Genomic DNA, 144,179 nt, shown 5'->3' with positions numbered 1-144,179 from the left:
CTAAAAGGAGCAGCAGTGTTCTCTAAGATAGACCTCAGATCAGGTTATCATCAGGTGAAGGTTAAAGAAGGGGACGTACCCAAGACAGTATTCAGAACTAGATACGGACATTACGAGTTCGTAGTCATGCCCTTTGGCGTGACAAATGCTCTAGCTACTTTCATGGATCTCATGAACAGAGTATTCAGGGAATATTTAGATAAGTTCGTTATCGTGTTCATCGATGGCATTCTTATCTATTCCAGAACTCAGGAAGAACACGCAGAGCACACGCGATTGCACCCTTGATAGAATCAGACGCCAAGTTCACCAAATGTGAATTTTGGCTAGATCAGTGTCCTTCTGGTCACATCATCTCAAAGGATGGTATCATGGTAGACCCAGAAGATAGAAGTCGTGAGCAATGGAAAAGACCCAAGAACGTCGGTGAGATCGAAGCTTTACGGGATTAGCGTGTTACTACAGAAATTCGTGAGGACTTCTCGGGATAGCCTCCCCACCGACTCTTACCGAAAGAATAGAAAATTTCAGGGGACGAGGATCAGGAGAACAGTTTGGTGAAAAGGAGATTGACCAGTGCACCTATTCTGACTCTACCAGAGAACGCAGATAGCTTCGATATTTATAGTGATGCCTCTAAGTTGGGACTAGGAGCAGTGCTGATGCAAAATGGCAAGGTGATCGCCTACGCCTCCAGACAACTCAAGGATTATGAGAAGAACTATCCTACTCATGACCTTGAGCTTGCAGCAGTAGTGTTCGCTCTCAAGATTTGGAGACATTACTTGTATGGAGCTCAGTGCAGAGTGTATACAGATCATCAGAGTCTGAAGTACTTCTTCACTCAGAAGGATCTGAATATGCGACAGCGCAGATGGCTAGAGCTGGTCAAGGACTACGACATAGACATCCTCTACCACCCAGGAAAAGCAAATAGGGTAGCAGATGCACTTAGCAGAAAGTCCAGTGCTACCTTATTATCTCTAGCAGCCATGTCACCACCCCTACAGAAAGAGATCACAGATCTCGGTCTCGAACTCATAGTCGGACAGCTCTCTACTATGACCTTAGAGTCTACCTTGCTTGGTGACATCCAGGCAGCTCAGGAGCAGGATCCTGAAATTCAGAGAATCAAACAAGGTTTAGCATAATCAGAAAGTGGAGAGTTCAGAATATCAGATAGCGGGGTGTTGTATTTTGGTGACAGGCTATGTGTTCCAGATCAGGAGGAACTCAAAAAAAAGGTTTTAGATGAGGCTCACAAGACTCCCTATGCGATGCATCCTGGCTCCACCAAAATGTACCAGGACTTGAAGAAACATTTTTGGTGGCCTCGGATGAAGAGATACGTCGCTCGATATATCAGCACCTGCCTAACCTGCCAGAGGGTTAAGGCAGAACATCAGAGACCAGGGGGAGTTTTGCAGCCCATACAGATACCAGAATGGAAGTGGGAAGACATTTCTATGGATTTTATAGTGGGATTACCCAGAACCACGAATGGTTTTGATACCATCTAGGTAATAGTCGACAGATTGACTAAATCAGCCCACTTCTTAGCTATCAGGATATCCTACTCCATGGAACAGCTAGCTCAGTTGTATCTCAAGGAGATCGTTAGATTACATGGAGTCCCACGAACCATTATCTCAGACAGAGACAGTAGGTTCACATCACACTTCTGGGAGTGTGTACAGTCAGCTTTGGGCACGAAGTTGAAGTTTAGCACAGCCTTCTATCCTCAGACCGATGGACAGATGGAGCGGGTAAATCAGGTACTCGAAGATATGCTCCGAGCATGTGCCCTAGATTTCAAGGGAAGTTGGTGCAAATATCTGAGTTTAGCAGAATTTGCATTCAACAACAGCTATCAGGCCACTATCGGTATGGCACCTTATGAGGCTCTCTATGGGCGGAGGTGTAGATCTCCAATCTGCTGGTATGAGAGTGGTGAACAGAAAGAACTAGAACTTCAGATAGATCTAGTGGCAGATACCACAGCAGCTATACAGCAGATCCGCCAAAGGATAGAGACAGCTCAGAGCCGCCAGAAAAGCTATGCTGATATACGGCGCAGACCTTTAGAGTTTTCAGTTGGGGATTCAGTGTTCCTCAGAGTAGCTCCCATGAAGGGAGTAATGTGTTTTGGGAAGAAGGGCAAGCTAAGTCCCCGTTATGTGGGACCATATCTTATCAGCAGAAGAGTGGGCAAGGTAGCATATGAGCTAGAGCTACCTCAGGAAATGTCAGCTGTCCACAATGTATTTCATGTCTCTATGCTGAAGAAGCATATCCCAGATGCCACCCAGGTGATTGAGCCCCAGTTGGTACAAATCCGCGAAGACCTCAGCTATGACAGTCGGCCTATTCAGATAATAGACCGAGCAGTTAAGAAATTGCAGAACAAGGAAGTACCATTAGTCAAAGTCATTTGGCACAGTCACACAGCAGAAGAGGTAATATGGGAGACAGAAGCCAGCATGAGACAGAAGTACCCAGAATTATTCTAAGTTCGAGGATGAACTTTTTATAAGGTATGGGGGATTGTAACGCCCGAAAATTCTCAAAACTATTTTAGAAATATTCTATGATTTTTCTGGGATTTTTAGATATTTTTCCGGAATTTTCCGAGTAGCGGAATCAGCAAAAATAATTAGAACTGTAAAATAGCTTAGGCGGGAATCAAACCCGGAACCCCTCGGATCCGATAACTTTTAGTTAGCCTTAGTAACCGGTGAACCCAGCAGGGCCGTGCTGAAAGAAAGAGGAATCAATTATATTTATATTAGAGTTGGGTTCAATTATCCACTTAATATAAATAGAAGAGTTAGGTTGGGTTTGGTTTATTTTAGAATTTGGTTCGGCAAACTCCTCCCCTCCAAACCCACACGCCGAACACCCTTCTTCTCTCCTTCTCTCAGCGCCAACCACAAGGAAGACCTAGGGTTCTCTCCCTAGGGCCCCAAGGACATCTTCCGGCGATAACTCCGGCACGAGGACACTCTCCTTCGCGAGGGGAACGCTTAGACGCGAGAAGATCGTCGAGAAGTCGTCTCCACCGGAATTCTAGCGAATAGAATTGTAAGGAAATTAGCGTACGAGGTAAGAAACCCCTCACCTGCAGTATGAGTAGCTCCGTTTGGGTTTTCTACGCATTAGTTTAGCTATATGTAGATTTTTATCGACGCATAGCGTGAAATTGACCCTCCTCTCAGGTTTAGGGATTTAGTGAGCACTTCTAGATGGGTCGGACACGTAATCCCTCTTCAGTGGGGGTTTCTAGACGTTGTCGGGTGCCTAGAAGTAGTCTCCCTAATAGAGAGGAGAGTTGGGGCACACCAAGTGTTCGATAAAATAGCTAGTTAAGTAAAAATGCAAACTAGGCATTTTAACAGCTCAGTTGAATGCATTAGAAGCATCTAAATCAGTAAATCAGTTTATTCTAGTTTATATGGGACTACGGTCCAATGGATGGGCTCCCACAGTCGCCTTTGGGTTCAGACAATCTAGCTCTAGGTCCAGATAACCTAGAAACAGCAATTTAGAACAGTTTAGCTATATTCAGTATTTTACCTTTCAGTTGGCACTGTACCGGATTAGATATCCATTGGGTTGGACTCCCACAGTCGTCCCTAGGTTCAGATAACCTAGTAAACCCTACCAAATTCGGGACTTGCAAACCCGGGTTTAGTTAGGGATGCGCGCACAGTAAGTACAGTTGCCGGGCCCAACAGCACATGATTATTATTTTGATCTACTATGCTATTAGTTTTCAAAACTCATAAAATCAGTTATGTTAGTTGAGTTTGATTTCAGCTTCAGGTTAGCTTCAGTTAGCTTAGTTCTCTATTATTGTTCTATGTGATTAGCCTGTTATGCCATGCTTCAGCTTACATGTTCAGTTATTTCAGTTTATGCTTGCAACCAGAGTATGTCATGCCAGTACATGATTTCAAATAGCATTCTTTAAAAGCATGTTTGCATCGTTGCATGTTTTAGTGAGGTAGTTGGTTTCTTACTAAGCTTTAAGCTTACAGATTCTACTTTCCTTATACTGCAGATAAAGGTAAAGGGAAAATGGACTAGCAGAGGAAGCTGGAGTTCAATGCAAAGATGGTGTGTGTGGCAGGAACTGTAATAAAAGATCCTCAGGGGTTTTAACAAGCTTAAATAGTTGAATTCTTAGTATTTCTTCTTTCATGCATTTCTAGACCTTAGAATGTTTAAACCATGGGAGATTTATTTAGTTTGTTAGTAATTATGTTAGAATGATGGTTAATAGTTGCTAGAATATATTCCAATTGATTTTAGAATTGTTGTGTGAGGTTTTGGCGCGCCAGAGTGCTGAAATCAGAGTTTCAGGGTGAGATCAGAACCCAGATCGGTCTGCAGACCGATCAGAGTTTGGGTTGGACGCTGGATCGGTCATCTGACCGATCCATGCGCGAACAGAGAGTTGGCATCCATGTGCGAACAGAGAGCACAGACGCTCACTGATCGGTCTACCGACCGATCAGTGTGCTCCTGGATCGGTCGGTAGACCGATCCAGCCACACACAGAAACACACAGAAGCGGCATATCTTGTGGATCGGTCAGCCGACCGATCCAGGGTCCCTCTCCGTGCCAGTATCGAGCTGGATCGATCACTGGATCGATCCGACAGCTCAATCGATTCATGGATCGATTGAAATGCCTAATTACAGCTAGCAGGACATCCAAGAAGCATAGATTATCCTCCCTAGCATGTGTACAACCCCTAGGTACACCTAGAATATTAAGTTCAGATTTTACAGAGATCAGTTTAGTAAAATTTTAATCAATCCAGATTTCCGCAATAGTAATTTAGCACAGCATTACGTAACGATCGGCCTTACAGCTTAGTAGTAGAAGGCGGGTCGTTACACCTCTAGAAGTATCCACACGGACATGTAGGTGGAGAAACCTCACACAAAAGGTGTGCTAGCACCTTGGTGAGATTCGGCCAAGCAAAGAGGAGAGGGAGAGGGAGAGCTTGAGGAAGAAGAAAGGAGTAAATGAGGAATTTTTTCAAAAATTCATTTCCTTTCCCTCACTAAAGTGGTCGGCCACATTTGGTTTTGTAACCCCCATTTCCACTTAATTACAATTAAGTGGAGGTCATTAAGAGGTGTCTTGTAACTCCCATGAGGTGGCACACCATGAAGATGTGGACCATTACCATTGGTCCACATCTTGCCACCTCATAATGATGTGGCAAATGAGTAACCTCCACTCATTTAATGTGGCCAACCCACATTAAATGCAATGGAGGCTTGTAACCTCCATGAGGCGGCAAAACAAGATGATGTGGAACAACACTATTGGTCCACATCTTGCCACCTCACTCATGATGTAGCAAAGAGTCAAGTCAAACTTGACTCTTCCTCTTCCTCTCTAGTCAAGTCATACTTGACTCAATCTCTCTCATGGTTGATCTAATCTAACCATTTGATTCAAGCCAACTTAATATAATGAATCTAATTCATTAAATTAAATTGATCTAATGAGTCATAATCTAAATTAGACTCATTAAATACATGAATCAACCTAAGTCTAACTCAATTAGCCCAATTTGGATTACTCTTAATCCAATTTGATTCATCAAATGAATCTAATCCTCTTGGTTCATCATATGAACCAAATCTCCATCTAAATATCCTAAGTGTGTGACCCTATAGGTTCTTGTAACGTTGGCAATTCCCTAAACCCATTTAAGAGCATAAGTAATGAGCGGTATCTAGCAACACATCATTACTACCCAAGTTACAAGAAATATCGAGATCCAACATCACCTTGTGACTACTAATTGTGACTCCTCACAATATGTGACAATGTCCTTCTATCCTAGACATCTAGATTGATCAATATGAGGCATAGACCATGTCATCCTCTAATCAATCTAAATCTTGAACTCCAAGTAGACACACTAAATCAAATGAGCTCAATATCCCATATTGACTCATTTGGGCATGGCCATGCACTTCGTGGTCTCACTCTATCAAGAATACTGATGTCGCTCCCGTCATATGGGAGGGATAGATCCCATCTACATCACTCACATCCCTCTACATAATTTGTTATATACCCAGTAATCGCCTTTATAGTCCACCCAGTTACGGGTGACGTTTGACGAAACCAAAGTACATAACTCCTTATGTAGGGATCCATGGTGACTTCAGGTCTAAGGACTAATAGTCATACTAATAGCTAGGGGTGTTCATTATTCGGGTCAATCCATTAACCCATCCGATCCAAATAACATTCGGGTTATTTGGTTTGGTTAAATGAAATTCGGGTCGGTTGAATGAACTGACCCGAAATGTTAATTGGATTAATGGTTTGGTTTTGGATTTAACTCCCCATCCGAATAACCCGCCCGAAACCCGAATAAGGAATTAATATATATTTTTTAATTTTTTTTAGTATAATATTTGGAATCTTTGGAATGTGTAAGTTTTTTTTCTTATATCGAATGAAACTATTTTATCAAATTTGGAGCTTATTTATTTATAAATGTAAATTATTAAGAGTTTATTTATATGAAGAAGATTGAAAATTTGAAATGAAAAGAAAATTGGGTTAATTGGTACCCGAACCGAATAACCCGAATTAGTTTCGGGTAATTCGGTTTGGTTTATAGCTAATTCGGTTTGGTTCTTGGTTGGATTTAGAAAATTATAAAATCCGAATAACCCGAACCGAATAACCCAAATAATCCGAACCGAACCGAATGAACACCCCTACTAATAGCCACATGAGAAAGTATATGACACTCATATAACAATCCATGATACTTTCTTATGGCGGGTCATTCAGTATACATTCTCCAATGTATACCCATGTGTCAGCTTGATATCTCTATATCCATGACTTGTGAGATCAAGTCATCGAGCTGACCTACATGCTAGTCTTATTGCATTAACAATGTCCCTGAATGTTAATACTCGATTTGGAATGATTTAGAGTAGTGTTCCCTATATCATCTCACTATCGATTCAACCAATCGATTGATATAGGTAAGAACCTTCTTCTCAAGGACGTTACTATACTTATTTTATCTGGCACTAATACAAATAAGCATAATAACCAAAAACCAAATACCTTAATATATATACAAGAATATGATATACATGAGTCCATATAATCATCAAATGATTGGCTCTAGGGCTCTAACTAACAATCTACCACTAGCACTAGTGCCAATCAGTATAGGCTCTAAGGCCTAATGACCTAGTGTGATCATCATGCTTTCTCTGTGCCAAAGCCTTGGTCAAGGGATCTACGATGTTAGCCTCTGTAGGTACTCTGCAAATCTCCACATCTCCTCTATCGATAATCTCTCGAATGAGATGGAAACGTTGTAAAACTGCTGTGAACTCTGCCAGCTCATAGCACTACCATTCAAGCAAAACACGAACCTCGACTGTGATCTTTAATTATCCTGAACGGTCTGGAAGCTGGCATCACTGTAACCCTTTACAGTTAGCTCATCATTGCCTCCATATATCAAGAAATATTCTTTAGTCCTTCTTAAGTACTTAAGAATATTCTTGACCGCTATCCAGTGACTTTCACCTGGATCTGACTGGTATCTGCTCAAAGCATACGAGACATCAGGTCGAGTACATAGCATGGCGTACATGATAGACCATATGGCTGAGGCATAAGGGGTCTGATCCATGCGGTCTCTCTCCTCTCTAGAAGAGGGACCTTGAGTCTTCGAAAGACTCACGCCATGTGACATCGGCAGAAATCCCTTCTTGAAGTTCTGCATGGCAAACCGAAGGAGTACCTTGTCAATATATGTACTCTGACTTAGGCCAAGCAATCTCTTAGATCTATCTCTATAGATCTGAATCCCTAGAATGCGGGATGCCTCACCTAAGTCCTTCATTTAGAAGCAACTCCCTAGCCAGGTCTTGACAGACTGAAGCATAGGGATGTCCTTCCCAATGAGCAGTATATCAACCACATACAATATGAGGAAGACAACTACGTCCTCTACAACCTTCTTGTAGACACAAGGTTCATCTTCGTTCTTGATGAAACTAAACTATTTGATTGCATCATCGAAACGAAGATTCCAGCTCCGAGAAGCTTGCTTTAGTTCATAAATGGAACTATGCTGCTTGCATACTCTGCTAGTATGCTGTGGATCTACAAAACCCTCAGGTTGTGTCATGTACACATCCTCGAGTAGGTTTCCATTCAGAAATGTGGTTTTGACATCCATCTGCCATATCTCATAGTCATGGTAGGCTGCAATAGCAAACATGATCCGAATGGACTTAAACATCGCTACTGGAGAAAAGGTTTCATCATAGTCAATACCATGAATCTGCTTGAAACCTTTAGCTACCAAGCGACCCTTATAAATAAGTCCATCCATGTCAGTCTTTCTCTTAAAGACCCACTTACACCCAATGGGTTTTACCCCTTCAGGTTGATCAACCAAAGTCCATACTTGGTTGGTGTACATGGATTCCATTTCGGATCTCATAGCTTCTAGCCATTTCTCGGAATCTGGTCTCATCACAGCTTCCTGATAGGTGGTAGGCTCATCCTCTATGAGCACAATATCATCATGGTCAGACAAGAGAAATGAGTATCTCTCAAGCTGACGACGTACCCTATCAGACCTGCGAAGAGGTATGTCTACTTGAACCGGTTGTTGTTCCTCAACTCCTTGTGGAACAACATCATCCACAACACTTTGTGGTTCCAGTTCAATTTCCATCGAGGCATCAGTGCTATTGTTCGCATCTTGAACTTCTTCAAGATCGAACGTGCTCCCACTAGTCTTTCTAGAAACAAAGTCCCTTTCTAGAAAGACCCCAGTCTTTACCACAACTACCTTGTGCTGACTGGGAATGTAGAAGTAATATCCCTTAGTTTCCTTGGGATATCCAATAAAATAACACTTGTCAGATTTGGGTCCTAACTTGTCTGAGACTTGACGTCGAACGTAAGCCTCACAACCCCAAATCCTCATGAAAGACACCTGGGCATCTCTCCCAGTCCATATCCTATATGGTGTCTTTATCACGGCCTTGGATGGAACTCGGTTGAGAATGAAAGCTGCTGTGTCTAGAGCATAGCCCCAAAGGTATGTCGGAAGATCAGTGTGACTCATCATAGATCGTACCATATCTAATAGGGTATGATTCCTCCTTTCGGATACACCATTCCACTGTGGTGTTCCAGGAGGAGTGAGTTGAGATAGAATCCCACACTCAGCTAAATAGTCACGAAAATCATGGCTTAAGTATTCACCACCTCGATCTGATCGAAGTATTTTAATAGTCTTGCCAAGCTAGTTCTGTACTTCATTCTTGAATTCTTTGAACTTTTCAAAGGATTCGGACTTATGTGTCATCAAGTACACATAACCATATCTACTGAAGTCATCAGTAAATGTGATGAAGTATCTATAACCGCCTCTAGCAGCGACATTGAAAGGGCCACATACATCACTATGTATGAGTCCTAACAAATCAGTCGCTCTCTCGCTGTGCCCACTAAAGGGAGTCCTGGTCATCTTGCCTCGTAGGCATGACTCGCATATCTCATATGATTCAAAATCAAATGAGTCCAGCAAACCATCCTTATGGAGCTGGGATAAGCGCTTGTCATTTATATGACCTAAGCGACAGTGTCAGAGATAGGTGTGGTTCATATCGTTCGATTTGAACCTCTTGGTATTAACGTTATAGATAGAGCTCTCAAGGTCTAGAATATAGAGTTCGTTCATTAGAGGTGCACTACAATAGAACATATCGTTTAAATAGACAGAACAACATTTGTTCTTTATTATAAACGAGAATCCTTTCTTGTCCAAACAAGAAACTGATATAATGTTCTTAGTCAAGGCAGGCACATAACAACAATCATCTAATTATAGTACAAGCCCAGAGGGAAGAGATAGATGATAAGTTCCTACAGCAATAGCAGCAACTCGTGCTCCATTGCCTACTCGTAGATCTATCTCACCCTTCGTCAATGCCCTGCTATTCCTCAGCGCTTGTACATTAGTAAAAATGTGCGAAGCACATCCGGTATCTAATACCCACGATGAAGAAATAGAGAGGTTGACTTCTATAACATGTATACCTGAAGTAGAAATCTTATTTCTCTTCTTCTTAAGATCTTCCAGGTATTCTTTGGAGTTCCTCTTCCAGTGCCTTGCTTGTCCTTGATATAGGTGACAAAGATGCTCAACCATATCGTAAGCGCCCATCAACTCATGTTGCTTCTGAAGCTCAGAGTTCATGGTCGCGAGCATAAGACAGGACACATCTAATGCGTCATCTTGATGCTTCTTGTAAGCATCTCGGTCAGCTCGCGTGGCAGTGGCAGGAGGAGCCTCCGAAATGGGCTGCTCCAGAACGTACAGTTTACGTTCCTGAGTGAGAACTATTCTTAGGTTCCTGTACCAGTCCAGGAAATTTGCTCCGTTGAGCTTGTCCTTCTTAAGGACAGAACGCAGGGAGAAAGAGTTCGTATTCGACGTCATGGTTATCTACAACAGAAAATTTGCAGAAATAAATATCATATTCTTTTAAAATCATTTAATTAGGCCTTTAATTAAATGATGCTCCCACTGAATTCTATAATTCTTGTGGGACAAGATCCACATCATACTAACCCTTGAGTTAGCTTTGGCTAATACGCCCAAGGCTTAGTATGATCGGTAGGTAACGATTACCAATTACATCTCTATGCAACTCTTGTTTATAAAATCAATATCCGCATTTATATTAAAACTCGAGTTAGCTTTGGCTAATACGCCCGAGAGTTAATATAGATATGATTTTGACCTATCTTTTCCAACTGTTAGAGGAATGCCTATAGTTGACTCGATCCAACCGAGTAACTAGGAATACTCAATCTAATTGAGTTTGTATTCACCCATGCGTTGATAGGCGGGACCAAGATTGTCCCTCCATACCCTACCAAGATAATATGTATTGCTCTGCTTTGGCAGATTCAACAATACATGTGATCGAGGTAGTGATAGGTATCACGACACGGTTAGGCATTAGAGTTGAGTCGATTGAGATCTAATCTAATCGAAAAGGATGCATCTTGTGCACGACTTAGATCTAATCTAATCGCAAGGGTGCATCATGTGCACGACTTAGATCTAATCTAATCGTAAGGCACTAATTAATTAACTACTTATTAAATATGCATCACATACACAAGCAATTAATTAATCTATTTGTGATTTAGTCATGGCCCTACTACGATCTTCTCAAGCCAATGAGAAGATCGATTGGTCAACCTAGGGTCAACAGCTTCTCCAAGCTCCTCCCTTTGACCACCTAGTGTTACTCGTGCCCGCCTCGGAACTCCATCTCGTGTGGACCCTCCACTGCTCCAATTTGTACATTACAATTTGAAACTCGAGTTACATTAGAGTCTAAATCTAATTTACAACAAGAATATAAGAGAAGGCACGACGCGCAGGTCGCGAATATAATACAACACTCGCAAACACATAACGGCGCGCAGGTCGTATTATGAATTACAACACAATCCAATCACATTGGGTTTTTGGGCCATGACTATCACAAAATTAATATATAATTCAAAATTATATATTTTCATAATTTTCTGTAATTTTAAAATTAATTTTTACAATTTTTACGAGTAAAATTTCCCGACGGACCCGTTTAGCGGTTTCGGGCGCAATCGCGGAACGGATCCCCTTGCAGGGCCAGGGGCAGCGCCCCTACCCGCGATCTAACCATCGCGAGGGTTCCTTTGCGATCCAACAGCGCCTAAACCCGCTGTCCCAAAATGATTTGGGCCGAGACATTGCCATTTCGGAAAAATCTTCCCGGCGGGTTCGTTTTTAGCGATTTCGGGTGCAATCGCGGAGCAAATCCCCTTGCGGGGTTAGGGGCAGTACCCCTACCCGCGATCTAACCATCGCGAGTTGCTCCTAAGTGATCTAATGGCACCCAAGCCCGCTGTCCCAAAAAATTTTGGGGCGAAACGAAGCCGTTTTGGAAAAATTTTTCCGGTAGCCGAAGCATACAAGCGACTAAACACTTGTGCTTCGATTACTCGAGAAAAATACTCATAAAAACCCAAAAATCATAATTTTACAGAAACTTTAGTTTTCATAAAACCAAAAAACAAACTCGTACTCGCCTTGCACGTGGCTCTGATACCACTGTTGGGTTTTTCGGGCCGCGAAAACCGCTTTTCGCGTCGCGGAGACCCCGAATCACCCAAAGTCGTAGATCCGTGCAAGGAAAACCGAACGAAATACAAATACGAGTTTCAAAATCTTTAGATCTACTCCTAGATCTATGTGTTGAGAACTTTACCCTTGTTGCGTGCCCTTTCGCGTTCCCGCTCTTCCAAGGAGTTGCCGGATCTCAAGACCGTCAAGCGCCGGTCCTCTAGAAGTATCCACACGGACACGTAGGTGGAGAAACCTCACAAAAAAGGTGTGCTAGCACCTTGGTGAGATTCGGCCAAGCAAAGAGGAGAGGGAGAGGGAGAGCTTGAGGAAGAAGAAAGGAGTAAATGAGGAGTTTTTTCAAAAATTCATTTCCTTTCCCTCACTAAAGTGGTCGGCCACATTTGGTTGTGTAACCCCCATTTCCACTTAATTACAGTTAAGTGAAGGCCATTAAGAGGTGTCTTGTAACTCCCATGAGGTGGCACACCATGAAGATGTGGACCATTACCATTGGTCCACATCTTGCCACCTCACAATGATGTGGCAAATGAGTAACCTCCACTCATTTAATGTGGCCAACCCACATTAAATGCAATGGAGGCTTGTAACCTCCATGAGGTGGCAAAACAAGATGATGTGGAACAACACTATTGGTCCACATCTTGCCACCTCACTCATGATGTAACAAAGAGTCAAGTCAAACTTGACTCTTCCTCTTCCTCTCTAGTCAAGTCAAACTTGACTCAATCTCTCTCATGATTGATCTAATCTAACCATTTGATTCAAGCCAACTTAATATAATGAATCTAATTCATTAAATTAAATTGATCTAATGAGTCATAATCTAAATTAGACTCATTAAATACATGAATTAACTTGAGTCTAACTCAATTAGCCCAATTTGGATTACTCTTAATCCAATTTGATTCAACAAATGAATCTAATCCTCTTGGTTCATCATATGAACCAAATCTCCATCTAAATGTCCTAAGTGTGTGACCCTATTGGTTCTTGTAACGTTGGCAATGCCCTAAACCCATTTAGGAGCATAAGTAATGAGCGGTATCTAGCAACACATCATTACTACCCAAGTTACAAGAAATATCGAGATCCAACATCACCTTGTGACTACTAATTGTGACTCCTCACAATATGTGACAATGTCCTTCTATCCTAGACATCTAGATTGATCAATATGAGGCATAGACCGTGTCATCCTCTAATCAATCTAAATCTTGAACTCCAAGTAGACACACTAAATCAAATGAGCTCAATATCCCATATTGACTCATTTGGGCATGGCCATGCACTTCGTGGTCTCACTATATCAAGAATACCGATGTCGCTCCCGTCATATGGGAGGGATAGATCCCATCTACATCACTCACATCCCTCTACATAATTTGTTATATACCCAGTAATCGCCTTTATAGTCCACCCAGTTACGGGTGACGTTTGACGAAACCAAAGTACATAACTCCTTATGTAGGGATCCATGGTGACTTCAGGTCTAAGGACTAATAGTCATACTAATAGCCACATGAGAAAGTATATGACACTCATATAACGATCCATGATACCTTCTCATGGCGGGTCATTCAGTATACATTCTCCAATGTATACCCATGTGTCAGCTTGATATCTCTATATCCATGACTTGTGAGATCAAGTCATCGAGCTGACCTACATGCTAGTCTTATTGCATTAACAATGTCCCTGAATGTTAATACTCGATTTGGAATGATTTAGAGTAGTGTTCCCTATATCATCTCACTATCGATTCAACCAATCGATTGATATAGGTAAGAACCTTCTTCTCAAGGACGTTACTATACTTATTTTATCTGGCACTAATACAAATAAGCATAATAACCAAAAACCAAATGCCTTAATATATATACAAGAATATGATATACATGAGTCCATATAATCATCAAATGATTGGCTCTAGGGCTCTAACTAACAAATGTGTTGCATTGTATCAAATCTAACCTCGTTACAATTCATATTAAAATCATAGGAAATAAGTCTGGATTATTTTTTAATTACATGTGATAGTGTCCTTAATTATTTACATTCCCTATTTTTTATTGTTATTATTATTCTTTTTGTTTAATTTTATTAAAAATGATAATTATAATTTTTATTTTCATGATAATTCATATTTTTATCAATTTATTTGTTATTAGACATTATTAGTGTTATTATTACATTTTTATTTAAAAAGAAAAAAAATAGTGCCAAGAAGATTGTGTTGTTGTACCATATCAAGTTTTAACCTAAAATCAATTAACCATTTTAATTGTTACTATTTTTGTTTAATTTTATTTAAAATATTAATTAAATAAACTATTAATTTTAATAAAATAAAAATAGGACTTTATATTAATTTTCCTCACTCAAATAACACCCAAAATTCCCTAGTGTCCTATATCTCCTCCCTCTTCTTACGCTCGCTGATTGTATCTCCCTCCCCTCTTCTTACTCCCGCTATTTCATACCGCGCGATTCTGCCATAGTGTTCATCGCCGCTGCTGTGCCCGCTCCTTGCCCGCTCCATCCTTCCAGTTACACAGCCAGGAGAACGATCGTCTCCTCCCAGGTACGCAGCTAGCATAACCTCCTCCTCCTTCAAGGTACACTATTTGACCTAGCTATCGCCCCCAATTCCTTCCGTCACTGTTTTCAAGTTTTTATTTATTTTGTTGCTTATTGATTTTAGAAGCCTTCTACAGAGGATTTGACCTATTTCCTACTCCTATCTACTGTTAGGGTTTTTAGGTCTTGCTTCATGTGTCTTACAAGAACCTATGATTTCCTGATGTATATAAGTAAACCTATTGTTACTTTTTTCTGTTCTGGATGACCTGTTCCTCTCATTCTCAGTCCTGCATTTAGATGGTTTTATTATTGTGATCTTACTTTGATGAGATAACTGTTCATGCTTCAGATCTTGAAGATGCTTAGAAACTAAGGATTTGAAGTAGAAAGGGTAATGTATTAATTGTTGTTTGAACAATAGAAAATGTTGGTGCGGGAAGCATCCGACGATCGACCGTTGTTTTGATAATGGCAAAGGAATTCAAAGTTAAGTTGTTTTGTGATCTAATGCACTTAATTGAGTGTTTCAGGAAAGTCCTAGCTGCGGTTAGGAAGGAGGAAAACCCTAAGGGTGGTAACCCTAGGTCATAGGGGGTGGTAACCCTATGCGGAAAGTCTTGGCAGGTCGAGAGCTTCAGGAAAAAGTCCTAGGGGGGGTAACCCTAGGTGGAAAGTCCTGGTGTCGTGAACCAGGTGAAAAACTAGACCAGCCGGGAAGCGGAAGTCCAGCAGAAAGTCCAAAAGCTTCGAACGCTGAGCAAAAGTTCAGTCGATCTGGAGGATCACACTTGTATTAGGTAAATCTCCTGAGTGGAGTAGGTGAGGACGCGTTCCCCGTAGAGGGAACAGTAGGCGTCGGGTCGACCTAGGGTTTCCGGTTGGAAATCCGAAGTCAGACCTGGACAGTCCGACAACTGTCAAGTATATCTATCATACTATTTCTGTGCTAACTTTGTTTTGCAGGGGTTTGTGTTTGGGACTAACATAATTTGCAGGAACAAAGGAACAATTTAGACCTCGGATGAACAATGTCCGAGGCGCCTCCATGGGGCTTGGAGGCGCCCCCATGGAGGCGCCTCGGGTGCTAGCCGAAGCCAGCTGTCCAGAGACGCTGGAGGCGCCTCGGAGGTCACTAGAAGTTCCTTGGACCAGGCGTTAAAGGCGCCTTGGAGCAGCTTGGAGGCACCTTCAGTGGGATAAGGTGCGACCAAATCAGAGCTGATCCACGCGTGCGACTCGGCGGCCTGGAGGCGCCTCGGACAGGCTTAGAGGTGCCTCCATCACTGTTTAAAAGGGGGTTCGAGGCAGAGGCTCAGAACATCATCTTCCAAGCGATCAAGCTACAACGCGCGGCCTCAAAAATACCCTGAAGTGCTGCTACAAGTTTCTGATGACCCTGAGCTCCGCAATTCTAAAATGCTGTCATCGGTATAAGTTTACTTTAATTATTGCACTTATTGTAATTCTCAGTTGTACAAACTTTTGCGCGATATAGTTGTTGCCCACAGTAAGCGATTAACGATCGAGAGCCTTGGAGTAGGAGTCTCCCTAGGCTCCGAACCAAGTAAATCTTGGAGTCTTCTATGTGTTGGTTGTTTTATTTATTTATTTCCGCTGCATTACTCGTAAGATTTCCGAAACGAAAAGTGAAAGCCACGAGCGCTATTCACCCCCCCCCCCTCTAGCGCTTTCGATCCAACAATTGGTATCAAAGCGGGGTCGCATTGATCTGGTGCAACCACCAATCACGCAATTTTTTTCGTGGTATTTTCAATTTTTTCGGAGTCAATTAGAATTAGCTTAATAGCTATATTCTAATTATTTTTTTTCGAATCGGTTTTTGCTCGAGGCTGGTGCAACACCACTCGAGTTTGCTATTTCTTAACTTTATTTACCGCACTACTAATCCAAGACCTAGTCTTGGGGCATTTCTATTCTATCGTTGTGTTTGCATATCTCTAATGGCCCAACAAGAAGGTTTCAGCACCGTTCGCCCCCCACTTTTCTCTGGAGAAGACTTTGGATATTGGAAGGGGTGAATGGAAACCTTTCTCAAGACACAATTCGACATGTGGATGATTATCAAGACTGGAATACAACTGCCAACCGACGAAGACGGCAAGCCGACATCCTGCGAAAAATGGGAACCAACCCAATTCAAGAAGGTGGAAGTTGATGCCAGAGCGACCTGCACCCTCCAGTTCGGACTGACCAAGGAGGAACTCAACAGAGTTGGACCTTTCTCCAGCGCAAAAGAGCTTTGGGAGAAGCTGATCGAACTCCACGAGGGCACCTCCAACACCAAGATAATCAAGAGGGATATTTTGTTCAATAAATTATATAATCTAAAAATGCAGGAAGAAGAGACAGCAAGTCAACTCCATGCACGGATTCAAGACATCCTCAACTCTCTCCACGCTATCGGGCAGAAGTTCGAGAACAAGGACATTATAAGGTACGCACTTAATGCTTTTCCGAGGAGCACATTGTGGGCATCGATGGTAGATGCCTACAAAGTCTCCAAGGATTTAACTTCCATTAGACTAGACGAATTGTTCTCAGAATTTGAATTGCATGAACAAACTAATACACAGCCAATCGAGAAAGGTATTGCTATGGTTGCAAATACTAGTCGAACACGTAAACCAAGATCACGCTGAAGAACTGAACCTGAATCAGAAGTCGAACCTGACTCAGACGATGAAGATGACGAATTGAACTCCGAACTCATGAATCTTGTGAAGAAACTCTACAAGAAGAAGAAGGGATTCAACAAGAGAGACCTAAAGAAAGTCGTACAATCAAAAGAGGTTCAACCTAGCTCAAAGGTAAAGTTTGAGGTGATCTATTATGGGTGCAACCAGAAGGGGCACATCAAGGCCAACTGCCCCAATCAGAAGGATGCAAAGAAGCAGAGGAAGAAGAAGGTGCTAAAAGCAACCTTGAAGAATCTTCAGAAGAGGATACCGACGACGAGCTCGAACAGACGAGCCTTCTGGCCCTGATGGCCCGAGACCATATCGAGGTGTTCGAGAGCGAGAGCGAGTCGGAAGTAAAATTGAAAAGAAGCCACTAATCCGTATCCGTTTCTGAAGGGCCCGATCCCTCTATAAGTATCCCTCGACTAAACAATCTAGTCAATTACTTGTTACGAAAATTAGCTAAATCTAATCTAAGAATTAAGTCACTTCTAAAGGAAGTAGCTGTCCTTAAAGAAGTGACTAACTCCGAATCTTTGACTGAACCAGTTCAGACTGGAAACTCGACTCAAGTCCAAAAACTTGAGGAAGAGAATTCCAACCTGAAAACTCAGGTCAAGGATCTGGAGAAACTATTAGAACGATTCTCTTTGGGTTCCAAGAACCTTGACTTAATTCTTGGAACACAAAGGGCAATCTACAATAGAACTGGACTAGGATTCAAATCGAAAAAGAAATATAAGTCATATTTATCACTTATACAAAGAACAAATAAAAAAATTATCTAAGCATGGGTCCCCAAGTCCAACCTGATCAATCAAGTTGGACTTGGGCAATATTGGGCCCCTAAGAATCAAATACATTACCTCGATAGACCATATCGAGGCTATGATCCAGGGGGAGCTAGAAGAAAAACAATAAAAATAAAACTAGATTCAAATTAAATTAAAAATAAAATAAAATTAAAATTAAATTAAATTAAAATCAAATTAAATTTAAAATTAAATTAAATTAAATTAAAATCAAATTCAAACTAAATCAAATTAAAGTCCAAAGGAAGGCTCCAGAATAGCTGGCACCTCCGAAATTAATCCACCCGATAAGGGTAAACAAGAGTAGACTACCCGGCCGGGTAATTAAGGTTAGATTAAAATGGGTCATGTTTAACTTGACCCATGGTACTGGTGAAGCATTGGATGATAGTACGTTGGGGAAACTTAGTCATCGCATGTCTAGGAAGATATGGCTTCGACCTGGTGCATTTGGCTAAGTGGAACTGACCGAAGCTATCCTTTATGGAACCTAACCAATTAGACCAAGGTTTTGTACTAAGTTCAATGGATAAGACTATTTGGAAAACCTCGAAGGCATGGTTACTTTAATGAGGTCCTTGTTACTCACCATAGCCCAGAAGTTTATCCAAAGAATGCCTACTTGTTGAACCCGAAGCTAAACCTGAATCTAACACAAAGTTAAACCAAACCGTAAAATTGAATCTAATTTATCTCACAAAAATTATAGGAATCCCTGATTAAAAATTTAGATAGGGTGAGATGACTAAGGAATAGAAATTTAAAAGAGAAACAAATTTGAAATTCAAATTGGTAATTATTAACAAATTCAAAATTAATTTTGTAATCCAAATTCAAAATTAAATTACTAATTAAAATTAATTCAAATTCAAATTAAATTCCTAATTAAAATTAATTAAAATTCAAATTAAATTCATATTCAAATTCAAAATTAAATTCCTAATTAAAATTAATTCAAATTCAAATTAAATTCATAATTCAAATTAATTCAAATGCAAAATTAAATTCGTAATTAATATTATTTTTTAAATTAAATTAACTTAAAATATTTTCCAAAATTAAATTAACTTAAAATATTTTTCAAAAAATTAATTAACTTAAATTATTTTTCAAAATTAAATTAACTTAAAATATTTTTCAAAATTAAATTAACTTAAAATTATTTTTCAAAATTAATTAACTTAAAATTATTTTTCAAAAATGTAATTAACTTAAAATTATTTTTCAAAATTAATTAACTTAAAATTATTTTTCAAAATTTAATTAACTTAAATTTTTTTCAAAAATTTAATTAACTTAAATTATTTTTCAAAATTAATTAACTTAAAATTATTTTTCAAAAATTAATTAACTTAAAATTATTTTTAAAAATTTAATTAACTTAAATTATTTTCATAAATTTAATTAACTTAAATTATTTTTCAAAATTAATTAACTTAAAATTATTTTTCAAAATTAATTAATTTAAATTATTTTCAAAATTTTAACTAACTTAAATTATTTTTTCAAAATTTAATTAACTTAAAATTATTTTTCAAAAATTTAATTAACTTAAAATTATTTTTCAAAATTTAGTTAACTTAAAATTATTTTTTCGAAAATTCAATTAACCTAAAATTAGTGTTTTTAATTACCTTAAAATTAATTATTTAAACTATTAAAAACCAAAGGGGGGACACTTAGTCGCCCAGCATGTAATATTTTGAAATGCTATAGAAAAATTCTAGAGATTTTTAGAAATTTTTAGAGTATTTTTACACAATTTTTGGAGTTCGTTTGGTATTTTTACCAAGAGGAAGAAGTAAAAATAATAATAATAATATATGTTGAAGCCGGGTTTTGAACCCAAGATCACGGACCCGAACCCGAGTCTTAACGAATTCAGCCCAGCCATCTGGTCTACGGATGTTTTGTTAATTATATATGGAGTGACATATATTTAAGTAGTAGTTAGGAATAGTAAAATAAATTGGAAATAAAAGTGCGCAATTGAGGAATCGAAGCAGCGACCTGAAATTTGGTTAAAGCCGGGTTAACCAAGTGTGCTAGTGATTGTTTGTTATTAAAGAAGGAGAAATATTCTATTTAAGCAGTAATTACTAAATAGGAAATAAATAGGAAGAAAAATGGATGCAGCCGAGACTGGAACCCGCGAGCTACGCTTTAAGCAGAAAAGCAGTCAACCAACTGTACCAGTGGGTTTTGTTAATTTAGGAAGGAGCGGAATATATTTAAGGTATAGTTAATAATGAAACCCTAGTTACAAAAAAAGAGCAAAATTTTCCCGAGCCCTAACTTCTCCCGAATCCTTTCCTCTTCCTTTCTGCGACGGCGCCGATTTTGCCGAGCGAAGAAAACGAAGCCCTAGCTTCGTTTCCGGCGGCCGCCGAGGGCATTCTCCGAAGGTTCCTTCACCGTCGTGATTCTTGCGTCGAGGAGAAGTCGGGAGCATGAAGAGGAGTCCAAGATCTCAGCCAATCGAAATCTTAGAGGTCTTCTCCTTCGGTTTGAATCCAAGAATCAAGGTAAGTTGCTACTCACCTGCGGTAAGAGTTGTTCCGATTTTAAATTGGTGTTTCTTTGTTTTCTTGAGTTTTGCCGTGAAGAAACTTGTTTTTGTTTGCTGCCGTGAACCCTAAAGAAAGAAGAGAAGAATTTGTTCACTTTAGGCATGAAGGACGGATTTGAATTAGGTTTTAGTTTCCTTCTTTGATTCAGATTAACTTGTACATTCTTTGCTGCTGTGAGTTTCAAAGGAAGGAAGTGATACGTTAAGCATGTAGGGTTGCTGCCATGAAATTACTTCTGTTGGCTTCATATTTTAGTTGGTTAGTTAGGTATATGGCTTGGGTTTCTACAGATTTCGAATTTGTGCTGTAAAGTTCTGTTAGCACAGCAATCACTTCTTTGGTTCCCTGCCGTGTGTTCTTGTAGGAAGATGAGGAGTTACATTGGGTTTGGCAAATGGTTAGGCCTCTCAATTCTGATAACAAGCAAGTTTGATTACTTAGGTTTCAACTCAGCAAACTTGATTTATTAGGTTACAATTCAGCAAGCTTGATTTATTATGTTTCAATTCAGCAAGCTTGATTCCTTTTGTTTCAATTCCGCAAGTTTTATTCCTTTTGTTACAAATTTAGCGGGTTAGCTAATTTAGTTTTCTTTCAACAAGTTAGCTGAATTCAATCATAGTTTTCTGTGCTAATACTGGGTACGAGGAGCTATACAAAGTGTAATTTGTAGCTTAGTTTTTACTTGTTAACTCCATGAGCACGGTTAGCTTTAAGTTTAGTATTTTAACCATTGGATTAGTTGGGCTATGTGACACTTATCATGCCAGGTTGGGTAGCATATTTATATATCTCATCTATTGGTTTTAGGGCTACCATGTATTAAAAATGGATCTATAGGGTTGTCGTGTATCTCAACCACTCTAGCTTAATTTGAATATGCAAAAGGGATAAGTTAATACCCTTTAATCTTGGTTTAGGGCTGCCGTGTATTAATAGTAGTCCTTTAGGGCTGCTATAGCATGAGGTTGAAGATTTTGTTAAAGATGGGTGCTTTGTGTATAGAATTAGGTTTTGGAAGAGGTTAAGAATAGCATGCATGTATATAATAAGCTTGCACAACCTTCTAATAATAAGCATGTAGTTTATAGTCTTTCTATTACTGTCGTGGGCATAAACAACATGCATATCACGAAGATGCAGTCCTCCACTTTTAGGGTGCAGATTTGAAGTTTGCTACTTCCTTAATGAGCAAGAATAGTTCTTTAATTTAAAGCATGTGTTCCATTAAATCTTTTTACAAGATTATGAGTAGTTATAAGTAAAGAGAAACCAAGGTCTGAAAAAGAAAAGATATATATATTTTAAAGTATAAGAAGTATAAGTTTTATAGAGTTTCAAGTTCTAACTAGTTTAGACCCTTTTGTTATCAATTGTTTAACAAGCTACTAGATTCTTTGTTAGTAATCCTTTAACCCGCAGTTATAGTTTTAAGTTTAGCATGTTAGTTTCAGATTTCATGAAAACATTTCAGATGTAGATTTTCAGATTTAGTTTATATATATATATATCTATGCAACGAACTGCCTTTTTATTCCAAGTATATAGTTAGATTTTTCTTTAAGCTTTTAGTTTCCCTTTGTTCTGCTATTAGGCAATGAACATAGAATGGCTTGGATTAAGTATTGGTTTATTAGGCTAATTGGAGGTTGATCCAGCAATGATTTTTTGATATTTATGATGAAGTAGGTAGTGTAATTCCTTTACTGTAGAAGTGTGGATGAAGGAGTGAAGATGAGCATATGAAATATGTTGTTTTGGTGAGTATCACGTATTAAGACTAAAAGATGATTTGAATTGTTGTAATGAATTTAATAGGTGAGAATTATGTGATTGATTTAGATATGCAAGTAGTAACTTCAGAGTAGAAGTTTAGTTTAGAAGATGAGAAAAGAGATTTAAAGGTTAGATAATTCTGAGCATGATTTCTAGTTTTTTTTAGGTGACTCTAAATGTTGGTACAATATTAGCTTAACGACAAGACCTTTCTTCTAGATAGGGTAATGGTTAGATTAGATCACTCTTTATCATGACTAAAGGAGTAAGATTGTAGAATGAGTAGAGTTGAAGTTTACCTTATGTTAGCTGAATTTGTGCAGCTATGAATCATCAATTTTATGATATTTGAATGTTACTGCACTATTGAGGTTTAATGTAGTTGCTTCACCTAATTGCTTAGGGGGCTTGGAATTATGGAACAACTAGAGCTGTAGTCTTTGTTCTAAAAACACAGATAGTTAATAGAAAGCATTGTAGAATGAGGCTTTAGATTTCGTTTAAATATGCATATTGTGTTACCTAGTTGATTTCACTTATAGATGCATATGGAAAAATACCCTAACAGTATTTTGGGTTTAAGAAAAGTATAAGAAAGATAAAGAAAAGAAAGAAAAAGACCAAGGTCTTAAATTGATCCTAAATTCCAAAAGTTTAGGATTAAAAGCACACTAAGTGTTTGAATAAATGCCAAGGCATTTTGTTATAAGAGAATTAAAGAATAACAAGTATAAGGAAGTTATAGTTAAAAAGAAAATAAGTATTTTACTTTTTAATGGCATGTACCGGACACAAGGTCCATTGGGTGGGCTCCTAGATCGCCCCTAGGCACAAGATCGCCTAGAAGTACCTTAGTAGTTTCGGGATTAGCTACCTCGACTCATATTAAGGATGCGCGCAAATTGGTACAATGCCGGGCCCAAGAGAAGTTGATTATTATTTTTAAAGTAATAAAGTATAAGTTTTGAAACAAATGAAACAGGCACCATTTATGCTTAGAGTTAGTAAGTTTAGTTTCTTTTAAATTTGAAGCATGCAGTATTAGTTTTATTTGTTTCCTGCTTAGTCATTTAGCATGATTCCTTTTATAGCATGATTCCTTAGTTTTCTTTGCTATTAGTTTGGCATGAGCAGTTATATTTATGCTTTACTTTCTTTTAGAGCATATAGTTTCTAGTTTTTCTGTATACATGCATATTCGTGTTTTTGTGAGTTAGATAGCGCTTACTAAGCAAATTTTGCTTATAGACTGCACTTCCTCTTACTGCAGATACAGGAAAGGAAAAGATATAGAAAGGAAGGCGACAAGGAGGTGGTCGAAGGATGTGTGATGCCAGGACTATGGAAGCCTTGGGACTAAGAAAGAAGTTTTCTTTTAGTTTCTATTGTCTTTTGCTATGTTAGAAGTATTTGAGATAGTACATGATATTTTGATGTGATTAGGACATAGTAGATAAAATTGTGATATGGTGTGATGAGTTGTGGAATTGTTTTCTTTATTTTGGATTTATTATACTGCATGGTTGATTGATATGTGTTCCAACCGCTTGTGGCTGAGTATATATTGCATGTATTGTTGAATATGGTCACCGGTACAGGGGAGATTCTGTCGAAATTTTTCGTTAGGGTTTCCATGTGATTTGTAATCATACCGGTTAAGTAGAGTTAGTAGTTAAGTAACGGTCATCCTTAGAGTGTAGTAGTAGTAAGAAGGGTGGTCGTTACACAGCGGAGGCCCCTCCCACACAAGGGAGGCGCCCTTAATCACGGCGGAAAATTTCCCGCCACCTTAACCAAAGGCGCCTCGGATGGTCTCCGAGGCGCCTCTAACGTCCCAATGAAGGCGCCTTAAAAACCATATAAGGGCTCCTCCAATCCGAGATTTCAGAAACGAACAGAAACTTTTCTGTTCGCTCACGGTCCGTTTCTCTCCCGTGATTCCTTCTCCAAATCGTGTGATTCCTTCCCCTAAGGCGCCTTCAACCCTTTCCAACCCCCCCACCCCCCCCCCCCCCCCCTACAATGCCTCCTAGGTATATTTTACATCTCCCTATTACCCTTATTTGTAGTTATTCTGCATTTTTTTATATATATATTGTCAAAAATAGGAAATGTCGCATTGTTGATCCTACACCGGCTAGGGCCCCTTCTACGGACCCTAGATACCCCTCGGAGCAACATAGGATAGATTTTGCTAGGTTTACCTTTAAGTCCATTAAACCTAGGTATATAGGTAGGGAATATTTTGCCCAATTTTGTCTCCCCGCAATCCAGATGATAGACTACTATCACCTAGATAAACTGGTTGACTGTAACACTACAGTGAATCAAGACTTGTGTGCCCAGTTCTATCACAACCTTGAAAAGGTTGATGATAGCACCTATTCCACCAGAGTTGGTGGAACTGACATTCAGTTTACTCCCTCCTTGCTTCGCACTAGCTTAGAGCTTAGGGAGTCGCAGTATACATTTTTATGTTACCCGAGTAGGGAGCTATCATTCAGTGATCCCTATTCCCATATTACCTTAGATGACATCTACATGCATTTTTTTTTGGGAGGAGAGACCCTTTGGCCTGACTGAGTTCAGGTCTACTCTTCTTCGAGTTCAGGACTATGTTATGTACAGAGTCCTGACAGCATGCATCTTGCCCATCACATCTCAAGACGTCTCGAAGATGTGATCATCTCACTCATTCTTTTTGTACGCTCTTACCCAGCGCCTAGATATAGACATTGCACTGCATATGTTTCATAACATCATTCAGGCATCTAGTACAGTCACGTCTGGAGTGATCCATATGCCCTACTGCCATATCCTGACCCAGATTTTCTCCTCCTCTAGGATAGACACTACCAGAGGGACACTCATACCACTTACTATATATGATAAGTTAGGTCAGCGTAGTCTTAGATTAGCGGGTGTAGATGTCACGCCCCAGGTAGTCCCTGTCCGAAGAAATTTCGGTATCATCTCCCCTGTACGGCAGACAATATGAATCTCAGTATACATATATCTCTATACCTCGGTCACACACGGCCGGAATAATACAATACAATTAAGAACACAAACCACGCAGTTTATATCAACATTCCACACAGATATAATATATGATCAATCCACGCAGTTTAATAAGGAAAGACGATATAGAACCTCGAAGATATATGTAAACAGCCTACTCCACTACAACGAAAAAAACAAATCCACGAAGTAACGAAAATACAACCGCAGCGGAAAGCAAAAGTAACAAACCCGAATGTTCAATGTAAAGTCCACAATACAAACCCACAATACAAGTATATAAGATGCAAAAGCAAAATATAATCCGACAAAGAAAATCCTCGCGATAATGGGGCTAGCGACTGGAATATCTCTCGACGGCCTAAACCTGAAAAATAGTAACAACGGGGTGAGTTCAAAGAACTCAGCAGGTAATCCAATAGACATGTACAGCAATGTATAACTACCAGTAATATCCTAAGGTACAGCCTCCTAAACCATAAAGCCTATAGTACAGTCTCCTATCAGTATAACACATATGTATAACTGAATAAAATGCAGTAACCAACAATAGGCATGTGACACAGTCTACTGCACAAATAATAAGAAATGCGATACTGAAATAAACTGTACTCACCTGCGAGGCTTGGACAAATAACTGTGAACATACACAGACAAAGATAGTCAGAGCAAAAGCATGTATCATGTATGCATGTCAATCATATGCAATCACCAAAATGCATCAATCATAACGAATGTAATCCGTGCATATAATGCAATATGACATGGTCACCCCTGTCAACCAGTCAGTCATCTCACACACAATGGTGAGACCGAGTGGGTAGGGCTGTGACACCGTGCACTCTGCCATCACTGCCCCTGAAGAGTGACCGAGTGGACGGGATGCTGTCGGAGTACACCTATCCTCCTACCTCAAACATAGTGAGGGAGCGCAATGCTCTCAACTCCCGGTACGCGATGACGGGGAGGGATCCCTGTCTGCTACCACGCTGCAGTCACACTACCCATGAGCGGACCAGCGGAGCACTACAGAGCTACTGCCATACACACCCTACTGTGCTGTGCCACTACCCATGCAGTGAAACACGTGTGCAGGCCTATGTAGCCGGCGGACGAGCTCAACAATAATGGAGTCGTCAATCGCCCAGCATGCAATCATGCAGGATGGTGCATGATGCTACAGTATGTCATACCTGAACATAGCCTCCTCCATAAATGTGTGTGCCCAAAAGGTAAACGCATATATATAACCATGATATAAACAGTATAAATCCAAAGACATCACATATAACAATGATGTAAGTATCATGAATCCAAGAGCATGTATCACACATGTAAAGCAACTAATCCAGTAGAGTAGAGCACTATAGATATGCATCTCTATGAACATATATACACATGGCAAGAGATAAAATATCCAATCCTGAAGTAAAGCAACTAGCAGATGAAGCATGTGATAGGTATCAACTAGCTAAGACCAAGGAAGAAATAAATCTACCATCTATCACTAGTAATTATATATAAACTATACATATCATAAGACAGTATCAAAAGATAAGTCAAAGGGTACCCGCCTCAAATAGAAGGTACGATCAAGCAATCCAAGGTCGAGACGCCTGTCTCGAATCAGAGTCCTGTGTCAATCAAACAATATATATTTTATTTAGCTAAATCCAAATGAATAGCTAAATAAAATCCCTAAAACTATATTAGGGTAAAACCCTAATCAATATAATCCCAATTTACCTAATTAATCTACACAACCTAACAGATATCCAATTTCGAAACATGATCTATATCATGTTCCAACCAAAATTCAATTCAAACCTAACCCTAATTCAAACCTACACATCATGTATCAACTACCTATATTCAACTAAACAATCACACTTAACCTAATTCATCTAGAATAATTCACCTACAACATGAAACAATTACCCTACACATACCTCCAACTCACAACCGAACAAGATGCTGGAACAAAGAACACTGAGGTATGGGTGGCTGCCGAACCAAACTGAGCTACTGCTGGAGCTAAGGAGAATTCACAGAACACAATCTTGCTGAAATCCCTCCCTACTCAATCGATCCAAGGTGACATCAAGAACACCACAGAACAGATCTCATCACCTACTAGAATCAACCAGATTAAAACAACATCAAGAAATGGAGATCACTAATCAATCAACAACCTAATCTTACCTCATTAATCTCCGTTAGGACACAGCTTTGTGCGGTGGCAATTGATCGGAGCCGAAGGTAAAGACCTAGGGCACAGATGGGATAGTGAGTATAGAGGAAGATCAACATAGAAAGGAATCTGATTCTAGCGAAACCCTAGAATCCATTAAAGATCCGGCGATGCCTTACCTCCAAGATCACTCTTCGCCGATGGTGTCGCTCGATCCAATCCGGCCAGTGAGGATGCAAATCGCTCCGTGAGCAGCTCGGGAAAGACGGATGAAGGTCGGCTAGGGGAACGATGCCAATCAAGCCTCCCGCCATGCCCTAGCCATCGATCGTCGACGAACGATCGCCAAATCCACCGAATAGAGATCCCTCGATCGAAGATAACCTAGACCCTGTTGGTTTCCATCGAGATCCGGTGATGAGCTCCTCAGGATCGGCGGCGAAGGCGAGAGAAACCGAGAGAAATCGGAGCGAGAGGAAGAAGGATGAGTTCGGCTTCAAGCAGAGGGGAGATCCGAGAAGGGGAGGAAGAAGTGGTGTTCGAGTCGGGGAAGAGAGGGGTTCGGGCAACCGGCAATTTTGGGAAGAAAATAAAAAGAAAAGGAATTTATATAATAAAAATATTTCCTCACTTAAACGGGTATCCCAAACAGGCTTTATCCGAACTCGCCGATCGATCCCCTCAAAACCCTCTGTATGAGCTCCGAAAAATTCTCAAAAAAATTCTAAAAATTCCGGAAAAATTCTATAAGGCTATTTTCCAAATAACCCTTTTAATTAATTTTTCCGAGATCTCACATCCTCCCCTACTAATAAAAATTTGGTCCCCAAATTTTACTATAACCAACAACCAACACTATAACCTAACCAAACAGTATAAATGTTGAAAGAAACTCTAACCCACATACCTCAAGTAAAGAGATGAGGGTATCGAGCTCGAATCGTATCCTCCAGCTCCCAAGTAGCCTCCTCGTCAGAATGATGCTGCCATCCGACTTTAACCAGCCGGACAGTCTTATTCCGCAACTGACGCTCTCTATGATCTAGAATCCCCACCGGAACCTCCTCGTAAGTAACATCAGGCTGAATAGGAACAGATATATCTGACAGAACATGTGCCAGATCGGGTACGTATCTTCTCAGCATAGATACATGGAATACATCGTGAATGCCAGCTAGAGATGGTGGTAGCGCCAGACGGTAAGCTACTGCTCCAATCCTCTCCAAGATCTGGAATGGTCCAATATATCGGGGAGCTAGCTTACCTCAGAGACCAAATCTCTTCACCCCTTTCGTGGGTGAAACTCTAAGAAATACATGATCACCAATGGAGAACTCCAGGGGTCTCCGTCTCTGATCATCATAACTCTTCTGACGGTCCTGAGCCTCTGACATCCTCCGTCTGATAGTGCGAACTAACTCTGCATCCTGCTGAGCTCTCTGAGGTCCTACCAACTGAACCTCCCTAACCTCTTCCCAGAGGATGGGTGTCCGACAAGGCCTACCATACAACGCCTCAAACGGTGCCATCTGGATAGCCGAATGATAGCTGTTGTTGTAGGCGAACTCCACTAATGGCAGGTGGTCCTCCCAACTGCCTCCGAAGTCCATGACACAAGACCTCAGCAAGTCCTCTAATGTCTGAATAGTCCGCTCTGACTGCCCATCCGTCTGCGGATGGAATGCCCAAGGCCTGCTGCAGACTCTGCCAGAATCGGGACGTGAACCGTGGGTCTCTATCAGATATAATGCTCAACGGAACTCCATGCAATCTGATAATCTCTCATAAATGCACAAGATATAAAAGAATGTGAACTACCTGTATCAATTAGCATATCAGCAGAAAATGCATAAAGTAAAATCGTACCGCGGAAAACGGATCCGTCAGCATCCTCTCTGGTGACCGCGTGAACTCGTCCATGTCGGACGGTGGTAGAGGCGGTAGCATCGCCAAAGCATCGAGCTCGTCGAAGCAGCATCGAGTCGGTCGAGTCGAGCTAGGGCTATGGGGTCTTGAATGTCTTCTTGAATCGATGGTGAGTCGACATCGAGGTCCGAAATAGAACCTCGACTCCATCAAAACACCGGAATGCTCGACCTGCATAGCCATATATTTGTCAGGAGCATCGCCGATGTGAAGATTGGGCCCGCCGAGTCCTTGATCGACCAAACTGTCCTCCCGCAACCGAAACTCCGAAAGCTACATGCTGAGTCTTCAGCGAACAGCCTCGGTGATTGTCCCAAGGAGCAAGCAGAAACCATGTGATCTCGGGATCCGCATCGGGTGCAGTGAGGATCACCGGTGGACCGTGTCCGGCTCAGAGTAGACCGGAACGTCCGGATGAAGATCGCCCCGATTGGTCGCCGGATGCCCCACTCGACCCGTCTGAAGCGATCGCCTCTGGCCCCGTAGTCTCGGTGCTCGCCCCGAAGTCCGATCACCGCTTCTTCTTATCTCGCATTCACTCTCGATGAGTAGACTCAATCATGAGAGCTCTATCGATGTCTCGGTGTATGATGACGTACTAAAACCGGACATCTTCATGAAGATGCCCGCCCGCCTCGACAAATCAAGCATACGAGATCCGCATCGACCACTAACTCGGGGAGAATATGGCCACCGATTAAATTCGGCACTATAATCCATCATCGAGGTTATTCGTCAAGACAAAGAAAATCCCGCCAAGAGTCATCGATATGCTCGGGAAAAATCGACTCGAATGCCTCCTAAATCTCGGGTAATATCGATCGCCTATGATGGAGCTGTGTCCCACGGATCTCCGCCCCCTCGCGGTGGTAGCGAGAGCTCGGCCTTCTCCCACTCGGAGTAGGCCATGTAAAAGAATGTCCGCTCCATAGTCTCAATCCAGGACTGAGCGATCGGTCTCCCCGCGGAATAATGTGAATCGACTCTTCATCGACTCGGCTAAGGTGGGATCCGTCGTGCGCAACTATACCAGGGATCGCCGCGAACTAGGTAGAGCCACCGAGCTGATCCTATGGGTGGTCTTGGAGGATAGGAAGAGGTACCACCGGTGCTATCGTATAACTGGAATGGGTACCGCTGGTGGAACCGCGAGTAGGCATAAGTAAGCGATCGGAGGTACGGTGGGGATCTGGATAAGGATAAGGAGTACCAGTGCGCAGTATCTGGGTGTGCACGTAGTAGCACAGAGGGCTGCCGGGTATACCGGGTACTACGGGAGGTCTTGAATATGCCGACGGTGGTACCACTGGTGGTACAATGAGGTAGGTACCTCGGACGTCGGAACTATCGAGATCCGATACGCAGACGCACTAATGACTGAGGAGTCTTGACGGGTGCTCAACCCTACTGCACCTCTCTCAAGACTCGTCTCGGGAGAATCTAACCTCTTCGTGGCCGCCCACGGTTTGACACGTGTAGGTGGCATATCTGTAAAGAAATGTTACCCAGATATCACTACAAGTATAAGAGCTAAAAAATTACTTAAATTACCTATTTGCCGTCTGGAGATATCCTGTCGCTGCTTAGCCCCAAATAGAACCAATAAAACCGCGTCAAAATACCTCGGAATTCCGAAATGATAAAATCGACGAAAATCTGTACAATCCGAAATACCGAGAAATGCTTACGAAAGTAAGCCTCGTAAATCCGAAACCCGACAAGTAGGTATCGCAAAACCTGGCTCTGATACCAACATCTCCAAATATGTGACCTAATTCAACCGAAAAGAAGATGAGGATCGGTAACAGAGAAGAAGACTTAAGCTTACCTCAATCGGTTGTCTCCATAAGGTATCACCCAATCCGATCCACCTTGAGGAGCCACGGATCGTTTTGTGAACAACTCAAGAAGGAGGAAACGAAGGGTCAATTGATCGGAGACAATGCAAACCAAGCCTTCCACCATGCCCTAGCCACCGAGCCGTCATCATTTATGCACAAGAACCGGCCAGTGAAGCAATCGCTCCACCAGAAAGCTTGGACAGCGTCATCAATGTCAAGAATCCGGCGATGGTACTCAGGCGGCGTAAGAGGACGAGATCGTCGGAAACAGCCCTCTATCGGCGCTGGGGTGTCGAACCGTTTGCGTGAGAGAACAGAGAGATCGGAGCAAGAGAGAGAAAGGGCTTCAGCTAGATCGGAAGGGGTCTCAGCCGACGGTTGGACAACCGGCACAGGCGGCTGTGATCGGTGACGAACGGAGGCGATCGGGAAGAAGAGAGGAAGAAGAGAGGGGAGATCGGGGAAGGAGATCGGGAATTCGCCTCGGCAGAGAGGGCAAAGGTCGGGTCGGGATCGGCGTTTGGGGAGAAAAGAAATAAGAAAAGGGAATTTATATAATTAAACATTTCCTCTCTTAAATAGGTCTCCCAAATAGGCTTTATCCGAACCCAAAATTGATCCCCTCAAAATCCTCCGTACGAGCTCCGAAAAATTCCCAGAAAATTTCTAAAAATTCCGGAAAAATTCTATAAGGCTATTTCTGAAATAACCCTATGTATTTAAATTTCCCGAGATCTTACATCCTCCCCTACTAATAAAAATTTAGTCCCCAAATTTCGCTATAACCAACAGCAACCACTAGAATATAACAATGATGTAAGTATCATGAATCCAAGAGCATGTATCACACATGTAAAGCAACTAACCCAGTAGAGTAGAGCACTATAGATATGCATCTCTATGAACATATATACACATGGCAAGAGATAAAATATCCAATCCTGAAGTAAAGCAACTAGCAGATGAAGCATGTGATAGGTATCAACTAGCTAAGACCAAGGAAGAAATAAATCTACCATCTATCACTAGTAATTATATATAAACTATACATATCATAAGACAGTATCAAAAGATATGTCAAAGGGTACCCGCCTCAAATAGAAGGTACGATCAAGCAATCCAAGGTCGAGACGCATGTCTCGAATCAGAGTCCTGTGTCAATCAAACAATATATATTTTATTTAGCTAAATCCAAATGAATAGCTAAATAAAATCCCTAAAACTATATTAGGGTAAAACCCTAATCAATATAATCCCAATTTACCTAATTAATCTACACAACCTAACAGATATCCAATTTCGAAACATGATCTATATCATGTTCCAACCAAAATTCAATTCAAACCTAACCCTAATTCAAACCTACACATCATGTATCAACTACCTATATTCAACTAAACAATCACACTTAACCTAATTCATCTAGAATAATTCACCTACAACATGAAACAATTACCCTACACATACCTCCAACTCACAACCGAACAAGATGCTGGAACAAAGAACACTGAGGTATGGGTGGCTGCCGAACCAAACTGAGCTACTGCTGGAGCTAAGGAGAATTCACAGAACACAATCTTGCTGAAATCCCTCCCTACTCAATCGATCCAAGGTGACATCAAGAACACCACAGAACAGATCTCATCACCTACTAGAATCAACCAGATTAAAACAACATCAAGAAATGGAGATCACTAATCAATCAACAACCTAATCTTACCTCATTAATCTCCGTTAGGACACAGCTTTGTGCGGTGGCAATTGATCGGAGCCGAAGGTAAAGACCTAGGGCACAGATGGGATAGTGAGTATAGAGGAAGATCAACATAGAAAGGAATCTGATTCTAGCGAAACCCTAGAATCCATTAAAGATCCGGCGATGCCTTACCTCCAAGATCACTCTTCGCCGATGGTGTCGCTCGATCCAATCCGGCCAGTGAGGATGCAAATCGCTCCGTGAGCAGCTCGGGAAAGAGGGATGAAGGTCGGCTAGGGGAACGATGCCAATCAAGCCTCCCGCCATGCCCTAGCCATCGATCGTCGACGAACGATCGCCAAATCCACCGAATAGAGATCCCTCGATCGAAGATAACCTAGACCCTGTTGGTTTCCATCGAGATCCGGTGATGAGCTCCTCAGGATCGGCGGCGAAGGCGAGAGAAACCGAGAGAAATCGGAGCGAGAGGAAGAAGGATGAGTTCGGCTTCAAGCAGAGGGGAGATCCGAGAAGGGGAGGAAGAAGTGGTGTTCGAGTCGGGGAAGAGAGGGGTTCGGGCAACCGGCATTTTTGGGAAGAAAATAAAAAGAAAAGGAATTTATATAATAAAAATATTTCCTCACTTAAACGGGTATCCCAAACAGGCTTTATCCGAACTTGCCGATCGATCCCCTCAAAACCCTCCGTATGAGCTCTGAAAAATTCTCAAAAAAATTCTTAAAATTCCGGAAAAATTCTATAAGGCTATTTTCCAAATAACCCTTTTAATTAATTTTTCCGAGATCTCACAGTAGAGGTCACTACCGAGGGGATTCTGGCCTGGAAGGGCCGACCACCCCCAGTCGCTGCTCCTGGTGCTCCAGAGGCCGAGGACGTACCAGGTGAGCGTGAGGAGTGGCCCTACTTCTTGGTAGAGGAGTTTTTCGCAGATCCTTCCACCTCTGCCGGACCCTCCACATCAGCCGGGCCTTCGACTTCGGCACCTCCTTCCGTCGAGGACAAACTCGCTCAGCTCGTGATTCAGTCTATTCAGACGCGACGGGCTCTGCTAGATAGCCATCGCTTCCTCCAATATCTTCGATCTAAGATAGCTGCAGGGTTCGCGTCTCTCCGAGGCGAGATACGGCGCCAAGGATAGCCTCAGCCTGCACCCGAGCAGCTGACGACCCTCCAGCTGATGATCCTGCTTTCGATGATCCTGCCTTCTGACACTATCACTTCATGTATCTTGGACACCTATTTGTCTTCTCTGATTGTACTAGTACTTGGTTGACCTCTACTTATTTATGTTTATGAGTTTTAGTTGTTTACAATCTGCACAAATGGTAATATGTTGATTTTTAATTTTCAAATCAGTTTCCTAGGGTTTTTTAAAATCATCTTATGTTTTAAAATTCTAGGGAAATATTGTTTTTAAAAAATTCCAATTTTACTATATTTTTAAAATATGGAATTAGTTTAGGCTCTACCCTAGAAATCATGCTCCCCTAGAATTCAGCCAGAGCATCTCACAAACACCAAGGCTTACCTTGCTTGTGTTTGAAAAACATAGAACGGCGTGAGATGCATAGGGTACAACCAGGACTCAAGAATGCTTATATCTGTGCATCAATATGAGTTTGGCCGTTAAACACCTAGTTAACAGTAATCAAGTCAAGTCTTCCAGCACTAGTCAAATCTAACTAGAACTATTGACTTAACTTGACTAACCAAGTGAAAGTTGTTGCCCTCTAGGTAATCAGCTAGTAGCTAAATGGTTAGACATGTGGCCGTGAACCTACGTGCTTGATTTTTAAACCTTTTGAGATCTCTCAGGCATGAACATTAAAACTTTGATACCTTACTTAAAGAGAAATTAGCTAATCAATCTAACTTAACTCATGCTTGGACATTAAGGATTGAAACTCCTCCCTTGCCCTCAAAGCTTTAAATTAATTATTTGTCTAAAAGAAAAATTCTTTCAAATTTAGCTAAGTTTTCAAAACTTTAAACTTTCAAAAGTCATTTTTGCTGTACTTTTAAACTTATATTTTAAAATTTAAATTTTTAAATTTTTAAAATCCAAATTTAACTTAAATTATTTTTGAAATATACTTCAATATCATAAATATTTTTTTTAAGTTAAAGATAAAATCAACTTAACTTAACTCTATCTCACACAAACTCATAAGATGAACATGCTTGATAGCCTAAAAAGGATGAGATGGAAAATCAGGAAAATAAATAATAACGTTTATGTTTATTTTACATGCTTGGACTCTGTTAATACCCCAAGATAGTTTTAATATGATCAAACTAGGTTAGGTCCTGTTGTCTTTAACCCTGTATTTAAGTGTATAGGAACTTAGAAGAATAGGAAGTTGAGTAAAAGATGCAGATAGCGAGAAGGACGGCACGGGAAAGAGCTGATGGGCTCAGTGTGTTTGAGGGACGAGGTGCTGCGGAAGAGTACACCGACAGATGAGAAGGGAGTGTGTGGTATTTTTGAGGGACGAGAAGTCAGAATGGAATATTGCTCGAGGAGCAAAAGACGTAGCTATTCGAGGGACAAAAAGCTATGGAAGAGTATGTTGACGAACGAGAAGAAAGCACGCAGTGATTCCGAGGGACGAGAAGTTGGAGTGGAAGCTTGCTCGAGGAGAAGGCCAGAAGTTGGGTTTGGGTGAGCCCTATTCCGGATGGCCAAAATCACCCAAGCGAGTGGAGCCGGAGCGGAAGACCCAGACTGATGCAAGAAGAATCGAAATAGGAGACCAGGACCAAAAGTCAACAAAATGTTGAATTTTGGTGCTTAGGGCACCCGGACTAATCTGGGGTGCCTGGAACCTAATTTTTAGCCAAACTCAACGTGGCATATACCGTTTCATTAGGGATAAAGTTTTATCCCATTCTAAGTGCCTAGAACCCTTCCAGGCGCCCCGAGCAAAGCTATATAAGCAGTCTTACTCCTAGAAGCTAAAAACAACAAGAAATGTCTAAGCAACACTTGTACACACCTTCTTTTCTGTTTAGCTTTGTTATTTTGAGCTTTCATTATTGTAAAGAGGTTTCTTCGCCTGAAGGAGAAATTAGTGTGACTTTATCTACCTTGGATTAACAACCTCGCCGGTTGTAACCAAGTAAACCTATTGTGCCTCTGCCTTTTAGTTTATTATTCATTTTATATTTATGCAAGTGTTATTTTAAGTTATAAGTATTAGAGTGTATACTAAAAGCCTATCTTTTGTAAACATTTATTTTTTAAATAAAAGAATCATATTGGTCAAAAATCTCTATTTATTTGTTAAATATAGTTGTTCAATTAATTTATAAAGTAGATAACATGGTGTGTGGTGTCATACACAGAAGATCATGTTATCATCTCTTTATAAATTATAAACAGTTGTTCACGACTAAGATGGAAAGGAACAAACCATTGGTATAGTCATAGTGTAATTAAGTATTAGTTTATCTTGACTAATAAATTACACTAGTACACTCTAAGTGTATTGAGTAGGACCATTTTAGGTAAGTTATTTTTATACTGACTTAATAAAAGAACTAGACCTTGGTTATTATGGAAGTGTGTACTCTTAATCCTAATATAATAACAAGCATATATATTTAGTATTTATTTCTTTAACTTATCAAAGGGTGAGATTTAGCTTGATAAATCAATAGGCCCGATAAGTTGGGAAATGATATTACTTATAGTGTGTATTGTTGATTATATAAGGAAACTGTGTCCTAGTAATCTAGGTTGAGAATGTCCCCAAGAGGATCTCATAAGGATTGTTATGTTAAACACTGCAGGTGGACTTAGTTCGACATGACAATGAGGTTGAGTGGTACTACTTTTGGACTTAGATATTAATTAAGTGAGTTGTCAGTAACTTACTTAATTAGTGGGCATTCGTTATCTAAAACATAGGGAGACTAACACACTCATGATAAGAAGGAGCCCATAAATGTAATTTAGGATTGGTGCGGTAGTACAACAATAACTCTCTAGTGGAATGAGTTATTGTTGATTAACTTGAGTTGTGTGTTCGGGGCGAACATGGGATACTCAAGCTCATCGAAAGGCCAAAACCAATTTCTCCTCTAGGTCCCTGTCGGAGCCTCATTAAAGTCTCAAGTCCATCCAAATAAAAGCCCTTTTTGGTATCCAAGAAAGGAGGCCGGCCAATTGCTTGGTAACCAAGCAATGGCCGGCCATGATCTCCTTAAGAGGGTCGGCCCTCTTGCTTGGTGACCAAGCAAGTAGGGGTCGACCATAATAAATTCAAATAGAATGGGTGTTTTGAATTTTTAAAATCTTCTCTTTGTAGAAAACTATAAGTTTTAAAAGAGAGTTTTTAATTTTAAAAACTTTCCTTATTTGAATGAGGTCACATGGTTTAATAAAGAGTTTTAAAAGTTTTAAAACTTTCCTTTTTAACCATCCTCATGGTTTTAGAAAAAAGGAAGAGAAGTTTTAAAATTAAAATTTTCAATTTTTTGTAACCATGTTAAAAAAGGAAATTTTTAGAAGAGAAGTTTTAAATTTTAAAACATGGTTTTAATTTTTTAAAAAAAAACTTTCCTTTTTAACATCCACTTTAGGAAAGAGAGCTTATAAAATTTTATAAGAGGATTTTTTTCTTGTAAAATTTTCTAAAATTATTTAATTCTTTCTTTGATGATGTGGCCGGCCACCCTTGCTTGTTGCCCAAGCAAGGGGTCGACCAATCAAAGGTTAAATTCTATCATGATTTGGTGATTGATTCAATCAAGAGGAAAGAAAAGGAAAAATAAAAAGGGAAAAGGAAAAAACAAGAGGAATATTTTAATTTTTGTAAAAATTCTTCCCTTATTTGCCTTGGGCAAGTAATATAAAAGAAGGGGTGAGGAGGCCTCATGAAATAAAAATTCTTATTCTCTTGCTTGGTGATCCTCAAGTGGTCGGCCCCTCTCTCCCTCTCTTTTCCCTTTGCTCTCTTTTGCTCCTTGGTGGTGTTGGTGGCTGACTTCTAGAGGAGGAAGAAGAAGTCTTTGGGTGGTGTTCATCTTGGAGGATCGTCGCCCACACGACGTCCAAGGTGAGGCAAGGAATACAGCAGAAGATCTTGAGGTCATTAGCTTGCAAAGAAAAGGTATAACTAGTAATTTTCTTCCGCATCATGCTAGTTATTTTTCTTTGTTAGAATTCCAAACACAAGAGACATTAGATTCTAGTTTTTCGGATTTGTTATTCGAATTTGTGTTTTTTTTTTTGAATTTGTGATTCGATTGTTCTTTTTGGTTAAACCTAGAGTTATATAAGGAAATTAAATATTAACTTTCCTTAAAAGGCTTTGTTTAGGAAGTGGTGGTTGCTCCCATATCCAAGAAGGTCTTGTGCCTCACCATATTTAACTTGGAAGCCAATTTTAGAAATTAATATTTAATTGAATTTATAACGTAGGTGGATTTGGATCAATAGTGTTAAGTTCCGCTTGTGATCCAAGTCTAAACCATTAAGAACAGATAAGTTAAATTTGGAATCAATAATGTTAAGTTCCGTTTGTGATTCCTAATTTAACTTATAAAGAACATAATAGGTTATTTAGGAAAGGTTCGGCACTTGTACAAAATTTTTGTACAGTGGAACCAGTACGATATTCCTAGGACTAACCAACAATAAGTTCGAGAAATGTTTTGTTTGGTTGATTTGTTCAAGGGATATTCACCCCCTCTAGCCGACTGCCAAGGGTCCTAACAAGTGGTATCCGAGCCAGGACATCTCAAGACGACTAACCGTCGGTCAAAACACTGAATCAATGGCTGGACCGAGAATATACCCACCAAAGTTTGAGGGGGAGTTCATGAGCTGGAAAAAGAGAATGCGGGCATTCTTTAAAACCAATTTTGAATTGCATTTAATAATGAAGTTCGATTTTGTAGCACCCGAAGGTAAGAAAGAATATCAGTGGATGAAGGAGTAGGCTGACTTCGTGGCAAATGGCTAAGCATAGTTCCATCTACTGAGCATCTTACCACCACTAGAAGTCAATCGGATTGGCGCCTATGACTCAACAAAGGAGCTTTGGAAGAAGTTCCTTGAGCTACACAAAGGGGCGTCCGAAGCTAAGCTCATAAGATAGGATCTACTAAGGAACCAGTTAAGTAACATCAAATTGGAAGCAGAAGAAACCGTTGCACATCTTCACTTGAGAATGAAGGAACTCATCACTGGACTCACGAATCTCGCACAAAAGGTAAGCAACCAAGATTCGCTAAGGTATCCGCTTAATGCATTTCCTAGAACTACTGAGTGGGCATCATTAGTAGATGCTTACTATATATCTAAAGATTTATTATCTGTCACCTTAGAAGAAATATTTTCATCATTTGAAGTCCAAGAAATGAGATGTGCAGATTCGAAGAAGGAGCCAAAGCACAACATTGCCTTTAAGGCAAAGATGGACGAATAAGATTCAGAATCCTCTCTTGACGATGACGAAACAATAATGATGGTAAGGTGATTTAAAAATTATTTAAATCTAGAAAAACTAACCATCTGCAGGGTAGAAAGAAAAGAATAATCAGATGCTACCACTATAATAAAGAATGACACATTAAAGACAACTGGCCTAAGTTAAAGATCAAGGACAAAGGAATGAACAAAAAGCTTGTCCAATCAAACAAGTACAAGACATTAAAGGCAACGTGGGATGAAACGTTATCCGAATCAGAAATTGAAGTTGTTGTCGGACTTACGTTAATGGCAAGTCATCAAGACAATGAAAATAAAGAAAGCTCATCCGAAATGAGCATTGAGAGCATCGATGAAAGGGGAGCGACATCGGAAGAAAGCAGCAGTTTAGGGGGAGCTATGGATAATGAGATCGACAAGGTAAGTCAGGTACGATCTCTTCCTCCCAATAAATTATTTAAATTTGTTAAATTATTATCAAAAGACTATTGCAAACTAGAAAAATGGAAATAAAGAATTAAAGTTAATTCTAGCAAAATCTTGTCTATTAGAAGATTTTAAAAAATTAAAATTGAAAATACAAGTAGAAGATTTAAAAAAATCGTGCATGCTTAAATGTGAAAAATCAAAATATTAGGAAATATAATAATTTGAACTAGAATTTTAATTACCACAAGGGACAAATTAGAAAAAAAATTCAGAAATATATTCCTAAGAGATTTCTAATTAATCCAGTTGGAAGAAACCTGTATTGGGTTCCCAAATCTTGTATAAATTAAACTTTAATTAGATTTAGGGCTTACAGTGTAAAAATTAAATGTTTGATTTTCTAAAGAGACTTTGTCTAGAAAGTGGTTGTTGCTCCAATAACCAAGAAGGCTTAGTGTATCACCACAGCCTGGAAGCCAATTAATGAAATAAAATATTTAATTGACTCATTGATAAAATAATTAATTGTAATTAAATAATACTTTAAATAGTTACTCAAACATTTTTTTTCAGTGTTTTTAACTTAGAATTTTTTTATAAAAACATAAATTTTTTTTTAAAAAAAATATTTGTCTATCAAGGTTTTTTTAGATGTATCAGCTTTAACTTACCAAAATTATTTCACCAAAATTACTCAAATATTTTTTTTATAAATTTGTTTAACTTAAGAAATTGTATTTGCAAAACTTAATGTTTCTAAAATTATTTACATTGCAAATTATTTTAAAATTTCTTCAAAATTTTTAAAAACTTGATAAGTTTTTTATTGGAAAATCAGAGTTTTTTTATATAAGTTTCTTATTTTTGAAAAGTTGCCCTTAGATTTTTTTGAGGTACCCCATTTTTCATGTGATCAAAGGGGGGGAAGGAAAGATTAAGTCTAGAGGGAGGTAGTTTTAACTTTTTTATTGCAAATTTATTACTTTTACTTTATTTTGGTTTATCCTAACTTAACTTAGGTTGCTCACATCAAAAAGGGGGAGATTGTTGGTACCCCCAAGGTAGTTTTGATATGATCAAACAAATTAGGTTAGGTCCTGTTGTGTTTAACCCTGTGTCTAAGTGTACAGGAACTTAGGAGCATAGGAAGTCGAGCAAATGATGCAGCTAGCGAGAAGGACGGCACGAGAGAGAGCAGCAGGCTCGGTGTGTCTAAGGGGCGAGGTGCTTCGGAAGAGTACACCGGCGGACAAGAAGGGAGCGTGTGTTGTTTCCGAGGGACGAGAAGCCAGAGTAGAAGATTACTCAAGGAGAAAAAGATGTAGCTATCCGAGGGACGAAAAGTTGTGGAAGAGTACGCTGGCGGATGAGAAGGAAGCACGCGGTGATTCCGAGGGGCGAGAAGCCGGAGCGTAAGCTTGCTCGAGGAGAAGGCTAGAAGTTGGGCTTGGGTGATCCCTATTCCGGATGGCTGAAATCACCCAAGGGAGTGGAGTCGGAGCTAAAGACTCAGACCGATGCAAGCAGAATCAAAGCAGAAGACCGAAATCAAAAGTCAACAAAATGTTGACTTTTGCTGGTCGGGGCGCTCGGACCAGTCCGAGGCACCTAGACCAGGTCGGGGCGTCCGGACCAGGTCGGGTGCCCGGACCCGGTCGGGCGCCCGGACCAGTTTGGGCCGCCCAAAACCCAAGTTTTAGCCAAACTCGACATGGTGTGTATTGTTGGGCCAAGGATAAAGTTTTATCTCATTCCAAGCGCTTGGAACCCTTCCAGGCGCCCTGAGCAGGGCTATATAAGCAATCCTGCTCCCAGAAGCTAAAAATAACAAGAAAGATCTAAGCAACACTTGTACACACGTTCTTTTCTATTTAGCATTATCATTTTGAGCTTTCATTGTTGTAAAGAGGCTTCTCCGCTTGAAGGAGGAATTAGTACAACTTCATCTGCCTTGGATTAACAACCTGCCCGGTTGTAACAAAGTAAATCTACTGTGCCTCTGTCTTTTACTTTATTATTCATTCTATATTTATGAAAGTGTTATTTTAAGTTATAAGTCCAAGAAAGGTTTTGATTACTTGATTTGTGTAGGGGATATTCATCCCCCTCTAGCCGACCGCCTAGGGTCCTAAGGACCCTAAAACTTTTAAAAAAAAATGGCATTAATTAAGGGGAGTAAAAGGAAGGTTAAGGCATTAATTTTTTTTTTGTTAAAACATTATTTTTCAAAATTTCAATTTTTTTTTAAAAAACAAAGGAGTTAAGTATTCTTTCTCAAAATTTCAAAGTTAAATTTTTTAAAAAAAGAAAGTCCAGTAAACCTTATTTGAAAAAGCATGCTCAAATACTTTTGAAAAAAATTTAAGTTTGTGGAAAAGTACTTAACTGTGCTTTTTATCTAAAAACCTTTTTTAAAAAGGCTAAGTTTTCATCAAACTAAGTTTTTTTTAAGATAAGTCTTTTTCAAGTTAAATACTTAACTATGCTTTTATAAACATCTTTTTAAAGATAAGTACTTAACTAAGTTTTGATCAAATGTTTTGAAATTAAGCTTTTATCAAAAAATTTTGAAACTAAGCTTTTTATCAAAATTTATTTTAAAAGCTAAGTACTTAACTAAGTTTTGATAAAGCTAAGTATTTGATAAAGTTTCTTTTTAAAAGAGTTCATCTTCTTAGCTAAGTATTTTTACAAGGAATTCCTTTTAAGTTAAATTTTTTATCAAAATCTTTTTCAAACCTAAATGTATATCAAAATCCTGTTAAAGCTAAGTTTTTCTCTAACTCTTTTTCAAAGCAATTATTTTCAAAAGCTAAGTCATTTTCAACTCTTAAAAATTAGCTAAGTTTCTTTTTACTACCTTTCAAGGGAAGCTTAAAGTTAAACAGAGTAAATTTTTTATTATCTTTACATATTAAACAACCTTCTCTCTACTTATTTTCCTTTTGATATATGTCAAAGGGGGAGAGAGAGGTTAAAGTTAAGTGAAACATAATTGTTATGAAAGGGGGAGCATAAAGTTTTTTTTTACAAATCATTGTATTTATGCTCATGCTAAAATTCCTTAATTATTATTATATTTTACTTAACTTTGAACCAGGTTGCCATAATCAAAAAGGGAGAGATTGTTGGTGCAGGGAGCACCAAATGATTGAACCTGAGTTTTGATTATATCAAAGGGTCCAAAGTTAAGCTGTCTTGTGATCTAACAAGGTTGATTGAGCTTGCAGGAAAAGTCCTAACTGTTGTTAGACAAAAGTTCTAGTAGATTCTAGGCAGGTGGAAAACCCTAAGGGGTAGTAACCCTATGTCCTAGGGAGTTGTAACCCTTGGTGATGAAAAGTCCTAGCTGCGGTTAGGCAGGTGGAAACCCCTAGGGGGCGGTAACCCTGGGTCCTAGGGGGAGGTAACCCTAGGCGGAAAGTCTTGGCGGGTCGAGCGCTTCGGGCAAAATCCTAAAGTTGGGGACTCTAGGTTGAAATCCTAGTGGTCGTGGACCGAGTGCAAGTCTGGACGGGTCGTGGAACGGACGTCCAGCATGAAGGCCGGAAGCCTCGAGCGCTGAGCAAAAGTCGAGTCAGTATGGAAGATCGATCTGGCAACAGGTAACTTCTCTTGAGAGGAGTAGGTGAGGACGCATTCCCCTAAGAGGGAATAGTAAGCATCGGTTCGACCTTGAGTTTCGACGAAATTCAAAGTCAAAACTGGACAGTCAGAAGCTGTCAAATTTCATATTATATATATTATTTTTTGCTTAGACTAACTTTATTTTGCAGAAAATAAGGGGCTAAAAAAAGCTGGTTCGAGCGCCCGATAGAGGTCCGGGAGATCAGAACTGGTCCGGGCACTCGGAACCTAAAAATTATCTGCAAGCTGATGTGGCGCGCATTGGTTGGCCGAACCACGTGGTCCAAGCGCCCGGAATAGTTCCAGGCGCCTGGAATAGCCTGTAAAGCAACCTTCAATTAGGAGCTTCACAACAACATTCTGAACAAGTTCCGCTTCTTTGAGCTACTCAGAAAATACCTCCTCGATGCTAGAATGCTACCTCGACAACGATTGTGATAAGGATTCTACTTTTCAAGTTGTTGGTATTGTTGTATTTCAAAGTTACTTGTACTTCAACTATAAATCTTGTTGTAACCTTCAATTAATTAGTGATTTCCCATTGAAAGCACTCTCATGTGTGGGCCTTGGAGTAGGAGTTGTCACAGGCTCTGAACCAAGTAAATCTTGGTGTGCTTTCTCTTGTCTCTGTCTTTTCATTATTCCGCTGTGTTTTTACTCGATTGACTTTAAACGAACAAATTAGCCACAAGCGTTACTTATCCCCCCCCCCCCCCTCTAGCATGCATGATCAAACAAGTTGTACACAACCTAAAAATAAAATTAAGAAACACTTAGATAAACTAACTAAGAGAATAAAAATAAAAGTTGAACTAACTAAAAGGAACCCTTAGGTTGCATCCTAAGAATGCTTGTTTTAAGTCATTAGCTCCACCCCGTCTTTGTTGATACGAATTATATCCATGAAGGCATGGCTTTCCCTCCTTGGGTTGGTGCTACTGACTCTTCCTTCATTCTTGCCCTTGTAGGGTAAATGTACCTTCCAATATGTCCAAGACTCTCGTCTTGAGATTTGTAGTGTGGTATAAAGAAATAAGTGAAAGAAAAATCTCTTTTAAGGAAAAAGAAATGATCAGGAAGGCAAATATGGGCTAAATTACAAGGTAATCAACACCATCCAATATGGCTAACCATGGAAGAACTAAACTAAGTCTGGTTGTACAAAAACACAAAAGAATTGTGGGACCATCTGGTAAATGAACCGATGAGTCTAAGGTAAATAAGAGAGATTTACTATTAAATAATTTATTTAATATTAAAATATTTCTTGGAGAGATAGCCATATAATTACACGCTCGACTAAAGGATATCCTCAATGACCTACATCTGATCAGACATAACCTAGAGAATCATGACATGACAAGGTACACACTAAACACCTTCCAAAGAAATGCTTTGTGGGAATCAATAGTAGATGCATACAAAGTTTCAAGGGATCTTTCAATTATTAAATTAGACACATTTTTTTGTGAATTAGAATTACACAAATAGTCTAATTTGAGTCAAGCCGAGAAAGGGATTGCTTTGTATGCAGGATCAAGCAAAGAAACTAAGACTAAAATCAAGAATGAACCAGAAAGTGAGTCTAACTTAGACTCAATCAATGAAAAAGAGTTGGTCAACATGGTCAGAAAACTACTAACAAGAAAGAAGTTCAAAAGGAGCATCAAAAAGGCACAAATCAACTAAACACAAAATAAATCAGAAATGATTTGTTATGGATACAACAAGAAGGGGCATTTCAAAAATGAATGCCCTAACTGGAAGGAGGAAAAATCAAAATTAACAAGAAGGAAGAAGGTCCTCCAAGTGACGTAGGATGAGTCATTCTTCAAGGAGTTTGATGCGGAAGAATCGAAGCACTGGAGCCATCTTACTCTTATGGCATGAAATGAAGATTCTGAGTCCGAGGAAGAGTACGAGTCTGAGACTAACATCGAGTCTGAGAGAAGCCACGAATTCATATCCATTTCCAAAGGTCTCGATATGGTAACTTTTTATTCCAAGTCAAACTTACTTACAGTAGTTAAAGGTTTGTTTAAAAAATTGACAAAATCTAAAAAACAAAATAATTTACTACTTAAGGAAGTAGGCCACCTTAAGGAGCAAGTTAACTTGAGTAACTCGACTAACCAAGCTCAAGTCAGAACTTCAACTCATGTTGCAAAACTTGAGGAAGAAAATTCCAACATGAAAGGTCAAGTCGAGCGACTTTTGAAAATTACAACAATGCAAGCTTAAACAAAAGTTATACCGACACTAGGTAGAAGATAAAGCTCGATCGGCACTTCTGGATGGAGCAGCTTGTTTGTGAAGGTGAAGCACAGAGTAGCAGAATAAATAGGAGCTTTGCACGAAGTTGACTTGAAAATGGATGCCTTGCCTTGTACCATGAGCTCTTCTTATATAAGCCTTAATCAGTCGATTGATAAACCATTCGATCGACTGATAGTTCAGTCGGTCGAACCTCCTATGTAACACCCCTAGAAAGCCTAGATAAGAAAGTAAGGATAATGAGAGTTTGAAGGTAGTGAAAAGAAGGTGGGAAGGATTTAGATGATTAAAACTTTATGAAAGAAAATAAAGTTGAGAATATAAATCATCTATATTTATAATACATGGAATTAATGTAAACAAAAGGAAGGAATATGAGATAATATATATGTGTATGAAATATTTATGCATAATGCATAATATGGTGATATATGAATTATTATGTACAAAAAAATATCAATAATATGTTATAAGAGAAATAGGATTGAACCTTGGACCTCTTGTAAGGAATATGTATAGGATATCAAAGGGGATAGGAGAATTATTGATAAGGAGAGAAAGGACTAAGTAGTTAAGAATAAGAAAGGATTCTTTTTACTTAAAAGGAAAAGGAAGTAAAAAAAAGTAAAAATATACATAACCAAGTTTTGATCCTTGGTTCTCTTGTGGATGCATGCATATGTTAACCAAGTGTGATAGGAGAGGATATTGTAAGAGGAGAGATAGGAATTTTAATTAAAGGAAAGAAAAGAGAGAAATTAAAGGAAAGAAAAGAGAGAACTCAAGAAGCATTTCTCTAGAATATTCTTATCATTAAAGAGGAGAAATAAATAAGGAGGATGAATCAAGTCAAGTTTTCCTCCCCTCATTTTAGTATAAATAGGCATGGAGGTGGCTTCATCCTCAACTCACTCTCCTCCTCTTCTCCTAGAGGTGCCGAGACACTCCTCTTTCTTTCTTCTCTTTTTGCCGAGCAACTCAAGAGGAAGAAGCCTCCTCTTCTTTCTCCTCCTCTCCACCAAAAGACCTAGCCACTTCTTCCTCCATTGTTGCCGAGCAAAGCAAGCAAGGAAGAAAGGTCCACAAGCAAGTTCTCAACTCTAGGAAACTTAAGCAAAGAAGGTAAGCTTCCCTCACCGTGGTACAAGGCTTTTATGTGATTTTCGGATTTATAAGGATTAGAAAACCTAGGAAAGAATTTAAGAAAATTCGGCTAAAGAAAAGGTTTTCAAATCTAAGATGATTTAAACAAGACCTCATTTCATGATAAGATTTTCTATGCTATGTAGAAGGATTCTTTTCCATGATTTTATACTGATATGATGTATGATCAGAGGAGTATCTAACCCTAGGATTTAACCAAAAATATTTTAAAGAGGCTAGGAAGATTATTGTCTAACCAAACTAGTGCAAGGTTCCTTCTATGAAATGCTAAGGACCTTTCTATGGTTTTCTTGCTTGGAAATTAATTGGAACCAAAAGAAAACTCACTTGTATGCTTCGGACCAGAAAGGTTAAGGGTTAGAAAGACTAAACATGCTCCTATGATAGAATATAAAGTTTCTTAAAGGGTGTTCACATTGCTAGAAACTCATGAACTCTTTTTAGGGTTTTTCGGCCGTGATAAAAGGGATAGCTTAGATTAGCCTAAACAAAAATATTAATATGCTCAAGACCTCTGTGATATTATGATATGAAAGTTGATTAATGCTCTCATGTTTAATTGGAATGTAGAAAATTAGTTACATGATATAAGACATGTAAGATCACAAGAGTCCTAGCTTGTTTATGATCCAATTTTGTGTATGATGTTCTTAGTAACTTTTGCCATGATATTTACTTAGGCTTTCCATGCTTTAGGCCACTTAAGAAACCTAGCTTAAGGACTGGTAGGTTTCGGCCATGAAGGAAAATAAAAGAAAAAGGGAAAGAAACCTAGGAAATGTTATACATAATGAGAAGAAATGAAATTATGTTATGTAATATGCCATGATATGTTATAGCATAGGAAATGCTATACATAATGAGAAGAAATGAAATTATGTTATGTAATATGACATGATATGTTATAGCATAGGAAATGCTATACATAATGAGAAGAAATAAAATTATGTTATGTAATATGCTATGATATGTTATAGCATAGGAAATGCTATACATAATGAGAAGAAATGAAATTATGTTATGTAATATGCCATGATATGTTATAGCATAGGAAATGCTATACATAATGAAAAGAAATGAAATTATGTTATGTAATATGCCATGATATGTTATAGCATAGGAAATGCTATACATAATGAGAAGAAATGAAATTATGTTATGTAATATGCTATGATATGTTATAGCATAGGAAATGCTATACATAATGAGAAGAAATGAAATTATGTTATGTAATATGCCATGATATGTTATAGCATAGGAAATGCTATACATAATGAGAAGAAATGAAATTATGTTACGTAATATGCCATGATATGTTATAGCATAGGAAATGCTATACATAATGAGAAGAAATGAAATTATGTTACGTAATATGCCATGATATGTTATAGCATAGGAAATGCTATACATAATGAGAAGAAATGAAATTATGTTACGTAATATGCCATGATATGTTATAGCATAGGAAATGCTATACATAATGAGAAGAAATGAAATTATGTTACGTAATGATATGTTATAGCATAGGAAATGTTATACATAATGAAAAGAAATGAAAAAGGAAATGCATGAAAGATTGTTAGGGACATGATATGATAGTTATGCATGATAAGTTATTTTTTTTGTATGGTTTGTACCAAGGGTGGGCTCCGTAAACGCCCCGGGGTCGATGGAGTAAGACTCGGGCCTCGTCAGTAATGGGTCTCTGAATGCCCTAGGTCGATGGAGTAAGACTCGGGCCTAGTATGTATGCATGGTAGGGTTCAAGACTTGCTACCTTGGACCTACCTATGAAGCGCGCGCATTATGTATGTGGTACAAACCGGGATCCCAAATGATGATGATATTAATTTCAAGTACTTATAAGTATAAGTTTTCAAATTCATGATGCATTGCCTACATATGTGCTTGAATTATCTGATGATTAGATATAATGTCATGTGATATTATATGAATATGAATATGATACCCTTGTATGTCGTATGCTTATGATACCTCGCATGATATTGATATGCAATGATATGAATTCGGTTTTAGTGAGTAGGAAAGGAACTTACTGAGCCATGAGTGCTCATAGCTTACTTTCCTTGTACCGCAGATAAAAGAGAAAGCTGGATGTACAACGGAGCAGCAGGAGGAGCAGATAGTGATGTGTGTGGTGGTGGCTCGGCAAGAACGATTCGGACAAATTAATATTTTTAGTTATATGATCAATATATGCACATTCGAACTAATCAGAATATGTGATATCATGCTTATTTAAATAAAAGGAATGATTTAAAATTTTCCGCTGTTATAGTATAACTAAAGCATGTACGTAAGTAGTATAAGATCGTAGCGCCGCCCTTGGGTAAGAAGGGTGGGCGTTACATCCTATCGGTCAACTGAACCCTATTCTTTCCTTCTTTACTGAAATCCCATCCTTGTGCATTTATGAGCTTTAATGGTTCAATCAACCGATCACCTTGTTCGGTCGACCAAACAGTCACCTTTCTCTGTTCGCTGAGATTCGCACTTAATTCATTATTAATGAGGTGATCATTCAGTTGACAAATCACTAGGTTTGATTGACCGATCAACCTGGCTTCCTTCTTTGCTTCGATTCGATCTAATTTTCGCCATGTCATCATGGTTCGGTCGACTGATTGGCTGGTTTATTCGACCAATAAGGCTTTAATCGAACTCTACTTTGTTCTGCTCTGGTCTGATCTCTGGTTTGAGTTGATCTGGTTCGGTCAACTGATCAGGCCGGTTCCTATAAAATAGAGTTAATCAATATATATCACTGCAAAACAAAGGTTAGCATAGTTTATGATGCATGAGTAGTATTTGATAGTAATACTCTCTTGATCTCAACTTGGAAACTTTTCTAATTTCTTCAATTGGATCAATGACCTAGAGTTTGTTCCTTTCTGGAACATGACCTCACCGTCACTCCTCTCCAGTTACTTACCTCAACCTACCTGCCAAAAATTTGTCTTCTAGATTTGTTTAGACTTTGCTGCTTAACATCATATTGGCTCACCAAGACTTCTTCTCGATCTTCTATCCTCCAAACCTATCGAGCTTCCCTGCCTGGTTCCATGATCTGCTAAGACTTTCCTTGCCTAGCCACAATTAGGGCTTTCACTGGTTGAGTAATAGCTTGCACACTTAGTCAACTTGTTAGATCACAATAAGACTTAACTTGAACCTTTGATAACATCAAAACACAGGTTCGATTCTGTTGCACCTGCACTAGCAAATACTTTCAGAGCGGTTGAAGTTAGGGATTGCTTCCCTAAGGAAACACTATTACGAGATCCCATAAACCCCAAATAACCCTTCTCCTATTGTATGACGATGAATTGGGATTAATCTATTAAGATTTATGACAACCTATTGCTGCTTGTGGCATACCGATCTACTTTCGTAGCCGACTCTCCATGTCTCGATTTTCTACAGGTCAGAGGATTAGGTTCTCCTCTAAGTTTATCCCCGAATTCTCATGGGATACAAATCTCATATTTTTTTCATCGAAATCATGTGTACATAGTAGGCTTATACCCTAAACATATATTTCATCGAACAAGTAACATGCAAATTCAATAGATTAAATAAAATAGTGTTTATGTTGGTGCGGGAAGCATCAGACGATAGAACCTTAGTTTTGATAATGGCAAAAGGGATTCAAAGTTAAGTTTAATTATTATCTAATGTGCTTGAATGAGTTTGCAAGAAAGTCCTGACTGTGGAGGCAGGTGGAAAATCCTATGGGGTGGTAACCTTAGGTCATAGGGGGTGGTAACCCTAGGTGGTGGAAAACCCTAAGGGGCGGTAACCTTAGGTCCTAGGGGGTGGTAACCCTAGGAGGAGGAGAAATCCTAAGGGGGTAACCTTAGGTCTTAGGGGGAGGTAACCCTAGGTGGAGAAAAACCCTAGGGGGTGGTAACCCTAGGTCCTAGGGGATGGTAACCCTAGGTGGAAAGTCCAGTCGGTCTGGTGGACCGAATTGGCATCAAGTATGATCTCCAGAGTGGAGTAGGTGAGGATGCGTTCCCCGGAAGAGGGAACAGTAGGCGTCAGTTTGATCTAGGATTTTCGGTCGGAAATTCGAAGTCAGAACCGGACAGTCAAGAGACTATCAAATATCCTTTTTTGGATTTATATGTGTGCTAACTTTATCTTGCAGGGCATATGGGTGTTTTGTGAACTAACACATTTTGTAGTGACTAAAGTGCACATCTTGCATCGGATGAACAGTACCCGAGGCGCCCTCATGGAGCTTGGAAGCCCCTAGGGAGCAGAGTGTGAGCTGGCAGTGAAGAGGAGCTGGAGGCACCTCAATGGTCATTGGAGGCGCCTCAAAGGGTGATGGAGGTGCCTTCAAGCAGATAAGTTGCAACCAATTCTGTTCTGATCCACGCGGCTGACTCGGCAAGTTGGAGGGACCCCGGATAGGCTTGGAGGCGCCTTCAGCAGGTTATATAAGCAGATTTCGAGCAGCACTTCAAGATATCAATGCAAAAGTGTTCTTTCTAATGTGTGTTGCTAACAAAAGGTTTCGGCCAAGCTACGACAAGTCCCTGACAACCTGGCGCTCTGATTTCTATAATTTAGTTGTCGATGTTGCTTTAAATTCCTGTTGTATTCATTTCATACTTGTATTGAATTTTGTGATATTATAGTTGTTGCCCACTGAAAGCAATCAACGATCGCGGGCCTTGGAGTAGGAGTCGCTCAAGGCTCCGAACCAAGTAACTCTTGGTGTTATGTCGTGTCTTTTAATTATTCCGCTGCTTTTCTCGTCGATTTACGAATACGAAACGCGTGAACGCCACGAGCGCTATTCACCCCCCCCCCTCTAGCGCGGTTTCGATCCAACAATTGGTATCAGAGCGGGGTAGCTTCGATTTGGTGCAACCACCAATCAAGCATTCTTTTCGTGGTGATTTCATTCTTTCGGAGTCGATCGGAATCGGTATTCTTGCCGTCTTCCGATCTTATTGCTTTCGTAATTGGATTTGCCTCGAAGTTGGTGCAACACCACTTGAAATCTTAATTTATTTTTACTTTTATACCACACTACTAATCTAGGATCAAGTCCTGGGATAATCTTTTCGTTTATTTTTCGTGTGCAAGTTTTTCAAATGGCCCAACAAGAAGGCTATAGCATAGTCCATCACCTGCTCTTCTCCGGCGAAGACTTTAGCTATTAGAAAGGCTGAATGGATTCATACCTGCAAACTCAATTTGAAGTCTGGATGATCACCACGACAAGCCTCGAACTCCCACTTGACGGCACGGGCAAATTAGTATCATACGTGAACTATGACGCATCCTTAATAAAGAAAGTAGAAGTGAACGCAAAGGCAACCTGCATACTCCAGTGTAGTCTGAGAAAGGAGGAACTTAACAGAGTAGGACCCTTCTCAAGTGCAAAGGAGCTGTGGGAAAAGCTAATCGAACTACACGAGGGTACATCAGAAACCAAGGTAAGTAAGCGAGATTTACTTTTCAATAAATTATATAATTCAAAATGCAGGAAGGAGAGACAGCAAGCCAGCTCCACGCCCGGATACAGGATCTACTCAACGGTCTACATGCAATCGGACAAAAAGTAGAGAACTGGGACATCTTGAGATATACCTTGAACGCTTTTCAGAGGAACATCTTATGAGCATCCATGGTAGATGCTTATAAGGTTTCAAAGGATCTCTCTTCCATTAAGTTAGATGAATTATTTGCAGAATTTGAATTACATGGACAGGTAAACTCACAACCGCCCGAGAAAGGTGTTGCTTTGGTTGCAGGTACAAGCAGAACCAGGGAAGCAAAAACAAAGCGCAGAATCAAACCAGAATCGAAAGAAGATCCGGACTCTGACGATGACAATGAACTTATAATAGAACTCGTCAACCTGGTGAAGAAACTCTACAGAAAGAAGAGGGGCTTCAACAAAAAGGATGTTAAAAAGGTAATTCAGTCGAAGGAGGATCAACCAAAGGGAAAGTTTGAGGTGATGTGCTACGGATGCAATCAGAAGGGGCACATCAAGGTAAACTGCCCAAATCAGAAAGATGCGAAGAAGTCAAGAAGGAAGAAGCTCTGAAGGCAACCTGGGACGAGTCATCCTCAGATGACGAAGAACTCAAACAGACGAGTTTTCTCGCGATGACGGCCAGGGACTGCATCAATGAATCTGGAAGCAAGGACAAATCGGAAGCTAGGTCTAAGAGAAGCCACGGATCCGTATCCGTTTCCGAATGGTCAAACCCCTCTGTAAGTACAAATCGTCTATATAATTTAATTAATTATTTAATGCATAACTTAGCCAAATCCAATGTTCGGATCAAGTCGCTTCTGAAGGAGGTAACATCCCTTAAAGAAGTGACTAAAATCGAATCCTTGACTAACCCTGTTCAGACTGGAACCTCAACTCAAGTCCAAAAACTTGAGAAAGAGAATTTCAGCCTGAAAAGTCAAGTCAAGCATTTGAAGACTATATTGGAGTGGTTTACACTGGGTTCCAAGAATCTTGACTTGATTCTTGGAAAACAGAAAGCTATATACAATCGATCTGGACTAGGATTTGAAGCTAAAAAGAAACATCGGTCTTATTTATCGCTTATTAACAGATCGAATAGTAAGATAGTCCAAGCATGGGTACCTAAGTCCAACTTGGTCAATCAAGTTGGATTTGGTCAATATTGGGTCCCCAAGGATTAAGTTCATTACCTTGATAGATCATATCAAGGCTATGATCCAGGGGAAGCCAATAGAAAAACTATCTTAATACATAAATAGAATTGTTTGATGATTGTTTATTTACTTTCTTGTTAATATGCATGTTTAGATTAGGATAGATTAAGGACCTAGGCATAATTTACACTTGTGTAGTTAAACCTAGGGATTTCAAAAAGAAAATTAAATATGTCATTTCTTTAAGCGGTTCTGTCTAGGAAGTGGTGGATGATCCCATAACCAAGAAGGTCTAGTGTCTCGCCACGACCTGGGAACCAATCTTTGAAATACATATTTAATTGACTAATTGGAAAACCTAAGTTTAACTCAAATGCAAATTAATCCTTAAAAATAATATAAATCAAAGATAATCATCTCATAAAACTACTTAAGGTTCCGTGATTAATAACTTAGAATCAGGTGAGATGGATTTAGGTTGAACTTAGTTCAATTTAATTAATCAATTAACTTAATTAATCAATTTAATAATTTAACTTAATTAATTCATTTAACTTAATTAATCAATTTAATCATTTAACTTAATTAATTAATTAACTTAATTAATCAATTTAATAATTTAACTTAATTAATCAATTTAATAATTAACTTAATCAAGTTAATAGTTAACTTAATTAATCAATTTAATAATTTAAGTTAATCAATTTAACAAATTTGATTAATCAATTTAATAATTAACTAAAATCTAATTCACTTGACTTAACCCAATTGACTCAATTAACTTAATAAACCATTTCACAAACACCCATAGGAATACAATGGTTGATCATCTAGACTGGGTGAGATGGAACATTAAGATAATTTCAGTCAAACTATCTTCTAAATCTAGCAAATTGACCCAAATCAAATACTTTATGTAGGAATATAAAGATTTGGATCAATGAATGCTAGATAGTGGATGCTCCAGACACATGATTGGAGACAGACTGAAATTCACGAAGTTGAAACTCAAGAACCTAGGGTATGTCACGTTCGGCAATGACGGAACCCTTAAAGTAATCAGAATAGGTAACATCCAATTAAATTCTTATTTTTACATTCGAAAAGTATTATTAGTTGAACAATTCAGTTTCAATTTACTTAGTATTAGCCAGTTATGTGACTCAGGATATTTAGTCACATTTTCAAAAACTAAATGTATAATTAAGAATATTAATAATCCTAAAATTACACTTAAGGGTATTCAGAAAAAGAATATTTATATTATAGACCTACCAACCTCCTCACTAGAGTGTTTATTAACACAACAAGAGGAAACTGAGTTGTGGCACAGGAGACTAGGTTACAATCATACTAGACTCATTTAAAAAATGAGTTAAAATGGTCTAGTTAGAGGTCTGGCCAAATTAAAATGTATTGAAAATTCAATTTGTGATGCTTGTCAACAAGGCAAACAAACCAAGTCAAACTATAAGTTAACCAACCTAAGCAGAACAACTTCAATACTTGAGCTCCTTCACCTAGACTTATTTGATTCACATGGAGCCAAGTCACTAAGCAAAAATCAATATTGCTTAGTAATAATCGATGACTACTCAAGATTTACTTGGGTAAAATTTATAAAAACCAAAGATGAAACTCTTGAAATGTTTAAAGTTTTTTGTAAATTAATAGAAAATGAAAAAGACACTCGGATAAAAAGAATTAGAAGTAACCATGGGGGAGAATTTGAAAATCATAACTTTATTGAATTCTGTGAAATTAATGGGTTTAAACATGAATATTCTTACCCTAGGACCCCCCAATAAAATGGTCTAGTAGAATATAAAAATAGAACCCTACAAGAAGCCACTAGAACCATATTAAACGAATACAAATTATCTAATCAATTCTGGGTTGAAGCAATTAATACAACCTGTTATATACAAAATAGGATTTTAATTAACAAATTTTAGAATAAAATACCCTATGAAATATACTATAATAAAATTCCTAACTTAAACTATTTAAAAGTATTTGGGTGTAAAGTATTTATTTTAAACACTAGAGACTACTTAGGGAAATTTTCGTCAAAAATAACCCCAGGAATATTTTTAGGGTACTCAACAACCAGTAGGGCATATAGAGTGTATAATAAAAATACCCTAAAGTTGAAGAAACAACAAATGTAATATTTGATAGAGAAAATAAACTACCCAATATAATAAATGAAAATAATAATATAGAAAATGTTAACTCAAGATATACAGATGATAATGAAGAAATTCAACTTGAACCTAATGAATCTGAAGAACCAATTACTAACCCAAATATAAGACCAACAAGAACAAGCACCAATCACCCATGTGACCAAATTTTGAGTGATTCAACTCTAGGAGTCAGAACAAGGTCATCTTATAGGAACCTAACCCAAATAGCTCTCATTTCCAAAATTGAACCTAAAACTATAGATGAAACCCTACCAGACCCAGACTGGACCTTAGCAATGCAAGAAGAGTTAGCCCAATTTGAAAGAAATCAGGTCTGGGAATTAGTCCCTAAACCCATTAACAAGACCGTAATTGATACTAAATGGGTTTTTAGAAACAAATTAGATGATCAAGATGAAATAGTTAGAAACAAAGCTAGGTTAGTAGCTAAAGGGTTCAATCAAGTAGAAGGGTTAGACTATGATGAGACCTATGCCCCTGTAGCCAGACTTGAATCCATTAGGATGTTGTTGGCCTATGCAGCACACAAGGGATTCAAGTTATACCAAATGGACATAAAATCTGTATTTTTAAACGGATTTATTAAAGAAGAGGTATATGTAGGTCAACCCCCAGGATTTGAGGACTTAGAACATCCAAATCATGTCTTTAGACTAAAAAAGACCCTATATGGACTAAAACAAGCTCCTAGGGCTTGGTATGAACGCTTGTCCAATTATCTAATATCAAAAGAATTCAACCAAGGTTAAATAGATCCAACCCTCTTTGTAAAAATCTTAAAAAAAGATATTTTTATAGCCCAAATTTACGTAGACGATATAATTTTTGGATCAACCAACTCCAAATTTTAAAAGAATTTACCAAATTAATGGAAAATGAATTTGAAATGAGTCTGGTAGGTGAACTTAACTTTTTCTTAGGTTTACAAATTAAACAAACCAAAGATAGAATTTACATTTATCAAATTGAATATGCTAAGGAATTAGTTAGAAAATTTGGAATGGAAAACTAAAAAAATATTAATACACCAATGGCCACTAATATTAAAATTGACTCAGACTTGGAAGGTAAACTAGTAGACTTGAAATACTATCGAAGTGCGATAGGAAGTCTACTGTACCTAACTGCAAGTCGACCAGACATTCTTTTTGCAGTAGGTATGTGTGCAAGATACTAATCTTGTGCAAAAAAAGTCTCACTTAACTTTTGTCAAAAGAATACTTAGGTATATTAAGGGAACTTTAAATGTAGGACTCTGGTACCCTAGGTTTTGCACCCTTGACCTAACTGGCTACTCTGACTCAGACTATGCCGGGTGCAAGTTAGATAGAAAAAGCACAAGGGCAGCTGTCAATTTCTAGGTCAATGCCTAGTAAGTTGGTCAAGCCGAAAGCAACACTGTGTTGCTTTATCTACCACTAAGGCTGAATACATAGCCCTAGGAGAATGTGCATCTCAATTGTTATGAATGATGCATACACTTAAAGATTATCAACTAGAATATCAGAAAATAAAAATTTCAATTGATAATATAAGTTCAATTAATCTTAATTAAGAATCCAATTCATCACTCAAGGACTAAACATATAGAAGTAAAACACCATTTTGTAAGGGATCACGTAGCTAAAGGTGATATTGTACTTAACTATGTTGAGTCCAAATCAAACCTGGCTAACATATTCACAAAGCCCTTATCTGAACTTGAGTTCAGTACACTTAGAAGACAAATAGGAATGTGCTTAGTAGAATAGAACTTATTTTCTGTTTACTATAATTTATCAACTTACTTTTTCAAATTGGTTTCAAAATGTTTGGAAAAATGATATTTTCAAAAATCCTAATTTCTTAGATTTTCAAAATTTGGACTTAGCCTAGGCACTAACCCTAGAAATCATGTTCCCCTAGATTTCAGCCAGAGCATCTCACAAGTACACTGGGCATAACTTGTTTGTATTTGAAACACTTAGAATAGAGTGAGATGCATAGGGTACAGTCTAGACTTCAGAATGCTTATTTCTGTGCATCGCAGTAAGTCTGGACAATAAATACCAAAATAACAGTAATCAAGTTAAGTTATCCAGACTTAGTCAAATACAACAGGATCACTAATTTAACTTGATTAGCCAAGTGAAAGTTGTTGCCCTCTAGATAATCAGCTAGTAACTAATGGTTAGACATGTGGCCAAGGAATTTCAGTTACTCATGCTTGGACTTTAGGAATATCTTTCTAGAGTAAAAATGACCTTGGTTAAAATGTTACAAGCTTTCCAAGTTAACCATTTTTCAAAATTATCTAAGTATTACTTCCTAAAGCTTCTTTCCAAATTTGACTAAGTTTTTTTTGGTGTTTAAAAGCTTCTCAAAAATTAGCTAAGTTACTTTTCAAAGTCAAAAACTACACTTAGCTAAAAGTTTTACAAGAAAATTAAGTGTTTTCCAAAGTATGTTTAATCCTCCATTTAAAAGATTTTATATTTCTTCAATTTTTTCATTCCCTCTTTAAAAGCTAAGTATTTATTTGACGCTCTATTTGTGATAAATAAGATAAAATTATTTCTGAAGAATTTAGGTTTCTCAAACTAAAGAAATTTAAAGAAATTCTTTTACTCCCTTAGTTATTTTGATGTATGGCAAATTGGGAGAGTATAAAGAAATTCAAAGAAAGTTTGAAAGTTTGAATTTTTTTTAAAAAATTTAAGTTTTTTAAAAATTTTAAGGGGAGCTTTTATTAAGGGGAGTTCTTGTAAGATTCTATTAAGAGAGAGCTTTATTTGTGCTTATCATATTTATGCTTGTGCTAAAATTTTTGCTAATAACATTTTTTTATTATATCTTTCTGCTTAACTTTGAATTTCAGTTGCCATAATCAAAAAAGGGGAGATTGTTGGCGCAGGAAGCATCAGACGATCGAACCTTAGTTTTGATAATGGCAAAAGGGATTCAAAGTTAAGTTTAATTGTTATCTAATGTTCTTGAATGAGTTTGCAGGAAAGTCCTAACTGTGGTTAGGCAGGTCAAACCTTAGTTTTGATAATGGCAAAAGGGATTCAAAGTTAAGTTTAATTGTTATCTAATGTGCTCGAAGCATCAGACGATCGAACCTTAGTTTTGATAATGGCGAAAGGGATTCAAAGTTAAGTTTAATTGTTACTAATATGATTGAATGAGTTTACAGGAAAGTCCTAACTGCGGTTAGGCAGGTGGAAAATCCTAAGGGGCGGTAACCTTAGGTCCTAGGGGGTGGTAATCCTAGGTGGTGGAAAATCCTAAGGGGTGGTAACCTTAGGCCCTAGGGGGTAGTAACCCTAGGAGGAGGAGAAATCCTAAGGGGGATAACCTTAGGTCCTAGAGGGAGGTACCCCTAGGTGGAGAAAAACCCTAGGGGGCGGTAACCCTAAGTCCTAGGGGGTGGTAACCCTAGGCGGAAAGTGCAATCGGTCTGGTAGACCGAACTAGCATCAGGTATGATCTCCAGAGTGGAGTAGGTGAGGACATGTTTGTTGGTGTGGTTAGCACTAACGATTTAACCCAGGTTTTGATGAATGACAAATCAGGTTAAGTTAGTATGTTGTTGTCTAACACTCTGATCGAGTGTGCAGGAGAAGTCCAGACAGGTCGACGGGCTGACCGGATGTCTGGCACGAAACCCAGCTAGGTCGACGGGCTGACCGGATAGCTGGCGAGAAGTCCAAGCGGGTCGACGGGCTGACCAGACGCTTGGCGAGAAGTCCAGCTAGGTCGATGGGCTGACCGGATAGCTGGCGAGAAGTCCATACGAGTCGAAGGACTGACCGGACGTCTGGCAGGTAAGTGAGGTAAGTCACTGGAGGGGAGTGACTGCGAGGACGCGTTCCCGGGAAGGGAACATTAGGCGTCGATCCGGCTTAGATCCATTTCGGATATCTAAGTCGAGATCGTGACTAGATTCCGGTCTCGGAAAGACGGAATCTAAGTCATACTCTTTGTTATTACTTTGTTGAACTTTAATTATGCTAACACTTTGTTTTGCAGGATCTATTTTGTCTCGGACTAACCTTGTTTTGCAGGAAAGTTGTTCGCTGGAAAAAGGTGGTCCGGGCGCCCTGGAGGCAAAAAATATCCTGACCGCGCGTCACCACTTGGAGCTCACTGGTTGGACTTGCCACGTCTCACCAGGGCGCCTGGAAGGGATCCAGGGTGCCCCGAGCTTCATATAAAAGATGGGGCGGAGGCAGAGATCAGAATAAACTCAGAACTCTCAGACTGCCTGCTCTACTGCTCTGCGCTCCTACGACGCTAACGAAGATCCGACGATATACTCCTTTTCTGTTCTTAATTCTTGTCGGTATTTTCATTATTTTACTAGCATTACTGTACCTTAAATTGTAATCATTTTCGAACTGCTAGTAATTGCCCAACGAAAGTACTCACGGAGTACGGGCCTTCGAGTAGGAGTCGTCACAGGCTCCGAACGAAGTAAAATTCATTGTGTCCAATTTTTATTCCGCTGCGTTTATACTCGTTATTTTTCGAATCGATATTCACCCCCCCCCCTCTATCGACGTTTCACGATCCAACAAGTGGTATCAGAGCAGGTACCGCTTTGATTTGGTGCAACCACCAATCAAGCAAAGGGGGGTCGTTTTAAAGAAAAAAAAAATTATTAGATATTGTTTGTCTTTTAAATAAAACCTTACGCCTTTCGTTTTTTCCCTCCAAAACAGTTTTTGAAAAATACATCGTCATCTTTTCACCATTATTTAGTATTTAAAAAATATTACATTTTCAAAATTTTGAAATAATATTTTTTCAAATATTTTATTAATATTTTAATAATATTTTATTATTTTTTCCGAAAAAGCACTGCTAATCCAAGACCAAATCTTGGGATTTTTTTCTGTTTCTCTGTGTGCAAGAATAACGACTCTTCAAGAAGGACGGAACCCCTGCGAACCACCACCATACGATCATGAAGACTTCAACTACTGGAAGCGATTAATGGAATGCTTCTTAGGAAGCGTAGACATCGATTATATGCTAATTTTGAGGAAACCTTCTCAAAACTCGGAACTGAACAAAAAGGTAAGTAACATTATTTGTAATGTTTTACCTAACAATATTTTATGCAGATTAGAAAAGTACAAGAATGCATATGAGCTGTGGACCCAGTTGATCAAGCTTCACGAGACGCCGATGGAGCTAGAAGATCAAGTTAAAGTCAAATATGGACTCGAGCCAAATCCAACGGAGAAGCCTACTGAATTAGGGGTTGCGCTCAAGGTTAGTAATATTTATCAAAATACCCCTGCTAATAGTAGTTTAAATAATCAGCATGATGATAAGTATGACATTAGTCCAAGTATGGTGCATGATAATCTAGATTTAAATGATTTAAATAAAAAATCATAAAATAATCTAGACTCTGATCAAGTCAATCAAGACTCTGATCAATTTGGCATCAACCTTGACTTGGTCAAACAGAATAATGACCAAATCAATTCAAATAATTTAATTAATTCAGAAAATTTAAAATTAGGTGAGCATTTAGACATAAATAAGTCAAACATTAAAATAAATTTGAATTTAAATGCTAAAATTGAGAAAATGGATAAAATCAATAAATACCCTGATAAAATATTTAATAATCAAGATAAAATCAGTCTAGAAAATGCTATCCAAAACCAAGATAATTTAATTAATAAAAAATTAAACTTTAAAGATAAAACTAATCTAATAAATTCAATTAACCATATTAATTTAAAAGACAAAGAAAATATAAGGATAAAATCAAACACTTTGATAAAATCAAAACGGAATTTAACAAACTTAAAATTAAATGTTAAAGATAACAAATTAAACAAAAATAATCTAGAAATTTCAAAATTAACAATTAATAAAAAGCTAAAAGATAAATCGTTAAGAAAATATAATTCAAACAGTTTAGTTATTTCAAATTTAAAAATAAATAAAAACTTAAACTTTAAAAATAAGCTATTAAAGAAAGATAATTCAATTAACCCAATAAAATTGAAATTGAAAGAAAATTCAAATATTAAATACACTCTCTTAAAGAAAGATAATTTGACCAATTTAATTAATTCAAAATTAAAAACTTAAATTTAAATTACAAATTAAACATTAAAACTTAACTAAAACCAACTCTAATTATACAAAAATCTTAAATTAATGGCCAATAATTCGGGGGAGGCTCCAGAATAGCTGGCACCTCTAAAACTAATCTACCCGAAAAGGGTAATACCAACCAACATACCCGACAGGGTAATTAGGACTAGTTAAAGAGGGTTCAAGTTTAACTTGAATCATAGTACTGGTGAAGTTTTTTGATGATAGTACGTTGGGGAAGCTTGGGCATCGCATGTCTAGAAAGATATGACTTCAATCTGGTGCATTTGGCCAAGTTGAACTGACCGAAGCTACCTTTAAATGGATCCTAACTAGTTAGACCAAGGTTTAGTACTAAGCTCCGTGGATAGGACTATTCAGAAAACCTCGAAAGGTTGGTTACTTCTAATGACGTCCAAGTGACTCACCAAGCTTAGAAGTTTATCCGAAGAATGCCTATTTGTTGAGACCAAAGCTAAACCTGAATCTAACACAAGTTAAACCAAACTATGTAATTAAATCTAATTCATCTCACAAAATTATAGGATTCCCTGATTGATAATCTAGATCGGGTGAGATGAATAAGGATTAAATTAATTAATTTTCAAACTAAATTAAAATTAATTAAAATTAAATTTTGAATTTCAAATTTCAAATTAAATTAAAATTAATTAAAATTAAAATTTGAATTTCAAATTAAAATTAAATTTCGAATTTCAAATTAAAATTAATTAAAATTAAATTTCGAATTTTAAATTAAATTAAATTAAATTAAATTAAAATTAATTTTTTTAAAAAAAATCTATTTTAAAAATTAAATTTTTTTAAATTAAAAATTTATTTTAACCTAAAAATTATTTAACTTAAAAATTTAACTTTAAAAATTTTATATTTAACTTTAAAATCTTTATTCTAAATTTAAAATTTATTTTAAAATTATCTTCAAAATTCTTTTAAAACTATTTTAAAAAGTATTTTAAAAATTCTTTTAAAAATTATTTTAAAACATTTTAAAAATTGTTTAAAAAAACTCTTTTAAAAATTATTTTAAAAATTTTAAAATTTCTTTTAAAAATTATTTTAAAACATTCTAAAAATTATTTTAAAAACTATTTTAAAAAATTATTTTAAACCATTTTAAAAATTACTTTTTAAACTCTTTCAAAAATCAGTAAAAAAAAAAATTAAAAAAAATCTTTTAAAAAATAAATCTTTAATAAATCATTTTGAAAAATTCTTCTTAAGAATATTGTTCACTTTGATAAAATGTTGTTAACTTACAAAAAATTATTCTTATTGATTATTTAAACTTTAAAAATTATTATTTAGATTTTAAATTTTTTTTCTTAAACATTATTTTAATCTTAAATTAAAACTTATTAAAACTTAATTTAAACATTACTTTTCAACTTAATTTAACCTAACTGAAAATTAAAACTTAATTACAATTAAAATTTAAAAATTTAACTTAAACTTAAACCTAAATTAATCACTGATATTAATTTAAATTTAAAATCAAAACTGAATTGAACATATTGCCATTAAATAATTATAAAAATCGTTTTAAAATCTTGTTAGAAATCCCTTAAAAATAATAATAGCAATTCTTTTAAATTCATTTAAAACTTAGACACCTAACTTAAAAACTTAAAATCTGTTAACTTTAACTTTAAACTTAATTATGTAATTAATAAGTAGAACTTAACTATTTAAGTTTAACTTTATTTGAGAACTAAGCTTGATTTGATTAGCACCTAAGTTTAACCTTAGTAAAAATATTAAAATTACTCTAAGTCATTTTTTTTTAATCAACCTTTAAAATATTAATTTTTTTTATTAAAACATAATTAAAGTTTGACTTAAATTGAACCTTACTTAACCTTGTTTAATAACGAGTTTAACTTCAAATTACTACCAACTTTAAACTAAGTTAATCCAACTTAAAAGGAAGTAAATGAAAAGTTAAATTATAACTAACACCTTCATCAATTAATACAAAATTTAGATTATATTAAATTATTGAATCAAGCAAAATTTAATCAATAAATTATTAATATTGATTAATTATTGAATTAATAACAACTTATCTTACTTAACATTACACTAAAGGTTAACTTATTTCAACTGAATCTAACGTTAATTACATTTAGTCAAATTTAAATGAACAATTTTATAAAGATAATTATACAATCGCCTAAAACACTTAGGTACGAAAATATGTTACGGTTGTAAAATTTTATATTAAGGGGGAGTAATAAATAAGGAGGATTAATAAATTAAAGGAGTATCAAATTCAGGGAGAGGTTTATTTTTTAATTATCTCCTTAAATGTTATTTTTTAATCTTCTCTTTAAAATCTTTCTAGAAAATTCTACCTCAATTTTTTTTCTACTTTGAATATATTTAGCAAATATTTTCAAAATTTTATGTCAGGTTCAGGGGAAGAAATAAAACTAATTCAGTTTTTCAAATCGAATTTTAAACTTAATTTTGAAAATCAATTTTCAAAATCAACCTGTTTTAAATTGTGATTTTTTTTAAAATCAACTCACAATTGTTTGTTTTAAATCACAAACTTTTTATCCTTTTTTCTTAGTCCTTGAAAACTGAACTTTTCTAGTATTTTAAACCATGGTTTTGAAACTAGTACTTTTGAACTTTGAAAATTTGATTTTGGAAAAAGAATTCTACAAAATTATTTTTGAAAACTAAAAGTAAAGTTCAAAATCATTTTTCTTAATGTTTAACTTCACTTTGAAAATTAGATTTTACTTAATTTTGACAATTTGATTTGAAAGTTAAAATTTTACAAATATTAGTTTTAAAAATTGCTTTGTTATTGAAAATTGTGGAAATTATATTTTTCAAACTTAAGTTTACAAACTAAGCTTCTCAAAATCATTTTCCTTAATTTTGAAAATTGAATCTTTTACAAACTTAGTGTTGAAAAATTAATTTCAATCAGTTTTGAAAACTGGATTTTTCAAACTTAGTTTTGGAATTTTGATTTTGAAAACTTATGTTTGAAAAGCGTTTCAAAGTTGAAACGTGTTTTGAAAATTTAAAACTTGATCTTGAAATTTAGAACTTATACACTTATGTTTGAAAGCTGTTTTTCTAAAAGCTAAAAGCTAATGCTTCAAACAAGCTTTCAAAAAGTTTAAACTCCCCCAGATTAATTGACATTATTTCTTACTTTGTCTGAAGTCTATGTTTACTTAATCCATCTTATTTTTTGATGAATGCCAAAGGGGGAGGGTTAGGTGGTTAAGTTAGCTAAACCAAACTGAAAATACAAACTAACTTTAAAAACCACATAAATGCATATGTTTTCACTAACTTAACCAGGTTGTCATTCCATCAAAAAGGGGGAGATTGTTGGTGCGGTTAGCACTAACGATTTAACCCAGGTTTTGATGAATGACAAATCAGGTTAAGTTAGTATGTTGTTGTCTAACACTCTGATCGAGTGTGCAGGAGAAGTCAAGACAGATCGACGGGCTGACCGGATGTCTGGCACGAAGCCCAGCTAGGTCGACGGGCTGACCGGATAGCTGGCGAGAAGTCCAAGCGGGTCGACGGGCTAACCAGACGCTTGGCGAGAAGTCCAGCTAGGTCGATGGGCTGACCGGATAGCTGGCGAGAAGTCCATACGGGTCGAAGGACTGACCGGACTTCTGGCAGGTAAGTGAGGTAAGTCACTGGAGGGGAGTGACTGCGAGGACGCGTTCCCGGGAAGGGAACATTAGGCATCGATCCGGCTTAGATCCATTTCGGATATCTAAGTCGAGATCGTGACTAGATTCCGGTCTCGGAAAGACGAAATCTAAGTCATACTCTTTGTTATTACTTTGTTGAACTTTAATTATGCTAACACTTTGTTTTGCAGGATCTATTTTGTCTCGGACTAACCTTGTTTTGCAGGAAAGTTGTTCGCTGGAAAAAGGTGGTCCGGGCGCCCTGGAGGCAAAAAATATCCTGACCACACGTCACCACTTGGAGCTCACTGGTTGGACTTGCCACGTCTCACCAGGGCGCCTGGAAGGGATCCAGGGCGCCCCGAGCTTCATATAAAAGATGGGGCGGAGGCAGAGATCAGAATAAACTCAGAACTCTCAGACTGCCTGCTCTACTGCTCTGCGCTCCTACGACGCTAACGAAGATCCGACGATATACTCCTTTTCTGTTCTTAATTCTTGTCGGTATTTTCGTTATTTTGCTAGCATTACTGTACCTTAAATTGTAATCATTTTCGAACTGCTAGTAATTGCCCAACGAAAGTACTCACGGAGTACGGGCCTTCGAGTAGGAGTCGTCACAGGCTCCGAACGAAGTAAAATTCATTGTGTCCAATTTTTATTCCACTGCGTTTATACTCGTTATTTTTCGAATCGATATTCACCCCCCCCCCTCTATCGACGTTTCACGATCCAACAATGTTCCCCGGAAAAGAGAATAGTAGGCATCGGTTCGACCTAGGGTTTCCGGTCAAAAATTCGAAGTTAGAACCGGACAGTCCAAAGACTGTCAAATACTCTTTTTTGGATTTATATGTGTGCTAACTTTGTCTTGCAGGGTATGTGGGTGTTTTGTGAGCTAACACATTTTGTAGGGACTAAAGTACACATCTTGCCTCGGATGAATAGTACCCGAGGCACCCTCATGGATCTTGGAGGCACCTCGGGTGCAGAGTGTGAGCTGGCTGCGAAGAGGAGCTGGAGGCGCCTCAATGGTCATTGGAGGTGTTGGATCGAAAATGCTAGAGGGGGGGTGAATAGCGCTCGTGGCTTTCACAATTTCCGTATTCAAAAATCATTCAAAGGTAACGCAGCAGAAATAATAAAAGGAAAGAAGCAAACACAGAAGACACCAGAGGTTTACTTGGTTCGGAGCCTTGAGCGACTCCTACTCTAAGGCCCGCGATCGTAGATCGCTTTCGGTGGGCAACAACTAAAATATCGCAAAGTTTACAATTGATTATTACAATAAGTGCACTAATGAAATTATACCGACAGTACAAGAGATGTAGACGTAGTCATTGATTGTCGGAGTAGCAGAGCGTCGCAAAAGCATTTGGAGCAGCATACGGAAGAGCACAGGTTGTTCTGTTCGAGATATTGAAGCTGCACCCTGAGGCTCCTTTTTATAGCTCTGCAAAAACTGATCCAGATCCAAGGTGGATCGGTCGACTGATCACCGGTTCAGTCAACCGATCAGATAGCCTCCACCTCATCTGATCCGCTCACTCCGCCTCAATCTGGTCAAATTTTATCCCATGTTCGGTCGACCGATAAACAGGTTCGGTCGACCGATCAGCTCCTCTGACTCAGTCCAACCGGCCTGATCCAGTCGACACCCAACCTTGGTTCGGTTGACCGATCCCAAGGTTCGGTCAACCGATCCCCTTGTCGAACTGGTCCAATCTCTGGAAAACTGATCTGCTGGCTTGGGGGTTCGGTCGACCGATCTCAAGGTTTGATTGACCGATCCCGATCAGTCCTAACCCTGCATAAAACTATTAGTTTCCTGCAAAATAGAGTTAGAACACAAACGATAATATATAGAAACAAATTTGACAGTCTCCAAACTGTCCGGTTCTGACTTCGGATTTCCTCCCGGAAACCCTAGGTCGAACCGACACCTACTGTTCCCTCTTCCGGAGAACGCGTCCTCACCTACTCTACTCAGGAGACTTTACCTTGGATCAGCGTCCGGTCTGAGGCTTCCAGTCTTCATGCTGGACGTCCGGTTCATGACCCGTCCAGACTTCTACCTAGTTCGCGACACCAGGATTTCAACCTAGGATTACCGCCCCTAGGATTTTTGCCCGAAGCTCTGACCCGCCAAGATTTCCGTATAGGGTTACCACCCCCTATGACCTAGGGTTACCACCCCCTAGGGTTTTCCTCTTGCCTAACCGCAGCTAGGACTTTTCTGAAACACTTAATCATACACATTAGATAACAATTAAACTTAACTTTAAATCCCTTTGCAATTATCAAAACTTGAGTTCGATCATTGGATGCTTCCCGCACCAATAGGAGGCGCCTTGGACCACTGCTTTGAGGCGCCTCAAAAGGTGATGGAGGCGCCTTCAAGCAGATAAGTTGCGACCAGTTCTGTTCCGATCTGCGCGGCTGACTCGACAAGTTGGAGGTGCCTCGGACAGGCTTGGAGGCGCCTTCAGCAGGTTATATAAGCAGATTTCGAGCAACACTTCAAGATATCAATGCAAAAGTGTTCTTTCTTCTATGTGCTGCTAACGAAAGGTTCCGGCCAAGCTACGATAAGTCCCCGACAACCCGGCACTCCGATTTCTATAATTTAGTTGTCCGTATTGCTTTAAATTCCTGTTGTATTCATTTCATACTTGTACTGAATTTTACGATATTATAGTTGTTGCCCACCGAAAGCGATCAACGACCGTGGACCTTGGAATAGGAGTCGTTCAAGGCTCTGAACCAAGTAACTCTTGGTGTTTTGTTGTGTCTTTTAATTATTCTTCTGCTTTTCTCGTCGATTTACGAATACGAAACGCGTGAAAGTCATGAGCGTTGTTCACCCCCCCCCCCTTTAGCGCGGTCTCGATCCAACAGTTTACACATCAAAGGGGATAATCCCTACTCCCATAATCAAGAGGACTACTCCATAGTAAGGGAATTATAAACCAAAGATACTGAGAAAAGCATTCATACAATCCAAAATAGAGAATAGAGGAAGAAATATTTTGTGAGAGATTAGCAGTGTCTTTGTAATGGTTCCTTACTCTAGAGGTGGGTGAATCATCGAAATGGATGAAGATGGTTGCTTTAGAATTTCCCCAAGAGGAAAAAATTATCTCCCAAGAAAGGGGGCAGATCTCCTTAGTCAAACCTGATCTCAAGAAGGGTTTCCTTGACCCTTTTATATTCTCCCCAGACTGCCCAGATATGCTAGATTTATATGGCTCATCCAAAATGGGGTTATGCCCATTAGATCTGATTTTCTTGGGTTAAACTCTGAATCAAAATTGTAGATCTTGAAATTATTTACACTATCATCAAGTTTAGTTCCTACAATATTCATAGTGTCAAGTGGTTGTATGATAAAAGAAAGTGATTCTTGAGACATTGTTTCTACCGCACAAGTCCCTACACTTCCATCCACAACATCATCATAAGCAAGAAAAATTATGTCAAGATTAACATCAACTATAGGAGTGGCAATATCGGTAGGTACAACTAAATCTTTTTCTTTAATTGATGCCTTAATGCTTTCATCTTCTTTGTCCCAGTTGTTTTAAATTTTAAAAAACAAATCATCATAATTTCCAACCTTTGGCAATTTTCCATTGTTTGCCCTATCTCTTTACAAGCCTGACAATACTGCTAATCATTATAGTTGGGTAGGACACCCCATTTTTTCCATCTACTCTATACGTAAGGTCAATTAATAGTGAACAAACATCAATCACAGGCTAAGTTACACCACAGAGCTCACAATAAGAGTTATGAGTATCCACATCCTTTAAATGGTCGAACTATCAAGTTTGAGCATCCATTTAGCTTACAAGAATATGAGTCATAAATGTAAGAAAAGAAGAGAAAAAGAAGGAGAAATGAGAGAAAGAAGGATATCTAGATGAACTAAATTGCTAGTCCACTAATATTAATTGAAATATTCTCCAATAACAATACCAAAAACTTGATGTGTCATAAATATGCAAGTGCATGGAAATATCATCAACCAATAAAATATCAATCCATAGGAAATGTTGATTAAGTACTAGCTAAAACTAAGTTATCTAGATAATCATAGTTGTGTGAGATCACAAGAACAAGTGATTGAGAAAGAGAGATAGTCGAGAGAGCAAGAGGGAAAAGTTTAAGAGAAGCCTAGAGTATAAGCAGTCAAGGGAAGGCAAAGTGGTTGAAAGTAGATGTCAGAATTTGAGAGAACGATTCTAAGATTTTGATTTTACCACAATAATTATAAACACCTAATCTATATTTAATTCCCTATCCTCAATAGTGGTTCATGTAGATAGACGATCCTATGGTATTCGATGTGAAATTTTGGTATTACACTAGAGTATCAATTCCAATATGTCAAATACTTTTAGAGCGGTTGAAATTAGGGATCGCTTCCCTAAGGAAACCCTGTCGTGAGATCCCATGAACCCCAAATAACCTTTCTCCTATTGTATAACGATGAATTGGAATTGATACATTAAGATTTATGACAACATATTGCTCCTCCAAGCATACTGATCTACTTTCATAGCTGGCTCTCCATGTCTCTAGTTCTTACAGGTCAGAGGATTGGATTCTCCTTTAGGTTCATCACTGAATTCTCATGGGATACGAATCTCATGGTTTTGGCATCACAATCATATATACATAGTAGGCCTTATACCCTAAACACATATTTCATAGAACAAGTAACATGTAAATTCAATAGATTAAATAAAATAGTATTTACATATCAAAGGGGATAATCCCTACTCCTAGAATCAAGAGAACTACTCCATAGTAAGGGAATTATAAACCAAAGACACTGAGAGAAGCATTCATCCAATCCAAAATAGAGAATAGTGGAAGAAATGTTTAGCGAGAAGATTGTCGGTGTCTTTATAATGGTTCCTTGCTCTAGAAGTGGACGAATCATCGAAATAAATGAAGATAGTTCCTCTAGGATTTCCCCAATAGGGAAAAATTATCTCCCAAGGAAGGGACATATCTCTCTGGTTGGACCTAATCTCAAGAAGGGTTTCCTTGACCCTTTTATATTCTCCCCAAACTGCTCAGATATGCTAGATTTATATAGCTCATCCAAAATAGGTTTTTGACCATTAAACCCAGTTTTCTTGGGTTAAACCCTGAATAACAATTGTAGATCGTGAAATTATCTACATTTTGATAGGTGGTATGACCCGTGTCTCAAACCGAACCGAAAGTTATGGTTGTTTGAAGTTTTATCTACAATTTGGGCAGGAGGCTGACATGACCCATACCGACTAGCACAGGCGCCAGTGTTAGGCTCGAGAAACTGGCTGAAGGTTGTGCCCGCTAACATGGCCAGGCAATGGTGGAAGCTATTGACTCTATTTTAGCACTGTTTTATACCCAATTTCTTTCGTATGAACATGTTCGTGTCATGGGACACGATCGGAACGTGTTCCTTGATTAAAATTTCATTTTGGTGATCTTCTGAGTCCTTTTTCTTCATAGACGCTTCATGTGTTCGGCTCGATAATGAGGCTCGATGATAAGACATGGTTAGCCCATGTTGAGCCATTTTCCTCTCTATTCTTCATCTTTTTTGGCTGTAGGAGCACGCTTGTGCCATGCGATATGGCCAGAGCATGCTCCTTGCTCCAACTCCACATTCCAATAGATTTGTTCTAGAAATCAAGTCCTATCAATAAAAATAAGCAAAAAGTGGTTCTCCAAACTAAAAAAATAAAAGTAACGAAATGAAGTATAAAGAGATGCAAATATGAAATATATGTATATAAAATGGAACAAGATATGCATCAAATTACTATAAAAATCGTATATAAAATACGCTCATCACAGTATAGGCTGTGAACCAAATAAAAATAAAGTTGTTAATATTTTATTTATTTTTCTTTTTCTATTCTGTTGCAAACTTTTTAAAAATCATGAAAAAACGACATACGCTATTCTTCTTGCCCCTCTAGTACTGTATTCGATCATACAATTGATCATTCAGATGGATCTTTATGGGCGCTTTTAAATTTATTTTAGTAGCGGATGAAAATTTTATGTTGACCGGATGATGATACATGGATTAAAAAACATGAAAAATAAAAAATTAAGCACCTACGATAAGAATGTTGCTTAAAGGAGATGTCGATACGTTGTATTATTATTATTATTATTTTAAATTTTCAATTTACCATTAATATTTCAATATGGATCACATCACATAATTTCATTGCAAATTCTACAAGCCATCTGTCATCAAGTATCCGACAAAATCAAGCAAATAACAAAAGAGATTCAAGGTGACAACTGACAAATGGATTTGACTTTTACAGGCAAAAAAATAATTAAAAAAATGGAATTTCAGGTAACTTATTTTCATTTTAACATGCTTGTGATTCGGACATATCTAACTCAAGGCCAAATTCCTTAATTGGGAGTTGGGTTGTTCCATTTCCTATTACTATTTTTTAAAAATATTTAATTATAAAATAAATTTTCAAAAACTATTTTCAAGAATTAATTCGGATTCATTTTATTTTTTAAAATGAATATTCTTATTTTATATTTTATTCATATAAAGTCCACTTGGCTCCTATATGAGGGCCATCTGAAACAGTCCCAACCAGCTAGCCAAGTGAAAACAATCTTAACGAACTAGTGATCTGAAAGGGGCCTTCCAATTGTTAGATGGGTCTAAGTTAGATAAGCATACCAAACTCGTAGAACGAGTTAGGCAGTTCAAATAAGTTAAGCAAGTCAAACAAGCCAAACTAATCAAACAAAATATTACGTTCATATTGGATCGTATATCTAATTGTATGAACCTTGAATCTCTCTGTTTCATCCCTTAATCACATTTAAGTGAAGAAGGAACCGAATCCGGCAAAAGTAATTTTGAGGGAAATTGATTTCTTGGGTCTAAAAGTCTAGTTGCCATTCAAGTTAGAACTCTTGTGTGGTTATAGACAATCGCAATCAGTGCAACGCTGCACGTGGTAGTAACATGTTGCCATGTGTTGTTAGTAAAGTATGGCTGGCTCTTGGTTTGTTCTTACCGACGGATCCCATCTGACTTTCAAAATATTGTTCTTCACTATATCACAACCATTAATGAACTCAGGAACAACAAATCGAAATGATTTTATATTGTACTAACTAGGCAGAAGTTAAGAACGGCAACACGGTGAAGAGAAAGGGAGATGCCCTCCCATCACAGCTATAAACCAACATGGTGAACAGTATGGAGTTGGGCCACTCAACCTCCCAGCACAAGATATGAGCTATAATGTGAGCTGGATCGGTTAGGGGGCAACTTTGTTGAAATCTTTGTTGGATCGGTTGTATTTCATGTGGCTTTTCACGAGCTGGCCTGCAGCAAGGGCAGAGAGAAGAGAAAGTTCTCCCGCTAGAACAGCGCCAGCCACAATGGTGGCCAGGAGCCTGGCATTGGCCCCAGGGGTGTCCAGGTTTGCACCCTTTACGCCCAGAAGGTCCAAACAGGCAGCCTGAGAAGCCAACTGAGTCCCACCACCCACAGTGCCTACCTGCAATATGCACAGCACAAAGAGCAACCAGAGCTAAGTTGTGAACAACTGGAGCTGATTTCAATTTTATTTCATAGTTTCCTTTGCCTGACATAAGATGGCACTAGTCTATCACATGGAAAAGCAAAGGGACGAACTTCTATAATTGGACTAATGAGAAGTTTGGTTTTAAAGCTCATCATGAATAGAATAAGACCCAATTGAGGTTATTCAATATACAGGCCCGGACAAACTCAAATCTTAATATAAAACTATTTTGGACAAATAATCATTCTTTTATATCAAGCTTGCTGTTTCAGACGTTATTGTTCTCAGTGAACTTGTTTAAAAAATAAAGTCTGATGAACTCATTGGACCACCGTGACAAAGATAAGAGTAATGAAGGTGTCTTTGAATGGTTTGATTCAGATTTGATATATTCCCATGCTCCCCTCATTTTGAATTACTATGATGATCATCATAAGTAATCAATTTTTAACGAAGAGGAAGACAGACAGTCGTGAAGACCAACTGTTGTTACCAGAAATGTTGGTCCAACTTAAGAACCAATTCTATCACAAGAGAAATAAACCATATATGAAAAATCCAAAGGAAAAACTGAATACTACTACATATGATTCCATGTGATACTTTCACTATCGTCATTAAAAGCCTATTGATCTATGAATCACAACCTATTGCATACAACATATTGGGAACATTTAATAAGTCAAGGGTATGGAGATCAATTTCAGGAATAAACAAGCAAAATGAGTCCAAATTGAGAACTGACAGAAAGACGAGAGAATTACCTCAATGGATGGCATAGTGACAGATACATGGAGATCCTTTCCATCATTCACAGCTTCCATCATTGTGATGCAGTGAGAACTTTCAATATTTTGAGCAGGATCTTGGCCAGTAGCAATGAATACTGCAGAAACAATATTGCTGGCATGTGCGTTAAAACCTCCAAGAGATCCAGCAACTGCAGACCCAGCAAGGTTCTTAATCACGTTGAGTTCGACTAGAGCTGGTACATTGATCTTGAGAGTCTTCTTCACCACCTCCTCTTTGATAATTGCTTCACAGACCACAGATTTGCCCCGACCTTCAATCCAATTCACTGCAGCAGGTTTCTTGTCTGAACAATAATTACCTAGAGAGAGACAAAACATAAGAATCAAAACATGCCAACAAAAGGATGGAATTTACAGTCCTGTCTGTGATGCTAACTGTAAAGCAAAGTTGATTTGACCAAGTCAAGTTTTCACCATGTGAATTATGGGTTTACATCCCACAATTATAGGTTTAATCCAAAATGGATGATGTCCTGATATAAAGAATTGAATTGCAATATTGCATCTAGTACATGAAGATCCAATAGGTTTCTTCTATCTTGATGTAAAACTAACAAGAAGTAATCAAATAATTGAGTTCAAGTAGCTGAATGGAAAGGAAATAAAAACAACCCTCGTATGCAACAACAATTAGCATGAGTCTCAACTATTTGGATTTGCAGAAGCCACCATAGATAAGGTAAAATACTAACTTTGGTGTCAAAAACATCACTGCAAATGTTAAATTCTGCTAGTTGAAAACAACTTTCCTATCTAGTATGGAAGAACATAATTAGTGAACATAAAAACTCGAAGTACAGCTGAATCACTCACATAACTGATAGGACTTTGTCAAATGTAAAAGTCCTTTTGAAACAGGCAATGGATAAGTAAGCAAATAGTTTCCTTGACCTAATCGATGTGGTGTTTTCCTTTGAGGAATGATCAATTAGGAAGGTCCTGATGTCTAGATGCAAATTGAAGGATCAAGCAGGACAAAGAAGCTCACCAGAAATACCAATCACTTCCATGTCTGGGAAGTCTGTCAGAAGATAGTCCAAAACGTTTTGCACGCCCTTGGATACCATATTCATACCCATGGCATCTCCTGTGCTGCAACTGAATCTCATATAAAGGTTCCTCCCTGCCAGTGCACATTTGATGCCCTGAAACTTAGCAAATCTGCTTGATCTGCAGATGTTCATGTTCAATGAAAATACATCAAATTGTTATTCAAAGAAATGAAGGAAACGGGAGCTTAAAATGATTTTATTTTCTTTTCAATATAAAAGAAAAGACAAATATGTTAAAATTCAGAAACAATTGTAGACTGCGTTGGAAAATGGCATTTTACTTTTTCCAACTATATCTAAGCTAGGGGCAGATGAAAGTAGATATATAATCACTAAGAGAAGAAATAAACAAAGAATAGGATCACAGAATACGCTGGAAAGTTTTAACAAACATCCTAATTTCATGCAAAATCAGAAATTAGATAAGTTCCAGTCCTTTTCAAAAGATTGATGGGATCGATCAATAAATGAAAGGATTAAAAAAACTTACGTTTCGCACAAACCAGAAACCAACAAAAAACATGTCCTGCCTACAATCTTCCTAGATCCCTATTTTGCAAATGAAGAGTTGAAAGGGCAAAAGAACGAATACTTGTTGAACACGAGGGAGATCATCTCAAAATTGTTGGGATTCTCCAAAAAGGCCTTGAGCTCCGCAGCACGCTTTGCCAATGGCAGCCTCACTGCCGGAGCTCTCGTCATACCATCCCTTAGAACAATTGCGGTGGCTCCCCCAGACTCCAAGATGGCTTTACAACCCCTGTTGGTGCTCGCCACCAGGCAACCCTCCGTGGTCGCCATAGGCACGTGGTATTGTCTCCCATTGAGCAGAAGTGGTCCGGCGATCCCCACCGGCAACTGCACGTACCCTATTGGGAGTTCGCAGCATTGTCCCAATATGGACGCGTAGTCGAATCCGTCAAGGGGAAGACCCTCCAGGCCCCTCCCGGTAGTCCGCCTCAGCGCCTCTCGCCGGATCCCGGCCGCTCTTCGGCAATCGCCGAGCTTGGACTCCAGAACGTAGGATGGAACTTTCCCGGCGACAACGGAAGAGACGATCTCCTCGTCGTCAGCGATGAGATCTGGAATTTTCTCGAGGGCCGAAGCGGAGCAGAGAAGCGAGCAAGGCGCAGGAGCGGGAGATGGAGTGGGAGCGGGCGTGGCAGAGGGCTCCGCGGAATCGGTGAGGAGGAAATCGTCCTCCTCGTCATTTGAGGAAACGATGGACTGGACGAACGCGATCCCAAAAAAGCTGAGGAGGTAGATGAGGGAGGCTACAAGGCCGACGATGGCAACGATCTCAGCGAGGCCAACGACGTGGAGAGGAGAAGAGATACGGACCTTCTCGCGCCACCGGCGCATAAGGAAAACCAGAGAGGCGGCGAAGAGCGCGGAGAAGAGGAGGTTGGTATAGCGGATCGGGACGGGGAGAGCATCGGAGGCCTGCACGGGAGCCTCCGGGACAGGCTTGCGCCCCTTGGATGCAGAGGCAACGCTCGGCGGAAGCCTGCGACGGATTTCCATGGTCGTGGCGGAGAAGGAAGGGCTGCGCCCGCAACGCTTCGCTTCGCGTCGCCTCGGCCGGAAGGAAATAAGAGGGCAGACAGACCACACAGAAGGCCTATATGCGGGTCTTCTTATGCAAATTACAGATAAGCTCAGAGGTGTATTTATAGAACATTTTACAGCTAAGCCGAAGGCCAAATTTATATTAATAAATAAACTCAAAACCGCTCATTCATTTTTGTCAATTAATTATATCATGTTCCTGTGCGATATAAAAGAAGAGGAGGACATATATGTATCCATTCACTATTTGCCTGTATAATATTTACTATTTATTATTTAATTGGGAGGTAAATAAATAGGAAGGAAATAATTTTTAATTCTATTCTTAATTCCTGTTTTAATAATAGTTCGGTCCAAAATAGATACACAAGGCATCAGATTTAGTATTTACTCGAGAAGAAAAAAAATATATATTTAATCCTATTCATAGTTTCTGTTTCAGGATAATAATTTTTTTTTGATGGTTAGGTGAAACGAATCTGATTTTATTCCTCCATTTTTCTTTGTCTGCTTTAATTATTCTTTCTTCTATATTTCCTTTCTTCAAAACAACCACGATACTTTTTAAAAACTATTGTTATCCAATTCAATTTGTGTTGTTAAAACATATGAACCGACTTACCTTATGGCGTGATTAGCTGAGTTGGTATTAGACTTGGGTCAGTGATGCTTTAGTTGGATGCTAATTAATTAATGAGAGATGTAATTTAGAAACAACCATTATGTTTGGTTTAATTACATCGAATGGATATTGGATGGGTTTTTTATTTTCCGCTGTAGTACTAATTTATAAATTGTAAAATATTTTTATAAATATTTTATGTAATTTTGCGGTAAACTTTTAATGTGCTTATATAAAGTGTTAGCATATAAAATAATAATATTTGAGTTATTCATTTTTATAAAAATTACTTAAATTTTATCAGATGATTAAAAATTATTTTTATAAAAGTTACCTGAATTATATTAGAAAATTAAAATAATAAATTTAAGCGCCCATTACTTAGATAGGACAAAAGAATGGTCCTCACTTAATGATTTTTTTTTTTGAAAAAAATGCCTTAAATAATTTTATAAATACGTGGCATCCATTTAATGTTTTATCCTTTAATGCTAAAATATAAGATATATTTTAAAAATATATCGGTGCTTTTAAAAATAAAATATATAATCTTGTATTTTTAGGGATGGATCTCAAAACCTAATGCAACAACTGTGTACATGTGTCAACTATGTCAATACATAGAGGACAGTAACAATGAATTATAGTTATTACAATCAGAGTCGGCACTGAGATAATCAAAATGGGGTCAGCGTATAGGGCTCCACTTCTAGCTGGGTCCATTTTTATGTATTTTTTTAAATAGTAATCAAATATATTCATGAAAAAAATAATTAAATTTAAAAAAAGGTGGACCCATTTTTTTAAATAATTTTTATATATTTTCTAAAGTAACTACTACCAAAATCTTATTTTCAAAATAAAATTAAAAAGATCTTAATATAAATTTTAAAATATTATAATTTTTTTTATAAAAATGTCGAAATAAAAAAAAAACATATGCATCGATCGAGCAGTCAAAGTCTTTTCTTCCTCTTTCACTCTATCTCCCTAAATATTAACTTGTCATCAAATCTAGGACCGACCATGTATGTGTTATTCTAGTTATGAATTATAATTTCTATAACATTATAAAAATTAGAATTTATAGTTACTCATCGTAAATATTCTTGATTTATCTTATAATCAGTAAAAAAAATTCATGGAATCAATTGATCATTCTAGATTCGATGTTAATTATAATTATATAATAGAATATAATATTGATTAATATTAACTTGAGTTGAATAAGATATCCCGTATACTATGTCACAACAAATATAAATTATAATCGCTATTTATTATAGTAATTGCACTTCATACTTGCTACAAATACAATTGACCCAAGTTCTCACCCACCTGACGATTCAATTGTTATTCTTGCGGAATGCTCCAGTATGGAGTGGTAACTTGGGTAATAGAAAAGATGGAATATTATTTTAACAAAAAATATAAATTAAAGAATATCGAATTTGGGATAACCCATTTAGTTCTATAGATATTTTTAATTAATTATTAGGATAAATTAAATTAATTATTAGGATATATTAAAAATTGTTCATGATAAATGACCCAAAAGATAGTATCTTTTTATTGTAAGTCATATTAAAAAAAAAATCTATAAATATATTATAATAAGAGATCAAATTATGAATATGACAATTTAACATTCTTCTTCTGTGTAGTTTTGGTATTGGAATATTATTTCAATGATTAATGGAAAGGATATATTAAATGATGCTCTTCTAATTTTTATCCAATTTAAATAATATTTTATAATCTACATAGGGAAAGTAAAATAAAGTATAGAAGGATAAAATCCTATTTTTGAAAATAGGAAGCCTTTGATAATTTTAAAAACATGGGATTTTTTTAATTGGTTTTTGCACTTCTATTTATGAAATAGAAGAAATATTGTTAGATGTGCTTAAAATTTAGACGGGTACACGGCCTAATGACTCTCGTACATTGAAACGATTTATCATTGGGCTAAATAAGTTAGCTATTTTTGAACATATTCTAGTGCTATTGACCAAGTTAAATTTTCATATTTAATAATATATTTAGGAGAACCTTATGTTTAGTTATTAATGAAAGATTATTGATACAATCGGTCTCTAATTAAGATTGACTTAGTTACAATTGAGAATTAGTAAGAGAGAATTTCAAATCAGTCAAATAGATTAAACACTTGACATTGATAAGAAGTCTAACAAATAATTGATAAAAGAGATGTACAATTGAGGCAAATGGATTAGACACTTAACATAAGTTGAATAAAGAATTGGTAAAGAAAGAAGTCCTAACAAGTTATGATAGACATATTAAGTAGTTAGTTGTAAAAGTAACTAAATGCATAACAGTTGATTGGAAATCCTAACAGATGTAGGAGACCAAATGCTAGATGATTTGATGTAAAGTCCAAACATGTCAAAAATTCTAAAGTAGTGAACTTTAAGCAAGTGTGAATATCTTGGAGGAGTGATCTCTCGACAAAGGAAAAATCCTAAAGGAGCAATCTTTGAACAAGTATAGAAGTAATGGAGGAGCGAACTCTAGAGAAGTAGAAGTCCTAATAGTGAGGTTGGGCAAGATGAAGTTGGGGCTATAAGGCTAGGCAAAAGGTGAAGTCTTAGAGATGAAGAATCTTCTAGCAAAGAAAAATTTTAGTAGATTGATTGGTGATGCAGAACTGTAAGTACATGATCTTCTTAAAATAATAAAAATATCATCCTCTAGAACTACTTTGTTAAATACCATCTAGGATCTAATTCAATTATAGTAAAAAAAAATTATATAACATAACAAGCTGTCATGCAATATTCAACAATATGCAATTTAATATGCAAGATTTAACAATTAACTTAGCATATAATATTTCTAAAAAGACTTAGCACATCAAACATGATATCTAACATACAAGAACTAATATGTTAAGTAAAATAAATATGCAAGAATTTAAAGTAATACCAAACATAGATTTAAAATAAAAAGTGATTCTTATTTAGAATCTCTCACTTCCAAAATGCCTATAAAGCTGAAGAAATCTTTAAAAATAATCTAAAAATATTAAGCCCAAAACAAATACAAAGATATGACAATTAGTAATTAAGAAATACAAGTATAGCCCTTACGTTGTTGATTTCTCATTGACATATAACGAGCGTAGGGCATTAGCTTAGAGCACAAGAAAGTTTTTTCAAAGAGCACAGAGAGTTTGAACTATGTGCATTATCTTCGAAATAGGAGTCTCATGCCTCCTTTTATAGAGCCAATATCGATGCTAACATGGAACTACTCTAGTCGACTAAAATCGCACTAGCCGACTAGAACTTGCTAACTTGGCTACAAACTCTATCTTATCAATGATGATTTCCACAGTCTTTAGTCGATTGGATACCCTTTAGTCACCTAGAGCTTAATCAATCATCAATCTTGACCGACTCCTAAGATTACTGGATCTTGTCACCGGTAGTCGATTGGAAGCTATCTCTAGTGGCCCAGACGTTGAGGTCATCCCGCTCCTGTTAGTTAGAGCCCTAGAGCCAATCATTTGATGATTGTTGTATGGACTCATTGTATCATATTCTTATATATAAAGGCATTTAGTTTTTTGGTTATTATGCTTACTTGTATTGGTGCCAAATAAACTAAGTATAATAGCGTCCTTGAGTAGAGGGTTCTTACCTATATCAATCGGTTAGTTGAACCGATAGTGAGATGATACAGGGAACACTACTCTTAATCATTCCTAGTTGAGTATTAACATTCAGGGACAATGTTAATGCGACGAGACTAACATGTAGGTCAACTCGATGACTTGATCTCACAAGTCATGGATATAGAGATATCAAGTTGACACATGGGTATGCATTGGAGAATGTATACTGAATGACCACCCATGAGAAAGTATCATGGATCGTTATATGAGTGTCATATACTTTCTCATGTGGCTATTAGTATGACTACTAGTCCTTGGACCTGAAGTCACCATGGATCCCTACATAAAGAGTTACGTACTTTGGCTTCGTCAAACATCACCCGTAACTGGGTAGACTATAAAGGTGATTACTGTGTATGTAACAAATTATGCACAGGGATGTGAGTGATGTAGATGAGATCTATCCCTCCTATATGACGGGAGTGACATCGATATTTTTGATAGAGTGAGACCACTAAGTGCATGGTCATGCCTAAATGAGTCAATATGAGATGTTGAGCTCATTTGATTGAGTGAGTCTACTTGGAGTTCAAGATTTAGATTGATTAGAGGATGACACGGTCTATGCCTCACATTGATCAATCTAGATGTCTAGGATAGAAGGACAATGTCATATATTGTGAGGAGTCACAATTAGTAGTCACAAGGTGATGTTGGATCTCAACATTCTTATAACTTGGGTAGTAATGATGTGTTGCTAGATACCGCTTATTACTTATACTTCTAAATTAGTTTAGGAGCATTGGCAACGTTATAAGAACCTATAGGGTCACACACAAAGGACAATTAGATGGAGATTAGGTTCATATGATGAACCAAGAGGATTAGATTCATGTGATAAATCAAATTGGATTAAGAGTAATCCTAATTGAACTAATTGAGTTGGACTCAAGTTGATTCATGTGTTCAATGAGTCTAATTTAGATTATGACTCATTGAATCAATTTAATTAAATGAATTAGATTCATTATATTAAGTTGGTTTGAATCAAATGGTTAGATTAGATCAACCATGAGAGAGATTTGGTCAAGTTTGACTTGACTTGAGAAGGAAGATGAAAGGTCAAGTTTGACTTGACCATTTGCCACCTCATTTGTGAGTTGGCATTAGGAGGACCAATGATGATGTGCCACATCATCAAGGCTAGCACATGTGTGTGCCACCTCATGGAGGTTACAAATCTCTTCTTTAATGGCCACATTAAATGAGAATGGAGGTTACAACTCCAATAGTGGCCGGCCACATTTGAATTGCAAGTGAATGCAATTCAAGGCATTGATTCCATCTTCTTCCTTGCTCTCATTCTCCTCTCCCTCTCCTCCTCCTTGGCCGAACCATCTAAGGTGCTAGCACACCTTTGTTTTGGTCTTCTCTACCTAGTTTGTTCGTGTGGATATGCATAGAGGAGCGTACACTTGACGATCTCGAGATCTGGCGAACCATTGGACGAGCGGGATTGCGAAGGGCATCGCATCGAGGGTAAATCCTTCTCCTAGTGTAGATCTAGGCTTTAGTAAACTCGTACATGAAATTTTGTTTTATAAACTTCTCACGGATCCGGTGGCATGGGAGATTCGGGGTTTTCGCAACGCGAAAAAGCGGTTTTTGGGCCCGACAACCCCAACAGCTCCTTACTATGGTCGCTTAGAATCTCCAAACTATGTCAGTTTATGTTTATCCCCAATTAGTCACCTGGACTTCCTTCTAATGCCTTGAACCTTCAAAAATGGTTCCCTACAAAAATGATACATAATGAGTATCATAGAAATTTTAAACTTATGCTTATGTACCTTAGTTAAATGTTAAGCTCCTAGTTGATCCATTTAGGCTTAGTTGCCAAAACTCAGCTCTCAGCTAACTTGCTGCTAAGACCATAGCTCCCAACTGACTCCCTTGGACTTGTTTTACCTAGTTTCAAACTAGGTTTAACTTTAATTGGTTCCTAACTAGGTCTTCCACCGCCTAACTTGATGTGCATTGGTTATATATGTTTCTAGATATTTTTTGGCATACATCTACTTGTATTTCATGAATATAATCTATATTTATTGTACCCTATTTAGTTATATTATCATATTTCTACTCCTCTTGTTTGGAGATCTACTTCTTGCTTATTTTGATTGATAGGATACAAATTGGAGTGCAAAATGGAGTGAATTGGGTGTCAGAGCAAATCTGTAACCTAGGTCATGCCCCTTCACACGACCATGTGCCTCCTCGAGAAAGAACCACAAGTAGGTCGTGCCTCTAAGGCACAATCGTTCCTGGTCTCCAAAGAAAAAATGCGTCCTAGTTGTGCCCTTAGGCACAACTGTGCCTCTCACTCCAGATAAAGACACGACCAGGTCGTGTCAAAAGACATGATTGTGCCTTATTTCTCTAGCAACACCCAATGGTAGCTCATGCCCTGAGGTACAACTATGCCTCCCTAGGCTATAGTTGCACGTGCCAGTCATGCCTTAAGGCATGACCGTGTGGCAGAGAACACGAGGGGGGGGGGGGGGGGCATGCTCCTACCTATAAAAGGGAATTTCCCTCCCCTTTTAACCTATCCTTGGTTTTGGAGCTTCGCCGCCTTCCATTGGTAAGGATTTTCCCCTTATGAGAAAACCCTAGATCTCTTCTTCTTCACGATCTCCACCTTCAGAAAAAGGAAACATCCCAAAGACAATAATAGTCTCCTCAATAAACATTTCATCTTCTCCTTTTTCAGATTTAGGATTTTAAATATGCTTTATTTTATGTATTTGGGTTATTTTTCTTTTGTTATGGAGTAATCTCTGAGTTCTAGGATGTAAAGAGTAGTTTTGATGTTTTGATTGATATATGAATTATGTATATGTTATTACCTTATTCAATGAAGTGTTTATGTCATGTTCTATGTGTGTTATGCCTTGTAAATGTTTGATGAAATGTGTGTTGGAGTGTATACTTAAAAGTTTAGCATTTGTACACATTTATTTTGAAATAAAGAATCACATTGGTCAAATGTTTACATTTATTTGTTAAATGTAATTGTTCAATTAATTTATATAGTAGATAACATGGAGTGTGGAGCCACACTTAGAAGATCATGTTGTCGGTTCTCTATAAATTATAAACAGTTGCTCACGACTAAGATGGAAAGGAACAAACCATCAGAATAGACGTAGTGTAATTAAGTATTAGTTTATCTTGACTAATAAATTACACTGATACACTTTAAGTGTATTGAGTAGGATCATTTAGGTAAGTTCTTTTTGTACTGACTTAGTAAAAGAACTAGACTTTAGTTATTATCGAAGTGTGTGCTCTTAATCCTAATATAATAACAAGCATGTATATTTAATATTTATTTCTTTGACTTATCAAAGTGTGAGGTTTAGCTCGATAAATCAATATGCCCGATAAGTTGGGAAATGATATTACTTATAGTATGTGTTGTTGATTATAGAAGGAATCTGTGTCCTAGTTATCTAGGTTGAGAATGTCCCCAAGAGGAGCTCATAAGGATTGTCATGTTAAACCCTGCAGGTGGACCTAGTCCAACATGACAATAAAGTTGGGTGGTACAACTCTTGGAGCTAGATATTAATTAAATGAGTTGTCAGTAACTCACTTAATTAGTGGGCATTCGTAATCTTAAACACAGGGAGACTAACACACTCATGATAAGAAGGAGCCCATAATGTAATTTGAGATTGGTGCGGTAGTGCGGTAATAACTCTCTAGTGGAATGAGTTATTATCGATGAACTTGAGTTGTGTGTTCTGGGCGAGCACGGGATACACAAGCTCATCGGAAGGCCAAAACCAATTTCTCCTCTAGGTCCCTGTTGTAGCCTCAATAAAGCCTCAAGTCCATCCAAAGAAAAGTCTATCTTGATGTCCAAGAAGGGGTCGGTTCATTGCTTGATGACCAAGCAATGGTCGGCCACATATTCTCTAGAAGTGGTCGACCCTTGCCTTGGGCAAGGGGGCCGGCCGCAATATTTAAATTAGGAAGGTTGTTTTTGAATTTTTAAATTTCCTCAGATATTTACAATTTGTAAAAAGAGAGATTTTAAAAATTTATAAAATTTTCCTAATTTAAATTAGGCCACAAGGTTTTAAAAGAGAGTTGTAAAATTTATAAAACTTTCTTTTAGAAAAAAAAAAGAAATATTATTAGAGATGTTTTAAATTTTATAACTTGGTTTTAAATTTTAAAACTTTCCTTTTAATATCCACATTAGAAAAAAAAAGAGTTTGTAAAATTTTATTAGAAGTTTTCTTCTTTTAAATTTTATAAAAAAAATTTCTTTCTTTCCCTTTTAATAAGTGACCGAGCACCTTGCTTGGTGCCCAAGCAAGGGGCCGGTCAAATAATTAAACATCAACAAATAGTTGTTTAATTAATAAATCAATTTAGGATTGATTAATTAAAAGGAAAGAAAAAGAAAAAATTAAAAGGAAATAGGAATGAGTCTAATTTTTTATAAAACTCTTTCCATAATTTTTCGTTGGGAAACTAATATAAAAAGGGGGGAAGGGGAGGCCTTGAAAAATATAACAATTGATATTGTTTTGTTGGAGATCATCAAGTGGCCGGCCCCTCTCCCTCTCTTCCCTTTGCTCTCTTTTGCTCCTTTGTGGTGGTGGTGGCCGAATTCTAGAGAAGGAGGAGAAGCTTTCCGGGTGGTGTTCGTCTTGGAGGATCGTCGCCCACACGACGTCTAAGAGGAGGCGAGGGATACGGCAGAAGATCTCGAGGTTTTTAGCATACAAGGAAGAGGTATAACTAATATTTAATTTCCGCATCATACTAGTTAATTTTTCTTTGTATAAATACCAAATACAAGAGGCATTTGATTCTTGTTTTTCGAATTTAATTTCGATGTTGTGTTCTTTTTATTTTTTCCTTGTGATTTGATTGTTCCTTTTGGTTAACCTAGAGTTATATAAGGAAATTAAATATTAACTTTCCTTAAAAGGCTTTGTCTAGTCGGTGGTGGTTGCTCCCATATCCAAGAAGGCCAAGTGCCCGCCATGCAGCACTGGAAGCCAATTTTAGAAACTAATATTTAATTGAATTTATAACCTAGGTGATTTGGATCAAACGTGTTAAGTTCTGCAGGAGATCCAAATCTAAACCTAAAAGAACATATAAGTTAAACTTGGAATCAAACGTGTTAAGTTCCGTAGGAGATACAAGTTTAAGTTAAAAGAACACATGGTAGCTAAGAAAGGTTCAGATCACGTACAAAATTTTTGTACACTGGAGCCATTGGGTTTTCCGAGTAGCAACCAACAATTGGTATCAGAGCTAGGGTTTTGTCTCTGTGTATTTGGTATTAGTTTAATTATGCACATGTCATACATAATTTAGGCAGGTTAATAGTAGGATGTGCTAACTTGTGGATGCAGGATCCAACTATTATGGCTTATAGTTATTATGTGTGTGATTGGACCCTTGGACATGTCAAGGGCATTTATTATGTGTGTATGATTGTATTATAAAATACAGCAGGAGCTGTATTTAGTTTTATTAGGATTTTATTTTTTGATCTAGATACATGTACATTTCTTTTATGGAATATAGGATCGATGGATGTAAATTTTATTTTATGTTCGATCTAGTTTACATGTACATTCCTTCGAGGAATATAGGATCGAAAAATGTAAAATTCTATTTATGTCGCGGATCGAATCTTGCAAGGCGTGGAACCTTTTGAGGATCAGAGTGGCGCAGCGGAACAAGGAGCAAGATGGATGCGACAACTAGACCCGGTGGTGGTGGCCAAAGATGGCAGCAGCTAGGGATGACGACACACGGAGGACAACAATAGATAAAAGCCATAATAGTTGAAAATTAGTTTTTCTATTTATTGCTTTTGTATTGTGCTGTGTGTGGATGTTAGTGTACATGTTTAGTAGGCTAGCATCATCAAAATTCCTCACTTTAAATAACTAAGTGGGAGAGGAATTTATTTTAGTGAATTCCATGGTCTCCATTACTGGTTTGTAAGTGATGCAAACAAACTTGCGCGTTGGCTCTGAGTGCCTTCCTCCATATCGGATGAGTTTGTTTGCGGATCTCTAGATCAAACTTCCATTTCGGATGACTATAGGAAATTAATTAAAAGCGTGTGATCTTCCCCATCGGAAGGGGCACAATCTTATTAATGGACTTAGTGTCAAGTAATGGTATACAGTTAAGCACGTCTAATAGTATCCTCCCCATCGGAGTTACTGCTATTATTTGTGTGACCGAAGGAAACCAACTATTAATTTTATTTGTCAAAAAGTTAGGTTGACAAGATAATAAAATTAATGGGATATAACCTCCTTTTACAAATGTTGAATTTGTATACGTCCACACTATCATGGCATACAAAATTCACGGTGTTTTAAGGTGTTGGTTAATTTAAAATAGTATTGTTTGAGAAATCAATATTATTCTAAATTTAGAGTTCTGACCAAAATTTATTTTGTGATTCTTAGGATGACTTTCAACCCACTGGCCATTATTCTAAAAGAAAACAAACTTACTGGTCCCAACTATATAGATTGGAAAAGAAACCTGGACATTGTTTTAACTGCTGAGGGCTATAAGTTTGTACTGTCAGAGGAATGCCCAGAAACACCTAGCAATGATTCTACCCAGAGGAGATTCAGCATCATAGTAAATGGGTAAAAGCTGATGAGATGGCGCGGTGTTACATCTTGGCTTCGATGTCAAATGTATTGCAACATCAGCATCAGGACTTACCAACAGCCTATGATATAATGAACAATCTCAAGGAACTCTTCGGACATCAGAATCGGGCTGCTAGGCAAGAGGCAATGAGAAAATTGATGATAGCCACCATGACTGAGGGGACTCCCGTGAGGGATCATATTCTCAAGATGATGGCTTACTTAAACGAAATACAAGTTCTTGGAGGGGAAATTGATGGGGAAACCCAGGTTGATATCATCCTCCAAACGCTGCCCAGAAGTTTTGAGCATTTTCGCCTGAACTATAATATGAATAAAAGGATGTATTCATTGGCGGAACTTCTGACAGAACTTCAGGCAGCCGAAGGGTTGTTTCGTCAACATTCTCAAATTCACTATGCTGAAAATGGTTCTACTTCTAAGCCGAAGGGCAAGAAGAAGAAGAAACAAAATGGCTCAGCAAAGAAGGTGAATAAACCTCAAGGTGCAGGACAAAAAGTTGGAATAAAGAAGCCGAAGGGCAAGTGCTTTATTTGCAAACAGACTGGACATTGGAAGGTGGACTGTCCTCGTAGGAAACAGAACAATAAAGGTATATCTCATACTCTAGTAGTTGAAACATGTTTAGCGGTGTTATCTACCAGCACCTGGTGTGTAGATACGGGAGCCACTGATCATGTCTGCAATTCTTTTCAGGGGTTCCAGGAAACCCGGCGACTATTTGATAGAGAGATAACTGTCTACATGGGAAATGCTACTAAGGTGGCGGTTGTTGCAGTGGGAGACGTCTACTTATCATTTGATAGGAATAGGAAATTGGTTTTAAGGAATTGTCTTTATGTACCCAGTTTTAGAAAGAATTTAATTTCAATTTCTAAACTGTATTTGGATGGATATTCAGTTTCCTTTAGTAACAATGTGGTTATAAAGAGAAATAAAGTGATTATCTGTTCTGGTGCATTGGTTGGCAATTTATATACTTTAAATCTAATTTCTCCCACAAAGCAAAATATGGAAATTAATAGCACATCTTCTAACTCTAATAAGAGAAAAGAACCTTCGGAAATGAACCAAACACATCTTTGGCATCTAAGGCTTGGTCATATTAACTTAAGTAGGATTCAAACGCTTGTAGCCGATGGACTCTTGGGTCCATTAGAGTTGGAAAACTTTCCAACGTGTGAATCCTGCTTGGAAGGTAAGATGACCAAGAGACCTTTTAAGGCCAAGGGGTATAGAGCCAAAGAAGCGTTAGAATTGGTTCATTCTGATTTGTGTGGTCCTATGTCTATCCAGGCTAGAGGTAGCTTTAAATATTTTATCTCTTTTATAGACGATTATTCAAGATATGGATACATTTACCTAATGCGCCGCAAGTCTGAGTGCTTTGATAAGTTCAAAGAGTACAAGGCTGATGTGGAGAAACGTCTAGGTAAAAGTATCAAGACACTACGGTCTGATCGTGGTGGTGAATACCTTTTAGGAGAGTTTAGGAATTACTTATCAGAGGTCGAGATTCAATCCCAATTATCCGCACCTGGTACACCCCAACAGAATGGTGTGGCAGAACAAAGGAATAGGACTCTTATGGAGATGGTTAGATCGATGATGAGTTATTCAGAATTACCAAATTCGTTTTGGGGATACGCTATGGAAATAGCAGTGCACATTCTGAACTTAGTACCTTCTAAATCAGTATCTTCTACTCCCATAGAATTATGGAATGGGTGGAAGCCCAGTCTAAGACATATTCGGATTTGGGGTAGTCCAACACATGTGTTGAAACAAGATGCTGATAAGTTAGAATCTCGTACAGAAGTTCGTATGTTTGTGGGGTATCCCAAAGGAACGAAAGACGGTTTATTTTATAGTCCTAAAGATCAGAAGGTCATTGTTAGCACCAATGCCCAGTTTTTAGAAGAAGAGTATGTAATGGATCACAAGCCCAGTAGTAAAATTGTTCTAGAAGAACTTAGAGATGACACGTCTACTTCAGTACCAACAGTACAAGATGAAGTATCATAAGAGACTGCAACACGTGTCACACATGATACACAACCACAGACGGTGCCTCGTCATAGTGGGAGGGTTGTAAGGCAGCCCGAGAGATTCATGTTTTTGGGTGAGTCTTCGGACTTGATCCCAGGTAAACATGAACCAGATCCCTGGACATATGATGAAGCACTCCAAGATATAGATGCAGTATCTTGGCAAAAGGCAATGAATTCCGAAATAGAATCTATGTATTCTAATAAGGTCTGGGAGCTTGTAGAACCACCTGATGGTGTAAAAGCCATTGGATGCAAGTGGATCTATAAAAGGAAAAGAGGGACAGATGGGAAGGTAGAAACCTTCAAAGTAAGGCTTGTTGCGAAGGGGTACACTCAAAAAGAGGGAATCGATTATGAGGAGACCTTTTCGCCGGTAGCTATGCTTAAGTCTATCAAGATACTCTTATCCATTGCCGCTCATATGGATTATGAGATTTGGTAAATGGATGTCAAGAAAGCTTTCCTTAATGGAAGTCTTGAAGAAAACATCCATATGAAGCAACCAAAAGGGTTCATTGAAAAGGGCAAAGAGCATCTAGTGTGCAAGCTTAATCGATCCATTTATGGACTGAAGCAAGCTTCAAGATCTTGGAACATCCGGTTTAATGAAGTAATCCAGTCATTTGGATTTATTCAGTGTCCGGATGAGTCTTGTGTATACAAGAAGTGTAACGGAAACATGGTGGTATTTCTTATACTATACGTAGATGATATTTTGTTAATTGGCAACAATGTCAAGGTATTATCAGACGTAAGGATATGATTGTCCAAATAATTTGATATGAAGGACTTAGGAGAATGTGCACACATCCTTGGGATCAAAGTTATAAGGGATCGCAAGAAAAGAATGTTGTGCCTATCCCAAGCTTTATATATAGATACAATCCTTGCTCATTTTAGCATGCAAAACTCCAAGAAAGGTTTCTTACCTTTTAGGCATGGAGTAGCCTTATCTAAAGAGATGTCTCCAAAAACATCAAAGGAGATTGAGGACATGAAGGCAGTTCCTTATGCTTCGGCTGTAGGAAGCCTTATGTACGCAATGTTGTGCACGAGACCTGATATCTGTTTTGACATGGGCATGGTTAGCAGATATCAAAGTAACCCTAGACAAGGACATTGGACTGCAGTAAAGCATATATTAAAGTACCTGAGAAGGACTAGAGATTATATGCTAGTTTACCAAGCAGACGATTTACTCCCTGTGGGTTACACAGATTCAGACTTCCAATCAGATAGGGACAACAGTAAGTCTACATCAGGCTATGTGTTTACTTTAGGAGGTGGAGCCACCATGGAAGTGAGTATGTGGCAGCCAAAGAAGTTGTATGGCTCAGGAACTTTCTAATGGACTTAGATGTGATTCCTGGTTTTTCCCAAGATCATCATAATTTATTGTGATAATAGTGGAGCAGTTGCAAACTCGAAGGAACCACGAGCCCATAAGGCAAGTAAACATATAGAGCGCAAGTACCACTTGATACGAGACATCGTCAAGCGAGGAGAAGTTGTCGTCGCCAAGATAGCATCAGCAGATAACCTGGAAGATCCTTTCACTAAGGCCCTTCCGGCGAAAGCTTTTGATCGGCATGTAGAGGGGATGAGAATCAGATGTATGGCAACAGATATGGCAGCTTAGACTTTTAGTATAAGTGGGAGATTGTTGGAGTGTATACTTAAAAGTTTAGCTTTTGTACACATTTATTTTGAAATAAAGAATCACATTGGTCAAATGTTTACATTTATTTGTTAAATGTAATTATTCAATTAATTTATATAGTAGATAACATGGAGTGTGGAGTCACACTTAGAAGATCATATTGTCGGTTCTCTATAAATTATAAACAGTTTCTCACGACTAAGATGGAAAGGAACAAACCATCAGAATAGACGTAGTGTAATTAAGTATTAATTTATCTTGACTAATAAATTACACTGATACACTTTAAGTGTATTGAGTAGGATCATTTAGGTAAGTTCTTTTTGTACTGACTTAGTAAAAGAACTAGACCTTAGTTATTATAGAAGGGTGTGCTCTTAATCCTAATATAATAACAAGCATTTATATTTAATATTTATTTCTTTGACTTATCAAAGTGTGAGGTTTAGCTCGATAAATTAATATGCTCGATAAGTTGGGAAATGATATTACTTATAGTATATGTTGTTGATTATAGAAGGAATCTGTGTCCTAGTTATCTAGGTTGAGAATGTCCCCAAGAGGAGCTCATAAGGATTGTCATGTTAAACCCTGCAGGTGGACCTAGTCCAACATGACAATAAAGTTGGGTGGTACTACTCTTGGAGCTAGATATTAATTAAATGAGTTGTCAGTAACTCACTTAATTAGTGGACATTCGTAATCTTAAACACAGGGAGACTAACACACTCATGATAAGAAGGAGCCCATAATGTAATTTGGGATTGGTGCGGTAGTGCGGTAATAACTCTCTAGTGGAATGAGTTATTATCGATGAACTTGAGTTGTGTGTTCGGGGCGAGCACGGGATACTCAAGCTCATCGGAAGGCCAAAACCAATTTCTCCTCTAGGTCCCTGTTGTAGCCTCAATAAAGTCTCAAGTCCATCCAAAGAAAAGTCTATCTTGGTGTCCAAGAAGGGGCCGGTTCATTGCTTGGTGACCAAGCAATGGCCGGCCACATATTCTCTAGATGTGGCCGACCCTTCCCTTGGGCAAGGGGGCCGACCGCAATATTTAAATTAGGAAGGTTGTTTTTGAATTTTTAAATTTCCTCAGATATTTACAATTTGTAAAAAGAGAGATTTTAAAAATTTATAAAATTTCCTAATTTAAATTAGGCCACAAGGTTTTAAAAGAGAGTTGTAAAATTTATAAAACTTTCTTTTAAAAAAAAAGAAATATTATTAGAGATGTTTTAAATTTTAAAACTTGGTTTTAAATTTTAAAACTTTCCTTTTAATATCCACATTAGAAAAAAAAAGAGTTTGTAAAATTTTATTAGAAGTTTTTTTCTTTTAAATTTTATAAAAAAATTTTCTTTCTTTCTCTTTTAATAAGTGGTCGGCCACCTTGCTTGGTGCCCAAGCAAGGGGCCGGTCAAATAATTAAACATCAACAAATAGTTGTTTAATTAATAAATCAATCTAGGATTGATTAATTAAAAGGAAAGAAAAAAAATTAAAAGGAAATAGGAATGAGTCTAATTTTTTATAAAACTCTTTCCATAATTTTCCGTTGGAAACTAATATAAAAAGGGGGGAAGGGGAGGCCTTGAAAAATATAACAATTGATATTGTGTTGTTGGAGATCATCAAGTGGCCGGCCCCTCTCCCTCTCTTCCCTTTGCTCTCTTTTGCTCCTTTGTGGTGGTGGTGGCCGAATTCTAGAGAAGGAGGAGAAGCTTTCCGGGTGGTGTTCGTTTTGGAGGACCGTCGCCCACACGACGTCTAAGAGGAGGCGAGGGATACGGCAGAAGATCTCGAGGTTTTTAGCATACAAGGAAGAGGTATAACTAGTATTTAATTTCCGCATCATACTAGTTAATTTTTCTTTGTATAAATACCAAATACAAGAGGCATTCGATTCTTGTTTTTCGAATTTAATTTCGATGTTGTGTTCTTTTTCTTTTTTCCTTGTGATTTGATTGTTCCTTTTGGTTAACCTAGAGTTATATAAGGAAATTAAATATTAACTTTCCTTAAAAGGTTTTGTCTAGTCGGTGGTGGTTGCTCCCATATCCAAGAAGGCCAAGTGCCTCGCCATGCAGCACTGTAAGTCAATTTTGGAAACTAATATTTAATTGAATTTATAACCTAGGTGATTTGGATCAAACGTGTTAAGTTCCGCAGGAGATCCAAATCTAAACCTAAAAGAACATATAAGTTAAACTTGGAATCAAACGTGTTAAGTTCCGCAGGAGATACAAGTTTAAGTTAAAAGAACACATGGTAGCTAGGAAAGGTTCAGATCATGTACAAAATTTTTGTATAGTGGAGCCATTGGGTTTTCCGAGTAGCAACCAACAATGTGTGAATAGTGTAAACATGTAGATGTGAGCACTACAACAAAAATGACTTTTCGCAGCGCACAAATTTGCTTTTCGCAGCACGCATTGCACGCCGCACAATTAAAAGCTATTGAAAATCCTAAGTTATTGACAGTGTGCTTTTGCATGTTGCGGAAAACACATTCCGCAACGCGCAATGCAGGCTGCAAATAATATTATCTGCAGCGTGCTTTGCTCGTTGCGGATATTATTATCTGCAGTGTGCAAATGTATGCTGTTAATGTTGTTATCTATATTAAAAAATAATAATTTCATTGATGAAATAATAAACTAAATTTTTACAATAAATTTAAGTCTAATCCACACACAAAATTAATAAAACTCATTGTTTTCATTATACCAAAATAGAAGGTCTAAAGATCCAAAATAAGATACGAAATCTCTAACAAACTAGTTAGTACATATATAACAATGATTAAACTTTCAATCCACACAAATTAATAGAATATGTATCAATTATACAATATTATAGCATGTCATACAACAACATAAGAGACTTCAACAAAGCTTAGATCAGGATATGGCATGTCGCAGCAGTAGATCTTCGATAAACAAATGCTAAAGTTGTATACGTCACACTTATGGTTATAAGGCTTACTATTAAGAACCTGCACAAGTAAAATAGGGTTTAGTAAACGGTAAAAGATAAAATACACAAGTTTCTTCCTGTAAGTGGAAAAAGATCTTTCATTTCATTTTCTATGAATAAAAAATTTGTCCAATTCATAGATTGAATTTGCATGGTCGATTCAGGAATAATCTTATTATTATCTTTTGAATCTTTTGCATTTTCATTTGGTTCATATACTTTCACCTTCTTGAATTCAAATAAATAAATTGGGTTTACTTTTTCAAGTTTATTCATTATTCGTTTTAGAACTGGAAAAATTTGGATAACCCATGGTTTTGAAACTTTTACTTTTAGAGGTAGAAAATAATTCTTTTTCACTTTTCGAATATTTTTTTTTAGTTCTTTCCAAGTAAATAAACTTCAAAAGAATTCAACTTTATTGTGTTAGGTAAAAGAGAAAGAAAGAAACCCATAGGTCATATTACCTCTAGAACCATATACCCAAGGGAACCCATTTTTCCAATCATATCTTTTGGATTCTCATCCTCTACACGAACAATCCCAAAATCAGCAATTTTGAGATTCCTGTGGGCATCCAGTAACATGTTCTCATTTTTGATATCCCGATACACAATTTTATGTGAGTATAAATAGCTTAATCTGTAAAAAAAGATGTTATTGTTGGAACCCCAAGGTTGTTTTGGTGTGATCAACAAGTTGAGTTAGGTCCTGTGTGTTTCTAACCTTGTGTCTAAGTGTGCAGGAGCTTAGGATCATAGGTAGTCGAGCGGAAGACGCAGCTAGTGAGAAGGACGGTAGTCCGAGGGACGAAGTGCTGCGGAAGAGTACACCGGCGGATGAGAAGGAAGCGTGCGGTGGTTTCGAGGGACGAAAGCCGGAGCGGAAGATTGCTCGGGGAGCAAGAGACGCAGCTAGCAAGAAGGACGGCACGGGAGAGAGCCGACGTGGCGATTTCGAGGGACGAGAAGCCGGAGGAAAGCTCGCTCGAGAAGACCGGAAGTTGGGTTCGGGTGAGCCCTTTTTCGGATGGCAGAGATCACCCAAGCGAGTGGATCCAGAGGAGAAGAACCGGACCGAGGCGGGACTGAACCAGAAAAGAAGTCCCGGACGAAAAAATCAACACCTGTTGACTTTGGGCTCCGGGGCGCCCGGAGCAGTCCGGGGCGCCCGAAGGCCTCCGAGGCACCCGGACCTTGATTTTGCCAGGATCACGATTTACGCGATCTGAACGTTGGGGATAAAGTTTTATCCCCCCAGGGCATTCGGAACCCCTTCGGGGCGCCCCGACCAAGGCTATAAATATAGCCTTGGTCCAGAAGCTTTTCAACAATTACGAGCATTCCATTTCCAAACATTTGTACGCTTTAGTTGTAGTTAAGCTTCTGTTTCTGCGCTTCAACGTTGTACGAGGCTTCTCCGCCTGAAGGAATTTTTAGTGAGCTTAATCTTCCTTGGATTAACAACCACATCGGTTGTAACCAAGTAAATCTTGTGCCTCGCTTTTTCTTTATTCTTTTAATTTATCGGCTTACTTTATATATACAAGTGTTAGCTTAAAGAGTTCGAGGAAGGTTATTGTTTGCTTTTTGTGTTTATAGGACTATCCAACAACCCTCTCCTAGCCGGCCCAACGGTCCTACAAGTGGTATCAGAGCCGAGGTGCTTCAGGAGGACTAACCGCCGAATGAAGCAACGAAGTGATGGCCGGAGCCTACGACTACCCACCTACATTCGAGGGGGAGTTTGTCGTTTGGAAGTAAAAAATGGAGGTATACTGATAACTCATTTATTTGGGCTCATTTTCTTGGTTGATATGGGGACTTTTTAGCAAATTTTACTTGCTACTTGACACAATTTAGATTGTTTGTAAATTGAGAATTGTTTGGAGCTAAATGTCATTTCATTTCATAAATCATGATATATTCCTCACCATTTGAATTGGGTCTTGCAGGATAAAGGAATTGATACATGATTCAAGTGAAGCCAATCAACTCAAGAGGAATTCAACCAAGTGGAGAAGGTTCACATTTTATTTGACTCCAACTAAATTAATTAAGCCAACCCATTGCTTTTGACATAAGTTCAACCCTCACACCAAATCCCTAAATTCTCCCTAAACCAAATCAGGATTTACCCTAATTCCAGGTCAATTGGACCAAGGTATAAAGTCCAGAAAACTCGCGGATGAACATTGGCTGCGCTACTGTTCATCGTGCCAAAAATTTCTGCATCGTGTTTTCTTTGTATCGCAGCCCCCGTTCTTCATTCCGATCAACTTCTCAAGAGCTAAGGTTGGTGTTGAAGGTTAAGACAACTGTTGGGAAATCCTCGGTTAGCTGGAATCTCTCCTAAAGGGGCTTATATGGCGAGTTTTGTTGAATCTGAACTTCCACCGCTCTTGCTGCTGGGAAACGGCAAAAAGAGCAAATTCAGCTTCCATTCTTCATCGACGATCATTGGAGGGGTTCTCTGGTGATGCCCGACATTCATCCTTCCTTCATCCTTGTCTCGTTTGATTCAGATTTGTAGATCCAGCAGTCCTTGCATTCCCAGATTCAAATCTGTTTGTGCAATCAGCATAGGAGAGGGTTTCTCTAATTGTGGTTGCAGAAATCAATTTGGATCTCAGTTCAGCACACGCTCATTTCTTCTTCATTGATCTCTGGAGCTGAGGGTTTCACTTTCGGCTTCTTGTGTGACATCAAGAAGGGTGGCGTTGAGAACTTGATTTTGTTTGAGAGTGGATAGATTAATTCCTTGCTATTTCATAATAGTTTCAGTAATTTCTTTATTTCTGCACTTTTGTTCAAGAAATTTCTATTACTAAATATCTTGTTTTTGCATTTCTATTTTCTGGAATTTTGATTCTGCAACATTAATTTCTTTAATTGTCTTAATCTTGCAATTTAGATTTTGCGAATTTTGTCTTGCAACACTAGATTTCAATTCTGCAATTTTGTTCTTTATCTGATTTAGGAAATTTCATTTATGAAAAGTGCCATACTTAGTATTTGTTCTGTTTTCAATCTTGCTGTTTGTTTCTGAAATTTTCTGCAAATTCAAATTTCGTTTCAAGAATTTCTGTTACATCAAATTTTCTGTTTTCAATCTTGCTATTACTCTGCATTACTTTAATCTTGCTATTTTCAACCTTGCATTTTGATTTTAATCTAGGATTTAGTTCAAAACTCCACAATTCCACTTTTAAGAAGAAAACCCAAAAAGAACACAAGAAGAGATTTGGATCTAATTCAAGCATTCACTTGCTAGGTTCCTCGAGAAAAAAATTGACTTGGGCCCTATATTACATTATTTTGGTTGTGTGTGAATTTAGGGTTCTAAAACATTGTGTAAATTTGATAAGACCATTCGTGACACGTAGAATTTTAGGCTTATCAAATTTTAGTGCCGTTGCCGAGGAACACTAGAGTTTTAGTAGTGTTTGTTTGATTTTGGATTGAGCAGAGTGTCATCTTTTCTTTACTTTCATTGTCTTGATTTATTGCCTATCTATTTGTTTCTACTTGTTGATTATGGTTTATGACCAGGTCTTCATGCGATAAATTGCTTGAGCTTGATCCAGAGATTGAAAGAACTTTTAGAGCTTTGAGGATTCAAGAGAGAACACCAGAAATTTCTGAAAGTAATTTTCAAGTTTTGGATATTTCAATGGCAGAGAACAACAGAACTATGAAGGAACTTGTTGCTCCTGATACGACTTACAAGTATTCTTGCATTACTTATCCAGACTTGTCAGTGGATTTCGAGCTCAGATCGGGTTTAATTCATTTGCTTCCTAAGTTTCAAGGTTTATCAGGGGAAGATCCTAACAGACATTTGCATGAGTTCCATGTGGTTTGCTCTACTATGAAACCACAAGGCATTTCAGAGGAGGATATCAAGTTGAGAGCCTTCCCATTTTCATTGTCAGGATCAGCAAAGGAATGGTTGTACTATCTTCCAGCGGGATTCATTACGAGTTGGATTGACATGAAGAGGGCATTTTTAGAGAAATACTTCCCAGCTTCTAGAACCACAACTATAAGGAAGAACATCTATGGTATTCAACAAGTTGTGGGAGAAACTCTTTATGATTACTAGGAGAGGTTCAAGAAATTGTGTTCAAGTTGTCCTTAACATCAAATTCGTGACCAGTTACTTGTTTAATATTTTTATGAGGGTTTGTTACCTATGGATAGGAGCATGATTGATGCAGCAGCTGGAGGTGCTTTGGTTAACAAAACTCCAGAAAAAGCAAGGGAGCTCATTGCAAATATGGCAGAAAATTCTCAACAATTTGGGAGTAGGGTACTTACTACTAGAGCAGTTGGTGAAGTTCAAACGGTATCAAATGAGCAAAAGGAGATCAAGGCCCAACGGTCCAGAAGCTTCTATTTCTGTGCTTCAACGTTGTACGAGGCTTCTCCGCCTGAAGGAGTTTTTAGTGAGCTTAATGTTCCTTGGATTAACAACCATATTGGTTGTAACCAAGTAAATCTTGTGCCTCGCTTTTTCTTTATGCTTTTAATTTATCGGCTTACTTTATATATACAAGTGTTAGCTTAAAGAGTTCGAGGAAGGTTGTTGTTTGCTTTTTGTGTTTACAGGACTATTCAACAACCCTCTCCTAGCCGACCCAACGGTCCTACAAGTGGTATTACAGCTGAGGCGCTTCAGGAGGACTAACCGCCGAACGAAGCAACGAAGTGATGGTCGGAGCCTACGACTACCCACCTATATTTGAGGGGTAGTTTGCCGTTTGGAAGCAAAAAATGGAGGTACACCTTAACTCAGACTTTGGTATTTCTTTAATATTGAAATTTGGTTATGAAGAACCGAAGAACGCGTACGGAGAAGAAATCGATAAACGTCTCTGGACCCATAAGCAACGTGAGGAGTATATGGCAAACGGACAAGCAAGATTTCATCTTCTAACTGTAATACCAAATAAAGATATTGACAGAGTCGGAGAGTACAAAAATGCAAAAGAACTTTAGGAAAAGTTCTTGAAGATCTACGAAGAACCAGCTGATGTCGAGGATGAATCCAACACCGATTCATCTCCAGAAGAGTCCGAGAATGAGGAAACTGCTGAGACAACCGAACTCCATCCCGAAGCTACAAAAAGCTCATCCCAGATGAGCATCAATGAAGGGGGAGAGACTTCAGAAGAAAGCAACTCATTAGGAGGAGAATCAACCGTTGACAAGGTAAGTCAGGTATGGTCTCTACCTTCTGAGCAATTGGATAAACTTATTGAAAAGTTGCCTGAAAATGAAAAGTTGCTTGGAAATTTTTGCAATGTAAAAATCGAATCATCAAAAGAGTTTTTCGATTTACCAATAACTTTGAAAGAATTCTGCAAATTAAAAGTGTCGCCAAAAGATTATTGCAAATTACAAAATATTTTAACAAGAGAATTTTGCAAGTTAAAAATTTTGTCGAAAGACTTTTGTAAATTGCAAAACCTTTTTTCGAAGGAATTATGCAAATTAGAAATGTTGTCGAAAACTTTCTTCGAATATTTTTTCGAATTACAAATTACTTTCTCGAAAGAGTTTTGCGAATTAAAAACTAAAAAATCTTTAAATAATAATGAGTTGAAAGAATTTCGGACAATAGCTTGTCGATTAAAGATTCTTGACAAACTAATTGAAATTTACATGATACAATTTTCTGCATGTTTAATATTGTCTGCTTTAAATCTGAAAAATTATGATCTAAAAAATAATGAAAGATTAAAATGGAAATTTAGATATGTGACAACAACTTGAGAATGAATTCTGCTTAAATAAAATATATATATATATATATAAATAATAAGTCAAAAGTTATTTTCTGCCTTAAAATTTTTTTTTGGTTTATTTCTAAATTATTTAACTTAGAAATTTTCTCTGATATTTTGAGATTGCTTTTATGAAAATTATTGCAAAATTTTTAAAGTTCTCAAAATTTTCTAAATGTTCTTAATGACTCAGAAATTTTTCTTGACTTAGAAATTTTTTGACTTAAAAATTTTTCTTGACTTAGAAATATTTTCTAAGATTCAACCCTTAGATTTTTCTTGCAACTCCAATTTTTTATGTGATCAAAGGGGGAGAAGAAAGAGTATAAGTCTAGGGGGAGGTAGAAAGTGAAAATTAAAATCTTTTTTGAAATTTAATTTTTTCTATCTTGTTGCATATTATTGCAATAAATTGTTTTATTCTATGTCTATTTTAACCCTAGCTTAACTTGGGTTGATCACACCAAAAAGAGTGAGATTGTTGGAACCCCAAGGTTGTTTTGGTGTGATCAACAATGTAACGACCACCCTTCTTACTATACTATACTACTCTCTAAGGATGACCGTTACTTAACTACTAACTCTACTTAACCGGTATGATCGAAACCATGAGGAGTCTCTACCGAAAAATTTCGGCAGAGTCTCCCCTGTACCGGTGACCTTAAACTGAGATACAAACATAATTTACATCAGCCACAGGTGGCTGGAACATATATCAAACACACAAAAGAAATAACATCACCACACAGTTCAATAAAATCAAATCATGCAAGTAATGAATAGCGGAACAAAATAAAATACAACTTCCTATTCCAAAATTTTCTTATCAACTTATATATAGAATTAATCTAACAAATTCTTAAATTAAGTCCCAAGACTTCCATAGTCCTGGCATCACACATCATCGAACACCTCCTTGTCGCCTTCCTTTGCTAAATCTTTTCCTTTCCTGTATCTGCAGTAAGAGGAAATGCAATCTATAAGCAAAATACTTAGTAAGTGCTATCTAACTCACAAAATCTCGATATGCATGTGAATATACTGAAAACTAAAACAGAATGCTCAAAAGGAAAACTACTCATGCTCATCTACTAGTAAAAGCAACAAACATACTGAGAAGCTAAACATGTAAAGCTACTCATGCTTTTCTAATAGCAAAGAACAGTAAGCTAATCTAAATAACATGCTAGCATAAAAGAAAACTAAACTTGCTAATTTTAAAAACAAAGTGAAACTTAATTCATTTGTTCTAAATTTATTCTTTTATCTCACTTGTTTAAAACTTATCCTTTAATACTTTTATACTTATGTGAAACTTATTTTACTTGTTCGAAAACTTATACTTATAATACTTCAAAATAATAATTAACTTTCTTCTTGGGCCCGGCAACTGTACTTGCTATGCGCGCATCCCTAACTAGACCCGAGATAGCTGGTCCCGAATCTAGTAGGGTTTACTATGTTATCTAAACCTAAGGACGACTATGGGAGCACAACCCAAGGACAACTGAGAGTCCTGCATACTAGGTTATCTAAACCTAGGGACGACTATGGGAGCCCAACCCAAGGACAATTCAGAGTCCAGTACAGTGCCACTGATAAAAGTAAACACTTGTTATCTTTTAATACTTCTAATATATAATGCCTCGGCATTTTCTTTAGTACCTTGTGTGCCAAAATCCCTAAAGTCTTGACTTTGGGATTTACTTAAGGCCTTGGCCTTTTTCTTTCTTTTCTTTATCTTTCTTATACTTGTTAATACTTCTAATAAAAGAATGATTCCTTAAAAAGAAACTGAAACGTTTAAGCGAATTCTAACTTCGAAATGCTTAAACCAAAAATCTGCCTAGTATGCTAATAAAATTCTGCATATTAAACTTAATAAAAATCTGTTCTAAGATTGGAGTTCTGCATGCAACATTTATCAAAATCTGTAAGCAATACTTATGAAAGTCTGCATATCATACAAGTTTAAACTAAATCTAAAACTTGTTGGAATTAAAACCTATACTACACAACTATTCAAAACTAAACTATTTGAATTGAGTTTCATGGCAGCAAAGGAACTTCATTCATTTCCTATAACCAATTTCATGCATAAAGTCAATGAGCTACTGAAGAAGAATTCATCTCTTGCATAGTAAAACTAGAGAATAGCTCACAGGTATTAGAACTAGCATAGAAAACTTGAACTACAGCAAACTACAATAATTAGTATGAACCTAACAAATCTAATTCCATGCAACTGAAAGAACATCCCACTTCAGAACTACTAAACAAGAAAACTAAAACTCAAAACAAGGCAGACTCAATGAATCCCATGGTCAAAAAAATTCACAAAAACATAGCTGTGCTAGAAAGCAAAACAGGATTCAAATTCAACCACTCTGCATCAAAACCTGAACTGCCCAAAAGCAACAGGAGCAATCAAATCTTCCTTAAGCTTGCTATAACGGAACTACACAGAAACAATCGGATCCTCCTTAAGCATGCTACAACAGGACACTAAAGAGCAATCAGGCCTTCTTCAAGCATGCTTCAACAGAACTTACAAAGGAGCAATTGAATCTCCCTTAAGCTTGCTACAACAGAACTACATGGAAACAATCGAATCCAGAATGCAACAATAACCAATTCAGCATCTTCCAACCGATCCAGAAAATCCACAGCAAAACTCAAAGGACCAAGTAAGGCATTATCATGAAAACAACACAGCACAACCTATCAGAAATCTCATCTAAAAGGATAGGAGTCACAGCACCCCTTTAAGGCAAGAACTCTTGAAGTCCGATGAAAAGCAAAGTAGGATTTAAAGGACTTGTCCTCTACATCGTAGCTAGCTCAGGAAGAACAGAGCAACAACAACATTCAATCATAAACGCTCCAAAATCTTGCGAAAATCCATTAGCAGGCCCTATCCGAATCCAGCAACAATCCATTAAAATCTCTTCTCATCTTCTTTATAAACCTCACGGCAACAAGCCCTAAACCAGAAATCTCCACGGCAAAACTCCAAAACAAGGCAAAACTAGAATCTGGAGCTACTCTACTGCAGGTGAGGAAGCTCTTACATGCGTTCTTGGACTGGCTCCCAAAGAAACTGCTAGGGCTTCGGATGGCTCAAGATTCTGGCTCTCCCTCGTGCCCCCGAGCTCTCCTCAGTGAGGAGGTCGTGATGGTGGAGAGGACCCCTCGAAGAGCACCTTAAGCCGACGCCGGAGAAAACCCTAATCTTGGCTCCGGTCCCGCTCGAGCAGAAGCACCGCGCACGCGAGAGGAAGAGGGAAAAGGAGGAAGGAAAAGCTAGGTCACGACAAATCCAACATTAACTCATCTCTTTTATAATCCAATATTCTGTTACCTTCCTTAAGTAAAGTTTCCTACCTTTTCTAAACAGAACTGATAGCCTAAACACTTGGTCAGCCGCGGCTTGGCTCGTGGTTGGAGTCGCGGGTTCGAATCCTGCCGAACCCCCTTTTTATTTCAATTAGGTATCTTTGGTTTCAATTATAACTTATATATATCTCGTTCCATATTTGTTCACAAAATGCTTGAAGAACAGTTGGCTAGCTGGATTCGATCAAGGTTTGGTTTGGTCGGAGGTCTCAGGTTCGAATCTCGGCTTGAACATTTTTTTATCGAAACTTCTTTCGTTTAGTAAAAATACTAAACGACCTCCAAAAATTACATAAAAATACTCTAAAAATTTCTAAAAATCTCTAGAATATTTCTAAATATTTTTAAGAACTTTTAGAACTCCTAATGAGGAAATTTGGGTCATTACAAATAAGTTAAGTTAGGTCCTGTGTGTTTCTAACCTTGTGTCTAAGTGTGCAGGAGCTTAGGAGCACAGGTAGTCGAGCGGAAGACGCAGCTAGCGAGAAGGATGGTAGTCCGAGGGATGAAGTGCTGCGGAAGAGTACACCGACAGACGAGAAGGAAGCGTGCGGTGGTTCCGAGGGACGAAAGCCGGAGCAAAATATTGCTCGGGGAGCAAGAGACGCAGCTAGCGAGAAGGACGGCACGCGGTGCATCCGAGGGACGAAGACTGCGGATGAGTACGTCGGCGGATGAGAAGGAAACACGTGGTGATTCCGAGGGACGAGACGCCGGAGGGAAGCTCGCTCGAGAAGACCGGAAGTTGGGTTCGGGTGAGCCCTTTTCCGGATGGCAGAGATCACCTAAGCGAGTGGATCCGGAGGAGAAGAACCGGACCGAGGTGGGACTGAACCAGAGAAGAAGTCCTGGACGAAAAAGTCGACACCTGTTGACTTTGGGCTCCGGGGCTCCCGGAGCAGTCCGGGGCGCCCGGAGGCCTCCGGGGCGCTCGGAACCCTTCCGGGCACCCAGACCTTGATTTTGACCAGGATCACGATTTACGCGATCTGAACGTTGGGGATAATGTTTTATCCCCCCAAGGTGCCCAGAACCCCTTCGGGGCGCCCCGACCAAGGCTATAAATATAGCCTTGGTCCAGAAGTTTTTCAACAATTACGAGCATTCTATTTTCAAACACTTGTACGCTTTAGTTGTAGTTAAGCTTCTGTTTCTGCGCTTCAACGTTGTACGAGGCTTCTCCGCCTGAAGGAGCTTTTAGTGAGCTTAATCTTCCTTGGATTAACAACCACATCGGTTGTAACCAAGTAAATCTTGTGCCTTGCTTTTTCTTTATGCTTTTAATTTATCGACTTACTTTATATATACAAGTGTTAGCTTAAAGAGTTCGAGGAAGGTTGTTGTTTGCTTTTTGTGTTTACATGACTATCCAACAACTCTCTCCTAGCCGGCCCAACGGTCCTACAGTTATCTTCCTTAGCATGATGGTTAAACACAAATGGACAATTTTTATGGACAAAAATAAATTTTGACAATCATTCACCCTCTGGATAGATCTAATGCAAGTTGAACAACAATCTTGAAGGGGAGTTTTTTTTTGCCTATTCTTGATTAAATATTGCTTTAGTGTTCCTCCTGGAAGACTCAACAACAACAACACAACAAGCTCAAGCTAGATTTGAAAAATCATTGACAGTTGTGGAATCCTTCGTAGGAATTTTAAGATCAGTTTTTCCCATTGATGCCCCAACAAACTACAAGAAAGATCTTGCTCAAAAATAAATTTTTTGAGCAATATAACTATAGGATAGATTTTCCTATAGTTATATTATTGTCTCGAGTTAATTTTATACCAAGGAAGCACACATAGTTTCCTAGGTCCAAGCACACCTACTAGAAAAATAATAGAGAACCATCAAAATAAGTGAAATAAATACAAAAAACCAACATCCAATTCTTTCATAAACATGTAGAAATTAACTAGAATTAGAAAGATATTGCCTTTTAGATTGTTACAATGTAGTTTACCTCACCACCATCATCTAAGATAAAGATTTCACTGTGCTCAAAAGTGTAAGGAATCGGTGGCCGGGTAAAAGGGGGGTTAGATAGCTAGGTCACCCCCAATTTCGATTCTTCTCTACAAGGTTAGTTACGCAAGCAGAATACGAAAACTAAAGCAATGAAAATAAACAAGTAAGAGCAAACGCTAACACAAATCCTTTACGTGGTTCAGAGATTGCTTGCTCCTACTCCACGGCGTGCCCTTGAGGTGGACGAACCCTTGATCCTTCGATGGATCAATCCCTGGCAATCTCCGGCTAGCTCTTACTCCTTCTTAGTGGATACAACCTCTCACAAAGCTCTCTTCCTCTTACAAGATGAAAACTTAGATTACGAGGAAGAGAATGACTTGGAAGCTTTGGACAATTGTTAAGGAGTTATTCAACAAGCATGAGTAACCTTGTAAAGCCCGAAAAATTCCCGAATTTATTTTAGAATTATTCTATGATTTTTCTGGAATTTTTAGATATTTTTCCGGAATTTTTCCGAGTAGGGGAAGTGGCAAAAATAATTGGAACCGTAAGATAGCTTAGGCGGGAATCGAACCCGAGACCTATGGTTTACGGATAAGTTTAGTAACCGGTGTACCCAGCAGGGCCGTGCTGAAAGAAAGGAGAACCAAATATATTTATATTAGAGTTGGGTTCATTAAACCACTTAATATAAATTAAAAACTTAAAGAGGGTTTGGTTTATTTGAGAAGTTTGGTTCGGCAAAATCCCTCTCCACCGAAGCCCTCACGCCTCTCTTCCTCTCGGTTCCTATCTTCTCTCGGCGCCCCCAAGAACAAGCAAAAAGGAACCTAGGGTTCCTTCCCTAAGGGTCACGAGAGCACCTTCCAGCAAGATCTTCGATACAAGGAAGTTCCCCTCCGCGAGAGGAACGCGTAGACGCAAGCAGCTCGTCGAGAAGGTCTTCGTCTCCGGAAACCTAACGCTTAGATTTGTAAGAATCTTTGGACACGAGGTAAGAAACCCCTCACCTGCAGTATAATTGCTCTCGCTTGTTAGTTTTGGCGTTAGTTTAGTAGTTTTACAGTTTTCAGTTATAGGGTGTGCTCTAAGTGCACACCAAGCATTCGGTAGAATGCCTAGTTCAGAAGGATGCACCAGTAGGCGTCCTAACAGCATGTAAAATGTATTAGAAACATTTTACTCAGTTTATTATCAGTTATTACAGCTATATGGATCAGATATCCATTGGGTGGGCTCCCACAGTAGCCTCTAGGTTCAGATAACCTAGCTCTAGGTTCAGATAACCTAGAACAGCAAAGTAAAATAAAACAGTATTCAGTATTTTACTTTTATTCAGTTGGCACTGTATTTGGATCAGATATCCATGGGCTGGACTCCCACAGTCGTCCCTAGGTTCAGATAACCTAGTAACCCTGCTGGATTCGGAACTTGCAATCCCGGGTCTCGTAGGGATGCGCGCACAGTAAGTACAGTTGTCAGGGCCCCAGCAGCATGTTTAGTATTTTCATCTATTATATGTATAGTTTTCAAATTTGAAACCAGTGATGAGAACACTAAATTTAGCTTTCAGTTCAGTTCAGGTTCGGTTTACATGAGTTGAGTTCACGTACAGATTTAGAGATATGCATGATTAGTTCAGTTTCATGTTCAGTTATATGCTATGCTATGTTTCAGTTCCAGTTTATGCTTTGTATGATACCATGTCATGCCATGCTTGCATATTCAGTATGTTTCAAACAGCATGATTTAAAAACATAATCGCATCGTTGCATGTTTTAGTGAGGTAGATGGTTTCTTACTAAGCTTAAAGCTTACAGATACTATTCTCCTTATACTGCAGATACAGGAAAAAGGAAAATGGACTAGCAGTGGAGGCTGGAGGTCAATGCAGATGAGGATGTGTGTGTGGAACTGGAATGAAAGATCTCAGGGATCTAACAAGCTTTATTTATGCATTAGAACTCGCTAGCATTTACGTTCAGCACTTTCAGCTTATTAGTTTTGATATTTTCATTTTCATGCAATTTAGATTTGGAACGCTTTGAACTATGAAAGAATGTTTTAAAATGTCAGTAATCATGTTGGAATGTTAACTGCAAGTGGTTAGAATGTTTATTAGGCATTAGATAGTCTATATGTGGAGTTGGCATGACCCAGTTTCTGAATTCAGAATGTCAGGTTCGAAATCAGAAACCCTGATCGGTCAGCCGACCGATCAGAAATGGGTTGGTGCCACTGGATCGGTCAGCCGACCGACCCAGGCACGAACAGAGAGTTGACAAGGGTTATGGATCGGTCAGCCGACCGATCCAGATGCGAACAGAAACATAGGAAGTGCACTGATCGGTCTACCGACCGATCAGGGTACTCCTGGATCAGTAGACCGATCCAGCTACGTCCAGCGGCGTACAAGAATTGCTGGGTCGCGAACGATGGCCACCGATCGGTCTCCTTGACCGATCAGGGACCATCTGGATCGGTCGGTAGACCGATCCAGTTGCGTACAGAACGCAGCAGAAGCACGGAGGCTCACTGATCGGTCTTCCGACCGGTCCAGAGGGTGCCTCCGTGCCAGTATCAGCTGGAACGATCTGTGAATCGTTCCGATGGCTCAATCGACTCACGGATCGGTTGAAATGTCTGATTACAGCTAGCAGGACATCCAAGAGGCATAGATTGTCTCTCCTAGCATGTGTACAACACTTAGGTACTCTTAGAACGTCAAGTTAAGACTTCACAGTAATTAGTTTAGCAAATTTTAAATTAGCTCAGTTTTCCGCACAGTCAGTACAGCAGTATTGTAGCGATTCGCCTTACAGCCTAGTCAGTAGAAGGCGGGTCGTTACAGAGTGGTATCAGAGCAGTGTTCCATACTTCCTACACACACATCAGCATTGTGCCTACAGCTTCCAAGTAAGAACATCTCTCACTCAGTTTTGTTTTCAGCTTTCATATCAGTTATATGTGCTTTCATGTTTGCTCTCATGTTGGTAGTTAATTAATTCATGTTTACAGTAATAGTATTTGACATGTTACCAGTAGTTAACTATGACATGATAGCCTAGTTATATTTATGTGTTCTCTGCTATTTAGAAAATGGTACGAGGACGTCCAGCTAAGAAAGCATCAGCGGCTGAGCCCCAGCATGAGGCAGGCAGTTCAGTGCCTCCCCCAGACCTTACAGCACTACAGCAGCAGGAGATAGCCTCCTTAAAGGCTAACCAGCAGACTACTCCCCCAGTCACTCCAGTACCAAACCTCACGACTCCAGTAATCACAGAGGTAGTACCAGCTCAGCCTGCAGTACCAGTCCCAGTAGCAGGGACTAAGAGAGAAGCTTACCTTATCCAGTGGCGGAGAATTAAGCCCAAGAACTTCTCAGGCACCAATGCTCAGACATGGTTTAAAACACTGGAAAGCACGATGGAGCTTCTAGGCGGCCAAAGCACGAAGGTGAAGTGTGCCTCCTTCCATTTAACAGGAGACGCACGTATGTGGTGGGAGCGGATTAAATCAGATGACATGGGCCAACTTCGAGAAAGAATTCTTCGAGGAATTCTTTCACATGCAAGTCACGAACCGACACTATGGCGAGTTCTGAGTTTCGTCGGCAACCTATCGTTCAGAGGCCGTGAAGAAATTCAGAGTTGGCCGTCGTGTCCGAACTAGTCACTCGGAGAAGGAGCAGTGCAGTTGATGCGAAGATGCTCGACCTGAGATCGCAATGAATGTGGCCGTTCATAGGCCACAAACCACGGAGGAGCTAGTGGTAGTGCTCGATCACGAGCACTATCAAGACAAAGATCACCCAGTGACGGGTTTTCCACGAGCCCAAGGGCAAGCGGGCTCGGTACTCGAGAAACAACAGGACATAGCTCCATGGAAGGGAAGCGTAAGGCAGCGGTGACCCAAAAGGAGGACCATGGAAAACATTCCAGACATCCCAAGTGTGCTACTTGTGGGAAACATCATCCAGGAGTTTGCCGCAAGGGTACGTGAGGTTGTTTTGAATGTGGCACATGGCTAGCGGTGCCGAATAAACCTTCCTCACCGATACAAGATGGAGCTCGACCAGCTACACCAAATGTACGCCTTAGATGGTCCAGATCGAGGCGATTAGAAGCCCCACTACCACGAATGCCGGATTTTCTCACCGACCGGAGAGGACTTAGCAAATGCCTCGGCGGTTGTCACAGTCGGTCGATTTTACAACATAATGCAACCTGTCTTATTCGACATCAACCCACTCTTATGTATCAGGGCGTTTGCGAAAAATTATAACACCTTCGAGGTACTCAATAGTCGGTTTCACAACACTACCCTGGAGACATTATGGCATCTACACACTGGCTCAGAGCGGTGCCAGTCATGAGAACTTTTGGTTATCGATAGTGCTAGAAATGACTAACTACGATGTCATCTTTGGGATGGATTTTCTGATCGATATGGCGCTTCTATAGAGTGCCGTAAACAAAAGGTCATATTCCAACCTGAAGAAGGAGTACAGTTTGAGTACATAGGAAAACCAAAGAGAAAAGCCAGGAAGTTTCTCTCAGCACTGAAAGCACAGCAGCTAATGGATTCGGGATGCATGGGATTTTTAGCAAATGTAGTCAACACCGGCCAGGACAAGAACCAACAGCTATCGAGGTTCGAGTCATTTGTGACTACCCAGCAGTCTTCGGCTTAGCACCAGATAGGAGATTGAATTTGAGATAGAGCTCATTCCGGCCAAATCCAATTTCCAAGGCATCTGCATGGCTCGGTGGATTGAAGGAACTTCGGAGCAATTGCAGAGCTTCTTGACAAGGGTTTCATCTAGTCACTCACCATGGGAGCACTGTGTTGTTCGTGAAGAAAAAGGATGGAAGCATGCGCCTATGCATAGACTACCGTGCCTTGAACCAGTCACAATTAAAAGCAGTACCCTCTCCCGGGATAGATGACATGTTTGACTAAAGGGAGCCACAAGTTCTCTAAAATTGACCTCGGATCGAGATATCACGGTTAGAGTCAGGAAGGTGATATACCTAAAGCGACTTCACACGGACATTATGAGTTCGTAGTCATGCCTTTGGCGTGACAAATGCTCCAGCTACTTTCATGGACCTCATGAGCAGTATTCAGAGAATACTTAGACAAGTTTGTCATCGTGTTCATCGATGACATTCTTATCTATTCAGCACTCGGGAGGACCATGCAGAGCATCGAGAACAGTATCAGAACCAGTTGTACGCCAAATTCACGAAATGTGAATTCTGGCAGACCAAGTAGCCTTTCTCGGTCACATCATCTCCAAAGATGGTGTTATGGTAGATCCCACAAAATAAGGTAAGTAGCTGGAAGAGACCCAGCCCGGTGAAATCGAAGTTTTCCGGGATTAGCAGCTACTACAGTCGTGAGGACTTCTCGGGATAGCCTCCCCCAGCGGCTCTCACAAGGAAGAACAAGAAATTTGGGTGGAGGAATGAGCGGCAAAGTGAACTAAAGCGAGATTGACCAGGTGCTCTATTTTAGCCATACCGAGAAAAACATGAGACCTTCGACATCTGGGTGGCGCCTCTAAATTGGGATTAGGAGCGATACTGATGCAGCAAGGCAAGGTGATCGCCTATGCCTCCAGACAACTCAAGGATTATGAGAGGAACTATCCTACTCACGACCTTGAGCTTGCAGCAGTGGTGTTCGCTCTCAAGATTTGGAGACATTATTTGTACAGATCATCAAAGTCTGAAGTATTTCTTTACTCGAAGGATCTGAATATGCGGCAGTGCAGATGGTTAGAGCTGGTCAAGGATTATGACATAGATATCCTCTACCATCCAGGGAAAGCTAATAAGGTAGCAGACGCACTCAGTAGGAACTTACTATCTTTAGCAGCTATGTCACCACCCCTAAGGAAGGAGGTTACAGCTTTTAGTCTCGAGCTTATAGTCGGGCAGCTTTCCACTATGTCCTTAGCATCTACCTTGCTTGATGATATCCAGACAGCTCAGGAGCGGGATCCAGAAAATCAAGCAAGGGTTAGCGGAATCAGAAAGTGGAGAGTTCGGAGTGTGTCTTGTGGTGACAGACTTTATGTTCCGGATCGGGAGGAACTACGGAAGCAGATTCTAGATGAGGCCCACAGACTCCCTATCGATCGTCTGGTTCCACCAAATGTATCGTGGATCTCAAGAAACGATTTTGGTGGCACGAAGCGAGATATCGCCAGTCGCCAAGATTCCTTTGTCGAGGGTTAAGGCGGAACATCGATCGTGAGGAGTTGCGTAGATCCAGATTCCAGAATGGAAGTGGGAGGATATCTCTATGGATTTCATAGTGGGATTACCCAGAACCACGAATGGTTTTGATGCTATCTGGGTAATAGTCGACAGGTTGACTAAATCAGCCCACTTCTTAGCTATAAGAATATCCTATTCCATGGAGCAGCTAGCTCAGTTGTATCTCAAGGAGATTGTCAGGCTGCATGGAGTCCCACGAACCATTATATCGACAAAGAGATTTACATCACACTTCGGAAGTGTGTATGCGGTCAATATGGGCACCCGATTAAAATTCAAGACCTTCCATCCTCGAACATGGTCAGATGGAGCGAGTAAATCAGGTACTCGAAGATATGCTCTGGGCTTGTGCCCTAGATTTCAAGAGAAGTTGGTGCAAATATCTGAGTCTAGCAGAATTTGCATACAACAACAGTTATCAGGCCACTATCGGCATGGCACCTTATGAGGCACTCTATGGGTGGAGGTGCAGATCACCAATCTGCTAGTATGAGAGTGGTGAACAGAAGGAACTAGAGCTTCAGACAGATCTAGTAGCAGATACCACAGCAGCTATACAACAGATTCGCTAGAGGATAGAGACAGCACAGAGCCGTCAGAAGAGCTATGCTGATACACGACGCAGACCCCTAGAGTTTTCAGTTGGGAATACAGTTTTCCTCAGAGTAGCTCCCATGAAGGGAGTCATGCGTTTTGGGAAAAAGGGCAAGCTAGCTCCAAGATATGTGGGACCATACCTTATCACGAAGAGAGTGGCCAAGGTAGCATATGAGCTAGAGCTACCTCAGGAGATGTCAGCTGTCCACAACGTATTTCATGTCTCCATGCTGAAGAAGCATATTTCAGACGGTGATTGAGCCCCAGTTGGTACAGGTCCGTGATGATCTCAGCTATAACAGTCGGCCTATTCAGATAATAGACCGAGCAGTAAAGAAATTACGGAACAAGGAAGTACCATTAGTCAAAGTCAGCTGGCAAAATCACACAGCAGCAGAGGCGACTTGGGAGACAGAGGCCAGCATGAGACAGAAGTACCCAGAATTGTTTTAAGTTCGGGGACGAACTTTTTATAAGGTATGGGGGATTGTAAAGCCCGAAAAATTCCCGAATTTATTTTAGAATTATTCTATGATTTTTCTGGAATTTTTAGATATTTTTTCAGAATTTTCCGAGTAGCGGAAGTAGCAAAAAAAATAATTGGAACCGTAAAATAGCTTAGGCGGGACGGATAAGTTTAGTAACCGGTGTACCCAGCAGGGCCGTGCTGAAAGAAAGGAGAACCAAATATATTTATATTAGAGTTGGGTTCATTAAACCACTTAATATAAATTAAAAACTTAAAGAGGGTTTGGTTTATTTGAGAAGTTTGGTTCGGCAAAATCCCTCTCCACCGAAGCCCTCACGCCTCTCTTCCTCTCGGTTCCTCCCTTCTCTCGGCGCCCCCAAGCACAAGCAAAAAGGAACCTAGGGTTCCTTCCCTAAGGGTCACGAGAGCACCTTCCGGCAAGATCTTCGATACAAGGACGTTCCCCTCCGCGAGAGGAACGCGTAGACGCAAGCAGCTCGTCGAGAAGGTCTTCGTCTCCGGAAACCTAACGCTTAGATTTGTAAGAATCTTTGCACACGAGGTAAGAAACCCCTCACCTGCAGTATAATTGCTCTCACTTGTTAGTTTTGGCGTTAGTTTAGTAGTTTTACAGTTTTCAGTTATAGGGTGTGCTCTAAGTGCACACCAAGCATTCGGTAGAATGCCTAGTTCAGAAGGATGCACCAGTAGGCGTCCTAACAGCATGTAAAACATATTAGAAACATTTTACTCAGTTTATTATCAGTTATTACAGCTATATGGATCAGATATCCATTGGGTGGGCTCCCACAGTAGCCTCTAGGTTCAGATAACCTAGCTCTAGGTTCAGATAACCTAGAACAGCAAAGTAAAACAAGATTCAGTATTTTACTTTTCATTGGCACTGTATTGGATCAGATATCCATGGGTTGGACTCCCATAGGGGTCTCGTAGGGATGCGCGCACAGTAAGTACAGATGCCAGGGCCCCAGCAGCATGTTTAGTATTTTCATCTATTATATGTATAGTTTTCAAATTTGAAACCAGTGATGAGAACACTAAATTTAGCTTTCAGTTCAGTTCAGGTTCGGTTTACATGAGTTGAGTTCACGTACAGATTTAGAGATATGCATGATTAGTTCAGTTTCATGTTCAGTTATATGCTATGCCATGCTTTGTATGATACCATGCCATGCCATGCTTGCATATTCAGTATGTTTCAAACAGCATGATTTAAAAACATAATCGCATCGTTGCATGTTTTAGTGAGGTAGATGGTTTCTTACTAAGCTTAAAGCTTACAGATACTATTCTCCTTATACTGCAGATACAGGAAAAAGGAAAATGGACTAGCAGTGGAGGCTGGAGGTCAATGCAGATGAGGATGTGTGTGTGGAACTGGAATGAAAGATCTCAGGGATCTAACAAGCTTTATTTATGCATTAGAACTCGCTAGCATTTACGTTCAACACTTTCAGCTTATTAGTTTTGATATTTTTATTTTCATGCAATTTAGATTTGGAACGCTTTGAACTATGAAAGAATGTTTTAAAATGTCAGTAACCATGTTGGAATGTTAACTGCAAGTGGTTAGAATGTTTATTAGGCATTAGATAGTCTATATGTGGAGTTGGCATGACCCAGTTTCTGAATTCAGAATGTCAGGTTCGAAATCAGAAACCCTGATCGGTCAGCCGACCGATCAGAAACATAGGAAGTGCACTGATCGGTCTACCGACCGATCAGGGTACTCCTGGATCGGTCAGTAGACCGATCCAGCTACGTCCAGCGGCGTACAAGAATAGATGGGTCGCGAACGATGGCCACCGATCGGTCTCCTTGACCGATCAGGGACCATCTGGATCGGTCGGTAGACCGATCCAGTTGCGTACAGAACGCAGCAGAAGCACGGAGGCTCACTGATCGGTCTTCCGACCGGTCCAGAGGGTGCCTCCGTGCCAGTATCAGCAGGAACGATCTGTGAATCGTTCTGATGGCTCAATCGACTCACGGATCGGTTGAAATGTCTTATTACAGCTAGCAGGACATCCAAGAGGCATAGATTGTCTCTCCTAGCATGTGTACAACACTTAGGTACTCTTAGAACGTCAAGTTAAGACTTCACAGTAATTAGTTTAGCAAATTTTAAATTAGCTCAGTTTTCCGCACAGTCAGTACAGTAGTATTGTAGCGATTCGCCTTACAGCCTAGTCAGTAGAAGGCGGGTCGTTACAAACCTCCTTCAAGCCCCAAAGCTTCCCTTAAATAAGAGGAGAGAGTTGATTATCATATCAACTCATCTCGGCACCAGTCGACTGGTGCTACCGTTGGAGGTAGCTAACGACTACTTTGCAGCCTCAACGGTCTGCCAATGGTCATTTACCAGTCGACTGCATATTTTATCAGTCGACTGGTCACTGCCGACTGAGCGAACAGAATGCTTCTGTTCGTTGCCAGTCGACTGCGCAGTCGACTGGTGCAGTCGACTATTAAAACATGCAGTCGACTGGTGCAGTCGACTGCTAAAAGTTGTAATTGACTGGACTGCACCTTGTTACACACTCACACTCTTCCTCTCTGGAGTCACCCTTGAAGTCCTCTTCCTCAGCCTTCGTCCCTTAGATGCACCCAAGCCCGCGGCTCCTCTCCGTGCCATCCTTCACGTTGCCTTGAAGTCCACTTCCCTCGCCTCCACTCCGTTGCTCCTCGTCCCTCGGATGTCTTCCACACCATCCTTCACCGACTCAAGGATCCGAGCCCTAGGATGAGCTTCTTAAGCTTAACTGCACCAAGCTCCTCATATGTGTTTCACCAAGTTCTGCAAGTTTCAAAACACGCATATCAAACACATATGAAAGCCTAACTTAAACTCTTTGACACACACATCAAAACCATGATCGTACCGATCAAACCTAGGTCGATTGTATCAACAATCTCACCCTTTTTGATGTGTGGCAATATGTTAAAGTTAGGCATTAATAACAACATGAAAATTAAAAGCAATATGTAAACATGAAGAATAGTTCCCAAGCTCCCCCTTAACATATGCTCTTCAACCTTAATTTTCAAGTTTTGCACACAATTAGGTTTCTAACTTAAACCTTCCCATTTCTCCCCCTTTGACACCATCAAAAATTGTACCAAACATGTACACATACCTAGGTATCAATGTAGACTTAAAATTTCCCAAAATCTGCTCTTGACAGTGCTAGAAAATAGGTACCAGTAGACTACCATCTGTTGCAATCGACTGGCACATTACTAGGCTGAATTTCAGCTTTCCGAAGTCAACTTCAGAAATACATAAAAAATTCTAGAAAATTCATAAAGTCATGAAATTTTGAACACATATTTCTTATAATGTTCTTTAACAAGGAAAAATATGTTTTCATGAAAATTCATCATAGTTTTGAAGTTTTGATAAAAACTTAAACACTTTGAAAAACACTCAAGTTTATATCAAATTAAACCCTAATTTTGAATTCATATGTTTTAAAATAACTATCCACTGTAAATAAAATATAGAATTGTTTTCAAAATATTTGAAATGTCCAACTATGATCTATGGGTAAGATGTCCATTAATTAAACATTTTCTCTCCCCATAGTTGGCCTATGATCACTAAAACTTGGTTCATTTCATAACTCATCAAGATTCCATAAGCATAAGTGAATTATTTGTATCATCCTATCATCTCACATTTAAAGTTAGAAAATAATGCAAATCATTGTGAGATAAAGATAACTTCTACTTAGCCCCCTAAATCATGAATTTCTATCAAGGCTAAGTGCTCCCCCTTAAGGTCTCAAGTCAACCATTTTTCAAGGATTTGAACTATGATTTTAATGGTTGACTAACCTAAAATCCTCTAACCCTTGAGGATTGATTTTGGCACCCAATAGAAATTCTTTCTAATTGGGTTAACCAAATATTCCTTGGGGATCCATTTTCTATCTATAGTCTGTTGGTGCGGGAAGCATCCGACGATCGAACCCAAGTTTTGATAATGGTAAAGGGTTCAAAGTTAAGTCTTGTTGTTATCTAACATGTTGAATGAGTGTTTCAGGAAAGTCCTAACTGCGGTTAGGCAGGTGAAAACCCTAGGGGGTGGTAACCCTAGGTCCTAGGGGGCGGTAACCCTAGGTGGAGAAAAGTCCTAGCTGCGGTTAGGCAAAGGGAAAACCCTAGGGGGTGGTAACCCTAGGTCATAGGGGGTGGTAACCCTATGCGGAAAGTCTTGGCAGGTCAATGGCTTCAGGCAAAAGTCCTAGGGGGTGGTAACCCTAGGTGGAAAGTCCTGGTGTCGCGAACCTGGTGAAAGACTGGACTAACCGGGAAGCGGATGTCCAGTAGAAAGTCCGGAAGCGTCAAGTGTTGAGCAAAAGTCCAGTCGATCTGGAGGATCGCACTGGCAGCAGGTAAATCTCCTGAGTGGAGTAGGTGAGGATGCGCTCCCCGTCGGACGGAAATCCGAAGTCAGACCCGGACAGTCCAGAGACTGTCATTACTCTGTTATCATATTTTCTGTTGTATTGTGCTAACTTTGGTGTTGCAGGTTATTGTTTGGGACTAACATGTCTTGCAGGTACAAAATAATGATGTTTTCCCTCGGATGAATAGTGTCCAAGGCGCCTCCATAGAGCTTGGAGGCGCCTCGGGTGCAAAGCTGGAGCTGGCTGCGAAGCACCCATGGAGGCACCTTGAAGGAGGTATAAGTCACCTTGGAAGGTGCCTTGAATAGGGCATAAGGCGCCTTAAAGAGATGAACTTCGACCAGTTTAAGTTTGATCCACGCGGGAGACTCGACAGTATGGAGGCGCCTTCGGAGGCTTCCAAGGCGCCCTGAACACCCTTTATAAGGGGGTTTCGAGCAGCACCTTAAATCATCAATTTTCAAGTCTTCTGTCTCCAACGTGCCTCTCTGGAAGACGTCTGAAAGTGCTGCTATAAGTCTACGACGACCCGAAGCTCCGAGACTCTATTCTTGTTGTCGGTATAATTAGTTTTTGCATTTACTTGTACTTCATCTTGTAATCCTTTTATCGAGCTTATAGTTGTTGCCCACGCAAAGCGATCAAGGATTGCAGGCCTTCGAGTAGGAGTCGATCTAGGCTCCGAACGAAGTAAAAATCTCTTGCATCTTTCTGTGTGATTGTTCTTTGTTTTTATTCCGCTGCTTTAACTCTTACGCTTTTTACGATTCCGATAATCGAACGAAATAGTCGCGAGCGCTATTCACCCCCCCCTCTAGCGCTTTCTCGATCCAACATAGTCTTGGTTTTTGATTGGCCCCTAGCAAATAGACAATGGTAAGTCTTTTCATTGTTAGGTTACTTGTATCCTAACCCATTTTTCTTAAAACTTGCCCTTTGGCTCCCAATAATCATGTTTAGGGTTTTAGAGCCAATTTCAAATTTTCTAAGGGCATTGGTAAGGTATTCCACCTTTTCTCTTAAAGACTTATTTTCTTCTTCTAAACATGAATCATTTGAATTTGTAGAAGAAGCATGCATATCATTATCTTTAATAGTCATGGATTCTAATTTTTCCTTAAGCATGCAAATATCATTTTTCAAGGATTTGTTCTTTCTTTTTACCTTAAACAAATCATCATTTGTGCTTGAAATAATTTTAATTAAGACATGAGGAGGAAGATTATGTACCTCACTTACCGAAACGTCCGAATCCGATATTTGACCTCCCCCTTCACTTGAGCTCCCTTCTTCGTCTTCACTTGAGCTCTTTCCCTCTTCATTTTCGGATGAGGTGGAGGCTACATCATCAATTTCCATTAGAGTAAAATTGACTACATGGTGCTCTTCTTCCTCCGATGATGATGATGGATCATCCCATGTTGCTTTTAGGTTTTGAGCCTTCTTTCCTTTTTCTTTGTCTTCTTCTCCTCCTTCTTCTTCCCTTCCTTCTTCTTCAAGAGAGGACAATCATCTCTTATGTGTCCTTCTCCTTGACAGTTATAGCAAATGACCCTTCTTGTTCTACTTTTGCTTCTTGAGCTTTACCTAGCATGAGATTTGTTAGTTGAAAACTTTTTAAATGCCCTTCTCATTTTCCTTACCATATACGCCTCTTGATCGCTATCCATTGAGGCGCTTGATTCTTTGGAGTCGGAGGATGGTGGAGATGAAGATTTCTTCTTCTTTCCCTTTCCCTTGTTTGCCACAAGAGCTACTCCTCTTGATCTATGAGCTTCTCTATCTAACCCTTCAACTCTTGTTTCGTGAAGCTCCATTGTTAAGAAGAGTTCATCTAGAGAGGATTTCTCTAGGTCCTTTGATATGTAGTATGAATCTACAATGGAACTCCAAGTTGTGGTTCTTGGGAAAGCATTTAGGGCTTTCATCATCATGTCTCGATTTGAAAGTGTCTCACCTACACTTGTTGGTCCATTAATAATTTCCTTAATTATAGAATGTAAAATTGATACCTTTTCTCCTTTCTCAAGCTTGAGATTGTTGAGTTGAGTTCAAAGGAGGTCTCTTCTTGCCAATTCCACTTCCGATGTCCCTTCATGAAGCTCCACTAGCTTTTCCCATAACTCCTTGGTGCTTGAGTAGGTTCCAACCCTTGTTATTTCTTGTTGGGGAAGAACATTGTGTAGATGATGTATGGCTTTAGAATTCGCTAAATGTTCTTCCCTTTGCTTCTTGCTCCACCTTGTTTTCTCAAGTATCTTATTGTCTTGATCCCTAGGCACTTCAAAACCATTTCCATGATTAGCATTATGTCAAAATCGGTTTCGAAAAATACCTCCATTCTCTTCTTCCACCAAGAGAAGTCCCTTTTGAATTTGGGTGGATAAATGTTTGAGCCGACCATTTTGATGAAGTGCTCTTCTCGGCGATTAGTCCGTTGAAGGGCGTCCTGGCTCTGATACCACTTGTAAGGAATCGGTGGCCAGCTAGAAGGGGGGTTAGATAGCTAGGTCACCCCCAATTTCGATTCTTCTCTATAAGGTTAGTTACGCAAGCGGAATACGAAAACTAAAGCAATGAAAATAAACAAGTAAGAGCAAACACTAACACAAATCCTTTACGTGGTTCGGAGATTGCTTGCTCCTACTCCACGGCGTGTCCTTGTGGTGGGTGAACCCTTGATCCTTCGGTGGATCAATCCCCGGCAATCTCCGGCTAGCTCTTACTCCTTCTCGGTGGAGTATAACCTCTCACAAAGCTCTCTTCCTCTTACAAGATGAAGACTTAGATTAGGAGGAAGAGAATGACTTGGAAGCTTTGGACAATTGCTAAGGAGTTATTCAACAAGTATGAGTAACCTCCTTCAAGCCCCAAAGCTTCTCTTAAATAAGAGGAGAGAGTTGATCATCATATCAACTCATCTCGGCACCAGTCGACTGGCAAAACCATCAGTCGACTGGTGCTACCGTTGGAGGTAGCCAACGGCTACTTTGCAGCCCCAACGGTCTGCCAATGGTCATTTACCAGTTGACTGCATGTTTCATCAGTCGACTGGTCGCTACCGACTGAGCGAACAGAATGCTTCTGTTCGCTGCCAGTTGACTGCGCAGTCGACTGGTGCAGTTGACTGGTGCAGTCGACTGCTAAATCATGCAGACGACTAGTGCAGTCGATTGCTAAAAGTTGCAATCGACTGGACTGCACCTTGTTACACACTCACACTCTTCCTCTCCAGAGTCACCCTTGTCCTCGGCCTTTGTCCCTCAGATGCACACACTCTTCCTCTCCTGAGTCACCCTCTTCCTCGGCCTTCGTCCCTCAGATGCACCCGAGCCCATGGCTCCTCTCCGTGTCATCCTTCACGTTGCCTTGAAGTCCACTTCCCTTGGCTCCAATCCGTTGCTCCTTGTCCGGTGGTCCCTCGGATGTCTTCCACACCATCCTTCACTGACTCAAGGATCCGAGCCCTAGGATGAGCTTCCCAAGCTTAACTGCACCAAGCTCCTCATGTGTGTTTCACCAAATCCTACAAGACTCAAAACACGTATATCAAATACATATGAAAGTCTAACTTAAACTCTTTGACACACACATCAAAACAATGATCGTACCGATCAAACCTAGGTCGATTGCATCAATAAAAAGGAGGCATAGTCCCAGCATGGGTGTTCAGGTAAGGATCTGTGGAAGTCCACCAATAGAAACAATAAATCATATGGATTAAAGATGCGAAATATGGATAACTGTGGATAGAAAATGACATGAACCAAAGACTTTTCTTTTTTTCCAATAGTTTGGCGAAAACTATAAGGAAAAAAAGAGTCTAAAAAGAAGCAACGATGAGAAAATCTTAGCATTTGACTGAAGATGTCTACGGAAGGTCCTCTTTGGATCATAGTGTATGCAAGCATGCATCATAATCGCCAAAAATAAACCAAAGTAGAATTCAGAGGATGGCCACCAACATTCCTGTCGATTAGAAGTATGCAAAGTTTCAATTGCCAACTTTCTCTCTGCTTTTTTCCCCTGTAGAAATTAGGTACCTTATCGGATGTAGGATACAAAAAAAAAAGAGATTTTGATCACCCACTCCTCATTGGAATGTGGCAACAAACCAATCGTGCACCCAAAATTTTGTTAGCAAAGGTCAAAGAACAATACCTACAACGTCCTGGCCATATTAAGTTCCTCGATACACAATTCCAAATGTTCCTTGTAGCTCTGATAGATCAATCTCCCATCCCTCCTTGGGCCTTTTGGAATCAACTTTTCCTTTGCTCCATGCCTTGTTGATTTGCTTCTCCAATTGGATATCCAAACTCTTCAAATCAATCTTGTTATCTCTGAAGAACATATCATTACTCTGAAAGCTATTAAACCCCTTCATTTTTGATCGATTTCCTACTTCATTCACTTCCAATGAGCCCTCCTCTTTCTCTCCACTCCTGGAACTCATGACCAATGTCCGCAAAGTTGAAACCCTTTTCTATATCCAATCTATTTTCTGCAATACCCTTCAAGGGAATGACATCAATAAACAAACTGATGAGGAATCAAAGAATACACCACCCTAAAAATCTCAACTTTATCAAAGAACACACAACCCTAAAAAATCCTAAACAAATGTTAATCAAGAAAAAGTTTAATTGGAGCATAGGCGGGCAAAAAAATAATTTTAAAGACTTAGAGATTGGGGTTGCCTTTGGCTTTACGATTTTGGCTTGATGTGAAGTGTAGAGAGATTAGCAGAGGGCTTGCTTACTCTTGCCGTGATCCTACGAAGTGTAGAGAGATGGAGGGAGAATCCTACAGAGTGCCGGTGACGATGGCAAGTGCGAAGAGGCCGAGAGGGAAAGTGAGAGACGAAGGGAAAAGTTTTGTTGCATTTTTTTAACTCGACCTACTATGTCTTTTTGCTTCTTTTGTAATCTATTTTTGTGTAGTTCATTTGCATCGTACAGCATACTGCGGATAATAAACAAAAATATTTATGGTATCGTTAATAATATAGTAACAGCGTGCTTTTTTATGTGCGCTGTTAATACCTAAATATAATTTTATTTTCCTTCAAGTTTATATTATTAATAGCACACATTAACATGCACGTCGTTAATAATATTATTAACAGCGTGCTTTTAATGTGCGCTGTTAATAACATGCTGTGAGAAGTCATTTTTGTTGTAGTGGAGGGACTAGTCACCATGTAGAGGAGATACTTTGGATCATGTGACCGGAGGGCCCAGTGATAGAGGATATCCCTTTAATTAGACTTTCCAAAGTATCACCATAAATTGGGAGCTAATCCTTCACAAGGGATTAGCTAACCAACAGCTTAACATGTTTACACTAATTTAATATTAGAAAGTGACTTGTGTAATATAACGATTGTATGACCGGGGAACCCTCGGATATCACTTTAACAAGACTTTTTATGTTACCTCTTCTACTTAGTAACATTGAATAATATGTAAGGATTTCATGCGCAAAATAAGACAAGTGCAGCACAATATAATGTCAAGATCCTTTCTAGAAGATCCATTCAAAGAAAAATGTATATTAGTTGTGATGGGAGTTATTCCTTTGTTGCATAAACATGAACTCCCGATAACAACTTTGTCTTTGTTGGATCTCAGTATAATCAAGTGTTCACCCCTTTTTCGGCATCCATACGAACATGTTCCATTGATCTCATGAACTCACAAACTCGAAGAAGAAAAACCCCCTAAGGTTGTGCTAGGAACCTAACAAGGAGGTTTCGACCAAAGAGGAAGAAGAAGGAGAAGAGGAGGAAGAACATAAGTGTTGTACACCAAATGAATCAAAAACCCCTTTTGTATTCATTCAATCAATTATCTTAATTGACAATAATTTTCTATTAATCCAATTTAAGTCTTTTTGGTTTTCATCCAATGCATGAATCAAAATTGATCGTTCTATTGGAATCCCGTGGTAATTTTGATATGATCAACCAAGTTAAGTTATGTCCTGTTATATTTGATCCTTGTGTCTATGTGTATAGGAGCTTAGGAACACAAGAAGTCGAGCAGAAGAAACAGCTAGCGAGAAGGATGACATGGGAAGAGAGCTAACATGCTCGGTGCATTCCAGGGACGAGGTGCTACGGAAGAGTACACCGATGGATGAGAATGACGTGCACGACATTCCGAGGGACAAGAAGCTGGAGCGAAAGTCTGCTCGAGGAGAAGACCGGGAAATGGGTTCAGATGAGCCCTATCCCAGATGGCCACGATCACCTTGGCAGTCAGAGCAGCAGAAGAGTAAAAGGTGGCTGTAAGTACTGCTGGAGGCGCCTTCAAAGAGAGTTGAAGGTGCCTCTGAGGTGCCTCCGCATCTTCATTATGGAAGGCACTTTCCATGGCTGGAAGGCACCTTCGATGAACAATACGAAGGTGCCTTCCAGCCCTATGGAAGGCTCCTTCAACTAGGCTAATTTTACCATTTCCAAGGGATAAAGCTTTATCCTTTGGCGCCTCGCTGGAGGCGCCTTCCAGCCTATTGGAGGCACCTTTCACCCATGGATAGAGTTTTCCAAGAGCTATAAAAAGGATCCTGGAGCTAGAAAATAGACAACAACTACTTTATTCGTTTCCTAGCAATAGTCTAAGCAATTAATGAGTGTAAGAGGCTTCTCCACCTTCACCAAAGGAGATTTCTATTGCGCTTTCACTTGCCTTGAATTAACAACTACATAAGTTGTAACCAAGTAAACCCTGCTCCTCTTTCTTTATTTTCTTATTATTTATTTTAATTATACTATTGCTATTAATCTGAATTAAAAGAATGGGAAAAGTATTATTTTAATTTTTGACAAATAAACTCAAACCCCTCTTGCTGCCCACTAGTGTACTAACAAGTGGTATTAGAGCCAGGACGCCTATGAAGGACTAACCGTCGACTGAAGCACCGAAACGATGATCGAACCGATAATTTACCCACCAAAGTTTGAGGGAGAATTTGCGTCTTGGAAGAAATGCATGGAGATATTTTTTAAAACTAATTTTGAATTATTGTTAATATCAAAATATGGATTTGTAGCACCAAAAGAAAAAGAGGAGTATCAATGGACCAAAAAGGAGTAAGCAAATTTCATGAAAAATGGATGAGTCGAATTCCATCTACTGAGTATGCTACCTTTGCAAGAAGTCAACAGAATCAACACCATGAATCAGCAAAGGAACTTTTGGAGAAGTTCCTAGAACTACACGAAGGTATGCCCAAAGCCAAACTCACAAAATGAGACTTACTCTTGAACCAAATAAGCAATCTCCGAATGGAAGAAGGTAAACTGGTTGCTCAACTACATGGAAGAATTAAGGAGCTAATTACTGCCTTAACAAACCTCGGAGAAACGGTAACTAATCAGGACATGCTAAGGTATGCTTTAAATACGTTCCTAAGAACATCGGAATGGACATCTATAGTAGACTCCTACTGTATCTCTATAGATCTCGAGGTGAGTACTTTAGAAAATCTTTTCTCTACTTTCGAATTACACAAATCTCGATGCGCAGGACAAATAAAGTGTTAGTTAGAGCCCTAGAGCCATTCATTTGATGATTATTGTATGGACTCGTTGTATCATATTCTTATATATACAAAGACATTTGTTTATGGTTATTATGCTTACTTGTATTTGTGCCAAATAACTAAGTATAATAGCGTCCTTGAGTAAAAGGTTCTTATCTATATCAATCGATTGGTTGAATCGATAGTGAGATGATATAGAGAACACTACTCTTAATCATTCCTAGTCAAGTATTAACATTCAGGGACAATGTTAATGCGACGAGACTAGCATGTAGGTCAGCTCGATGACTTGATCTCACAAGTCATGGATATAGAGATATCAAGTTGACACATGGGTATGGATTGGAGAATGTATACTGAATGACTCGCCAGGAGAAAGTATCATGGATCATTATATAAGTGTCATATACTTTCTCATGTGGCTATTAGTATGACTATTAGTCCTTGGACCTGAAGTCACCATGGTTCCCTACATAAGGAGTTACATACTTTTGATTCGTCAAACGTCACCCGTAACTAGGTGGATTATAAAGGAGATTACTGGGTATGTAATGAATTATGCGGAGGGATGTGAGTGATGTAGATGGGATCTATCCCTCCTATATGACGGGAGTGACATCATTATTCCTGATAGAGTGAGACCACCAAGTGCATGTCCATGCCCAAATGAGTCAATATGAGATGTTGAGCTCATTTGATTGAGTGAGTTTACTTGGGATTCAAGATTTAGATTGATTAGAGGATGACACGGTCTATGCCTCATATTGATCAATCTAGATGTCAAGGATAGAAGGATACTTGTTATATATTGTGAAGAGTCACAATTAGTAGTCACAAGGTGATGTTGGATCTCAACATTCTTATAACTTGGGTAGTAATGATGTGTTGCTAGATACCGCTCATTACTTATGCTTCTAAATGGGTTTAGGAGCATTGCCAATGTTATAAAAACCTATAGAGTCACACATAAAGGGCAATTAGATGGAGATTAGGTTCATTTGATGAACCTAAAGGATTAGGTCCATGTGATGAACCAAATTGGATTAAGAGTAATCCAAATTAGGCTAATTGAGTTGGACTCAATTTGGTTCATGTGTTAGATGAGTCTAATTTGGACTTAGACTCATTGAGTCAATTTAATTCAATGAATAGAGATTCATTAAATTAAAATTGACTTGAACTAATGGTTATATTTGATCAACCATGGGAGAGAAGTGGTCAAGTTTGACTTGACTTGAGAGGAAGATGAAAGGTCAAGTTTGACTTGACCATTGCCACCTCATTTGTGAATTGGTATTAAGTGGACTAATAATGATGTGCCATATCATCGCCACTTATGTGTTTGTGCCACCTCATGAGGGAGATCAAGAGTTGTGACTCTTGGTATCCCATGGAGATAAAATCCCCTCATGAAGTGGCCAGCCACTTTATGTGTGCATTTGATGTGCTTTGTGTAACTCTCATCTTCTTCCTCAAGCTCTCTTCTCTTCCTCTCTTCCTCCATTGCCGAGAGCCACAAAGGGTGCTAGCACACTCTAGTGTCTTTTCTCCATCTCCATGTTCGTGTGGATACACATAGAGGAGTGTCTACTTTGACATTCTCGAGATCCGACATCATTTGGACGAGCGGGATTAAGCGAAGGGCATCACTTCAAAGGTATACCTTCTGATCTTGTAGATCTAATGTAGATCTAGGAGTAGAGAAACTCGTACACGAATTTTAAACTTCGCATGGATCCGGTGGCATGGGATTCGGGGTTTCCGCAATGCAAAAAGGTGGTTTTTGCGGCCCGAAAATCCCTACAATGGTATCAGAGCACGTGCGAAGCGCGTACGTGTTTATTTTGTGTTTTTATGAAAAAATTTCAGTTCTGTAACTTTCTGTGAATTTCCTAATTTTATGTGTTTTATGGGTAATTTTCTCGTAGAAGCGAAGCAACAAATGTTTCGACACTTGTAGGCTTCGACTACCGAGAAAACCTTTCCGAAACGGCAAGGTTTCGCCCAATTCATTTTGGGACAATGGACTAAGGTGCTGTAGGATCACTTAGGAACACTCGCGATGGTTATATCGCGGGTAGGGGTGCTGTCCCTAACCGCGCAAGGGGCTTCGTTCCGCGATTGCGCTTGAAAATCGCTAAACAGGGCTGCCGGGAATTTTTACTCATAAAATTGTAAAAATTGTGAGAAAATTTATAGAAATTTATAGAAATTACATAATTTAGAATTATGTATCATTTTGTGATGGTCATGTCCCAAAGACCCCAGTTTGATTGAAAAAAAAAATTATGTTGTAATTTATATTATGGCCTACGTGCCATTTTTTGTAATGTGCGTGTTGTATATGATACGCGACCTGCGCTCGTGCCTTTCCTATTTTATTTCCTGTTGTAAAATAGTTTAGACTCAAATGTAACTCGAGTTTCACCTTTGTAATGTATAAAATGAAGCGGTGGAAGGTCCACTCGAGACGGAGTTACGAGAAGGGTGCGAGCAACACAAGGTGGTCACCAGAAGTAGCTTGAGAAGCTGTTGACCTTAGGTTGACCATCCAATCTTCTCATTAGCTTGAGAAGTTTGTAGTAGGGCCATGACTAATCACAAAAAGTTTAATTAATTGTTTGTGTGTGTATATGTGATGCATGCTAGATTAGTAATTAATTAGTGCCTTAACGATTAGATTAGATCTAAGTCGCGCACATGATGCACCTCCACGATTAGATTAGATCTAAATCGAGTATATGATACACATCGACGATTAGATTAGATCTCAATTGCGTCAACTCGGAATGCCTACCATGTCGTGATACCCATCACTACCTCGATCACATGTTGTTGTTGAATCTGCCAAAGCAGAGCAACGCATATTATCTTGGTAGGGTGCGGAGGGACAATCTTGGTCCTGCCTATCAACGCATGGGTGAGTGCAACTCAATTAGATTGAGTAACTAGTTAATTCAATTGGATCGAGTTTAACTATAGGCATTTTCCAATGGTTGGTAGATAAGTCAAAATCACGTTTATATTAACTCTTGGGCGTATTAGTCAAAGCTAACTCGAGTTTTAATATAAATGCGGATCTTGATCATATAAACAAGAGTTGCATAGAGATGCAATTGGTAATTCGTTACCTACCGATCATACTAAGTTTTGGGCGATTTAGCCAAAACTAACTCAAGGCGTAGTATGATGTGGATCTTGTCCCACTTGAATTATAGAATTTAGTGGGAGCATCATTTAATTAAAGACCTAATTAGATGTTTAATTGAAATATGATATTTATTTTTCTGCATTTTTCTGTTGTAGATTACCATGTCGTCAAACACGAACTCCTTCTCCCTGCGTTTTATCCTCGATAAGGACAAGCTCAATGGAGCTAACTTCCTGGACTGGTACAAAAATCTGAGAATAGTTCTCACTCAGGAAAGAAAACTATACATCCTGGAGCATCCCATTCCCGAGGCACCTCCTGCCACTGCCACGCGAGCTGATCGAGATGCTTACAAGAAGCATCAAGATGACACATTAGATGTGTCTTGTCTTATGCTCGCGACCATGAACTCTGAGCTTCAGAAGCAACACGAGTTGATGGACGCTTATGATATGGTTGAACATCTTCGTCAACTATATCAAGGACAAGTGAGGCACGAGAGATTCGAGATCTCTAAGGCACTGTTTCAGTGCAAGATACAAGACGAGACTCCCGTAGGCCCATATGTACTCAAAATGATTGGATACATAGAAAACCTACAGAGGTTGGGATTCCCCCTTGGCCAAGAGCTAGCCACTGATTTGGTCTTACAATCCTTGCCAGAGAGCTACAGTCAATTCATCATAAACTACAACATGAATGAAATTGACAAGCCACTGCCTGAGCTTCTAAGTATGTTGAGAACTGCTGAGATTAACCTTAAGAAGATTAAGCCCAACTCCATTTTGATGGTGTAAAAGGGCAAAGGCAAGGGCAAGCCTAAAGGTAAGGAAAAGTCTCAAGCCAAGGGCAAAGGCAAGGCACTGAAACCCAAAGGAGGGGTCGCCAAGGATGCTACCTGCTTCCACTGCGGTCAGATTGGGCACTAGAAGAGGAACTGCAAAATCTACCTGGAAGATCTTAAGAAAAAGAGAAGTGAGACTTCCACTTCAGGTATATATGTTATAGAAGTCAATCTATCTATTTCTTCATCATGGGTATTAGATACCGGATGTGCTTCTCACATTTGTACTAATGTGCAGGCGCTTAGAAATAGCAGGGCATTGACGAAGGGTGAGGTGGGCCTACGCATAGGCAATGGAGCACGGGTTACTGCTGTTGCTGTAGGAACTTATTCTCTATCTCTGCCCTCTGGGCTTGTACTAGAATTGGATGATTGTTGTTATGTGTTTGCTCTGACTAAGAACATTATATCAGTTTCTTGTTTAGACAAGAAAGGCTTTTCATTTATAATAAAGAACAAATGTTGTTCAGTTTATTTAAATGATATGTTCTATTGTAGTGCACCTCTGATGAACGGACTCTATATTCTAGACCTTGAGAACCCTATCTATAACATAAGTACCAAGAGGTTCAAGTCAAATGACATGAACCAAACCTATATCTGGCACTATCGCTTAGGTTATATAAATGACAAATGCTTATCCCAGCTCCATAAGGATGGTTTGCTGGACTCATTTGATTTTGAATCATATGAGACATGCAAGTCATGCCTACTGGGTAAGATGACCAAGACTCCCTTTAGTGGACACAGTGAGAGAGCGACTGACTTGTTAGGACTTATACATAGTGATGTATGTGGCCCTTTCAATGTCGTTGCCAGAGGTGGTTATAGGTACTTCATTACATTTACTGATAACTTCAGTAGATATGGTTTTGTGTATTTGATCACACAAAAGTCAGAATCCTTTGAAAAGTTCAAAGAATTCAAGAATGAAGTACAAAACCAGCTTGGCAAGAGTATTAAGATACTTCAATCAGATCGAGGTGGAGAATACCTTAGCCATGAGTTTCATGACTATCTAGTTGAGTGTGGGATCCTATCCCAACTCACTCCTCCTGGAACACCACAGTGGAATGGTGTATCCGAAAGGAGGAATCGTACCTTATTAGATATGGTACGGTCTATGATGAGTCACATAGATCTTCCTATGTATCTTTGGGGCTATGCTCTAGACACAACAACCTTCATTCTCAACCGAGTTCCATCTAAGGCTGTAATAAAGACACCATATAGGATATGGACTGGGAGAGATGCCCAGGTGTCTTTTATGAGGATTTGGGGTTGTGAAGCTTACGTTCGACGTCAAGTCTCGGACAAATTGGGACCCAAATCCGATAAGTGCTATTTTATTAGATATCCCAAGGAAACGAAGGAATATTACTTCTACATTCCCAGTCAGTACAAGGTAGTTGTGGCAAAGACTGGAGTCTTTCTAGAAAGAGACTTTATTTCTAGAAAGACTAGTGGGAGCATGTTCGATCTTGAAGAAGTTCAAGATGCGAAAAATAGCACTGATGTCTCGATGGAAGTTGAACTGGAACCACAAAGTGTTGTGGATGATGTTGTTCCACAAGGAGTTGAGGAACAACAACCAGTTCAAGTAGACATACCTCTTCGCAGGTCTGATAGGGTACGTTGTCAGCCTAAGAGATATTCATTTCTCTTGTCTGACCATGATGACGTTGTGCTCATTGAGGATGAGCCTACCTCCTATCAGGAAGCTGTGATGAGACCAGATTTCGAGAAATGGCTAGAGGCCATGAGATCCGAGATGGAATCCAAGTACACTAACCAAGTATGGACTTTGGTTGATCCACCTGAAGGGGTCAAACCCATTGGGTGTAAGTGGGTCTTTAAGAGAAAGACTGACATGGATGAACTTATTTATAAGGGTCGCTTGGTAGCTAAAGGTTTCAAGCAAATTCATGGTATTGACTATGATAAAACCTTTTCTCCAGTAGCGATGTTTAAATCCATTCAGATCATGCTTGCTATTGCAGCGTACCACGATTATGAGATCTGGTAGATGGATGTCAAAACTGCATTTCTAAATGGAAACCTGCTCGAGGATGTGTACATGATACAACCTGAGGGTTTTGTAGATCCACATCATATTGGCAGAGTATGCAAGCTGCATAGGTCCATTTATGGACTAAAGCAAGCTTCTCGGAGCTGGAATCTTCGATTCGATAATGCAATCAAACAGTTTGGTTTCATCAAGAATGAAGATGAACCTTGTGTCTACAAGAAGGTTATTGGAAAAGACATCCCTTTGCTGTAGTCTGTCAAGACATGGCTAGGGACTTGTTTCTCAATGAAGGACTTAGGTAAAGCATCCCGCATTCTAGGCATACAGATCTATAGAGATAGATCTAAAAGATTGCTTGGCCTAAGTCAGAGTACATACATTGACAAGATACTACTTCGGTTTGCCATGCAGAACTCCAAGAAGGGATTTCTGCTGATGTCACATGGTGTGAGTCTTTCGAAGACTCAAGGTCCCTCTTCTAGAGAGGAGAGAGACCGCATGGATCAGATCCCTTATGCCTCAGCCATAGGATCGATCATGTACGCCATGCTATGTACTCGACCTGATGTCTCGTATGCTTTGAGCATGACGAGCAGATACTAGTCAGATCCAGGTGAAAGTCACTGGATAGCGGTCAAGAATATTCTTAAGTACTTAAGAAGGACTAAAGAATATTTCTTGATATATAGAGGTAATGATGAGTTAGCTATAAAGGGTTACAGTGATGCTAGCTTCCAGACCGACCAGGATGACTATAGATCGCAGTCGGGGTTCGTATTTTGCATTAATGGTGGTACTGTGAGCTAGAAGAGTTCGAAGCAGGACACATTCACTGATTCTACAACAGAGGCTGAGTATATTGCTGCATCAGAAGCAGCAAAGGAGGCAGTTTGGATTCGCAAGTTCATTACTGAGCTTGGGGTGGTTCCTAGCATAGCTGATCCCATAGAGCTCTATTGTGACAACAATGGATCAAATGCACAGGCTAAGGAACCTCGCTCACACCAGTGGACTAAACACATACTACGGTGCTTCCATCTCATTCGAGAGATCATCGATAGAGGAGATGTGAAGATTTACAGAGTACCCACTAAGGCTAACATCGCAGGTCCCTTAACCAAGGCTTTGGCACAGAGAAAGAATGATGGTCACACTAGGTCTTTGGGCCTTAGAGCCTATACTGATTGACACTAGTGCTAGTGGGAGATTGTTAGTTAGAGCCCTAGAGCCAATCATTTGATGATTATTGTATGGATTCGTTGTATCATATTCTTATATATATAAAGACATTTGTTTATGATTATTATGCTTACTTGTATTAGTGTCAAATAACTAAGTATAATAGCATTCTTGAGTAGAAGGTTTTACCTATATCAATCGATTGGTTGAATCGATAGTGAGATGATATAGGGAACACTACTCTTAATCATTCCTAGTCAAGTATTAACATTCAGGGACAATGTTAATGTGACGAGACTAGCATGTATGTCAGCTCGATGACTTGATCTCACAAGTCATGGATATAGAGATATCAAGTTGACACATGGGTATGGATTGGAGAATGTATACTGAATGACCCGCCATGAGAAAGTATCATGGATCGTTATATAAGTGTCATATACTTTCTCATGTGGCTATTAGTATGACTATTAGTCCTTGGACCTGAAGTCACCATAGTTCCCTACATAAGGAGTTACATACTTTGGCTTCGTCAAATGTCACCCGTAACTGGGTGGACTATAAAGGTGATTACTGGTATGTAACGAATTATGCGGAGGGACGTGAGTGATGTAGATGAGATCAATCCCTCCTATATGACGGGAGTGACATCATTATTCTTGATAGAGTGAGATCACTAAGTACATGCCCATACCCAAATGAGTCAATATGAGATGTTGAGCTCATTTGATTGAATGAGTCTACTTGGGATTCAAGATTTAGATTGATTAGAGGATGACACGGTCTATGCATCATATTGATCAATCTAGATGTCAAGGATAGAAGGACACTTGTCATATATTGTGAAGAGTCACAAGGTGATGTTGGATCTCAACATTCTTATAACTTGGGTAGTAATGATGTGTTGCTAGATACCGCTCATTACTTATGCTTCTAAATGAGTTTAGGAACATTGCCAATATTATAAGAACCTATAGGGTCACACACAAAGGGCAATTAGATGGAGATTAGGTTCATTTGATGAACCTAAAGGATTAGGTCCATGTGATGAACCAAATTGGATTAAGAGTAATCCAAATTAGGCTAATTGAGTTGGACTCAATTTGGTTCATGTGTTAGATGAGTCTAATTTGGACTTAGACTCATTGAGTTAATTTAATTAAATGAATAGAGATTCATTAAATTAAAATTGACTTGAACCAATGGTTAGATTTGATCAACCATGGGAGAAAAGTGGTCAAGTTTGACTTGACTTGAAAGGAAGATGAAAGGTCAAGTTTGACTTGACCATTGCCACCTCATTTGTGAGTTGGCATTAAGTGGACTAATGATGATGTGCCACATCATCAAGGCCACTTATGTGTGTGTGCCACCTCATGAGGGAGATCAAGAGTTGTGACTCTTGGTATCCCATGGAGATAAAATCCCCTCATGAAGTGGCCGACCACTTTATATGTGCATTTGATGTGCTTTGTGTAACTCTCATCTTCTTCCTCAAGCTCTCTTCTCTCCCTCTCTTCCTCCATTGCCGAGAGCCACAAAGGGTGCTAGCACACTCTAGTGTCTTTTCTCCATCTCCTTGTTCATGTGGATACACATAGAGGAGTGTCTATTTTGCCATTCTCGAGATCCGGTATCATTTGGACGAGTGAGATTAAGCGAAGGGCATCATTTCAAAGGTATACCTTCTGATCTTGTAGATCTAATGTAGATCTAGGAGTAGAGAAACTCGTACACGAATTTTAAACTTCGCACGGATCCGGTGGCATGAGACTCGGGGTTTCCGCAACCCAAAAAGGCGGTTTTTGCAGCTCGAAAATCCCTACATAAAGGGACCAAGTTAGAACAATTCCCTAAAGATAGGGACGGACGATCCAAACTCCGAAGAGTCAATTGATGAAGATGAAATGACTTTATTGGTAAGGAAATTTAATAAGTTTATTCAATCTAATAAGTTTAAATCACAAACGAAAAAATATTATCGAAATATAAGGAAGGTATGATGCTACAACTGCAATGAAGAAGGGCATATAAAGGATGAATGCCTTAAACTAAAGAGAAGGAGAAAGATAAAGGCAACAGACCAAAACACAAGAACTTGAAGGCCACATGGGATGAATCACCATCCTCTGAGTCCGAGATCGAGGCCTCCTCTAGACTAGCCCTAATGGAAAACCATTAAACAGAAGATGAAAGTAGCTCAGAGATGAGCATCGATGAAGAGGGAGAATCATCAGAAGAAAGCTGCGACGAAGGGGGAGCGTCAGATCATGAGGTAAGTGAGGTACGTGCACTATCTCTAGAGTAGTCTTTTAATTTTATCAAAATACTTTTCTAAAAATTTGAGCAAATTAGAAAAAGAAATTATTGATTTAAAAAGATAATTAGTTAATGCATGCTCTCTAGAATTGTATGATAATCTAAAATTAGAAAATAAAAAAATTGAAGATATAAATAAAATTTTTAAAAATGACCATGCATGCTTGAATTTTAATAATTATCAAAAATAAAAAAATTAGAAATCATGATAGGATAAACTGGTATTTACGATTTCACTGGGGTCAAATTAGAAAGATCCCCAGAAGTTATATACCTCTAAAATTTCTAATTAATCTAGTAGATAGGAACTTATATTGGGTTCCAAAGTCATGCTTAGACTAAAATTCTTAAAACAAGGTTAAAATATTAGAAAGGAAATCAAATATTAATTTCTTTAAAAGGTTTTGTCTAAGTAAGTGTTTTTTGTTCCAATATCCAAGAAGACTTAGTGCTTCGCCACAACTTGGAAGCCAATTATTGAATTTAATGTTTAATTGACTAACTGTTAAACAATTTACTATTATTATTTAACAAGTTTTTTTAAGGATTAGTCAAGTTTTTAGAATTGACAAAATGTTTTCTTTAAAACTCTTTCTTGTCGAATATAAAGTATGACTTTATTGAATTTTTTTTAAGACCCCTAAAATTTATTTCAAGACTTTCTAACTTTTTTTGTTATTTTTCTTTGTTTTGATGTGATCAAAGGGGGAGGAATAGACACAAATTTAGAGGGAGATTTAAAAATTTTAACTTTTAACTTTAACATTTTGAATTTTGCAACATTATACCTAATGTTCCTAAAATGTTATTATTACTTTTATTGTATTGTTTTTACCCTAACTTGAACCTGGGTGCACATCATAAAGGGGGAGATTGTTGGAACCCCGTGGTAGTTTTGATGTGATTAGCCATGTTAGGTTAGGTTTTGTTATGTTTGATCCTTGTGTCTGTGTATAAGAGCTTAGGAACACAAGAAGTCGAGCAGAAGATGCAACTAGTGAGAAGAATAGCACGAGAAGGGAGCCAACGGGCTTGGTGCATCCGAGAGATGAGGTGCTGCGGAAGAATACATCAGTGAACGGGAAGGACATGCGCGACGTTCCGAGGGACGAGAAGCTAGAGAAGTAGCCTGCTCGAGGACAAGACCAGGAAATGGGTTTGGGATAGCCCTATCCCCGATGACCACGATAACCCAGGCAGTCGAAGCAGCAGAAGAGCAAAAGGTGGCTGTAAGTACTACTGGAGGTGCCTTCAAAGGGAGTTGAAGGTGCCTCCGCACCTTCACTATGGAAGGTGCCTTCAATGGCTGGAAGGCGCCTTCGACCAGGCTAATTTTACCATTGCCAAGGGATAAAGCTATATCCTTTGGCACCTCGCTGGAGGCGCCATCTAGCCTGTTAGAGGAGCCTTCCACCCATGGATAGTGTTTCCCAAGAGCTATAAAAAAGCCCTTGGAGCTAGGAAATAGACAACAACTTCACAACAACTACTGTATTCCTTTTCTAGCAATAGTCTAAGAAATTAACGAGTGTAAGAGGCTTCTCTGCCTTCACTGAAGGAGATTTCTATTGTGCTTTCACTTGTCTTGGATTAACAACCACCTAGGTTGTAACCAAGTAAACCCTGCGCCTATTTCTTTATTTTCTTATTTTTATTTTAATTATACTATTATTGCTAATCTGAGTTGAAAGAACGGGAAAGGTATTATTTTAAGTTTTGACAGATAAACTCAACCCCCTCTTGTCGGCCACCAGCGTACTAACACTTTCCTCTTCCTTGATGAATTTGAGTTCACCCAATGAGTCCAACTCATTGATCCTCATCAATCTAAATTGACTTCATGAGTCTAATTTGAATTGGACTCAATCCAATAGTTGGATCCAATTGAGTGTAACTTAATGAGTCTAATTTGGATTAGACTTAATCTAATGATCCATCATATGAACCTATCTTCAAATTAACATGTTCTTTGTGTGTGAGAGCCAATAGGTTCTCGTAACATTGCCAATGTTTCTAAAACCATCTTATATACATAAGCAATGAGTGACATCTAGCAAAACATCATTGCTATCCAAGTGACGAGAATGTCAAGATCTGACCTAACATTTCCATGTGTATTATCTTGTATGACTCAATCCTTCTATCCTTGATATATAGATTGATCAATTATGCATAGATCATGTCATCCTCTTATCAATTTTTGTGTTTCTTATCAGCGGTTCATAATGTGTTTCACATATCTATACTATGGAAGTACATTCCTAATCCCTCACATGTGATTCATCATGCGCTAGTACAATGAACGCCAAATTTGTCATATGAAGAAATGCAGGTTAAAATTCTTGATCAATAGATCTGAAAAATGAGGAATAAGGAGATCAGAATAGTGAAAGTTTTATGGAGGAATCAACTTATGGAAGAAGCTACTTAGGAAACTGAGCTCGATATGCGCAATCGCTATCCCGAACTATTTTGTAAGTCAAATTTTTGGGATGAAATTCTTTTAGGGGGGGGGGGTGTTGTAAGATCCTACCATTTCAAACAATTTTTTTACTAGGAATTTTAATAAGATTATGGTTTCTAAATATTAGGGCATGTTTCTAAAGAACTAATTAGATGGGTCTAGATTAGCAACTAAACTAAACTTTATGGGCTAGAATTGGAGGTGGGATGATTAGTAAATTTGGGACCCAATTAGAAAGGAGTGAGGGTTCTTTTAAAAGGGGTAAAGATGCAGGGAAAGAGGGGGAGAAGGATTTCGTCGGACGGAGGAAGCTGCGACTCATATCAGGCAGAAGAGGATAGGACGGATGCGCGATTTCGGCGAAGGAGAACTTGGAAAAAGGCATGTATCCTTCCTCTGTAGATGCCGATAGGGTTCTTGGGCAAGTCGATGTTAGTTTTGCGAACGACGATGGTGTTCTTGGTTGTTCGAATGTCATGGATCTAATGCAAGCAAGTAATTTTTTTCTTTATACATGCAGATGAGGGTTTTCCTTAGGGAGGCTTCGATTGTACTGTCCCCGTCTTTTTATGCTAGGGATTTTGTTCAATTTCTATAGCGGATTTGAGTGATGCTTTTGTTTTCTTTCCTTAGTGATCGCATTGCCTCTTTGTATTGGTTTTGATCCATTAAAGGAATTAGGTAATGGATTAAAAGATTTATACTTCTTTACAAGTGCTTTTCGAAGGATTTTTGGATGCCGATCGGTTTTTGGAAAGTGAGGTTCGGTTTTGATGAAAATATTGAATGTCTCGAGTGAATTGTGACATGGTCAGCAGATTTAGGAGGATTGTAAAGAGATTTCATTATGCTATAGGTTCCTGTGATGATTTCGGTTTTTGTTTTTCCTTGGAGCGGATTTCTACTAGTGGTGTTCGGAATTTGGGTCTTTGTGTTCATGTCATGCGATGATTTTTGGTTTTCTCTTTGAGATAGATTTTCATTGGTGGGGTTCTGGGTTTGGACCTATGCTCATGCCTTGTAAAGATTTTTGGTTCTTGGGACAGATTTAGATGGTAAAGATTTAGTTGATTTTTCCTATTTGATTTGCATTCATGCTTTGAAGGGTTGCGATTTTGGACAGAAATGGTGGATGTACTATGGTTTGTGTAGAATCCTTACTCTTGGTAATGTTTGGGATTTTGGGTGCAGAAATGATAGTGGATTCTAAATGTTGTTTTGTGTGGTAGCTTCAAAATTTCTGAACAAAATAGAGGTGATGTTTTGGTCCATTGTGTATGTAATTCTTGTAACGATATAAAATCCTTATTTTCTGGACAGATTTGTTATACTGGAAAGTATGTTATTTAAGTGATTGTGCTCTAATAAAGGTTGCCGCAATTGCCCCATGTTGTTATCCATTATACTATGTTGAAGTTCTATTGTGAATTACCTTATGCTTACTAAGTTAGAGTTTTGCCTTATGAATTAAATCATGTTTTTATCCATTAGGCTAAGTTAAAGTACTGTTGGAAATTGCTTCATGCTTACCATGCTAATATTTAGTTATGAATTGTTGCAGATTTATTATGTTCAAGTTCTGTCCTATGAATTTGCCTCATGTTATCTTCCAATATGCTATGTTGTAGTTCTATATTGAAATCATATCTTGTTTACTACGATGAGGTTCTGCTTTTGTTAATGTCATCATGTTAATCCTTTATGATAGGTATCTGTTCTGAATTTCTTTGATGCAATCATGCTACTGTACTTCATCATAAATATGGCTAAGAAAGGTTCGAATAGTGACACCATTGGATTGTTATAACTACATTCTGGAAGATTTTTCCTAGGTAAGGGTAATTAGATGAATATGGGATTAAGGGGTGCTGATACGGGTTGGGCGCCTTGAGATGAGCTCCAAGGAGGTGTTACACAACCATAAGTACATGGTTTCGTCGTCAATAATATAAAGATATCGAATCCACAGGGACTGGTTATAAGCACTAGAGATGTCTCACAACGAATTAGCTAAACAATTGACAAAGGAAGTGAATGTACTAAGTAGCAACTAGAAATAGAAATAGAAATAGAAAAACAAATGTAAGAACTTTGTTTTTGTGAGAGTTCTAGGAGTCTGGTTTCATTGTGATATTTATCAATGTAAGGTGATCTACCAATTCTTATCCTCAATTGTCATGCATTTGTAGGAAGTTATCGGTTTCTTCCTGCAGAAGTCAACCGGCAAGGAACATTTATCTATACCTCTAGTAATTTGATAGTTATGATCTCCATGAAGTTCGTTAGCGGGGCAGCTTGTCACCAACACCCCTCGGTCATACAACATAGAAGCACATCACCATTCAATCCACATAAAGGCATAGGGAATAAATGCACTCAACCAATCCACCTCCTTGTAAAACTAGCTTCACCTTTCAAGGTGATTCCATAGATGCCCGTTAGTAGGGTAGCCTATCACTAGCGCCCCTCAGTCATACGATCTAGAGAATCCCTCTACGAGATCCACAAGTAGCACAAACATCCAATCAAGCATGGAAATCAGATCCAAATACAATAAAACACACAAGATCAAATAGATACAAAACATAACTGTTGGTTGCTACTCGGAAAACCTAGAGGTTCCACTGTACAAAAATTTTGTACAAAGGTCTGAACCTTTTCCTAGCTACCATGTGTTCTTTTAAATTAAATTTTGGATCACCTGCGGAACTTAACACGTTTGATCCAAAACTTAATCTATTTGTTCTTTTAGGTTTTGACTTGGATCTCCTGCGGAACTTAACACGTTTGATCCAAATCACCTAAGTTATTAATTCCATTAAATATTAATTTCCAAAATTTGTTCCCAGTAGTGACGTGGCGAGGTACATGACCTTCTTGGATATGGGAGCAACCACCACCGACTAGACAAAACCTTTTAAGGAAAGCTAATATTTAATTTCCTAAAATAACTTTAGGTCAACCGAATAGAACAATCAAATCACAAGGAAAAGAAAAACAAAAGAACACTATATCGAAAACAAATTCGAAACACTAGAATCGTATGCCTCTTGTATTTAGTATTATTTCCAAAAATAACTAGTATGATGCGGAAAGAAAAATTACTAGTTATACCTTTTAGAAAGACCTCTTGATCTTCTACCGTATTCCTCTTCTAACCTAGGACGTTGTGTGGGCAACGATCTTCCGAGATGAGAACCACCTAGACACCTTCTTCCTTCTTCCTTCAAGTTTCGGCCAAGCACAAGAACTTTCAAAGGATGAAGAATTTTCCACCAACCAAGCTCCAAGGGATGCATGCTTTCTCTCCTTCTTCTCCTTCCTTGATACGGCCACATCCTCCAAGCTCCAAGAGATGATAGATTTCGGCCACAACAAGAGGAGAGAAGAGAAAGGGAAGGGCCAGCCACCACACCAAGGAAAAGAGGGAGAAAAATAGAATAGAGTCCCTAGCCTTGAAGCCTCCTCTACCCCCTCTTTTATAATCCTTGGTCTTGGCAAATAATGAAAACTTAATAAAAACTTCCTTAATTCTTTTGCCATTGAAAAGGAAAATTTATTTAATTAAAATAATTTTCTCTTTTCAAATTACAATGGCCGACCACAACAAATAAAATCTCCAAGCAAATAAAATTTTAAACACCAATTAAAACTTCCTTATTTGCTTCCGGAAATTTATAAAAATTTCTCTAATAATTTTTATCCCTTCATGATTGGTTTATAAAAAAGAAATTTAATAAATTAAAATCTTTCTTTTAAACATGTGGATAAAAAGAAAGTTATCTCTATAAATTAAAATCTCTTTTAATCTACAAATAAGGAAAGATATCAAATCTTTTCTTAATCTTTTGTAGAAGAGAATATTTAATTTTAAACTCTCTTTTAAATCATAACATGATTAAAAAGGAAAGTTTTCTTAAAATTTAAAATCCTCCTTTAATCAACAAATAAGAAAAGATTTCAAATTTGAAACTCTCTTTTAAACATGTAGATGATTTACAAATAAGGAAAGTTTTTACCAAAAATTAAAACCATCCTTTTAAACTACAAATAAGGAAAGAGATTAATCTCTTCTCTTAATCTTTTGTAGAAAGCTATAAAAGGAAATTTTTAATTTTTAAACTCTATTTTAAAATCATGATATCCACATAAAAAATAATTTTAATAAAAATCCTTTTTAATATTCTAGTGGTCGGCCACCTAAGCTTGGGACCCAAGCTTTGGCGACCACCCATACGGCTCATCCACTGTCTTGGCCGACCCTAGCTTGGGTTCCAAGCTAGCTTGGCACCCGTTGGATGGGTAAGAAGATGGGTATGTGGTGGGTATAAATCTCTATATGCAAGAGGCTACGATAGGGACCGAGAGGAGGAATTGGTTTTGGTCTCCCGATGAAATTAAGCATCCCGTGTTCGCCCCGAACACATAACTTAATTTCATCAATAATAATTCATTCCACTAAAGAACTATTATTGAACTACCGCACCAATACCACATTACATTTTAGGCTCCTTCTTATTATGAGTGTGTTAGTCTCCCTGTGTTTAAGATAACAAATGTCCACTAATTAAGTAAGTTACTGACAACTCACTTAATTAATATCTAGCTCCAAGAATAGTACCACTCAACTTCATCGTCATGTCGGACTAAGTTCACCTGCAGGGTTTAACATGACAATCCTTATGAGCTACTCTTGGGGACATTCTCAACCTAAATTACTAGGACACAGTTTCCTTCTATAATCAACAACACACACTATAAATGATATCATTTCCCAACTTATCAGGCTTATTGATTTATCGAACTAAATCTCACCCATTGATAAATTAAAGAAATAAATATCAAATATATGTGCTTGTTATTATATTAGGATTAAGAGCACACACTTCCATAATAACTGAGGTCTTTGTTTCTTTATAAAGTCAGTATAAAAGAAACGACCTCTAATGATCCTACTCAATACATTCTTAGTGTACTAGTGTAATAATATAGTTAAGATAAACTAACACCTAATTACATTACGACCTTCCAATGATTTGTTCCTTTCCATCATGGTCGTGAGCTACTGTTTATAATTTATAAGGTACTGATAACATGATCTTCTGTGTGTGACACCACACACCATGTTATCTACAATATAAATTAATTGAACAACTACATTTATCACAAATGTAGACATTTGACCAATGTGATTCTTATTTCTAGATAAATGTTTTATACCAAAAGCTAGACTTTTAGTATACATCCTAACAATCTCCGACTTATATTAAAAGACTAAGCTGCCATATCTGCTGCCATACATCTGATTCCCATGTCTTTCAAAAAGCTCTTGCCTTAAGTACCTTAGGTTATCATCTGATGCAATCTAGGCGGCAACAAATTCTCCTCGTTTATACGATTTCTCGTATTGGGTGGTACTTGCGCTCTATTGTGTTTACTTGCCTTATAGACTCATGGTTTCTTCGAGTTTGCTACTGCACCATTATTATTACAATAAATTGTAATAATCTTTGGATAAACTAGAAATCATATCTAAGTCTATCTTGAGGTTATTTAAGTCATTCAACTTTTATGGCTACCTCAGAGACTTGCCATATACTCAGCTTTTATGGTGGAGTCCAGAAAAACACCTATGCTTATCACTCTTCCATAGTTATGACTTTTCCTCCTAAAGTAAACTCAAAACCCCGAGGTCGACTTATTATTGTCCCTATCCGATTGGAAGTCAAAATCCGTGCAACCTATAGGAACCAAATTAACTGCCTTGTAAGCTAGCATATAATCTCTAGTGCCTCTAAGGTACTTTTAATATATGTTTTACTGCAGTCTAATATCCTTGTCTAGGGTTACTTTGATATCTGCTAACTATGCCCTTGACAAAACAGATTTTTGATCTCGTGCATAGCATATATTAGGTTGTCTAGCTGCCGAAGCATAAAGAACTGCCTACATGTCCTCAATCTCTTTTGATGTCATCGGAGACATCTCTTTAGATAAAGACACTCCATGCTTAAAAGGTAAGAAACCATTCTAGGAGTTTTGCATGCTAAAAACGAGCAAGGATTTTTTCGATGTATTAAGCTTGGGATAAGTAATATATATTTTTTCTTGCGATCCCTTATTACTTTGATCTCAAAAATATATACATTCTCCCAAGTCCTTTATATCGAATTATTTGGACAACCATACTCTTACTTCTGACAACATTTTGATATTGTTTCCAACTACCAAAAATGTTATCTATGTATAGTACAAGAAACACCACCACGTTTCCATCACACCTTTTGTATACACAAGACTTATCCGTTTACTTAATTCATAGGTCTGGATTACTTTGATAAACTGGATGTTCCAAGACCTTGAAGCTTTGCCTCAGTCCATACACTGATTGAGCTTGCACACAAGATGCTCTTAGCCCTTTACAATGAACCATTCTGGTTGCTTTATATGGATGCTTTCTTCAAGACTTCCATTAAGGAATGCTGTCTTGACATCCACTTGCCAAATAGATAAAAGAATCCGGATAGACTTAAGCATGACTACCAGTGAAAAAGTTTCATTTTTCATCTAGCCTTGCTTTTGAAAGTTTCTACCTTCCTGTCTATCCCTCTTTTCCTATTATTGACCTTTTTACACCCAAAGGCTTTTACACCATTTGGTGTTTCTACAAGCTTCCAGATTTTATACATATATTCTAATTCTATTATTCATTACTCTTTGCCACGATGTTGTATCTTTATCTTGGAGTGCTTCGTCATATGTCCGGAGATCAGGTTCATGTCCTCCAGGGATCGAGTCCAAAAAACTCTCCCAAAACATGAATCCTTTTAGGTTGCCTAACAACCCTCCCACTACGACAAGACACTTTCTGCAATTGTGTATCATTTGTGATACGTGTTGCAGTTTCCTTGTGGTATCTCATCTTGTACAGTTGGTACTAGATTAGACATGTCTTTTATTATTTCCTTAAGAACAAATTTTCTTATGGGCACATGGTTTATTACAT

At 38.5% G+C, this 144,179-nt stretch overlaps 2 protein-coding genes and 1 pseudogene across 2 annotated transcripts; 1 reads left to right on the top strand and 2 right to left on the bottom strand.

Moving 5' to 3' along the window:
* Positions 1–73,085: 73,085 nt before the first annotated feature.
* On the bottom strand, positions 73,086–77,097 carry LOC121969888 (3-hydroxy-3-methylglutaryl-coenzyme A reductase 3-like). The gene is made up of 4 exons (XM_042520187.1): positions 76,030–77,097; positions 75,374–75,555; positions 74,338–74,684; positions 73,086–73,546 (listed from the first exon to the last, which is right to left on the bottom strand). The coding sequence occupies exons 1-4, from the start codon at positions 76,959–76,961 to the stop codon at positions 73,304–73,306; spliced, it is 1,704 nt and encodes a 567-aa protein (XP_042376121.1). The 5' UTR covers positions 76,962–77,097; the 3' UTR covers positions 73,086–73,303.
* Positions 77,098–94,580: 17,483 nt separating this feature from the next.
* Positions 94,581–122,095, bottom strand: LOC121972386 (annotated as a pseudogene).
* Positions 96,896–99,161, top strand: LOC121969887. The gene is made up of 2 exons (XM_042520186.1): positions 96,896–97,168; positions 98,245–99,161. Exons 1-2 carry the CDS (start codon positions 97,059–97,061, stop codon positions 98,795–98,797), a joined length of 663 nt encoding a protein of 220 aa, XP_042376120.1. The 5' UTR covers positions 96,896–97,058; the 3' UTR covers positions 98,798–99,161.
* Positions 122,096–144,179: the final 22,084 nt, after the last annotated feature.

Source organism: Zingiber officinale, chromosome 4A (assembly GCF_018446385.1).
Source record: "Zingiber officinale cultivar Zhangliang chromosome 4A, Zo_v1.1, whole genome shotgun sequence".
NCBI lineage: Eukaryota > Viridiplantae > Streptophyta > Magnoliopsida > Zingiberales > Zingiberaceae > Zingiber > Zingiber officinale.
Note: the sequence above shows the minus strand (reverse complement) of the source record. Positions and strands in the feature narration are given on the sequence as shown.

Coding starts and splice junctions, on each gene's coding strand:
- LOC121969888 (XM_042520187.1), bottom strand. CDS start 76,961: ATGGAAATCCGTCGCAGGCTTCCGCCGAGCGTTGCCTCTGCATCCAAG. Junction 75,556..76,029: donor ATCTCCCTCGTGTTCAACAA/GTATTCGTTCTT, acceptor GAACATCTGCAG/ATCAAGCAGATTTGCTAAGT. Junction 74,685..75,373: donor GGAAGTGATTGGTATTTCTG/GTGAGCTTCTTT, acceptor GTCTCTCTCTAG/GTAATTATTGTTCAGACAAG.
- LOC121969887 (XM_042520186.1), top strand. CDS start 97,059: ATGGCGAGTTTTGTTGAATCTGAACTTCCACCGCTCTTGCTGCTGGGA. Junction 97,169..98,244: donor ATCATTGGAGGGGTTCTCTG/GTGATGCCCGAC, acceptor GTTTATGACCAG/GTCTTCATGCGATAAATTGC.